General features: G+C 39.3%; 5 protein-coding genes across 6 annotated transcripts; 2 read left to right on the top strand and 3 right to left on the bottom strand.

The window, feature by feature from the left end:
• The first annotated feature begins 1438 nt into the window (after positions 1–1438).
• On the top strand, positions 1439–7894 carry LOC146137954 (allene oxide synthase-lipoxygenase protein-like). Its single transcript, XM_083394024.1, has 14 exons — positions 1439–1581; positions 1776–1962; positions 2461–2589; positions 2746–3003; positions 3075–3153; positions 3315–3471; positions 3922–4161; positions 4672–4864; positions 4937–5017; positions 5280–5398; positions 5475–5594; positions 6120–6254; positions 7268–7366; positions 7567–7894. Exons 1-14 carry the CDS (start codon positions 1456–1458, stop codon positions 7720–7722), a joined length of 2079 nt encoding a protein of 692 aa, XP_083250150.1. The 5' UTR covers positions 1439–1455; the 3' UTR covers positions 7723–7894.
• Positions 7895–17942: 10048 nt separating this feature from the next.
• Positions 17943–20118, bottom strand: LOC146137953 (uncharacterized). Its single transcript, XM_083394068.1, has 2 exons — positions 19800–20118; positions 17943–19592 (listed from the first exon to the last, which is right to left on the bottom strand). Exons 1-2 carry the CDS (start codon positions 19989–19991, stop codon positions 19422–19424), a joined length of 363 nt encoding a protein of 120 aa, XP_083250194.1. The 5' UTR covers positions 19992–20118; the 3' UTR covers positions 17943–19421.
• Positions 20119–25944: 5826 nt separating this feature from the next.
• Positions 25945–63220, top strand: LOC146137952 (transcription elongation factor SPT6-like). 2 transcript variants are annotated; one of them, XM_083394807.1, is made up of 35 exons: positions 25945–26083; positions 29980–30132; positions 31452–31663; positions 32356–32510; positions 32706–32823; positions 32913–33008; positions 33243–33349; positions 33870–33951; positions 34162–34251; positions 34804–34929; positions 35413–35555; positions 36261–36348; positions 37546–37684; positions 38754–38898; positions 39603–39834; positions 40351–40452; positions 41200–41343; positions 42244–42374; positions 43112–43306; positions 43763–43898; positions 45020–45157; positions 46182–46349; positions 46967–47097; positions 47558–47765; positions 48606–48753; positions 49136–49284; positions 50366–50506; positions 55127–55322; positions 56418–56534; positions 57347–57468; positions 59164–59359; positions 60450–60602; positions 60982–61094; positions 61648–61856; positions 62548–63220. In XM_083394807.1, exons 1-35 carry the CDS (start codon positions 25981–25983, stop codon positions 62729–62731), a joined length of 5070 nt encoding a protein of 1689 aa, XP_083250933.1. In that variant the 5' UTR covers positions 25945–25980; the 3' UTR covers positions 62732–63220. The 2 variants fall into 2 exon arrangements, with proteins under 2 accessions (XP_083250933.1, XP_083250934.1); XM_083394808.1 differs by lacking the exons at positions 61648–61856; positions 62548–63220 and adding an exon at positions 61169–61305.
• Positions 63221–64002: 782 nt separating this feature from the next.
• On the bottom strand, positions 64003–76130 carry LOC146137951 (uncharacterized). Its single transcript, XM_083394487.1, has 5 exons — positions 75479–76130; positions 69114–69427; positions 68362–68802; positions 67488–67946; positions 64003–66076 (listed from the first exon to the last, which is right to left on the bottom strand). Exons 1-5 carry the CDS (start codon positions 76128–76130, stop codon positions 65891–65893), a joined length of 2052 nt encoding a protein of 683 aa, XP_083250613.1. The 3' UTR covers positions 64003–65890.
• Positions 76131–97322: 21192 nt separating this feature from the next.
• On the bottom strand, positions 97323–120407 carry LOC146137950 (cilia- and flagella-associated protein 299-like). Its single transcript, XM_083393899.1, has 6 exons — positions 120261–120407; positions 119354–119484; positions 105314–105404; positions 99856–99998; positions 98978–99107; positions 97323–98233 (listed from the first exon to the last, which is right to left on the bottom strand). The coding sequence occupies exons 1-6, from the start codon at positions 120366–120368 to the stop codon at positions 98135–98137; spliced, it is 702 nt and encodes a 233-aa protein (XP_083250025.1). The 5' UTR covers positions 120369–120407; the 3' UTR covers positions 97323–98134.
• Positions 120408–122109: the final 1702 nt, after the last annotated feature.

Below are 122109 nucleotides of genomic sequence, written 5' to 3'. Positions count from 1 at the left end.
ACGCCACTTTCGCAGCAGTTGAACGATAACCAACGTTTAATCACTTTTAGTTTTAATAAATAATTGCTAGATTGTTTATCCTTTTTTTATAGTCTTATAGGCGTTATTTTTTGGTGGTTTATTTTGTCAAGCCTGGGGGTATACACATAGTATATTTTTCATCCTAGAACAGAGCTGGATTTGATTTGTTGAATAATATACCCTATTCCAGGGGTTCCCAAACCTTTTTTGCTCGCGGCACACTAAAAAAATATTCGCGACACACTTTTAGCAGAACAACAATATAGTAATTTTACTATTGACTTAACACACAAAAAACTATATGTAAATATGTTTAATTTGAAATGGGTAGTGCGTATTTAAGTCTAAAAGGCTTGCGTGTATATATGCCTATTGAATAAAAATACTCTATTTTCCGATATTACCAGTTTCGCGGCACACTTGGCAATCTCTCGAGGCACACAAGTGTGCCGAGGCACACATTTGTATACTATGACAATCTCAAAAATAAAAGTTTTGTGCATATAGGCTAATCTTTATAATACGTTTTTTTATTCCGATGATATGTATTCAGTATTTAAATATGAATTTCACAATAAAATAGCGGCCCTATTTGTAGTTAGGCTGATATAACTTGCAATCTCTATTCACGTTTTTTCGTGTTTTGCACTAATCTATAGGCTACCGTCTTTGCAATATGGCCGACTTGGCCGTAGTATCAATAAGTAGGCTTCCACATCTTCAAAAGCATATAGATGGGATATACATGTCACTCAAAGTGCATTTTCTGCACACTTAGTTGAACTTTTTTCCAAAAAACCTTGATTCAGTTAGTGACGAACAAAAACGAGATTTTGAGCAACTAAACCCCACAACCAAGTGTTTTAGAATTCCATCATAGAATTTCTATGGCGATGACAGGAGTTATGTGTATTAAAAAGTTATATGTCAGACGTTTTTACGGGCCATGTAGCACAGCTGTGCATTGTTTTTAATGCGTTTTGACGGAAAATTTAGATTTGACTACATTTTGAAAATGTGATGTGCTAGAGAAAAATTAATGGTATATTCGAAATAAGCGCGAAAAATACATCTGAGATGAAATACTCACATTCACGTTTAGAAAAAAAGTTAACATTTGTTGACCAGTGTAACTTGCAGAGAGTTCTAAAGGTTAGTAGGAATCAGAAATCATACTGCTTGTATTCGATATCCTCTTTTGGACACAAACTCTAATTGTTTTAAAAGAGGCTCCATATAAAGAATAATTGCCAACCGCTGTCCTAAAGCCTAGGCCCTAGCAGATGCGGATCCATTTTTACGTTGTTCGCAAATCGTCAGACGCGGTTGAAGTTGCAAGCGGAGATTCACGTGTGTAAACCAAGGCATTTTAAATAACACATTTAATGATGCCTGTGTTTGTTGAACATTCCCAGGCTTGCGGGTTAAATTTTTATGATTTTTGAGTTGATTTGCCATAATCAGATTGCCTTGACTCAAGATTTAATTACTAAAATGGGCAATGGGTGTATTTCGACGGAAGAGAAGGGTTCAACCGTCACATGCAAGTTTGAGATCAAGGTAAGTAGGCTGCAACAATAAGTATCACTTAATATTACCGCAAACAAAACTTATTCGAGTCTAAATGGATTAAAAAAACACAAATGCTTTGTTAAACAATATTCAGATATTTTGTGCTGATATTGTATGTGCAGGTAACTTTTTTAACAGAGTGCCTATTTTAACAAAGTACAGTATATTTTTTATTTCGCTAGACGTCTCGTGCCGTCCGCAGTGCAGGAACAGATTCCAGCGTATATTTGGAAATGATCGGCGACGGAGGACTACGGACTGGTTGGATAAAGTTGGACAACAAGCTGTGGGACGATTTCGAAAAGGGGACGGTCAGTCGATTTAAACGACAAGTTGTGGACATCGGAGAGCCAATTGCGATCAGAATAGGTACATGAGGAACGAATTCAGTTGACATTTTAGGGTGATTTAAAAAAAATACCGCACCTTGTTTGTTTCAACAACGACTGGTGCCAGTTACACAATAACACTGTTGTCTGTGTTCGAGTGTTGTAATGACGTAATCAACAACTCAACTTTAGTGCGGTGAAGTCATTCAGTTGGAATAATTTGACTATAGTATTTTGGGAAAAAAATAAATTGATTTATTTTGTACCACTACAAAAGACTTAAATGTGAGAGATGAAACCAGTTTACCGAGTTTAAAATATTGAATTTTAAAGCCTTTATTTAAAATTGATTTTGTGGACTTGGCTTGTCTTGGGCAAGTAAAGATATGGATTCCAAACTTTTGTAGTGTTGTATGTTAAAAATGAGGAGCCTTGGACCTAGTGCTATTTTGCACATGGCTTGACGTGGACTTCATAATGTGTTGTTTTTAACACTGTTGCTTGCAACACTTTGTCAAGTGAGATCTTTTACTTGCAGATTTGAAGAATAGAACAAGGACTGACGAATGGCATTGCGATAATGTGACAGTTCATATGGCAGGGACCGTCACGACATTTCCAATCAACGACTGGATTGAGGAGGACATTTTCGAAGTGACTAAAAATGGTTTGTAGCTTGTTTTTGTGGAAAGTGTGTGTTATACTTTAATAAACCTGTTATAGATTTTCAGAGAAAATCAAAGCGAAAATGATGAAATGAAATAAACATTTCTATTGTGAAAGTCTAACTCGAAAGTCTAAATTTAACCTATATTATGTCTAGTCCAGTTACCCCATAAAATTCCGGATTCCGAGTGCGGTAAATGGCTTGTTTCGATGAGAAAGCGACAAGTCGAACGAAATTCGCGGCGATTTCAATGGGAACCCCAACAGCATCCGGAAAGTCCCGGGTGGGACTTACCCCGACATGCGAATGCCGCTACTCTAAGCGAACTTCCTTTGGCGTTAAGGGGAAGGAAATATTGGAAACGAAAGAAAGAAGCTCTTCTAGTCGGAAAACAAATTAAATCAAAAATAAAAAGTAATCCATATTTGAAATATCTCCATTAAATGACCTTGCATTACATTGGTCTTTTTTGTTGCTTTTGGTAGCCACGTTCGGCGATTTTCAAGAACTGAGCGACTACAAACAACTCAATACCTTTGCCGAGAAACCGAAATTCTCCAAAAGGTATATAACGAATGGGTTTTAAAGGAATATATTGGCGTACCAGTGCGTTCTTTTCCTATTAGTTTTATATAGCATTGCTCATGTTGAATAAAAAAGAGTCCATAACTCCTTGAAAAAATATGTTTTACTTCGTTCTTCTACCAACTTCATTTGAAATTAAGTTGGCTGGATGACCTTTCTTTCGGCGACCAGATCCTGAATGGAGTGTGTCCTTTGGCGCTCGAGAGGTGTTCAGTCGTACCAGAAGGTTGTTGCCTTCACAACGATGATGTCATCGCCTTGATGAGGCAGGGAAAAACGTTGGAAGAAGAAGTGGAAGTAAAAAATAGTGCTGCAAAAATGGTCATTCATAACGAAAAAAGCATAAACTCATACTTTCACAGTCATTACCATTATAACATTGTTTGCTTATAATTTTCTCGCATTTTCTTATCTGTAGATTTATGCTTGGCCGTCTGAATGAAGCACATGGTAAAATATTTAGCGTGGATAACTTAAAGTCTATTTGGTAGCTAATAGACAAGCATTTTTAGAACCGTTGTTTTAAACGCTGTTGTAAATCCTTTTTTAAATACGAAGAATTGACAATAATTTTGTGGCAATAGCATTACAAAGGTAACACAGGAGGTATATTTTTACCATATTTTATATGTATAAGGAGGATCGTTAATCGCTGAGCGGGTATCAGAAGGTTGGAATATAATTTAAAGTGCATTTTACTTGTCATGAGGACGAATTCGTTATACAGTGTAAATGCCTTGGATTTAGGCCGGTCGCATTTACATTGTCGACTGTGGAAAACATCTGGCTGGAGTGGATCGAATCGAAGGGAGAAATTGCTGCGATGCGATTGCCTTGTTCTATCTCAACATTGAGAATCGCCTAACTCCGATTGCTATACAGCTGGTACCTGGAGACCGAGAATACCTGTTTACACCCAATGATGGCAAAGACGACTGGCTACTGGCCAAAATACACTTCAAGTGTGCCCACGCTAACGTGCATCAGGTGAATAAAAATAACTTTGTTTTGTGCTAAACCTAAACTAACAAAAACTAGCTTTGTTTTACAAATGTTTCACCCCTTGCTCGTCTTATTTGGTGGCCGACAATAGCATATTGGATGCACCTGTTAACTTCGACATATCAGCGATAAATTAACATTTAGTGAACATGGCGTGACTTGGGTCCTTGTAAAAAACGACTTTATAAAACTAATTATATACTTATTTTGTTTGGCCAAAGTAATTTTCTGAACTTCACATATAAAAGTGACTAAGTGCTATACATTCTATTACTATTTAATTGTTACTTACGTATTTACAGTTTAGATAGGATAAGAAAGACTCCACTTAGGCCTACATTTTATGTACATTTGTCAAGACGTATAATTTTTGTTCGCAGCACACTGCATTAGGTCAATTTGTTATTCATTTAAATTGTATGTCGGGTAGTATTTTTTCAAACTAATGTACAAGAGACTTGCCTTTTCCTCATGGTGAAGTGACTATATTTTCAGTTTGTGTACCGCTACCTACGTACAATCGCCGTTATGGAACCTTTCGCTCTGGCGACTTTTCGATGCCTGCCTCGGTCTCATCCGATTTGTCGCCTCCTGCTGCCCCAGTTGACCGACACTGTGGCCTTGGCCACTTCCACACGAGAATCTCTTCTTAAAGTCGACGGCTCGCTGCGAAAATCACTGGCAATTTGTAAAGACTGTATTTCGACGACCAATTAAAATGGGAAAAAATCCCTTCTGAAGTTTTTGCGTTTTGTTACAGCCGGAGGGTCCCTTCTCGTAAAATACTACAAAGCGTTTTCGTTAGAGGATCTAAATGTACCCAAGAGTTTGGAAAAGCAAGGTTTGTATCATTTTATAGGATAACGTTACTGTGTAGTGTGTACCTTATTGAATGCTATTTTTTTTAATAACATTTAACCTACAATTTACCTGCAAAATAAATATAATTTATTTATTTATCTTCCTCAAAAATCATAATACAAAGTTTGCATGTCATTATTGCTAGCCTAACACTGAAGTTGAAAATCGCGAATTTACATAAAGGCCATTTTTTTATCTTTTATAATTTCAATTATCAGATTTACATTGTGTTTTTACTTCAGGCCTGCACGACCATCTTAAACTTCCGGGGTTTTATTACCGTGACGATGTCGTTCGCCTTTGGAAAGTTATGGAAGACTACGTTGCAAATATTATTACTCGATATTACGAGTGTGATAAGGTGCATATAAGTTAAATGTAGTTATCAAGCCTTGTCCCTGTCAGAAACTATGCAATATCATGTCATTTTTATTCAGGATGTTGTCGACGATTACGAGCTACAAGGTTGGGCACACGATGTCGCTGCCGAGGGATTTGGTTTAAGTGAGGGAAATACAAAAGGAATGCTAGACAAAATTCAATCCATTTCAGAACTGGTATACAGTGTATTTTTGTTTTAGAGCGTAACCGATTTGTATATTTTAAGTAAGTTCGCTTACACAAGATGAACAACTTGCTAATCAATTTAAAATCAGTCATTTTGCTATAGATACATCCTGTATCTTAATGGTTTGAATTGGAGTGTAAGTAAAACCATAGATTCGTTTTTACCCCCTTAAGGAGATTTCAACAACTATTGCTACTTTTGTTGGGTAAGATTAAGGTGTTACACTTGTTAGGAAAAAATATTTACAGTTCAAAGGCTTAACTATAAATTTCTGGAGCACAGGCTTTTCATTTGGCCGCAAATCGTAAAAAAGTGGGCTCGACAAATAGAAACAAAGCAAAATACAATAACTTCAAAATTATCTCGCAGAACTGTATAGCATTGAATAAAATAGTTAAATAAATAATATTATTAAATTGGCCGAAGAGTATGGTAAACGATCATTAGATAAATCTTAAACTGTTGTCACTCACATATTATTTGGTTAAATATTTACTTAATTCTATATTTGCAGGTGGAAATTTGCCTCAAGGTTTTGTTCACGTGCACTGTGGAATATAGTGCGACGAACCGCGGCATGTTCGACGTGTATGGCTTTGTTCCCAACGCGCCGTGCTCGATGCGTCGGCCGCCCCACAAGAAGGGTCAGGTTAGTGGTTTTGAGCATCACCTGGAACTTGACGATCTCGATAAGGCATGGGCACGGCCTAAAATGGTACGAGACCGTCACAAGTAAAAATGTATTTACCGGCTGCATACTAACATTGATTGCACTGCGATTATACAAAGCGATAACGTCAATCAAGAGATATAGTCGAGTTAGACAATAAATGAAACCATGAGCCATCGAAGAAACATATAGTACTTCCTTTTTCTGTTGAGATTAGGGATGTCCGGTATCGGTGCTGATCCAAAACATTAATATAAGTATTTTAAATACGATTTGCGATTTCCACCTTAAAAGGTAAATTAAAAAAAGTAAGTTACAACAATATGTTTTTAAACATCTTAGTGCCAAAGCAAATTTAACTTGATAACCTGGGAAAAAATACCTTTGAACGTTTTATTTTTATTTTTATATGTTTAAATGTATGAGCATATCAATGACGTCATTGGTATCGGATCGGATCGTGATATGTTTGGTCTAAAATAACGGGTATCGTTATTGGATAAAAACATCAAGTACTGGACATTCCTTAGTCCGAAACTTATTTTAAAACGAAGTAATAAACCGGACAATGTTGTTCAGGCCTGCCATAGAGTTAAAGGGAAAAAGGCCTAAGGTTTTACAGATGGCTAATCTAAAAAGAAATGAATCTCGATAGCTTGCCGAGAACGAGAAACTGGATTTAAAAAATAATAAAACGCCATAGGATTGCGAATCATGAAAAAGTGCCAATAATCCGCCGTGCAATTAATTGAAAAATATTGGGAATGCCTGGGTTAAAAAAAAGTGTTCCCAATAACAAACAGCGGAGGTCACATTTGAATACTTGTTTGTTTATCTTTTAAAGTCTTATTGGCTATCGAAAGCGATACATTATTTATTGTACAAATAAGATTCGTTCCTCCAAAAGACCTTAAAAGAATCTATGTGTGTGTGTGTGTGTGTGTGTGTCAGTAAAAACAAGCCATTATCTTGCTGCGTTTTATTTTCAACAGGCTAACAAGCAACTGATCATGGAATCTCTACCAGCCGTTGACGAATGTTTAGGAATGATTAACACCGCCCGTGAATTATCAGAAAGCGCGTACGGCGAGGTAAGCATACATTTTATAATTGTTAGCAAAATACACATGTATACTTGTTTGTTGAAAGTTGTCTGTTTAAATAAAAAAACGTATTTGTTAAATCAGTTAAAAGTGTCATTTTTAATTTATTGTCCTTGATGTTCTATGTTTTGGCTCCAAGGTTCACACAACTGTTCTTACTGGTGCACAAATTTATAATTGTTTTTCAGTTACAACTTCAAGATGGAAATACAAACGGCGATACACTTAACTTGGCTATCAGAGACGGATTTAAAGAGCACCTTCAACTAATTAAGGATTCGATCCGTAACCGAAACAACTCTTTGGAAATGCCTTACACATGTTTGCTTCGAGTTGTAGAATGAATTTTGTTTTATTGTGTTTTATTATTGTGTCAGGAATATTTTTAAAATATTTTTTCTGTCTTTATTCTTTTCGCTAGTTTATTTTTTGTATTTTATTGGTTACTCTACTTAACCCTGTTTGCCATATCTATATTTAGAACACCTTTTATTAACATAAAATGAAATTACTCGTCTTATATTGTAATTTATGTTATGCAAGATGAAACATTGGCCAGGTCAAATACGGCATTTACCAGTATAAATGTCGCCTTGTAAGTTTGCTGAAGCTTCGCGTCAAGGCCGATGATTTAAAGTTAAACAACATACCGTATTGTGACAATTTACACTTTACCCAAAACATCATGTTACGGATAGCGTAATATCTTGTTTGGAATGCTAAATAATCTATCGGTAGCCTGGCGTGACATGAAAAGCTACATTTTGGAAAAAAAAGTAAAAATGTAAAAAGTTTTATTTAAAATGGCATAACATTTTTCCTTTGCCCTCACAGTTCGTGGGTGAAAACCTCCAAGCTATAATTCTATCAATCTTTACGATTAATAGTCTGCGGCCTTATCGGTTTCGAATATGCTACGGGGCAAGCGCACGTCCTCATCCACCTCGAATATTATGACTCTACCTGGGTCCAATTGCATCCTTGCTATGCGCGACAAAACGTCAAAGTCAAAATTTAATTTCGATTTTAAAAATATATGTAAAGCATTGCGCACAAAACATTTACACAGTTCTCAAAATTATGAGTTTAATTAAGATGCAAATAAATTTTACTATACGAAGTACAGGCTAAACTTAGAATTCAGAAAAGTAGTTTAGGCCTGGTAAAATTTGAGTGGGCCAAAATATTAAAACACGAATAGTTAAACTTGCGGTATCGCAATATCGCATGCTTAGTAAACGTAACCAAAACTGACTAAAATTAAACACATACACAAACTGATTTCAAAAGTGAAAGCCCATTAGTAACTAAAAATGTAATAATACTTGATCGTGTTTCACGTTTGTGACACAACAGTGATTGGCCGTTTGATTCCGTAGTAGTTAAGCCATGACAAATATCAACCGTAAAACTAATAGAAAATTAATGATCATTAAAATACAACTTATATGTATGGCGTTGGAAATATCATAACTGGCGTTTGAAACATAAATTATTAGCGGACTAAGAGCTACAGTTCGAAAAATTTTCATCGGAATAATCGAAGCAATCTGGCACCCCGTTGCAGACTTGCTGTTGAGATACTACTAGTTTTCCATCCAAACATAAGAAGCAAACAAATTGTCCATCAACGAAGCAAATATCTGACTCATCCGCACATTGTGCCTTATCGTCGTAGATATTTATCTGCGGTAAAACGCAAACTCGAGAATTGTTGGTACCCGAGCATTTAAATCCATGTCCGGATTTGATTTCATCATCATTGCAATTAATCTTGTCATCGCAAAATTCATGACTGGAAATACGATTTCCGTTACTACATCGTGACAAACTTGTGTGCGCTCCATCCTCACAAATCCACTGGCCATTCCCACAAACCCTGTCTCTTTGTCCTTCACAAGGTCCCATAAGCTCACGGCAAGTCATATTGTTGTGGATCGCTTGTAGTTTGTTTTTGCTTGTTTCGTTTAAACATTGAGCCACATTAACCCACTTTTTGCCTACCAGCACACGTTGATCGTTGCATGGCTCCTTTCGTCCGACGCACTGGATCCTACCGTCAGCCACTTGTTGCTGGCAAGATCTACAAAACGATTCGTCACTACCGTCCAAGCAATCGGGCACAAGGCCACATATGTACGGCTTTCGAACACACTGAAGTCCATCGTTGCAATGCACAGAGCCAATTCCACAACTGGTGCAGTTAGTCTCATCGCTCCAATCGTCGCAATCGGTATAACCATCACACCATTCCCTTGAGTGAACACACTGCCTCCCATCATCGCACATATTCGCTCCTGTTAGGCAAGTTGTGCAGTTCAGCTCATCGCTCCGGTCGTCACAATGGTAATACCCATCACACCACCAACTTGCAAGACCACAATTCCTCCCATCGTCGCACATCTTTGCACCTGGTTTGCAAGTTGTGCAATTCGTTTCATCGCTCCCATCGTTGCACTTAATATATCCATCGCACCAGAAACCTTCGAGAACACATTTGCTTCCATCTTCGCAGATTTTTGCTCCAGGTTTGCAAGATGTGCAGTTCGCTTCATCGCTTCCATCGTCACAATCCTTATCCCCATCGCACCACCAACCTTCGAGAACACACTTGCTTCCATCTAGGCACATTTCTGCTCCTGTTTGGCAAGTATTGCAGTTCGTCTCATCACTCCAGTCGCCACAGTCCTTTAAAGCATTGCACCACTTGCTTGCGTGAGCGCACTCCCTCCCACTTTTGCACATTTTTGCTCCTTGTTCGCAAGTTGTGCAGTTCGTTTCATCGCTTGAGTCGCCGCAATCCTTTAAACCATTGCACCACTTGGTCCAGTAAACACACTTGCTCCCATCTTCACACATGTTTGCTGCTGTTTGGCAAGTTGTGCAGTTGGTCTCATCGCCCCCATCGTCACATTCTTTATTCCCATCGCACCATTTGCTTGCGTGAAGACACTTACTTTCATCATCGCACATCTTTGCTTCTGATTCACAAGTAGTGCAATTGGTCTCGTCGCTCCAATCGTCACAATCCTGCCAACCATCGCACAACTCTTCTGAGTCATAGCATTTCTTTTCTTCAACGCACAGCTTTTTTCCTGGTTTGCAAGAGGTGCAATTCGTCTCATCGCTCCAATCGTAGCAATCATATTCCCCATCGCACCACCAACTTGCGGGAATACACTGTCCCCATTTATCGCACATTTCTGCTCCTGGTGCGCAAATTGTGCAGTTTTTCTCATCCTCACGTGACCAACAGTCAGTTCGCCCGTTGCAAATTTTGCTTTCGCTGATGCACTCTCCACGAGGACTGCTGCACTCCAACTGATTTTCGCCACATCTTGCGTTTGCTCCAATGCAAAAGGCAAGCAAAGCACAAACACGTACGACAAAATGCAGCATGTTATAAATTAATTCTGCTAATCTAAAAAAACGAACATCGCTTTTTTGAACGTGTTTCTTAGCCACTCAAGACCATTATAATAATGAAACTATGTACAGTATACTAAACTTGTATGACTAGTGGTTTATAGGCCAGTGGACCAGTGGTCGACAAACTGTGCGCCGCGGCCGAAATGTGAGCATTTGTAGCCTTACAGCACATTCTTTGTACTGTACATGACTTTCCAGTGTGTTTTACGTTTTAAAGGTATAACAAAATGCTTTTAGTTGTCTGCTTTTCTGCACGCATTTGTTATAGTGCAGTTATTGTAGGTCTACTCGTCATCCCTAAAACACTTTTACACGACCCGCATATTGGACAGTCCTGATTTAAACAGTATAGTGCTATCTAACGAAGAATTGGTTTACATTTATCCTAGAAACGATTGACAACGTTTCGGTATTTGCAGAGAGACAAGTGGGGCTTTAAAAATTCGTGGTGGGTCACTTTGTAACCCGCGGGTCAGTGGTTCGCCATCCCTGTTCTAAGCGGAATTATCTATTAATATAACATAGTATTTGGGCCAACGATATAATAAAAATACGCAGAACTACTACGGCGGAAAAAGACAAAACTATATAGTTAGAAAAATATTTAAAACCAAATAATTCTAAAGGTCCTCAATATCATAGTACACCATAAGATGTGGGTAAGGGACAATTAACGGCGCCGCCGTTCTAGCATTTATACGTTTTGGCGCCACTGTTTTTTTAACGGACTGTTTGCCTTGGGTTAGGGGTGAGGTTTCGTATTAGTAATGTTAGGGGAGTAAGGGTTTTGTAAGATTTTTTTTTAATTTTAGTGGTTTAAATATTATTTCGACTATTTATAGGTATAAGTCTCATCTTGATCCTATTTAAGATTGTATTTTATTCGAAAGTTGGCATGGTGCGAATTTCAATCTTATTGCTGGAGTCCGTTGACAACTGCTGTTCAAGGGCTAACTAAACTAATAACCTTAATAGCACATCGAGTCAAATGTACAACAATCACCTGTCAATTCGAAAAAATAGTTGCGTTACAATATAACTTTGCTGTTAGTTTTGCTAAACCCTGACAGTCTTTAAAAATATCACCAGCTTGTTTTCAATGAGGCAATTCCTTCCGAAGCAAGCCATCAAGAAATAAATTTAGTATTTTTCAACTCGCATTGCTTTAATGAAAATTGGTTGAAGCAGGAAGCACAGTCAAAGCAAACAGCACATGACTTATTGTTACAGGACACGATTTATTCCTAAATCGTCACAATAACAGGGGTTTCCGTGCTGACAAAGGCATCACTGCTACAAAAAATCTCAACCCATTGAAAGGTTTTTTAATGTAATACAATTTGTGGTCAGCTATTATTTGTTTTGATGTTAAAAAACTCTCATAATTGTTCAAATTAATACTAGTATAATTTAATTTAACACGGTCAATGTTTTCATTGATTAATGTTACCTAACAAAATCTAAATCGGCTCGGTTTTGAATATAATATAAGCAAGTCACAAGTTAGACAGAGACTTGAATTACTTGACACAAAGTTACAATATACTTCTCAATAAATAGGCTAATACTGTTTAAAAACGAAAAAATAACTTTAAAGAAAATAGACTGATTACGAGTATAAAATGTGTTTTATGGGCAATCCTATTTTTTGCCGTTTTTATTATATTTTCCAATATATTTACTTATTTTGATTAACTTTATACACGTAAAACAGCTCACGGGTGTTTGTCCAGTTTTTGGGGTTTGCTTTGTAAATTTTAGATCAGGGGTCGGCAACCTTTTATTAGTTGAGGGCCAAAACCAAACTCAGAAAGGTCTCTGAGGGCCGCACAAAATGTTTTACTAAGATTTGTGTTATTAAGATGTTGGAACAACAACAACTGTGAATTAGGCAGGCCTCGGATCTTTTTTTTTGCATTTTTAAACGTGTTTAATCGCATTTAAGGAGGGAGTAAAGTGTTTGGTAAAATCGTGAAAAAAGCGTTTGTTTGGTTTGAAGTTCGAGTCCACACGTCGTCGTTCATACTACCAATAAAAACTGTAATAAAACTACTATTAGGAAACACGATAACCTTAATAGTTAATATAGTGTTTTTGTTAACCTTTTTAAGTTCAGGCGCACCCGGCGAGCGTAGCGAGCGCGTTTTTTTTTTGGTATACTGGCATTTCGTTTAAATTTCTTGCAAATTCTTATTAAATTGCCGAAAATAAAAACTAAAAAAATGTTAAAGTATTATCTCCAATATTGCTGAATACGCTTACCGCTTGTCCGCGATGCACTTGGCAGCCTTCCACGGCGTAACGGTAAAGAAGCGATCTAGTTCAAAAGACAGCATAAAAACGTAAGCAAACCGGACTTGCAAAGATCATTCGCGCGAAACGCGGAAAGTACACTAATGTACCGTAGTTAACATATAGTCAAAAAGTATTTTAAATGGACTCGTGTCTAGTTTGTCCAAGATGAATTACATTCCGGCCCGCCGTAGGTTGCCGACCCCTGTTTTAATCGAAGGGTCTGCTTTGTAAACTTATTTTAACGAAACACTTGACTTTGACTTAAATAATTCAAAACGGATTTTTGTACAACGAGTAATGGGTCCGTTGTGCAATTCCAACCAAACTATCTACAAATACCATTAGATTTCAATATGTAATTTTTTCATGTTTCCAATGCGCCACGTATTCTTTGAAATTGAAAGTAGAACCTGCAATTTAAGTAAAATAAGCGCATTTTGTGCTGTGCGTTATTAATAAGTTCGCTTGCATATTGGCGCACGAATTAGCTTAAGAACAGTGGGTGTTTGCAAGATAAGCTGAATTATGAAAACCTAACCCAAACCTTAAGTTTTGGACATTCCTGTATACACACAGCGATATAATTTCGTAACAACAAACTTTCGAACATAATGCTTATGACGATGAACTTTTAACAATAACTTTAGTAAGTATAGGGCAAAGTTTTAAAACTGAAAGAAAATTAAAAGCATTAGTTTAAATTTGGCTTCACGTTCGCTGTGGAGGAAGTTTCACCATGTGTGAAAAAAAACTTTGTAGGCTATAGGTATGACTGAAATAAACACAAAATAAACCTATTGCCTTGTTTCAAATTATTTTAGATAATGGGTAAAACTTTGGGTAGGCTACACATTATTTTCTTCTGCTCTTAAGACTCAAATGTGACATTGAGTGGTCATATAATTATTTGAACTAAACCGCACGACAAAGCTGTATAATTATAACCACTTACACTTCGCTTTCCACAACGAGAGTAGTAGGTCAACCATAGCGCTCTTTCAAGAGAATAGTTCCTCTTCTATAAAAAATGATCCTTAAATCACTAAAAATGTCGAAATTTAGGCCTAACTGTTTTGCATTTTGCGTTTTCTTGGTTATCGTTTCAACAAAATAAAATTTTTGGGTAACTTTTCGGCAAAAAAATTAAGTGAGATATTTTAACTTTAAAGGAAAATCCCAATATCCAAAGTGTGAATCTGCCAAATTAACTCACCTAGCTGTTTTTTTTTGGATTTTATTTTTGCTGAACATTCTTTTAAAAGTAATCAACGATTGCTATTCCACTCTTCGTCATATTTTTGAAAATACGGTAGGTTATAGCTTATTTGATAGTAGGTTATGTCATCAGGGTTGGTAGCCGAGGTCGCATTTACGGGCGTTTATGTCGCATATACGGGCGCTTGTAGGTCGCATATACGGGCGGAGATGCCGCATACACGGGCGTTCGCATAATTACGCATATACGGGCCACTGATCTCTATAAAACCTGGATAGCGCAACTAGTGGTTGAAAATTGAAGCCAATTAGAACGCTGAAACTCCATCTTGAAAAGGTCCTAAAGTGCGTAAATTTTGCATTACGGCTTATGGAGAAAGGTGCTAGTAACAGCGTTTTCCGACTATTTATTAACATTTGTTACTTAAAATTAATGGTTTCTAAGGCTGCAAGCCATACTCTAATCATTTGGAAGAGAAAAAAACCTAATACTGTATAATTAACGCAAAAATCGGCATTTTTAGAACGACGAAACCTGTGCCTATATATATTCAATATATAGGCACGGCGCTGGTCTAGAATCCTACCACAATTATTAAATCAACGCACAATATTTGGGTTAGGGTGCGAGTTGGCCTTTGGATTTGGGTGGTTCAGGTATTATTATATTCATTATTGACCCACCCTAACCCAAAACGCTAACACACACCCTAACACAAATTATGTGCGTTGAATTCAATTTTATTATTTTGGCACATAACGTTAATACAACAACAAATGCAATAAGAATATTATGCCAGGAGGCACCGATACAACCAACAGGTTTACCGGTCAAGGTTCCCCTTTCACTATATATAATGATTTTAAATTGATATCAATATTTCCCCATACCACTGGTCCTTAGTAGCCAAGTGATCTCTGCTCTAGTGATGTGTTTGTGCGAGGTAAAAATAATTGCCTAGTATCCTTTAACCTAGTAACATGATCGTGTATATCAGAAATTTTAGTAAAGTAAGAGCTAAATGTGCGAGGTAGAGCATTGCTGTGGAATTTGTGCATAAATTTCCCAAATTCTAATTTATATATTTCTGAAATTTTAAGTAATTGCAATTCCTTAAAAAGTTTTGTCGGGTCATCGTTGTGGTATAATTCTAGGTCAGTATGATTTTTTTCCCACTTCAATGCCACCCAACCTTTCAGCTTAGTCTTTGATTGAGAAGCTGCTGGTAAAACTCTGGAGTATAGACAGTTACCGGCCAGAAATTTATTAATAGTAATTTTGAGCACAACGTGAACAGATTGGCCATTTTCTGTCTATTTTTTTCTTAGGAGGCACTGACAGTGGCATGTATATAAATACTTTTGAAGTAGCTATTTTTCACAAATTCAAACTAGATGGGTAACACTAATTTATGGAAAGATAAATGGTCGGAACGCTCACAGTATTCTTATTAAATATAATAACACTTGACCCACCTTCACCCAAACGCTAACCCCAACTGTAACCCAAATATTGTGCGTTGGTTTAATAATTGTTTTAACGGGGTAACACTTAAATTATTGAGCGTTCCGACCATTCATCATTCCGTAAATTAGTATTACCCAACTATAGATGGGTAATGAGAATCGACTGCTGATGATAATATTTGAATATGTATTGCAGTTGACCAGTTTTGCTTTAACTATCCAAATAAAGTATAAAAATGCCAGGCATGCAATGCTGTGCGTTTGGTTGCCTAAAGCGCAAACGCAAAAAAGCTAGTAGAAGTGACAGTGATGGTAGCTCGGATGAAGAAACAGTCCTAAAGAGAAAATTTCCGAGAACTTTTCAAGTATGATAATTATAATAGATGTCAGAAATATCCAGTTTGAGTGTTGTCTTACTGGTTATAAAACTCATAATAACTGTAGTAGTATAGCCAATCTTTGAAAATGGTTTTCTTGGTCAGTGTTGTAGATGTATTTCAATTTGGTACATCTTTACTATGCTGGTTGATAATACTGTTTTTGACCAACAACGCTTATAATCAGTTGGCCCTGTAAATATACATACTTTTAATAAATGCAGTTAGCTAAGATAGTTGCAGATTGAATATTAGTTTACCTACTCACTTAGCTAATTGAAAATATTAGTTCTTAATTTAGCTTAACTTTCAGTTACTAGTTACTTATAAGCTATGAGGACAGATTAAAGTCGTTAGTATTAGACAGGTTTTAATACTAGTAATTAGCATTTAGAAGTCACATCAATTTCTATATAATTATTACAAATCACTTCCGTAGAATTTTAGAAGTATTTCTCTATTATAGATGAGTTATGTAATAGTACTCTTGACAGATTTCCAGCAGATCAGGAAAGAAAAAATCTTTGGGTGGCAAACATTCACCGTAGCAATTGGGCGCCGACGAAATATTCGATGGTGTGTTCCGACCATTTTGCTAAGAAAAAAATAATTCGGACTGGATATAAAGTGCGACTTGCCAGCGATGCGGTTCCGACCAGACATAAAAAATTTCCAAAATACTTAAAAAAGGTAGATATATACATTCTATATATATGTATATAAACATACCATACTGATAATATCAGAGCTGATAGACATGTCTAATAACTAAATTGCTATACTATACTATAGTAGTTTAGTTATTAGAAACCTCGCATCAGCTCCAAAATTACCTGGATAGTCATTCCATGCTTAATTTAAAGAGCCGGAAACCCAACACAGATTATTAATTTATAAATTTCAAATATTCACTAATATTTAATATTTATTAACTAGGTATAAAAAAATTTCAATTAAATGGTTTTGTTTCATGAAATACACATAATAATAAAGGACCATTTTTCAAATGTGTCCCTCAGGCCCCAGGGGGCCACAAAGAAGTCTTCAGGGGGCAACAGACATGTCATATTTTAATTTTTAGTTAGTTAAACCATTTTGTTTTGGTTTGCGGTATGTCCAGAGACCTGACTTATAAAAGGGGGCATGACTTATAAAAGGCTGAGAACCACTGGTCTTTATGTGGCAATATGCCTAATAATATTTATATTTTGTACAAATGTACTGATTAATTTAATTACTTTCTTGATTGTCCTGTAAAATATCTAGCTATTTCTAAATATAATTTTTTCGAACCCATCGATTTAGTTTGTCAAAGTTAGACAAGCCATAAAAATTAAAAGTGCCACTATAGCTGGAGTCTGTTGCAAAATTATTTTCCCTTTGAAGTCTTTGATAGATGGGTGCAAAAATTTTGAAAAACTTTAAATTAAATGTGGAATGACCTATATAACAAATTAGGGTATTACAATGAACGACATTTATAGTTAAACATTAAAAAATACTATGTAAAAAGTAAACATTTGTGACACACCACTGTGTATCCTAAGCAAAATGTATTAAATATTATTTAAAAAAAACTAAAGCACCCTAAGATTGAACATTAACTACATTGTAAACTAAAACACAATTGAAGTTTAAATAAAGTGTAAAACTTTTTTTAGCAAACAAAAGAAAGAAAAGTACCAAATGCCAGACTACAAGTGCTAGGATCAACCAACCAACTTAAGATTCTAAAGAACTACATAATACATGACCATCATTACTGCTTGAACATTTATTCGAAAAACGAAGATAACAAATTGAAAGAAAGCAATGAAAAAATTATACGATTAAAAAAGAAAATGAAAGTTGCAAGACAAAAAGCGAGAAGATTAAAATTGAAGGTCAATTCTTTAAAGGGGATTATTAGAATTTTAAAGGATAAAAATTTAATTTCAACTCGCTGTGAAAACATGTTAAAGCAGTGTTTAGCAGAGGTACCATTTGAACTATTAACAAGAATCAAAAAAACAAAATCTGGCAAAGGATTTAAATATTCAGCAGCTTTAAAATCATTTGCACTTACTCTACAATTTTATTCCTCTAAAGCATACGAATTTGTCCGTAAAATTTTCGATTTTTCATTACCTCACCAAGCCCAGATTCGAAAATGGTACGGCAAAATAGATGCGGATCCAGGATTTACAAAACCAGCTTTTATTGCAATTAAAGAAAAGGTGAGAATCGCCCACAACAATGGTAAACAAGTTATGTGCTCCCTTATGTTTGACGAGATGTCTATTAGGAAACATATTGCTTGGAATGGTAAAAAGTTTCGTGGTTTTGTAGATCATGGAAATGGTCTCTATGATGACGACTCTTTACCATATGCGAAGGATGTTCTCGTTTTAATGGTTGTATGTATTAATAGTGGTTGGAAGGTGCCATGTGCAAATTTTTTTGTAGATGGCTTAAGTGGTGCAGAGCGTGCAAACATCGTCAAAATATGTATTCAGCGTGTTTCATACACTGGTGCAAAGGTAGTATCTCTGACATGCGACGGTCTTTCTTGTCATTTCACTATGTTACGAGAACTCGGTGCATCTATGATACCAGGTTGCTTAACAGCAAACTTTAAACATCCCTCGAACAAAACCGAGCGGATTTATGTTCTTCTTGATGTTTGCCATATGCTTAAACTTGTGCGAAATACTTTTGCTGATTGGGGAATTTTGGTAGATGGAGATGGAGGAAAAATCAAATGGCAATACATTATTGCATTGCAAAAACTCCAACAAAATGAAGGTTTGCGTTTGGGCAACAAGCTTAAGCTGGCACACATCAAATGGCAGCAGCAAAAAATGAAGGTAAACCTTGCAGCACAGGCATTGAGTTCTAGTGTGGCTGATGCCATCCAATTTTGTGCAGAGAATTTAAAACTAAAGGAATTTAAGGGATGTGCACCAACTGTCAGGTTCTTACGAATGTTTGATCGTTTATTTGACATTTTAAATTCAAGAAATCCCCTCGCCAAAGATTTTAAGTCTGCCCTTCGGATTGCGAATAAGTTTGTATGGGATCCCTTTCTTTCAGAATGTTTTACTTACATAATGCAGTTAAAAACAACTGACAGCACTCCAATGCACATTTCCAGAAGAAAAACTGGTTTTGTTGGTTTTTTAGCCTGTATCCAGAGCACAAAAGGTTTGTTCGATAACTTGGTAGGCAGAGCCAATGCTCCACTAAGTTATTTGTTAATGTACAAGTTTAGCCAAGATCACCTAGAATTGTTTTTCAGTGCTGTCCGAACTGCTGGTGGCTGCAATAATAACCCAACAGCACAACAGTTCACAGCAGCCTTCCAAGCGTCTTTTGATGAGAAGCTGTATTAAAGGTACAAATGGTAATTGCTCCAACCAGGATTCAACAACAATTCTGGATGTAAGCGACACCTGTAAAACAAATTATACGGAGGTAAAGTTAACTGATGTGGCATTAATTAAAAAATATGACCTCATTGAAAGTCTGCCCATTTCAACAGACCATGATTACTGTGACAGTCCAAACATAAAAATTTTATCAGAATATAAAAAAGCAGCTATTACATACATAGCTGGGTATGTTGCAAAGATGGCAAAAAAACAAACAACATGTTTTACCTGCTCCTTGGCACTTGGTTCCCAGAAAATGATAGCACAACCCAGTTTTTTGACATTCAAAGACAGAGGAGGTCTTATGAAACCATCAGAAAGTGTAATTAGGGTGTGCTCTGACACTGAAAAATGCTTCTTAAGATTGTTGGCATGTTCTGGTGGAAAATTACCGATTAATACAGGAATTCCAGATGCCATTGCAACATCAGTATTACACAGTATTAATGCATCCCAATTATTTCCTGATTTAGATAGTCACATGTTTGACAGTACAGTGATGGATAATCATGTCTTTCAACTAATCAAAGTTGTATCGAAGTGCTACAGTAAGATAAGGCTGTACCATCTTGGAAAGAAAACCTCTGAAAAAATAGTGGGAGAAAAAATAAGAAAAAAGCTTAGCAAGCTAGTTTTATTTAACAATCAATAAGTTTTATTAATCACATGTTCACTTGTTGTTTTAAATTTGTACTATTTGTTTATTGCTACTGTTGTTAAATATTTTTCAATTATTGCGTTTTTTCCTTTGCTGCAAGCAACCAAGTTACTTTTAAAACCGACTGTGTCAGTCTATAGAAGTATATGCAAAAATATGGCTTCAGGACATCCAATAAAATGCATCCTTGGGTTTTTTACATTATAACCTGGTTAAGGATATCCTAGCCGAACACGGAGACGGGCTCAAAACCAAAATGTGCACATTGTGCGCACAATGTGCACTTGCTATATGTGCACCGCATTCGAAGGTGCACATTGTGCGCACAATGTGCACTTGTCATATGTGCACGAACCAAAATGTGCACATTGTGCGCACAATGTGCACTTGTTATATGTGCACCGCATTCGAAGGTGCACATTGTGCGCACAATGTGCACTTGCGATATTTGCACGGTTCAGTGCACATTTGAAGGTGCACATTGTGCACTTGCGATATTTGCGCCAAATGTACATTAAATCTGCATCTAATGTGCACCTCACTTGAATTTGATGTGCTTTTAATGTGCCGGTGCGGCAAAGGTGGCTAAAAAGTTGCACACTCTTTTTTCCGTGATCACTTTTTCTAGCGCTGCGTGACAACTTTGTGTGCGGTTGCGTTTTGGATGGCGTTGTGTTGCATCGTCATTCGTCGGGTGGATACCGAGAGAATCGGACGCATTTTGAGCACGGTTTGCAATTTCGTTGGTTAGAGGCAAGAATAATTTTTGAATTGTAAAGTCATTCAAGCTAAGTTACGTGACGTATTAAAAAAACAGCAACTCATTGATAATATATAGAAAAAATGAAAAATCAACGTTTTATTTAATCAATATTCATATTTTTGTCATAAAATTACGAACATGGCGTTAACTTAACTCTGTAAAATACAAATTGTGACGTCATGCTGGAGTGAACCGCTTTTGTTTACAGGTTGGGGTTCGGTTAAGGTTTATGTTCTTTCAAATTATTCCGTTCAGTTCCGGTTCTGATTCGGTAACAGTTCAGCATTCTTTACCTTTTTGGATGTTGCATAAATGTAGGCCTTACCTTTACTTTTTATTTTCAGTAATTATTTTTTTCTCTGTAATCTAACATTATATATTTTTTATGTTTCTGTAGCATTTTTCTACGTTCGTCTTTAACTTTCCTTTAGTGTATTGATTTTTAATTTTTTTATTTCGATAGCCTTTCCTTTTTTATTCATTTTTTATTTATTTTTACTATAATTTTATTTTCCTTTGTCATTTGAGGTTATATTTAATTCGTTTCTGTCGCATTTTCATATTACCTACCTATCGATAGTATTTCGTTTATAATCTTGCTTAAAGTATTTCGCAAATATTGCTGCTGCAGTTTTCCGTTTAAAATTTTTCTATTCAACCATTTCCAACTTTTTATCTTACGATTGGTATTTCGCCCTGAAGTGAGTATTGTTTTGTTCCCTAATTGCTTTTGTGCTAAATGTGTGCCGTGACGCCTTCAATTTTCTGGTTTTATAAAATAAACTTTTGCGTTGAAGTTTTTTAAATTCGATAGAGCCGCTAATTACGAGGTCGATAGAGCCGCTAATTACGAAAGTTATTTTTAGAATTCATTGATCATTTAAAAACAAACACAAACAACCTAAGCAGACGTATCGCTATTCAATGTTCAACTAATTCTAACCAATTTTTTTCTAAGTTAACAAAATTAAAATCCAATAGTGCAGTTGAATTAGATTAAAAATGGTCAAACATAGATCTTTAAATACAAGAAGTGTTGCCTTACGTTTAAAATGTCCTATTAACATGCAATTGGTTAGGGGTGCCCAAAACGTGACATTTTTTCCGATAACCAATATCGTGAAGAAAAAGTATCACAATCCGATACCCAATGACGTCATAACCATGCCCACATAAGCAGAGTAGTTAAAAATTATGAACGTTTAAAAATACTTTTACGGGTTTTAAGGCTAAATTTGCAGGTTTAGTTACACCCAGTTGTTAACTTATTTGTTTGGTAAATTTAACCCATATAATCGAAAATCCATACAATTGGGACTCAATTAAAAAAAAAAGAATTATAAAAAGAATCGATCGAAAAATAACATGCATAATAAATCCACTCCATATAATCGGAAATCCGAACTCAAATAGAAAATATATCATAATAAAAAGAATGGCACGAAAAATAACATGTATTACTTGATCTTTTCCATACAAAAACATCATCGGAAAAATTGTTTAATATGAAGTTATTTATTTTTCTGTATAACGTTCACTAATACATTGTAAGTTGCACATTGAGCGATAGTGCACAATGTGCACTTATTCGTCACATATCGCAAGTGCACATTGTGCGCACAATGTGCACCTTGGAATGTGCACCGAACCGTGCACATATCGCAAGTGCACATTGTGCGCACAATGTGCACGTTTTGGTTTTGAGTCCTGTTGCGAACACGAGTTTTGTTCCATGTCTGTCTACAAAATAAAATAAAACTTAAATAGAAGCCTTTACATAACAAAAATGCAGAGCATTACTTTAGTAGTATTATAGTTTTAACTCAAAAGTAACCAACAAGCAGAAAGAATTGAACAAAAGATTTAATAAAAGATAAGTATAGTTGAGTGTAAAACTGTCATACTGGTTTAGTCTCGTAAAAAAACACAAAAAATAGGTGCTTTTAACGTTTTTTTTATTTCTAAATAGTCAGATATTGGCTTGTCGCTTTAGAAACCACCAACTTTAAGTTATAAGTAGTCTAAAAATAAATGGGAAAAATACACTGGTTTAGTCGTCTTTAAAAAGCAGATTTTTGCGTTAATTATACAGTTTTATTTATTTTTTCTCCTTTAAATAATTGAAGTATGGCTTGCGGCCTTAGAAACCACTAATTTTAAGTCACAAGCATTCCTAAATAGTCAGAAAACGCTGTCACTAACACCCTTCTCCATAAGGCGTAATGCAAATTTTGCGCATTTTAGGACCTTTACAAGATGGCGTTTCAGCCTTCTAATTGGCTTCAAAAACCGCTCACGCGTGCCGCTAGTTGCGCTATCCAGGTTTTATAGAGATCAGTGATACGGGCGAATTTCTCTACCGAACATACTGAGTGGTGTAAGGCGTCGGAATGGCGTTTGAATAAATTTTAATTGGCCATTATAAAATATTTGTGCTGCCTGACAATTAATACGTCATATTATGTCTTCATCGTGACGTCACACTAATCTAGTGGTGTAGTAAATTACTCATATTTGGATAGGTGGCGAGAAGAACTTGTGTTAGCAAAAACTTAAAATTAAATAAATTCATTTTTTATTTTCCTTATCCTTCTTATAGTTTGATATATACTACACCTGTTATTTATTTTTCATGCAGCCTGGGTTGCGATCGGCCCAAACAATTCAAAACAGAAAGCCTATATCAATGCATTGTTCGCCTTCAGGGAAGTCTTTCAAAATCCTACGGGATTTTTGCCACGAATTGCACTTATGTTGCTTTAAACCGAAAGCAACAAGCTACTTCTGCAATTGAAACGGCTATTCCGGTTAAATGACCAGACTGACATTAACTACTACGTTTTCGGACGATAGAATCAAACATTCAAAGCCAACGTGTTAAATAAATAGCTTCTCTGGTCGTTGAACCTCGGCGAGACGATGAGTTGACGCCCCGCGGAACTTCGCAGGAGGTCGCAGGCAATGCCAACACTTCAGGACTGGTTTTGTGATATTTTATAATCTCTGAGAGACGTTGACTTTATCAAGCACGGCATTATGCTTACGGACAAACACATTTACCCAAAAACCTACACCGTGTCTTTTAGCATAGGTAAGCATCTGCAATGATACATCGATGGTGTGCTACGGCTCGGGATTATCCGGAGGTCGGGATTCGCGTAGTAATTGTGAAAAAACTAAAACAGGATCTGCCTCGATTACGGCAAGCTAAACAAAATGTCAATTTTTGACCGTGAACCGATGTCCATGGATGATAAGGTTCACCAGAAGTTAACAACTTTACAAGGAGCAGTTTAGTTTACCAGGGTTGGTTTGTCGAAAGGAAACTGGTAATACCGAAGAGCAGAACCTAGGGATCGAGTCCTTGGCCGTAGTCCGTGGTAGCCAAGATCAAATAAATTGCTTGGATCGCTAGAATCGCTGAGTCGCTCTGATAGCTGGGATCGCTGGGATTGCAAGTATGGTTGGGTATATAAATTCACAAAAAAAAAACTAGAAATTGTACTACACTACTAGAATAGTGTGACGTCACTATGAAGACATAATATGACGTCATAACTGTCAGGCAACACAAACATTCTATAATGGCCAACTAAAATTTATTCGAACGCCATTCCGACGCCTTACACCACACAGTATGTTCGGTAGAGAAATTCGCCCGTATATGCGACATAAACGCCCGTAAATGCGACCTCCGCTACCAACCCCTCTCGGTTATGTGAGATAATATTTTTTCTGCATCGCAAATTTATCAATATTTTTTTCATGAAATATGATGTTAAAGCAGAGAAGTTGTGATTTTATGGTATGCGGAAATAAAATAAGATTAAAATTAAAAAAAATGATTAGTTGATTTTGCATTTAATTTACAAAATTCGTTTTATTTCTAAACTTTTTTAAACACTGCACAACTGATATTTTGCTTCCTGTTTTAAATTGGTACTAGTGACGGCGCTCTTTTACTTATGTACGTGAAAATTAATAAAAAGAAAACTTTCTTCAAATGCCGCATACCACAACGGATATTGTTTGGGTTAGGGTGCGGGTTAGTGTTTGGTTGAGGGTGGGTCAAGTTATTGATAATAATAAACATAATATTACTTGACCCACCCTCACCCAAACGCTAACCCGCACCCTAACCCAAACAATATGCGTTGTGGTATGCGGTATTATTTTGTTTTGTTTTTTGCATAACTTTTCATGTACAATAGTGAAAGAGTGCCCTAGTGACTTAAATACAACTGAACAAAACAAGTTATTACAAAAAAGATCTACCTTTCTTACTACCCAAACCAACCTAAATTGTTTGCGAGATGCTTCTACTTCGACTAACCCGCATGTTAACCAAGTTGTGCAGTTTTAAAGAATTCTATGAACAATATAAGAAAAATATTTAAAACATCAAAACATGTAAATTAAGGTAACACGTAACTAGACAGTACGAACATTAAGTAAAGGTTCTAAAAACAGAAATGCACAAACAATGAATGCAAGGGCCGCATTAATCCGGAAAAGTAGCATGCAGCTTGCGAACCCTGGGTTAAAAAAAAATCAGTGCTCTGTAAATTGTGACTGAAAGGAGAGCTTAATTTTTTGGTTTATCACCAGTCGCTAAATTGCCCCAATTTTTCTTTTGCTTTTAGAATTGTTTGACACACATTATTTGGGTTAGGGTGTTGGTTTGGGTTAGGGTAAGACGAGTAATATTACATTTATTGTTTATTAATAATCCTTAACCCACCCAAACACTAACCCGCATCCTAACCTATAAATGCGCTGTACCTCTCAGTGCTGCACCTCTCTTTGCTAAATATAACCAAACCTAATTTAACTTTATTAAGAAGAAGGAAAATATCTAAACAATTTTATTGTTTAGATTGGTATCTTTTCTGTCAAAGCACTGGAATACAATATAAACTGATAATATTTAACAAGCTTATATAAAAAACAATCACAAAGGGTGACTAGCCCACAAAGCCTTATCATCAATGGCAGACTATCTTGTAAATGAAGCTGAGGAGTCTTCTGATGAAGAGTATATTAAGCCAAAACATGTGATTGACAGTGAGGACGAGGAAGAAAATGAAAAAGGTATTAATTACTTTAAAAGTATATCATGTGGTTTTCGTAATTTTTACCAAATCAGAAATTTTTTGCCCTATCAACCGCAGCCCTTGTCGTGCGTTACAAGAAACATTGGCATGAAATGTGTTAAGCTGTTAGACTGTAGACCAGGGAAACTGGGGTCCATGGACCCCTTAGGGGTCAGTGAACTAGTTTTAAGGGGTCCGTGAAGGCAAAATTGAAATATTGGTGTATATTTAGGAAGTAATCAAATTTTTTAAGGAAAGAGTTTAATTGAAACTAAAACGTTTTTGCACTGAAGTGAATGTCTCTATTTATATTCTCCTTTTCACATTTTGTGGACTGAAAATTGCAGATTTCTACAGTCTATTTCTATTACTACGTCATTTTTTTAATTTCTTGCTTACCGTGGTCCACGCGAAGCAAAAAAACAATTTAGGGGTCCGCGGTGAAAAAAAGTTTAAGAACCCCTGCTCTAGACTCAATCAAAGCGCACCAAATTTAGTTTCAATTGTGTTTTTGGTTGACCTTGTCATTTATTACCATGAAAATTTTAGAAACAACATTATTTCTGTCACTTAAATTTGAGTAGTAACTTTATTGCAGCTGCACAACTTTAGGCTGTATGACCATATTCCTTGAACCATATGTAAAGTTTCCAAACTAGAATTTGTCTGTATTTTAGAAACAACATTATTTCTGCCACCCAAATTTGAGTACTTAGTAACTTTATTATAGCTGCACAACTTCAGGCTGCATGAACAAACAAATGTACCGTAATTAAAAACAATATTCCTAATAGTTTTACATTAGTTACAGTGACATTGGTGTTCTAAGATGTTGTTGCACATTTTTGTTTCAGATAATTGTTGTAAAAACCTTTATGTACGCTGTTAAAATCTTAAATCCCGTCTGATATTTATTGCTTCATAGCTTGTCATTTTGTAAATAGTTATTAAGTGCTGAGGAAAGAAAAATATGTATTGGTTGTTTGCATATACTGTACATTTTTATACTGCCGCCACTAGGTATGTTCAAACTAAATATTGAATCCATATATTTTGCTCTCCTCTTTATTTCACTGGTAATTCTCGACTTCAGGCAAGCTTGCTGCAGGCTGTTGAAGATCATAGCCAATTCCTCGGATTTTTTTAAATGAAAAAATTGGCATTCAAGTTTCCTTAAAACAATCACGGCGATGCAACCCATCGGTGGGTCATGCATAAAATTTAGCTTCTGCGTTGTGACCCACCGGTGGGTCGTACGAAAAAAATTACTGTTTTTTTTCATGTTCACGGTGATGTTATTTGCGCCTCAAATAGTTTTGAGGGTTTATAATCTGGTACTCATAAAGTCAAACATTAAAACTTAACATATTCGGCTTTCTTAAAATTTATGTTTATTTAAATGTTAATTGGGTTGCTAACGAAATTTGGCTGGAAAGCTCTGGCGGCAGCTAGCGGTACAGAAAGTTTAAGGTAATCGCACCACAAGAAAACAACAAAGATTATGGATCGCAATAGGGCTTTTATTCAACTCTGACATTGTTATACTTGAGGTGTAGTATATGTGTGACAAATTTAGTACTATGTGTGACAAATTTAGAAATCACGGCCCTCAAAAGAGGGTAGAGTAGGGATTTAGGTGGTTTAAGAATGAAATTTAGGTTACATAAAAAAGGAAAATATATTACATACTGTTAATTTATTGTCCGTGTTTAGCATATCAAGGTATTTTGAAAGTATCATGTTAGCTTAAATTCCCAACTTAAGCAAAGTGAGGGAGGTTTATTTGAAGTGTATGCAAAACCCATAAATGTGTTCAAATTGTTTAGAAAAATAGGAAACTACTTTTTATGTGACGCATAATGCGATATCAGGCAGAAACCATAATTTAAAAAACAGGTAAAATTTAATCCCTATTGCACATGCACCACCTGGACTTTTGTGTTATGTAGCTTTCTTCCCTTAACCTGTTGGTAATTACCCCCAAAGGGGCAATTTGACGTTTTTGGGGCTGGTTTAGATCAGGGGTTCACAACCGGGGGTACGAGATTGGACATTAAGGGGTAAGAAGATCCTTGGGCCACAGAGCACCTTTTTAAACAGATTTCATAGTACAGTTTTATTTTGGAGTTGTAAATGATATTATGCCATTCCAGTCTTTGATGTGAAAAAAAAATTGTCTACAAATAATTGTTGTTCTTTAGTAAGAAACCTCATTGTCTCATAACAATACGTTTTCAACTGCAAAAATAATTTCCGTTTTGTATTGAGTATAATCAAGCCATCGTTTGAGCGAATTTTATCTTTTTGTTAAGCAGCAACAAATATCTCACTGAGAAGTGACAAATAATATAACTGACTTTTGCATTTTTAGTGAAATACCGGTTTACCTTTTAATTCAGCTATAAAAGCAAGGTAATTTAGCAATATATATCTGTAAAATACCACCAGAATATTTTGGGGCGTTCTCTGACCTGACAAAGGGGTAATGGCCGCAAAAAAGGTTGGGAACCCCTTGTTTAGATTATCGATTTTTGTGTATTTTTAATAAAATGCACCCTATAGATTGGAACATAGACAAGATAAATTTTTGGGTGTGTTTGTATTTTTTTGTACTTAAAGACCATGCCTTTTGTGACCGCGTAGTATCTTGGTATCTTGTGTATGGTAAACCATAGTACACTTAGCTCATGATGATAGTGGTTAGCATTGCAGGTTGCAGACTTGGTCTAGGTTAGTCAGTGTAGGCACTAGAAACTATTGAAATGCCTCCAAAAACTTTTGGGTCGCGTCCCTAAACTTTAATGATGTGTTCGCCTGAGGAATCTATGAACCTTGCCATGTTTTTGCGATAAACAAGGCTATTAATAAGTAAATTAGACAACAAAACGTAGCGCCGCAGGCGCAAAAATTTTTGTGACATTAAGTCATTAACAAGTACACAAGGGACATGTGAAGGTACAACTTGGGGCCTGGGGAGTGGGGATGTACGTACATGTTTGCTTTTCTTGCTTTAAAAGTGTTACATTGATAGCTCTTTTCAGGCAAACCTGTGTGAAAACGTGCTGCTCAAAACCAGATTGAAAAGCATGAAAAAATATTCTTTGGATAAATTTCCAATTTATATTGCTCGAAATAAAGATATTTACAATAAAATTTAATAGAAATGGTCACAGTCACAGTGCAACATGCCCCATAGTATGCATATATATTACCTTTGGGATAGAGTTGCTGAAAAACAAAGAAACAGAAACCTAGCAAAACCAGGCTAAAGTTTGCACGGACCGCGAACATTTTTTGCATTTGCGTAATTGAACAATCAAAAATATACCTTAGGCCTTAGGTGGAGAAGCATAGTCTGCTAGATCCTTAATATGCTGATGCAAATGTTATACCTGTACATTTAACAGGAATGGGGAATTCAACTCAATATATACAGGAAATCAACTCAACATAGAAGTACTTGCCAATTCAAAGCAAAACTGCCAACACGTAACAATAGTATGATCAAAAGTGTGTACTTTCTAAAATAATAAACAGTCTATATGCCTTATTTTTCTCACCAAACAACGTGCACTACACTACCATAACTTTTTTTCAAAATGCCACAAACACAATTACTTTCTGCCAATTGTAGTATATAATGTTATTACATATTTCCGCTGTTCAAAAATATATGTGATTAAATATGTGTGGAAACAACCACAAGGTATTTTGTAAATGGGATGTTGGAAAAAAACTTTTTTTTCAATTTTTTTGGAACCAATTTCTTCGGTTTTCTGGGTGATTCTTTGGCCGACATAGTCGCCAAGTCGCCAGCATTCTGCCATACTTAGAACAAGATTAAAAATGTTACACACATGTTTTCTAGCTAAACATAAGTTTTGCTCGTTTCAGAGTTAGCCAAGTACGTAGACGGGGACGGCAACATTGCTGGTTTGGTGGACGACAATGTTGAAGATGATGAAGAAGAAGGAAACGACGAAGACAGCGTCGACTCGACAGACGATGAGGAAAATGATGAACCTGATGAAGATGTTACGCCTACAAGTAATTGATTATTGAAATATAGTAATTGTGAATCTCACATATCCTAAATGCTGGTATACTGATTAATGAATGGATTAGACTGCAGGGTTGTTCCTAAGAAAAAAATTAGGCTATCAATTAGCACTCGCCCAGCCGAAATAATACTCGTCAAATTTGTTGGTACGCAATTGTAAATTTACAACTAAACCATAATTTTGCACAGTTAACAACCATATGCACCAAAGGTTCTGCGCCGTGCTATAAACTTTAGAGATCGCAACAACATACTTATGTAGACTAATTGCTAATTCTCAGCTGTAGTTTTTAAAATATCGTAGTGTTCAGTGGGCCGTTTCGGCCTCTTAAAAAACTCTGCTTAAAAATAATATAAGACATTTGCATTCAAACTTATCGTTACCAAAAACTGCAGCAATTGCTTATAATATTTTATGCAAACAATTCAATAAATACAGAAAAGTAAAATTCTTATCGCTGGGTGCATCGCAAGTTTAGTAAACTTTTCCAAAGGCGTCAACGACCGGGTTAAACATTTAAAAATTAACAACATTTAAGTTAAACAATCAACCTCACAACTATTTACCACTGCAGCAATGACGTCTTTGATTGTTTGCCGGTAAACAATTTTTTAAAAACGGGACAAAGAGTCTTTATTACAATCTACACTGGGACAAAGAATATTTATTACGAGTTTCGAACGTGACTTCGATTAAAACCTTATTATTTGTGTAGTGTTGAACGTATTTGCGCCTTAGTGTTTAAGGAAATAACTGGCGCAAAGTAACATTTCGCTTAGTAGTGTGCTTAACACAAGTTAAAAATTTCTCGCCGTGGCCAGTCGCCAGTCAGGCGAGTGGGTGTCAATTAGCACTTGCCTGGAGCGATTTGCACTCGCATTGGCGAGCGGGCGAGTGTTTAAGCCCCACCCTGCACTAATAATAATTTAATGTAATTCTGTGCAATATAAAAAATAAATTTTTTTAATGTTCAGCAAAAATAATTCATAATTTTTTGAAATACTCTTCAATTGTTTTCAGCAAGTGAATATTAAAATTTGAAAATAAACAAGAATGTTGTAAATGATTGCTGTCTAGCGTTTTTTTGAAAGTAATATATACTGTTTATTCTATTTTTCTAATTAAAAGATTTCCAAAATATATTAATAGTCAAATGTTGTATGGCAACATGTAAAAAAAATAGTTAAAAACTATGTGATAATCTGAGAAGAAAGGTTACTACATGTGTGTTGTTGAATCGCGTGGTCTTACATTTTATATAGCTCTGAGTCTGCTTGCCATTTTATCTTTTTAACAATCTTCCAGAACACAAAAAGAGAAAAAGAGATCATCGTTTAGAAGATGATGATTTCGACCTTATTGAGGAAAATCTTGGTGTGAAGCTGAAAAAGAGAAAGAAGTTCTCTCGTCTCACCACTGTTTCGTCTGATGAGGATGACGACAATGCTGAAAATGATGGTCGCGATCAAATTAGGGACGAGCTTTTTCGTGGCACTTACGAGGATGACGCAGCTCCTGTGAGAATAATCCCTGGGAATGATTTTCCATGCAATACAACTTAATATTTTGTTACACGAAAAATTGGATAACAGTTCAAAGATAAACAAAATTTCATCCACTTCATTATATGCAAAAGGCGTAGTAAAGTTCATTCCTAACATATTTAGACAAAACTTTAGAAAATAAAATTTAACATAATGTCCTTTTGCAGGCACTAAAATTCACATTGTTAGAGATATAGCGCTCTACCGATAATATCTGCCGAAATTGAACTTCTACCAATATATTAGTGTCTGTAAATTTTAGCCCATATTTTTGTAGATATTTTATTATTGACACAAGTTTTTTAACTTTTAAATCAAATTGTGATTTATGTTATTTTCATTGCTGACTGGTTAAAATGTTTGATTTACTGTATTCAGTGCCATGCAAAGTTAATATGCAAGATAAAAGGTTGTATAGTTAGATGGGTGGATGAACTAAATCTTATTTGAATTATGAAGTCAAAATTAAAAATTATTTCCATATCGCAAATATAAAAAAGTATGTTATTCTCATTATTCGTAGTGGGTAGTTGCCAGTTGGTAAAAAAACATAAAAAAATCGTGTTCTTAAAAGTTATAGTGGTCGATCTTAAATTCAGATTTAAGATTGTCTGATACTTTGTTATATCACTTTTGACAATATGTTTAAAATATCCCCTGTGTAGGCTCCAGTAATGGAACCTGAAGTTCCTCTGATCCGAGATGATGAGGAGGGTGAATCGTCGGATGAGAGCGACGTGGATGATTTCATAGTGGACGATAACGGAGAGCCTATTAGTCGTCCACAAAAGGGGCAGAAGCGAAGAAGCAAAGGCGATTCGTATGTGGCTCTTTTTTTAGTATTATATGAATTTGTTATTATTTGCGAATTTCAGATGGGCTATCTAGTAGGAATATTTTTGGTAAACAATCGCTAAGTTGAAATTATGAGTCAGTATTGACAGAAAGTCTTTCAACCTTAATGATTTTTTCTCTCCCTAACTTTATACTTGATCCTATTGCCTCATTTTTACAGTGCTTTACAAAACCTACAAGACATTTTCGGTGTTGACTTTGACTTTGCCGACATCGCCAAATATGGTGAAGATTATGAAGATGATGATGAAATTGAGGAGGGTTACTATGATGACCAGGTAGATCTTGTGGCTCTTTTTTTTGTTTTTATATCTGTTTTATAATAGTTATATTTTCTTCTAAGTGTAACTGTTTATTTTTTAATAAGCTGGAAGAAGAAGAAATGGGCGAGGATGGAGAAATAGTGAGTAGAAGAGCAAAGAAGAAAACCAAGAAGTCTCGAAAAAAGAAGTCAATCTTTGATGTAAGATATATAAGTTTTAATGACTGCAATATGTGGCTTTGTTTTAAAAGACTTAAACTGTGCTAAGAGACAAATATTATGAGAAACATTAAATACTATCATGTTCATTAGTTAAACGTAACATTAGTTAAATACACGAACATTAATCACATGGTAAGTTTCATGTTTGAGAAACAATATTTGACATTTTTTGCGATAGAAAGAATGTATATTATAAATAATATTGCCCTTCAGGTTATGGAGCCCGACACATTGGAGAGGGGTTTCTATACCGACATGGACGCTGAAATTAGAAACACAGACATTCCTGAAAGATTTCAGCTGCGGGCAATTCCTGTCAGGTAAAACACAGCAGGAATCATATCATCACACAATGTACTTTTTATGTTCTTTTTAAATCCTTTATATCAGGATTGGTAAACTCATTTGTTACCATGGGCTGCATGAATTGCTTAACATTGCTGACGTGTCTAAACACACGACTTTTTAGCACGGCTGACCACACACTTACCAGGCATGGGATATTTTATTTCAAGCATCGATTAATATGTTATTGGGTCACAAAAATAGCAAGTTGTGAATGTGAAAGCTGGCTTTTGTAATATGGACAAATGTGCCATAAAATAGCCAAACATCGTATGTCCGGAACATTTTTGAGTTGTTTTGACTCTTGATTATATTTTTATAGTTTGACAGAACTAAAAACATGCTGACTTCATTATAACTCGCAGCATCCTCATCACTGCGTCTTAAGGCTATCTCTTGCGATAAAAATTCCGAGAAAACAGGTTAAAACGGGTCCCATTGGTAGTCTTGCGTTTTTATTATGCAACCTAATTACCTGTAGTAAACATTTTTAAGGCCTGCTGAAGAAAGCGAACTTGAACTGGAAGCTGAATGGATCTACAAATATTGCTTTGTGGAGTCTACTCTCTCTAAACAGGCATGTCTACTGTAACACTCGAAACTTATACAACACTTTTTGGCGTCCATATTTTAATAAACAAAATTTTCTTTATAGGCATCGTTAGTATTATAAAAATAAAGCCTTTTTCAGCAAATGCCTTTGCGCGTAAAAACCAAATAGAAGACGGTAGTTCATTTCCAGTAGTAGCTCTGCATGTTGACAGGTTTCACGGAAATATTTCTCTAGGATTCCATTGATGAATTGTCTGCAAACTTCAGTGCTTCTGCTCTTTCGTCACTTAACAGGAAACCACCCTCCTGTGTTGGCAGAATTCAGGTGAGAGTTTTTACGATATGTGATTCCAGGTATTTCACAACTCGTGTAGAAATAGTGCAATTACCTTTTATTACACTGTTGTATAGAACGCCAATGGTGGTGGGTACTTTGACGCAAATTTCAAAGTAATACTTGATTAAGTCCAAGTTGTGACAAAACACCAAACCAAGACATTCGTTTTAGGCAGTTCTTCACTCATTTAATAAAATATTTTATGTATTTAGCACAGTTTAACAAAATATAAGGTCAAACTGAAATCTTCTCCAAATAAATGTGTTTTCGGTTAAACGATATGGTAAAAGCGCTATCAAAATAAAAACTTCATACTTGATTAATCTCCATATTCGATTAAATTTCGGGTTAAAATCACAGGTCGATCGAGTAAAAATTCTCCTAAATTTATTGCCATTTACAAATATGGCTTGGGGTAAGGCATTCTAAGTTCATGTAGAACTTGTGTTTTTTGGGTTAGCTTACATCGGGTATACTTAAACGTTTACTGTTTTTTTAAATGTTACTTTTTATCGCCCAAACCGTTTTTGCAATGTCCAGGACACATTGAACTTCATGAGAAACGAGCAGTTCGAAGTGCCGTTCATCGCCTTTTACAGGAAGGAATACGTTGAACCGGAGCTGAACATTCACGACCTGAACAAGATTTATCACTGGGACGAAAAGGTATATGTGCTTTTGTAAGTTACTCTGTTATGCAAAGCAGAATTTCTGTTGAAGTTGAATTTTGATTGAAAAATGTATATCAGCCTGAATAATTAAATTAAATTAAATTACAAAAAATACATGATTGGTGATAAAATGGGTTATTGCAGAAACGCATGGCAAAATGAAATATATATCGATTTTTTTTAAGATGAGAATTTAATACGATTCACCAGTTTTATTTTTAAGTTGAAAACTAGTTGTTGCCAAAGACCATATGATTTCAATCTGTTTTAATGGGCAAACCAAACACGAAAAAATAGTTTTGGGGGGCATTTCATAACAAAACACGAAATCGGACGGTAACCAGAATCGAACTAATAATGCTTTTTTAAATAGATTATATTTACATTTACCAACTTTTTCAGTTGGATAACAAAACCGTCCAAGTCCATTTTAGCAGACTGTCTCTTAAACCGTTGTCGTTTTTGTTTTTCATCACAGTGGACGCAGCTCAACAACCGAAAGGCGAACCTGACCCGCTTGCTGCAGAAGATGCAGACTTTTCAGTATGAGCAGATCTCGGCCGACCCGGACAAGCCGTTGGGCGACAACGTGCGCGCCCTAACCGACCCCGACATCGAAAGGTAGAATAGCCTATGTAGGTGGCGGCATCTGCTTCCTAGTGGAGACAGGGTGTCAGAGGACTGGGCTCAGACTCTACTGACTTGCTCACAAATTTCAGCCTCTTTCATGGCGAATGGGAAGAATCCAGCCACAACCGTTACCTTCTTTACTTTACTTTTAGACTTACTTTTCTTTAGTTCCGTTCAACATTGTTTGACAAAAAAAGTTAGAATAAATATTGAATCGCACGTAAGTCGTACAAATAGCAGTACTGCCCGTTGCTTGTTATTTCTAACCTTAATTTGACAGGCTGGTCGTCAGCCAACGTTTGCCCTTGAGTTGTTGGTCGCTGTTGCCTACAGCCAAAAATTAAATTTCGCTTTGTGAGGATTTACAATATTTATGGCTTACGCAATAACGGAACAAAGGCTGAGAATCGCTCGTTTAGAGTTAAAGTAGATTGGATTTACATTTTATTTTAACAAAAAAATAAAAAAAATAGCATAAGTATTTGTAGATCCCACAGGGCGGCCTAAGCCTGTTAGGTCACCGAGTTGGTTATGATTGAATTTGTCCATAGCAAAACATCACAGAAAAAGGGAATCTAAATACAGGATCAAACAAAGTACATTTAGCGTTTTATAGCTAAATTTATTTTGTGCTTGATTTAATGGAAAACACACAACATCCTACAAACTTCATCATAATTTTGGTTAACCTTGCAGGATCCAGACGGTTCAAACGATGGAAGAGTTGCGAGACGTGTACGGCCACTTCTTGTTGCATTACGGTCGCGACATCCCCAAAATGCAGGTCGGTGGTTCTTTGATGTTTGGTAATTCGGTTTCAGATGTTTTTTCGGTGGCATAGGAGTCGGCATTAAGTGGTAACTATCAAGCTCGTCACTCGATAAGATAGCAGGTGTTATTAGTGCCGAAGTGAAGCCAAAGTGATTATTAGATATTTCAGCCAAGGTTTCCGATACAACGCAGCGTTCCATACAATAAAATGTAAATTTGTACTACAATCAGGGCTGCGGAGTCGGTTAAAAATAACCCGAGTCCAACTCCGGCCAAAAACTAAACCCGAGTCCGACTCCGGTCAAATGTGGGTTTGTCGAGTCCCAAGTCCGGCCCTAACCCTACAGGCTGTATTCCGCCAATTTACGTAACGAAAATAACGTGGATATTCAGCAATGCACTTATAGGGGGTCGTATAATTTATCCACTCACAATACATGATTGGAAAATATTCCACCATATGCTACTCTACTTTTACAATTTCCAGTTGGCGGACATATCAGTTTAAAAATTTGGTACTGCGCTGGCGCATGTCGGACGCGGGACTCGGGTAGTTTTACGCGGTCTTACTCGAGTCCCGACTCAGTAACTAAGCCTTCTGACTCGAAATTAAATTTTGATATCATAACATGAAAAATAAACCCATACAGTTTACAATTTCATTAATTAGTGTCGAATCTGCTGACGCATGCACTCTTTGCCCAAAACGTCGTACATCGGTAATAGATCAATATTCCAAGTAGAGATGCCTGATACTTGACATTCTAATTCGATAACCGACCGATAGCTTAGCCGAAAAGTATCGCCATCCGATACGATACCAATGACGTCATTACTTAGGTCAAACAGACTAAATAGATTAAATGAAAATGTTCAAAAATAATCGAAGGTAACTTTTCTCATGTTACAAGGCCAAAATTCGCTTTAGCCTGAAGAAGTTTAGGTCATATCATTTATTATCCAATTATATTTTGATGAATTTACCTTTAACTGTAGAAATTGCTGCATTGGGTAACCGAATCATGGCTAAAATACCTATGTTAATTTAGTTAGTATTGTATTGGCACCGATACCACCCTAGTATCGGACGAGGACCGATACTATAAGTTAGCGTCGGGTATCGGCTTCGATCCGATATTTTGGACATTCCCAATGTTTCCAAAACCTGTACTATATATACATCCAAGCCATTAAACTTTTTCGATTTTAGAACGCCCTTCGTATCCAGCGTAAACGCGAGAGGGCAGAGGAGGGGAGTGTGCCCCCCGAAGACGCGCCCACCCAGGCTTCTGACCTCAAACAGGCCTCGAGAAGAGACATGTACACCGTTTGCCTCAACGCCGGGCTCGGTAGGTGCTTCCAGCTAACACAAGAGCATTTTTTGTCTTGTGCTGGTCTATGACGTCGCTAAGCTTAAGGTTCTTTTGTTTTAAACGACAAGGCGTCAATTTTCCGTTTTTGTAGTCTTTGGAAATGTCTCAAAAAAGAGTAAATTGTACCGTAATTTGACCTACGAAAATGACTATAAAAAGCGTTGGTAACATCGGAATCGATGTTTTTAGAAAAAAATATCTGTTAAATATATGGCTCCGCCTCGAATAGATGCTACTGTTTGGTATTTTTGTGCCTTTTTTTCCATTTTAAGCCCGTGTTATGCCGCGTGTTTTAAAAGGATACGACTCGCCTGTTGGATTTTTACCATTAAAGTGTGTATTTAATTTTTTTTTCATTTACAAATCGTTGGCCAAATCGAAATCTTGTTAAAAGGTGTTTCCAAAATGACCCTATTTTATTATTGCGTTACCTTTCGTTGAAAAGTAGCGGACAGACTGTTTGAAAAATGACAAAACGCCGAATTATTCCACTCAAATATTGTATGACGTATTTTTGACTGCTGAATATTACTTTTATGCGAAAGTGTTTTACAAATTGATTGGTCATTGTATTTGTCAATATCAGACATGTTTTTTATCTGCTCGGTTCATTTTGTAAAACACAGACACTGGTAGATGAAGCAATCAAGGCCGCCTTACAAACGATATGCGAACACTGTGACATGACCTACACTTCGTTACTGCTTTTTTAACTCATATACCACAGAAAAACAACCAAAATATACATGCCCTGCAAATTTTCTTTTAATCGATAAGTCATTCTCTAACCTAAAGCACATACATTCAGTTGAGTCTTGATATTCTTAGCCAAGCATTTACAAATGTCAAACGTCGAACATTTTATCAGTTGCGTGGGAGTGAATGACCAAAAAACCCACCTCATTAGGATGTTGACTTAAATACAACATTTGTTGAACCACCCATTTTTAGCATTCATTAGCAGGAAAAGGGTTTAAAAAATCAGCAAAGGATTTTAAATTTATAACGACGAATTAATTCATGTTTTCGTTGTGTTTGTGAACAGGCGGAGTGGCCAACAAGTTCGGTTTGACGCCGGAGCAGTTTGGCGAAAATCTTCGCGACAACTACCAACGTCACGAAACCGAGCAGTATCCAGCTGAGCCCCTCGACCTGGCTGAAGACTTCCTCTGTCCGCAGTTCAACACAAAGTAAGTCGATTACTTTTAAAAAGGGGCTTGCTGGCGCTTTTCGCACGTCTTACTTTCGTGTTAGAGAACTGACCAAATCGGTTGATGTGCAAAACTGGCCGAACAGAGACAAGTTTTTACGAGAAATCACTAAACACTAGAGATCAAAACGTTGGGAGTTTGGCTATTAACATGCTTATAAAAAAATATTGTAATGTTTACAAATTAGTGTTACTTTCCATATTTTAGATTTCCTTTTATCGATTCGCATTGCAGCGGTGCTTGAAGCATGCGCGTTTTTTTATAATTTTCGTTATACCAGCATTTCGCATTGAAGCGGTTTCCTGGGAAACGCGTTATTGTTTTTTGACTTTCCGACCAATTTATTGTATTCAAGTTAAGGGTAGGCTTCTTTGTGCATATTTGGACTAGTCTTACGCATTTTAATAATTCTATTAAAAAAAAATTAAAATGCGGTTTCCAGCTTTTCTTTCGAAAACTTTTAAATTTTCGACGCATTTGTTGTATTTCGATACTCTTAAATTGCGTGATACATCTTTTAATTTCTTTTCGCAGGGAGGCGGTTCAGGAAGGCATCGCTAGGCCACATCAAGGATTTTTTTTAGCAAATTTTGACTTTCCGACCGATTTTTTAGTTAATTTTCAGGGATGCGTCGCTAAGCGGCACCCAACATTATTTCGCATCTTTTAATTACTATTCGCAGAGAGGCGGTGCTTGAAGGCGCGCGCTATATGGTGGCGATGCAACTGGCCCGCGAGCCGCTGGTGCGTCAGTGCGTGCGTCAGACTTTCACCGAACGCGCCAAGATCACGCTGCGTCCAACCAAGAAGGGCAAGCAGGAGATCGACGAGGCACACCCCTGCCACGCCTACAAGTGGCTGCGCAACAAACCCGTCAAGGACCTGGCCGGTCCACAGTTCCTGCACATACAGAACGTGAGCGAGTTAAATATCTGTGTGACCTCGCCCAACCGGTATGCTGTGAGCTTGGACGTAAGGCATTCGCTCGTTGTTTTGGGCGTTTTTAGGACCCAATTTCCCGCCTAGTACAAAACCAGTAGGTTACCACTTTTACCGTAAAATTTTGAAATTGTTGGGGATTCGCAAAACGTGGTTTCGTTTGTATAAAGGTAGCTGTTTACTTCTTGACCTTAATTGTTTTTTTCAGGTCAGCGCTTTAAAAGTTAATAAAGGAAACCTATACAACGTTCGCCCTTCTATTCACACTATCCGACAATTATAAACACACACTTTCGGCGCTTGTCCATTTTTAAGCAAACAACTTAACTGTTAATTTCACGACGCAATTAATTGACAAAGGTTTTGAAATCCCTTGGCCTGACCAATAATGTTCGACGTACGGCTCTAAACGGCAACGCAAGGCATTTAATATAGGATATCATGAAAAAGAGCATGCAAAACTCAGTAGAGCTTCAATTTTCTTGATTGCAGGCGGAGGAGGAAGGCTTGCTCACCGTCAACTTTCACGTGGACATGAAGGACTCCCTGGGAGGCCAGACGTACTTCGAAGAAATAAAACAGCTCTACTACAGGGTAAGCGCTTCTCGCCAAGTATGCGAGCATATACCGAAGTTTAGCGTTTTCGCATCCACACCGATTTGCTGTTCAACGGCTCGTCCACCTCCTTGCATCTGCAATTCTATCACTTTGCGTAATTAGTTGTACAAAGCTAGCTCAGTCTGTCCCATGGTTTACAGCAGGTGTCGGCAACATTTTGTGCACTGCGGGCCGGTTTAAAAAAAACTAAAATTTTAATACAGACCGGGCTTCAAACAACACCAAAAATGTTGAGAAGCTTGTCTCACGCAACAAGTTTAAAAGTCAGTAATTACAGGACAACATAAAGTTACGTCATAGAAAAACCTAATATAAGAACAATATGAAATATACGAACGACAGGGTGTCTCCTAAAAAAAATATAGACCTGGAGTGGGCAACCTTTCCTAGTCGCCGGGCAAAACCAAACTCAGAAGTGCCTCTGCGGATTATGTTGTTTGTGTACATTTATGTGTAGTTAAGCTATAGGGCTTTCGGTATTACAACTGTAACGACTGTTTATCAACGTATGGACCTAGGGTTATATGCAATCAAATGTCTACATTTAGAAAAAAAACGGCACTCCAGTGTTAATAAATTGCGTTTATTTGGTGTAAAATTTGAGTTCAGGATGTTGCCGACCACTGGTTTGCTTGGCCCGGTTTATAGATGCTTCGCGTGTCCTGCTTGTTCTAAAGCAAATTCACTTGTCTAGTGTTTCAAGCGCCACTGCTTTCTTCGCAGGACGAATTCAGCAACTTAGTCCAGGAGTGGAACGCACAGCGCAGTAAGGTGATGGAGTTTATGCTGAACAGTATTTTGTATCCCGAACTCACCAAGGAAATGAAGACTGTGCTTTGCACTGAAGCGCGGGACGGCATCAAGGAGGTAACAGGCGGCATTTACATTTTAAGTTGTTTCATAACTGTTTTGTAATCCCTACTGGTAGCCAGTTGAAATGCACAGAGGTTATTTTTTTATGTTAGTTGTCCGTTTTATTTAATGTTTGTCATTTTTTTTCTTCATTACACATAATCCTAAAATGATATACAGTGGTTAAATAATATGTAAAAAAAATGTTTAGCATCAGAGATCAGAATAATGCAGTACAGGTACATTAAACCTGATTATGGCAGATGAGTTTAATTAGTACTGTTTGTGTATGTTTTAAAAGGTCCACCATCGTGTTCTTATCTCAATGTAAATTGAATTATAATCGCAGAAGAAAGTATACTGAAGCCAGTTTTCCAACTAGTTTATTTTTAAATGGTTAGTCCGCTATATTTTTTTTACAATCGAATTTTTAAATCAAAGTAAAGCAAGCCATTACACATCGTGGTAGATTTCAACTCACTGTATAGCCGAGGTCGCAAGTCAAGATCTTGTTAAATTACTGTAAGGTCTGACCATCGCGGGCCGAATAACTGTTAGGATTTACAATCGCGGGCAGATTAAAAAAAAGTTGAACTGTAGTAACTTATTTTTTGTTAAACGAAGGAAGTGTAATGAAAACCGTAGTGGGCCCTAATAAATTATCGTACAGTTAAAATTTCATAAAAATTTGGATTTGAATTGCATTCGACAATTTCAACTGTACTTCATCTTCATTAACGAAATAAGCCGCGGGCTGGATTAATTAACCCGGCTGGTCCTCGGGTAGAATCGGGCTCGTGGGCCGTAATTTGGTGAGCCCTGACATAGGACATGCCATTTCTGAGCGTTTTTGTGTGATTTTGAAAACGGTTCTATGCCCCGAAAGATCGCAAGGCTCTTTGTTTTGTGTTGCAGCAATGCGGCCTGAAGATGCGGAGCTACCTGTCGGTGGCTCCCTACCTTGTCGAGGAGAGGGAGTTTGAAGATGCCGAGATGGGCGAGAGATTGGGAACCGTCGTCATGGGGATATCGTACTCTGAAGACAGGTCGGTTACGAATTTAATTTCGGGCTTCGGCTTTCATTTAAATCCATAAACTAAGGCCTTGAAACCTGCAAGCGAAAAATGCCGTTTTTCATTGTAGAATCACGTGCAAAATGATAGTTTCGTTGAAGAACTGATGTGAAAAAATAAAAAAGATTAGGTTAACAACTTGAAGTCACTATATCTCCTGACACTAAAGCTAATTTTGTCGTCTTAATCTAAATTACCTTAAAATGGTACAATTTTATCTATTTGCTTGTTAGAGCTCAGCTGGGTAATGACTAATGATGTCATTTGGTATCTGATCAGATCGCGATGCCTTTGGTCCAAAGAATAAATCATTTCTACTCTTCAACTAATTTAATTTTGTCAACTATTGTGTTTTTATATTCTTAAACTTCTGCAATTTAAAACCGTTTTACCTGAATTAAAAAAATATCCATTACAATAAAATCCAACCTACGCATCTTCCAATCAACACTCAGCCGCCTAAAGCGCGTTTTGGAGATTGGTTGCGCCTTAGGTATGCGTCTAGTTCCCCTTTCAAGATATGCAAATGTGAAGCCTATGTAATAAATAATTGCAATTTAGGAGAAATTCAGGTTTTATCAAAAAACAAATTCGCGCTTGAGTTTTTAAAGCGCTATAGGTGCGCCCAACAGTAAAAAACGGTTAAAAATACTGGTAAACGATAGCGAGAGAGCTCCAATCCCAACCCCAATTAATCCGTGTCGGCGCAGGAACACGGCCACGTTCGCCGCTGTGGTGTCGGGCTACGGCGAGGTGGTGGATTACTTGCGCCTTCCATACATGCGCTACCGGCGGAACTCGCCCAACGAATCTGAAGCCGAGCAGAAGGCCGCCGAAATGGAAGGACTCAAGAAGTTCATCGCCAAACGCAAGCCGCACGTCATAGTCATCGGCGTCGAGGACAGGTGAGTGGCAATGGCAATGGCGATGACGTCATGGCGTGTGACGTGCGCGGTCCGAACAATTATGTTTTAAATTGGCTTTATGTCTGTGAAATGTGTTACGTGTTTTTATTTGTTTTTTATTTGTAACATTTCTGCTATTTGTGTTGTATGAAAAAAGGGGATAATAATAATTAAGTATCGCCTAAAACCACCAAACCAGCTTATTTTTCCAAATAATGTTAAGTTCACAAAATCGAGGAGAATTTCATGATTTTACTTAAGAAAACTGAAGTAACAAATTTTGCGTTTTTTCGAGTTGGAGTGCATTTTTTCAGGGTCAAACCATACTATATCTTCTTCTACTTGAATTGATTAATAAAGTTCTACAGTGAAAACAAAGATCATGTGGAAATACCCTTTGGCCACTCCCAGCGGTTTATTAAGAAAACAGCAACAAAAACACGCGCTTTTGTTCAGGTTTGCGACTTCCCTCCAGGAGGATTTGCGTCAGTGCGTGACCGACGTCGAACAGGAGGGATCGGTCGCCAACGTAGCGGTCGAGCTGATGGACAACGAGCTGGCATCTGTGTACGCCGCAACCGCCAGGGCTCAGGTAACAATTGCCTTTTCTTGGCTCTGCAATCCCAATACTTACACATGTAGTAAAGCGTTTGCTTTTAGATCGTCTAAAGTGCCTATAGTTGTACCTAGAGCGTAACATGGGGCTTGTTAAAAAAAAACCTGTTGTTCAAAAAAACAGTTTGATTCATAGCTATTCAATTGCAAAGCAATGCACAACAGTAGAAAAAATTTTTCTGTGGGAGGAGAAATTATTTTTTTCCAAAATTTTAGCGTTAATGTAAATTTTTGAATTGACGTAGCACGGTCAATACTGAACCAAAAGTGTTTAGATTTGGTTTGTGGGGTTTTTAGACGCAACCTAACAATTCCAGGGGAAGCCCCACTGGAATTTGACAAAAAAGGGTTGTTTTGAACAACCCTAGCGTAACCCCTTGATGCCCAGTTTCGTCTCATTCATATATGCTGCTGGAAAGAACTCTCGTTCCGAGCGTTATTATTATTATTTTTTAAACATTAGTTTGTTACTATTTCTGAGAGGCCAAACATACATTTAAAATACTTTAATAGAGTGATTTTTTTTACCATTCGACCAACAACCTTTACTAATTAATAGCATTGTGGTTTATCTTAATTCAATTAGTAACTTTCAAATACAACCAAGTTTTGAATTAGGTTAGGCCAGATTAAACGCCATCCTGCTTAGGGAATATTTTTTTTTTGAAAATGAGCCCTTTATATCTCTTAGCACTTCCATACATTAATTTACCTCCCTTTTTGATTCGAGACTTAGACCCATTTTAAAATTGCAGGCTTGGTGAAGACCCATTTTTAAATTGCAGGCTTGGTAGAAATTTGGCAACAAAATTATTTCGTCAGGGTGATGTTTGAGCTTAAAGAATTTCAATTTCCAAATTCAAAATTTTTCTTACAAGTTACCTACTATATGTTACCTATTGACAGACTGTTTCTCCACTTGAGTCGAACTTTTACAATTCGCCAAAATCTAAAGTCAGTGTTAAAATATGTAAGATTAACATTTTTCCATGTCGGATATTAAACAGTTAGAGTTGTCAATTACTCTTAAGGATTGCGACATGTCACTTCCCAACCATATTTTTAAGTTTTTTTAATTTTTTTGAACCTCACTTTTAGTCGGATTTCCGCGATTTCCCGGTGGAATTACGCCAGGCGATTTCCCTCGCCCGTCGCATGCAAGATCCCCTGCTTGAGTTCTCCCAGCTTTGTACCACAGAACAAGACCTCTCCTGCTTGAAGCTCCACCCCTTGCAGGTAAACCGAACTGTTTTCACAACCTTAAAACACGATTTTATGTCTCAAGTTTTCTATCGGTTGTTTGACTTAGTCATATCGATCAAGGCTCGAAATGCGCTAACGCCGAATTTTTCGAACCTTGCGGTTCGCAAGTTGAATGCTTTCACAAACCGGGTTGATGGTACAGCGCTAATGCTTTGTTGCGATTGCAGACTAATTAAACAGTTTTTTACGAAAAGTTATTGCATGTAATTGCTTTCTACGTATCACAAATCCTACTTATAAAAAGTAAGTGTTGGACTGCTCGACTGTCCTGTAGCTTTAACAACCCCAGTAAATTTATTCATTAAGTATTTTTGCTGTTATTGCGGGACACCAGTAATGTGGCGCCCGGTTGGGAATTTCAACCAAAGCCACAATACCATGAAACAAATATGATTTGAATATGCTTTTCGGCTATTTACTTGTCGCTGTAGCTAATTCCATGGTTTATAAACGCCGCGTTGTTCAATGATGCAGTTTTGCACCAGATGACCCCGTGAAGCCACAGTGTCGCATGCTTCAGCGACGTCTATTCTTATTGTTAAATGTTTTAATTGTAAAATTGTTCTCCCGGCAAATTTCTTTTTAAGCGCCAACGTTTCAAATGCCCATTCAGGTAATTTTTTTCTCGGGCATTATAATTGCAACTATTGGCGAAAAAATTATATACATAAAATACTTGGCAAGCAATAAAAGAAAAGCATCAATAGACCACGTTCTTAAGTCTAAACCACCAAGCGCGAAAAACAAGATAGGCACCCGATAATTAAAACCGGACAAATTGTTTTATTTTTATACTTTTTTAGTATATAAGCTTGCCGCCGCATTCTCGACGCATTCTCGGTTTAATCAATTTAACCCTGATGAGGTCAGCTGGTATCGGCTTCCGAGTTGTCGGTTTAAAACTTAATTTCTACCAGAAGAGCGATCTCTATCTATATATGTGTATAATTGTTGCCTGGTGAAGCAAACTCTGGTGTTACCGATGTATTTTGTTCAGGACCAGCTGGGCAAAGACGAGCTGCTGGAGACGCTGGTCGAGGAGTTCGTGTTTCGCTGTAACGAAGTGGGGGTGGACGTAAACCGAGCCATCACCCACCCGCACACAGCAAACGTCGTGCAGTTCGTGTGCGGCCTCGGGCCCAGGAAAGCGGCGCATCTACTTAAGGTCAGTGTAAACTTTGTGTCTTCCATACTTTTTAACATGCGACGCGCGACCTATTTTACAAACTCTACACGAGGCCATTCCGCATATTTTTTTTTGCTATTTCAACTACCTAAAAGCATTTTTTTGCGCTTTCAGCAAATCTTGTGTATATCGCAAAATACTTCAGTTTTATCCCTATTTATCAGGCCTTGCAGTTGTTATAAGATGCGTAGAGTCTCTATACAGTTGAAATTTGATGGTCCATAGACACCTCTGAGTTTGGTTTTCGCTCGGGACTAGAAAAATGTTGCCCACCCTTAACTTAGCCAAGGGCCAAAATCGTTTTTAGGACGAATAGCTATATTGCAATTTTATTTCAGTTACTTAAACTGGTATTTGTCTTTAAAAACTATTTGTGTTTAGTCCCTCTATATGACGCTATGTGAAATCGTTCAGCATCTACAACATCGCACTATTTTGATACGAGCACGTTTTTTTTAATGCAACCAACGTTTGTTAACTTGTTTTTTGTTGATTTAATCTTACGTATATTACAAAGAACACAAACACCTTTGGTCACTAAGACGGAAATACATCACTGGCAACATATTTGATCCATTTTTATTTTATATTTCTAGGTCCTAAAACAAAAGAACGGTCGACTTGAGAATCGCTCCAATTTAGTGACGGTGTGTAAAATGGGACCGAAGATCTTCATCAACTGCGCCGGCTTCATTAAAATCGACACCAAGTCGATCATGGAAGATAGGTATATTGCCTTTTATATTGCCTTCAAGATATTGCCTTTTTGGTATTTTGTTAGATTTTTTATGAAAAAGCATCACTTAAAGAACGGTTGACATGACTATGTACTTTATATTTAACTAAATGCTTGATTTTTCCAAAATACTTCGACATGTAGCATCTTGTAGATTGATTCTTTTTTAGTTCTATTTTACTTGAATTATGTAAAGATGTTGTGAAATCTGCCAAAGTTATCTGTACTTAATCCTTTCAAATAATCTGCTTAGTGGATGATACTAGATATTTACCCCCTAAATTATTTTCGTTTAGGTTTTTAAGTTTATTGTTAACACAAACTCTTTTAAAATGTCTTCTCAGTTTCCTTGGGCTAAACTTATCTTTACCTAATTCGTTATCTCACGTTGGAGTCAGTCCTATACACAAACTCCAAATCCAACTCGTTGTTCTTTCTTCTACTCGCACAGCACGGACGCGTACATCGAGATCCTGGACGGGCTGCGAGTCCATCCGGAAACGTACGAGTGGGCGCGTAAGATGGCGGTCGACGCGCTCGAGTACGACGAGTCAGCGGTCGACGCGAACCCGTCGAGTGCACTCACCGAGATACTCGAGTCGCCAGAAAGGCTCAAGGACCTCGATCTGGACGCCTTTGCCGAAGAACTTGAACGACAGGTAAGATATTGCTCCACGCCAAGTTTAGGTGGAATTTGAATAGAGTCGGGCTGTCGGAAACCTTGGTAAAAATTGCCCTTATACGGCATTTATTGATGTTGGTCGTTTTCATTATAGCAGGGGTCGGCAACCTAACAATGAAAACCATCCGGCCCGCCACATCTTTTTCAAATTGAGAACGAGGCGATTTTCTATTTATTTTATCTATTTTATGTATACGTAAAAAGAGAAATTTTTCGCGCGATCTCAGTCATACATACTTAACATTTTAATGCAACCACGTAATAAATCGGCTAGCATTTTAGTGCGTTTCACAAGTATACAGTGCGTCTGTTATAAACACAACATCAAGAGTTTAACGGCCTAATTTAAATTGCACAATAAACTAAACCTCCGGTGTGCTATATACGTAAGCCGTTATCGTTGATCGAAAAACGACATCAGAAGCATTAAGTCACGGTTGTTGTACACGTATGTGTAATTGTGTACTCTGCATCTTTCATTGGTCATAAAGTGTTTTTATTTTCATGTAATAGTGATCTTGGGTGGACGCAAACTTTAAAACGAGCGCATTTTTACCAATGTACTTTTAATGTAATTAGAACTTGTTTCAATTGCCAAAAAAATTTATGTCAACCTCTAAGAAATGTTTAAAAAGACAGACTTAAAATTACGAAGTTAAATTTATTGCGACCCGCCGAAACCTTTCTGATTTGGCTCTGGCCGCCACTAGGAAAAGGACGCCGGCCCCTAAACTAATCTTACCGCCTACTTTTTTTCACGTTTAAAAGTCTGTCATAAAAAATCAGAACAACAACAAAATGCCGCTTATATTGACAGGGCTACGGCAACAAGGGCATCACGCTGTACGACATCCGCAACGAGCTGAACAGTCGCTACAAGGACTTCCGCACACCTTACAGGTCCGCAACCGCCGAGGAGAAGTTCGAGCTCGTCACCAAGGAGTCGCTCGCCACCTTCAAGGAAGGTTTGTACTGTCGTTTACGGATGTCCTAAATATATTGGTGCTCGTCCAAGCATGGGTGGTGTCCGCGCCTATTAGATACCAAACGTGGTTATTTTTAATTTAGAAGTGAAAAATACTGATGACAACTTAGTTTTATTACGAAAAAGCAGTTAGACGGATAAAATTATAACTCATTTTGTCTGCGCGTCCCGTATAGAACTATCTTTAAATATCTGATGTGATTTGGTTTGTATAGAGTCGCATAAAACATGTCTGCAGTCTGGAAAAGATGGGTTTCTCTAACAAAAAAAGTATTCGTTCAAACTGAATTTTTTCCATTTTAGTGTATTTTCCATGAATCACGCCACATATAAAACAAAACATCTACTTTGGTATGTCGCAGGTAAAATTGTGACTTGCCGCGTGGTGGGCATAGCTCACAGACGCCCAAAGTCGGAGCAGCTGGATCAGGCCGAACCACACAAGGACGAGGACACAGGCCTGTGGAGCTGCTCCTTCTGCAAGACAGGCGGGTTTGCCGAACTTAGTGAGGTACGGTAAAATTTCTGCCGAGAACACCCCCTTTTCAACTGTTTCGCGAAATTTTTTTAACTTTTCATCGCTGAACGTTTAAAAACAATTTTGTAAGTGTTTGATTGCCGATAATCATAACTAAAATAAAGACGACCATAATCGACAAATTGGTCCGCGTAACACTGACAAAAAATAGTAGGAAAACGTCCAATTTTCAACTATTTCACGAAAAATAAAAAGGCTGAAAAAATGGTTCAAATGTAGAATCGGCAAAATTTAAAAGCTTAATCGCTGAACGTATAAAAACATTTTAGTTTTCGACCATAATCGACAAATTTGGTCAAATTTACACTCCAAAAATAAAATTATTTGGTACAGCCTTGTATAAAAATCCTACTAAGAGTACAAAAAATTTCAACTATTTTGCTAGAAAGGCTGTGAAAATGTTTCAAACGTAGAATCGGTAAAAATTAAACGTTTAATCGCTGAACGATCAAATTATTTTTTTTGAAGTCCTTGATTGCCGAAAAACATAACGAAAATAGAAAAACGACTAGTTGATAAGATGACCGGATCGACAATTCGGTCAACTTTACTTCAACTAAAAATAAGATTATTTGTTAAAGCGTCATGAAAAAAAATCTCACTAATAGCAAGTGCTTAACAAAAGAACGAAATGACCTAGAAAACGTAGCCCAAATAATTCCTAAAACAACCAGATCGACAAAGCTGGTATAAGTAAAAAACGGACAAAAACTTGAATTTTAATTGCGTTAACGTTCAGATAAAAATATGTTGAAAAAATAAAAAATGTTGAAACGGTAAGCTCTGGAACGTCCAAGCCCTTTATCGATAATAATAAATGTGATCCATACGAAAAAAATTGTATTTTGATTTGTTGTGTGTTCTTCGATTTCGGTCGTTTTGTTATAACGCGTTTCAAATAGCAGACGTTTTTCATTTTATTTAATGTGAATCTATAGATCTAATCGATAGTACCATTAGAGTAAGTGTGGGACGACTCCTTTACTTGTTTGCCGCTTGTGAAATCCATTCCAAACTCCAGGATTTCAATTCACCCCTGTTTTATTCTACCCAGGTTTGGTCCCATTTGGACAACGGCGAATGCCTGGGTCGCGCCGTCGGGGTTAGGGTCAGGTTCGAAAACGGGGTGTCCGGTTTTATCCCAACCGACAAGCTGAGTGACCAGAGGGTGGACAACCCGGCTGACCGGGTCAAGGTGAGTGTCTGTACTGACTAAAAAATAATTGCTGCGTCAAATTATTTAGCTTGGTGTTAGACCAACTGACTCGAATGCCGGGTTAGTGGTTATGCGAAGAATTTGTGGGCGAGGGGATGCCTTATTTTGGCTTCTTTATCTGTGCAACTTTCTCAATCAAATCTATGTTGACTTTAACACGCTAGCTTACTGCAGGGGTGGATGATGGACAGCAGTAGATCGTATCGCAGTTTTTGGTGCTATGGCTTTAAGCGTTTCGTAAAATACCTTGCAATACCTGCCAAAGACTGGCTGTCTTTCACACAAATGTAAAAATGCTTGTTTGCGATAAGCAAAAAATGCAGGAAATGTACTGTTTTGCAGAAATATGTTCTTAAATCAGATGAGCATTCGCTGGTTCGTATCGTTTACTTCGGTTATCAAAAGCATTTAAACGTTGTGCCTTCGGAAAGGCTATTACCGAAATTAGTTGGATTGTAGTGTAAGCAAGGTCAGGCTAGAATAAAACTACTATCTTGTGGAGAGGTTTAACTCGAGCCCTCTGCCATGTTGTTGGTCAATGCTGCTTTAGTATAGGGTTGTTCACAGAATATACCCAATACCCATGTTCATTCCATGACTTATATCCCGTTGTATTTAATAATTATTTTTCGGCTTTTTCGCACTTTATTATCGTAAAACGTTTCTAAGCAATCAATTTAAGCTTCAAGTTGTTTAAAATGTATTGGTTTCAATTTTTAATTACAATAAATATAGTTTTTTTGGTAAAAAAAGCATAAAAGACTTTCTCAACGTAAATAAATCGATATAAATACAATACTAAAGTGAGACTAGTTTATGAGACAATATTTTAAACAGTCCTGTAGTTTTGGTTTTTGTACTATTACTTTAGAACAGTGGTTCTCAACCTTTTTTTAGAGCCAGAGCCGCATTTCAAACCTATAAAGTTTGCAAGGAGCCGCATAAAAAACAACAGTAGGCATATAATTAAAAAACATTAAGAACGAAATCAGAAAACAACAAAAATACATTAATCTAGCCTAGGCTAACTAATTAACACTGTTGAAACAGCTATTTCTTATTGTCATAGCTTGTCGATCAAGACTAAATATATTATGACGTCACAAACCACAAAATTATTTTAAAGAGCCGGACGGAAGTACCGGGGAACACTAGTACTTCCCGGGAACAATTAGTACTTCGTACTCGGGATCCTTGCTGATCAAATTCATTCACTTTTATTTTCTTTTACTTCCTTTATTGCAATTCTGCTACTGCTAACTAATTTTTCACTCCGTTAGTGAGAGCCGCAAAATGTACAGTTGAGAGCCGCATGCGGCTCTGAGAGCCGCGGTTGAGAATCACTGCTTTAGAAGGAGAAAACGTTTTTAGTAAATCATGTAATAAAGTATGTTTTGTTCAGTACTTCTATACCGATTGTGGATAACAATATCCTTAGGTAACAAATTTGAATACTCCGTATCCGGTACCTTAATAGAAAAATATGACTGACTATGACTGATACACGTTAGTGATGTTTTCTTTTACAATAGTTGTACTATCATTAATGTTTAGCTTAAAACCAAGGGTTTGTTTCTAACAGACATGTCGCTTAGTTTTTAACTAATTTGCTTCGTTAATTAGGTCTCAAGATGTACTGTTTTGCGGTTTATTGTTGTTAATAGCACTACAGAAATGCTAACAGAATTACACATGATAAATTTGTCGGATTGGTTTAGAACGCCATGTTTTTTTGATTACTGTTACAAGCCATGACAGCCATACTACCCGAAGAGGTTATGGTTGCTTCAACACACAACACCCCAAGAATGGAACTAGTGATGCTGGTACGCCAAAGTGCGATAATACCAAGAAAATTGTAAACCCTTTATGCTCATTGCAGTAAGGTGAATCCCTGTTAGAAAATCAGCAAAAGCCAACTAATTAAAGTGTGCTGGTGCTGTTCATAAAGTTTTTGACATTTCTATTCACAACATCCTATACTGTAAAGACGAAATCCGCTAACTTTCGATGACAGCGACCAATTCATCACTTCCGTCCGAACATTGAGGAAATCCATCTTTAACCAAGTTGATGTCGACCGACAGGGGCTTTCCATTGAAACAGTAAAATCTCGATTTGTTGCATCGCGTCTTATCCTCGTCGGATCCGTCGTCACAGTCTATTGTTCCGTCACAAAGGTTGTCGACATCGATGCTGGTGAGCATTCCACTGGCGCAATCATGATGCTTGGGGCATAATGTACGTACGTCGCATGATGACCCCTCAACGCCCTTACACGCTTCTCCGTCCCTGGCTTTATTATTCATGCAATCCACATCGCAGAACTTGGGTCGAGACTCACAGCCTTCGCATTCATCTTCAATACCCCAACAGTACATTCAGGTCTGCCATTGCTGGCGCGTGCGGGAGGTAAAAACCATGAAGGTCGACAATACATGTAATCTCTTCCACTGTCATCGCTATTTAGCGTGTTTAAATCCCCCACACAACTGAATTTTGGGTTGCGCAGTACTTTATCCATATCCACGCAGTTCTTTGTACTGTGGCAGTGCACTTGATTAGGAGGGCAAGTGTCCCTAGAGTCGCACAATATTGCCTCGCAAACTGTTTGGTGGTCGCACAAACATTCATTGCAAAGAGCGTAACAGTCTGCCACCCGTTGCATATTTGCTGTTGAGAAATAACCAGTCGTACATCCAAACACAAGAAGCAAACAAATTCTCCATCAACAAAGCAAATATCTGACTTGTCTGAGCATTGAGGTTCGTCGTCGTATGTTTATCTGCGGTAAAACACGAATTCCTCTTCTGCATGTTCCCGAGCATTTAAATCCCATCCCGGTTCTGGATTCATCATCATTGCAATGCGTGTGGTTGCCGCAATATTCATTAGTAGAAATGAGATTACCATTACTGCATCGTGACAAACCTGTGTGCGTCCTCTATCAAAAACCCACACTTCATTTCCCGCCGATGAGATTCATCCGGCCCGCCGCCTCTTTGACAAAATAGACACGAGTCTATTTTACATACTTTGTGACTTCTTTAACTACGTAAGTGCAAAAAATTTTAGCGCCTCACGCGAATCATCTTTCTACTTCTAGTTTGTTTACGTTTTGATGCTGTCGTTTGAACTAGATCAGCGATTCTTTACCATTGTGCCGTGGAAGGCTTCCAAGTGCGTCGCGGAAAACGTATTAAAAATATTGAATATATATTTTTTATTTTCGACAATGTAGTAAAAACTTGCTGATGCACATTTTACATGGATCCCTAAATGTCCTGCTACATTGGAACTGACTTTTGGCGCATCTTTCGTTTGCTCCATCACACACTGAGGTAAACAACGCACATACAAAGGGAAACATAACCAACACCATTGTATAAATCGTATTAAGTCAACCGAACAATTTAACGAAAGCTTGGTTAAGTGAAAATTGATTAAGGAAATTTATTCAGTCAAGGTATCTTGCGTCAATGTGATATTCCGCGCAGTTGCAGAAACGACAACCAAAGGGTTTTTACAATCAAGGCGTTTTCTTGAACAGAACTAAGAATTGGGACGGCAATTTTTATAGTTCGCTTTTTTTGCCAAACCAGGCCATTATATACTTAGCACACTTACGAAAAACTTAAATTTTCAAGGGATATTTTTACCGATATTCACCAAAAAGACCCCTCTGGCTATTAAACTGGACAAGGCCTATTCGGCCTGACACTATTTAGCCCATGAAGCTCCCAATTGACTTGTTTGCTATCGGTAGTTAAAGCCGTGACCTATTTTAAAATGCTTACTGGTTGTGTCTACTCCAGGTTATTTGTTGATCAAACCTACTTTGGCTTCGCTTTCTTTCGAACTCTGATAGTGATTTCAACATCACCAATAAACACCATTTCTAGAAACCCTGTTTTTAAAATTTAACCTGCAGAAATGTCTGTTTACTGACTGTGGACTTTCTTCCAAACTAAGTAAAAGATCTTCAAAGTAATTTGGCATCGATAGCTGGCTGAGTAATTGGGCCACTGGCAGCTTTTTAAAATGTTAATTTTATTTTTCCAAATGCGGCTGCGCAACGTTGTGCAGCTAACTTGCAGAATCAGTTTCAGCGCGATAGCGCGATACGTAAGCGCTAATGCTTTGAGACAGTGGTTCTAACCCTGGTACCCTGGGGTGTCATTTCTTATGCTGAAGGGTGCGGCCAAATATTTTTTAATTAAGAAAGTTCTCTTAAAAAAACAATTAAAAACACATTTTTGTGTGCGGTGACCATGACATGTGTACTGTTTTATTTTCGAAATGTATACAGAAAACATCAAGCAATCCAATTTTCCTACAAATCGTCTTTAGAAAGACTTTGAACTTGTTTTCATAAAATTGTGTGACAACCCTGCATGGACCAATTGACCTTTGAACGCCTTGGATTAAATATCTAAAAATGAAAACTCTTTACACTGAATTAGTTGAAGTGTAGCAATAGCAACAAGTGTGCAACCCTGTATGTATCAATTGACCTTTTAACGCATTTTGTTAAATACTTTAGCTGAAGTACAGCAATACCAACAAGTATATACGCACGCACCCTCTCTTCCGCTTCAGGTGGGCATGATGATCCACTGCCGCATCAGCAAGATGGACATCGAGCGCTTTCAGGTGGATCTCACCTGCCGAGGCTCGGACCTACGCGACGAGGAGGGAAGGTGGAAGCAGGATCAGGACACGTACTACGACTTCGAGCAAGAAACTTTGGAGAAGCAGAAGCTTCAGGACAAGGACAAGAACTCAAACAGAACTAGTGAGTTTTTCAATGCTCGTGCTGCCATAGATCAGTGGTTTTTAAACTTTTTTTTAACCCGGACCCCCTGAAAATGTTTTTGCTTCTTGTTGGACCAGGGTCAGCGTGGAATTTTTAGACATGACGTCATAAAACGAGTAGGCCTAGGAAACCTGCAGTTTTCAGTTCAACAACTGTAAAACTGACATGAATTTTAAAAACATTTAAGAAGAAGGCGACAAAGCGTTTTTTTAATTAAAATTGTTTTTATTTAGCCCTTCATGAACCCCCTAACATAAGGCAACGTAGCCCCAAGGGGTCCTGGGACCCCAGTTCAAGAACCCCTGCCATAGATTGATCTTAGACGTTTTGTTTTACCCGCGAGTAATCGCATTCGCATTTGTTGGTTATTTAGTGGGCATACCAATGTTACGAACAGGCTGTCTGATAAAGATTTAAGAACTCCGAATCAGGTCATTGACAAAGGAACGTAGTCGTACTTTTATCGTTTGGATTTATTCAACAGGCGGTGTCACTTTAAGACGGCGCAGTTTTAAGCCTATTTCCAATTAGCCTTAGAAATTGAATGTATTGAAAATTATCATAGGTTTTTACAACAGTGTACGACCGAACCCTTTTAGACAAATTTAACCTTTCTCGTTCATTGCGTGAATGACGTTTACGTAATACAAAAAACGTCAAACACTCACTTTTTTAAATGCTGTTGCTGCCAGGCATGGTTTCAATTGTACACTTGTTCTTCCAGCAAAATTTTATTTTTATTGTTTGTCTGGTATATATATAATATATATATGTATATGTTTTCACCTTTAATTGCAATTATGTTGCCCTGAAGAAGATTTTCCGAATAGGTGGTCGTTGGCAATTTAATAAAACTTTGCCGGAAGAAGAAATGTACAATTGTCTCACCTTTTTGTAGGGCGGCGGTAATTGCGCAAAGACTGAACTTGGGTCACAGGCAAGAATGTTTGGTTAACAGAAAGTCATCCCAATTCCGCAACAAAAGTCGCAAAACTTGCTTTAAATGTCAACTTTAGCGACCTGGCACCACTAGCTAAAGTTTCCAAAAACGCTGACGATGTGTTTTCCTCGCAGCTTACATCAAGCGTGTGATCGCCCACCCTTCCTTTCACAACATAGATTTCAAAGCTGCCGAAAAGATGATGCAGGAACTAGACCAGGGAGACACTATTATACGACCGAGCAGCAAAGGTAGCTTTTTACGTTTGTCAGCCAAATCTGTAATGATAAAAACTTAGCATTCATGACGAAGACTTTTTTTTAATAGGATTTTTTTCTGTTGGCCAAACTATATAATTTCGTAGTGGCAGGCCTTATCGCTTTTACCCCTAGAAACATTGGCTATTTAGCACAACGATATAATACTTGATTTTTAAATTAATGTTATTGTTTACAAAAAATATCACTGGAAACCTATTATCAATACTACGAAGATGGATAGCGCTTTTACTACTTTTTTCTATTTTTTTCGAAACATAAATCATGACGCGACAGACGAATACAAATCTTCGGTAAAAATGCATTTGTTTTTGCCTTAAGTGACTTACACTCTTAAAAAGAATGAGTTTATGAAGTAGGACTCTTTGGTTTATTGCTGTTTTTTGCCCCGACATTATCAAAGCCATAGAAGTACTAAAAGCTCCAAACACTTGGGTGTTGAAGAATTGCCAAACCCTATTCAAATACAGGTTTACTTTTATGTTAATCTTTCGAATAATTAATGATCTAACCCTTTGGGAAAATATTACACGCACTAATCGACTGAAAATATATTTTACCGTATGTTTTTTATAATTCTATTGCAGATAGACTAAAGTCATGTCTTACAAGTCTAAAACGCGGAGTTTTGTATTTTCAGTTTATCTCGGTTTGTATTTTTCTATTTATTACATACACCAATAAGCCATAATGGTTGAGAACCCCTGTTCCAAACTAAAGCTGATTCGTTTGTCTATATTTTGTCGCTTCTTTTAAATCATCTCATAACTCATTGTTCTTCCCAGGCTCGGATCACCTAACAGCCACATGGAAGGTGGCCGAGGGAGTTTGTTCCCACATCGACATCCGCGAAGAGAAGAAGGAAAATGCTTTCAGTCTCGGCAAATCGCTCTGGATCGGCAACGAGGTAAACCTTAGGATGTTTAATGTGTATTTTGTCGTTAGATACCCGACTAGTTCAAGAAGCGAGTATCGCGCAATTGCTACAACGTTCACCTTTAGTTTGAGTTAACCTGCTATGATTTCGGAACATTATATGCGTCCGTTAGATTCAAAAAGTAATTTGGAAATGACTTCTCCTTAAAATGATTCTTTACACATAAGAAAATGTCTGTGGTATCTGTTCTAAAAATCGCTATTAAAAATAACTTCCATATCATGCACCTCTCGACACCTGACCATTTTTGTGAACGTTTGTTTATTTATATGCTAGCCCAATTGTTACTGTGTGGCAGTAATACTTTTGCCTCCAGTGAAACAGAAATATTCTCTTGACTAATAATTTTATTATTTCCTTTCACGCCTAAACTCTTTTCCTAGGAGTTCGAGAAATATGAACAAAATAATCGACTTGGTCCTATAAAAAGTTGATTTCCGCAATAAAAACAAGCCGTATGTTTGCAGCCCCCAAGTTTGAGAGCGGTTTAAAAAGTAAATTATCCGACGTCCACAATTCCGCATTTTCTCTCGTTGTACCTATCATTCTTCTCTATACCTACCTCCTACTTCTGTTCTCCATTTATTTTTCGATCTAAGCTCATTTAACGGCTCAGTTTCTAGACAATTTTAACGATTGCCAAAATCCATAAAGAAATCGCGTTTTTTACTTCTGACTTCCTTATTGTTAATCCAGTTTAATCGTAAACAAACAAAAGTCTTTATCTGTTTTAATTACATAAACTGATACCTTAGTAATATAAGAACAATATTTATAAACATATTAGCACTGTAAGCAACTGCAACTAAAAGACTAACCATCTATACTGCAAAGTCTGGAGCTCCTTACTGCTTAAAGCACAAACACAAAGTGAAAGACAAATCGAGACCAAAATCACATAAGCCTAACACATGAGTTAAACCACATGAGAAAAAGGATAACATAGAACACTTAAACAATTTAAGATAACTTAACACTCATCTTCTGCTCTCCAGGAGTTCGAGGATCTTTACAAAATGTCCATGTCTAGTCAATAAATAATTTCCTAATGTTATTTAAGTAAGTCTAAATCCATTTTACGATCTAAGATCATGTCACGGCTCATTTTAAATACAACTAATAATTGGCTATTGACAAAATCCATTAAAGAAATCGCAATTTTTTGTTTACTGTTGCTCATCCTGACTCCTTCATCTTCTTCTCTTCCTCCAGCAGTTCGAGGATCTTTACAAAATATACATGTCTTGTTAATAGATAATTTCTTAATGTTATTTAAATAAGTGTAAATCCATTTTACGATCTATGATCATTGATTATGTCACGGCTCATTTTAAATACAACTAATAATAGGATTATCGATTGCCAAAATCCAATAAAGAAATTGCGTTTTTTACTTTTGCTCCTCCTCACTCCATCATCTTCTTCTTCTTCTCTTTCTCCAGAAGTTTGAAGACCTCAACAAAATATTCATGTCTAGTCAATAAATAATTTCCTTATGGTATTCAAATAAGGCTAAATCCATTTTACGATCTAAGATCATGTTACGGCTCATTTTAAATTCAACTAAACATAGATTTATCGATTGCCAAAATCCAATAAAGAACTCGCGTTTTTGTTTACTTTTGTTCCTCCTCACTCCCTCATCTTCTTCTTCTCTTCCTCCAGGAGTTCGAGGACCTGGACGAGATCATCGCTCGCTTCATCCAGCCGATGGCTGCCAACGCTCGCGACCTGATCGGACACAAGAACTACCGCGAGGTGGGAGGCAAGAAGGAGCTGATGGAGGACATGCTCAAACAGCAGAAGAAGGGCACGCCTTCGCGCATCCCTTACCTGATGACGGCATCCAGGACTCTGCCCGGTTTGTAGGATGCGATTTGCCTGCGCGGACAACTATTGCGTTTTTCATTGTTTTAATTAGGTCGAGATTAAAAGGTTCCAAATTAAGATTGTAATGTCGAATTCATAAAAAAATGTTTAATTGATCAAAACGCCAAGTAAAATCGCGTTAAATTTAATCAAATTCGATTCATTTACCTTAATTTGCAAATGATTGCTAAGAGTCATTTACAACTAGATTGTTTTATATTACACTAGTGTTTTTAATTTTTATACCTACAGGTAAAAATAGATATAAATTAAACTAAAATCCAAAATATTGTATAACATTTAATTCAATTTAAGTTCGATTAAAAATTAATCAAGTCGAAATTGATTGTTTAGACCTCAATTAGATCAAATCCGCTTCCAAATTAAATAAGAACTACATGTAATGTTTTTTTGTTTTTTTCTCATGCAATTAGGGTGATTAATGCTCAATTCGCCATAAAACTGAATTTGTTGATAAATAGACAAAAATCATTTGATTAACAGTACATGCAACACTAATCATGGGTTTTACGACCTTATATTTATCGTAAATAACAAATTAGCGTGAGTTCTGGTATATTTAATATTAGCGCTAATGTTCTGCCTCAGTAAGACTGTCTGTCTGATTCTCAAAAATACCAAGAAACGTAATTTCCTTAATCATAAAATAAAGCTCCAAAACTGCATCAATACCTAGCGACAATATGCTAACAAACTATAACATTTTCTAACAATACATTTACCATTCCATTACAATAACAAAACATAATCAAACCATTTCGCCTCAATATACCATAATCGCTTGATCTCACATGCTATAATCATGCACATAATCGCGAGGTGAATAGCGTGGTAACCGGCGCCTATGAAATGCACGAATGTTTAAAACCCATCGGGGTACTGAGTGTGTTAATTTAGAATCCCTTAAGTATAATTACTAACGGCTAAAGATGTTGCAAGACCGCAACAATGGGCTTTTGACACTCTGGCATTGTTTGTACAATTTCTCGACCCTACAGTATAATGTAAAATGTTGACTTTTCCACCGACTCTGAGTACAACGACTTATTTCCCTAATGCAGCCAAGTTTCTGCTATCCTACATGCCGCGCGCCCGTTCCAAGCACGAATACGTCACCGTCACGCCTGACGGCTTCCGGTACCGCGGCCAGATGTTCAGCACTCTCAATCACCTCTTCAAGTGGTTCAAGGAACACTTCCGAGACCCGATTCCGAGTAAGTTTTACGGCCAACTTAACCAAAAAAGAGTAAATTTAAAGTTTTTTTTTAATTGATTCTTCAATATATTTGGTTTGGTTAAACTGCAGTTCGCAAAATGCCCTGCTATTAGTTTTTTCCTTATATTTTAAGACATAACCAGTGTAAATTGTATATTGTATTTTTGTATAGATATTGGGATAAAAACGCCTATTTCAGTTACTTCTTGATACTTGAAGGGGTCAATTGTATTTTTATACTAAAACTTAGACAGCATGTTTTTAAATGTTCCACAACTGAACTTTTAGATTTTGAAGTGTTTTAAAAACATATAAATATATATTGGAAATTGGTAAATACCGATTTTCTACGGCACGCTAACCGACCTTTATCAAAGGCCACCTGATGTCACGAACTCCTGCCGGTGGAACGTCGTCCAACATGTCCATCACCCCTAACACCCCCAAATCGAAGACCCCCACATCACGTCACACCCCAAGAACACCCAAGGTGAGTTGCATTTTAATCGTAACCGACACCTTCAATAAAATCTGGACTACTATAAATATATATCCTCATTCCAGCTAAGTAGCGCCGTTATACGTCTGCCTCTGGGTTTGGAATCTCAGCACGCCGTGACTAATTTAATTCGGTTTTCCATTTCTGGATTCCATGAACAACCAAAACGCAACAATTTATAGATCAAGCTATAGAGCTAAGTCTAGAGTTCCTTTTACATGAGTTTAATGTAATTCTTCTCCAGTAGTAACAAAACAAGTAAACCTTTGCAGAATTCGGGTTGTTAGCGGACGTTAATTTTAAGTTTTTTTTTAGCTAAAATACGATTTTGTATATCTCTCTTGCTAACCTAGCATTCGCACATTAGATAATTAATACATTGTAATAAATATCCTTTAACCGCGACTGAATTTTACTGAAATTTCTTTATGCCAGCAATCTTCAAAATAAGCAGCTCGTCATCTACGATCTACCGTATGATATGAACACACTATTTAACCTTTTTCTACCGTTTGATATGAACACACTATTTATCCTTTTTCAGGGTACTCCTCGACAGACGCCCCAGGCCAGACCCGGCGCCGGTTACCCCTATACGCCGAACACCCCCTACGCCGCCACCCCTGGAGGGGGCTACGGCCGGCCTCAGGTGTCCCCCGGCGGGGGCATGTACCCCCCGAGTCAAGGTGTGCCGCCGCCGGCCAAATGGGCCCAGCCGATGGGGGAAGCCCCGCGAAGGACGCCGCGGCAGAAGTAACTTTGATTTTTTTTGTTGTTAATTTTTTTTGCTTAATGTGTAACTATTTTTTTTTAATTTTTGCTGAAAAGTTGAAGGCTAGTTTCGCTTTTATCGGTGAAGCACAAGGTTTACGGCATCTTTTTTGAGCTTTTGTGTGCAATAGTGAATTTAAAAATCGCAAGGTTTGCGTTTTATTTATATTAGTGTGGAAGTTTTCTGTATGTTAAATTGAAAATTTGTCGAACGTCGTTTCACCGCCGATTTCATATAATTTCGGCAAAAAGTACAATCGCATTATTTTCCATAGCTACAGCTATTTGTTAATTAGATAAAATTATCAAAATAGCTGACTTTATAGCATCTAAACGCAATTTTACAATGTGATCTTTAGCGATAATGAATTAACTACAGCTGCATTCAGTTGTTAATCCTTTTTGTTAATAAAAATATAGTTTTACTCGTAGAAAAAACGGTTTAATTGCCAAACAATACCCTGGCCCAACTTGCTTTATGGTCAATTTGACTAGCAATGACATAGTCTGCTGTCGGACGACTTTGCACACTACTACGAGTTTTGTGTGATAAACACTATTACATGGTATTTAATATAGTTTTCCTACAATTTAAATTTTCTTCTCCAAACACCAACTTTCACTTTTAAAGCACCGATATTTACTGACCGCCCCTACTTTGTCTTCTGTGCAGGAACGTCGCCGATTGGGGCCGCGCCGCCCAGGAATGGGCCAACAAGGCCCAGCCGGGTCCCAGCCCCCGTATGACCCCCAACAATACGCCGCGGGGACCACGGACGCCCGCCGGCAGCTACAAGGGCACCCCACGTACGCCCCAGATGCGCACCCCACGCGGACAGAGGACCCCCGGTCGTTGACGCGACCGACTGTGATGGAAATACAGATGTACACTTGTGCGTGGTTTTCGTTTTCAGCTGTTTGTTAGGGTGTACTTGTTTGACTTCTAGCAAGCGTTCTCTCCCCTTTGCTGTCCACAATATCTAGGACCATTCCACTCCCATCGAAAAAGCGGCGATGCAAATCTAAATTCTTTACTTGTTTTTACGTGCCTCGACTTTTATTCTGTTCACACATCGGGCTGTTTTGGAAGAAAACACAACCAATTTTATTTTATTTTTATTTCAAGGGGTGCGAAAATATTTGTCCAAAGAGTTGTCAGGCGCCCAAAAAATCTCCAGTTTTCCTACCCCATCTGTAATTTAATTTAACTTATATTCTATAACGAGGTTTAAAGAAGCCAAACTGTTCAACTGCCTGAGGTGAAACTGAGTGTTTGCGAAACGTCCGACTGCGAATATTTGATATGTGCGACACAGCCAAGCAAATGTGACTGAAGCTGATCGTGTTTAAACCGGCAACGACTGTCACGCTTGCTTTCTTTTCGTCCGTAACGAAGTGGCGTAATAAAAAACAAAAACAAATTGTGCTTTTTGGTGTTCTTCGGTTATTTGCAAGCTGCAATTTATTGTGGCAGTTAAAATATTTGCACCATTTTGCTGTACTCTATGGTGGAACATTTCTATTGCAGCAAAGACGCTGAACATGTTGAGTCTTATTGGTGTTTTTTACACACGATATTCTAACTTATGAGAAAACATTTATGCGCTCTCGGTAGCATGATGGAGACCACGATTTTCATAGTTATAACGCAAATTTCCAACTTCGTCCTTGAAAAATTGTTTGTCCCCATTTGATTCCTAAACAAAAATCCTGTGCCCGCCACTGATTGGAACACCCAGTCTGCTTCAATATACATGCCGGATTGCTTTATCCCGAAAATATATTTTGTCGTATCGGCGATTGCAATAATAAGCCATTTCGTAGGACCTAGGTTAATGTGTTTAACTACAATTTGAACGCTGCGTTTTTTATTTCTTTATTGCCGTTTACACCTCTAAATATTCAGCAGTCTGGTCTGCCAAAATACATGTTAAGTAATGGTAAATTCACCGCACACACCAACTGAATGTCTGGCAAATGGTCTCTTGGCGTTCAAGTGTCAATTTCGAATCAAACGTTCGAATATCTTCCTAACAATACAATATATTTTAGGCTCATGTCGAACCATAGCGTTTAGTTTAGTAAGTATTGGCTGCTTAAAATCGACCTGTTCTTATTAGACGGAACTTTATTTTAATCGTAAAACAACAGAAACAAAAAAGATACAAAAAACGACAAACAAAAGCTGGAGAAAGAAAAATAGACGCGCGCAAAAATCGAAGTAAACACAACCTTCGATACTAGCACGAAGTCAATGCGAAAAAAAAACAATAACAAATGCGATGAACAAAAATAACAAATAAATGTCAAGAAAATAAACTTACAAAACAGAACCAACAACGCAACACTTTACACACAAAAAACAATTTACGAGTGAAAAACCATAACGCAAAAAAGGGATACAAATAAACAATTAATAAATTAATCGTCTCTAAAGTCTTCCAGATTTGTGGACAAGGTGCCGTTAAAGTAAATCAACACGCCTAAAGGTTAATGCAATTGCAAACAAGCAAAAAACGTATTAGCGACCCATAAGCGCTAAAATAAAACCAAACGTTGCCCCTCGTTTTCAGAATTCTCTCCTGGCGTTGTTCGAAACGATTTATCGTCGACTAGTCGGCTCGTCGATCCGTAAAGAGCCGTCAAACGCGAATTCTACGTTTGGCTTGTGGCACAATAGCCAGGGCAGGTGTTTAAACGTCGGTTAGTCAAGATAAGAAGGGCGCAATGGATAAGATAAAGTGCGGTGGAATTTTGTTGCGCACACTTTTACCGTGGTGTACATTTTTGCGCTGAGATGAAGATCCGATAAAAGAAATCCTAAACTCAGCTGTTTAGAGTGTGGTGTTGCTCCTCCCAAATACCGATTTATAAACATGCGAATATTTTGGGGATTTTTGCTAAACAAATATGTTTATCTCGGAACTATACTTATTGAGCGTCTTTGCTTTTAATTCCAACTTAAACATGAATAAAAATAGGTTAACAAAAGTGTCACAAAACGACATTTGTTTTATACGGGCATTATTAAAATGATTACGTCAAAACTAAAGCTTCAACTATGTAGCTCGAAACACACACTTTACAGGGCAAAAGCCGCATATTAGTTAATTTGGACCAACATAGGCGAAAAAACAAACGGCAACATGTTATGCTATCCCCGCAGATGGCATCTGTAACCTAACGACCAATACAGCCCCGGCGACCGTGATAAGGTGTTATGGCACGTTGGCCTGAGTGCTCTGGCCACCTGGCCCCTCGCTAGGTAAGCCGCTAATCCCAGATGGCATCTTTCGCCGGGCCTCGGCGATAAATCCCCGACATCGCTTTTACATTTGAGCCGGGTTACTAAGCGTGCTTTGCGTGCGACGGTGAATGGGTATCAGGGCTTTGGGCAGTTCCGAGCAGCTGGTGCTTGTAAACAGGAGGAATTTGGCGCTAAAACGTGAAAACGTTGTCAGGCGTAAGGGGGCGCCTATCTTGGGGTTGTGGCTGTTACAGGAGCGACAACCTACCGTGCTAAACAATTAGGTCCCGATAAAGCTTTTCGGGGTCGAATTTGATACTAAAATACGGTAAATGCAAAACAAGTTGTAAATATTAATTAATTCATATATTATTTTGCCACCTAAACAGGTCAAAGGCACGTGGTACTTGGTTATGCTAATCTTGTTTTGTGTTTTCAAAAATATTGAACAGGTCGATGTCACAACGTACACATGCCATTCGCAAGTTTCTGATAAAGCTTAAATTAGCATCTAAATTAGCATCAGAAACGTAACACAATTGATGTCGGTCAAGCTTCGAATTTTAATGCAAATTTTCCAGGGAACGGGAGTATATGCCGTTGTTGTAACAACCTGGTTACGAAGTGCGCTCGGGCGGTTTTCACAAGCGTTAGGAATGGTTCCGGCCGCAGCCGCTTCCATATTTCGATGCACTTCTCCTCTCTTGAGCGTCAGGCCGCCGGCGCGTCGCCTTTAAACTTCCGAGGGTCGCGTGTTCGAGGCGCGACGTCAGCGGCAGGCGCACGAGTTGACCTCCATGTCCGGATAGGACTTGAGCACCAAGAGTTCGCTCTCGTCGAAGTAGAGCATGCTGACCGGCGACAGCTTGCTGGGAACGCAGCACGGGTTGGACACTTCAGTGTTGAAGCCCAGCGACTTGATTAGCGACTGGATGATGGCGTGATTAGTCGGATCCTGTAATTTGAAAATCAGGGTAGAACACTTGTAACTTACTTGTTGAGTTGTTATCTTTATTTAAAGATGGTCACTCGTCGTTAAGGTTTACTCTTCCTTGATAAAACTCTTTTTAGACTAAATCCTAATTTATGCAACACATTTTTCGTTTAAGTCGATAGGGCGAGTGTGGTGGCATTGCGGCCTTCCCTAACTACCCCCCGTTTTCACCAATATATTTGCTAAAATCTAAACGCATGTTTAATCATATGAGATAGCCTATAAAGCAACCAAACTGCATCCCAACTGATAAACCTTATTTTAGATTCACCCCTTTACAAATAATTCGCGGGTGGTTTTAAACTGACAGTCGAAAGGCGCTTCTTCTAATGTCACGTCCGCCACTCCCGCCTTGTTGACATTCAGAAATCCTTGACTTTGAAATCCCGCCTTCTTTTCTGCTCAAATTTTGCGCTGAGAGGACGTTTCGCCGTGACTCGAACGGACTGCTGGAACGTTAACAGATCGGCCGCGCCCGTTTTAGTTGCGTAACGTGGCGACATGTAAACAAATTGGGGCCTGCGCTTTGGAATACCCACAGGTGCGGGTTGGTGCGTCGGCTAATGGAAATAGCAATGGGATCGCCGAGGTTTTGCGTCGCGTTCTTTGGGAGTCGATTTACTTTCAGTCGACGTGTTTTTTTTCAAGGTTGTTTATTTGACATGGTGATGTATTTTGCTGGAAATAGGCTTACACCGTAAACTATAGCGCCGCGATTTTGTGCTTTGGCGAGCCTGTGGGAATTTCGTGACATTTAGGGAAAAAGGGTTGTACTGCTGCGATCGAAAAAAAAATAACCGCACTTTACCTTTTAAAAATGATCATAGAATTAGAAACCTGTGAAATTACAGTTTGAGCGGATCTTAATTTATATACTAACAATAATACGCCACGTCATTTTTTGCTAAAATATTCACGAGATACAATGAACACCCCGCACGCTCTTTTCTATCTAACAGTTGTGTCGACAAATTAAGTTCTATACTTGCTAAGTAACCTCGTATACTATTATGTCGTGGTTTTTAGTTGAGCTTAACGTGGACTTTTAAAGCGCTACCATGAAACTTGTCTAGCTTTCTGCCCCGCAAAGTTCTCCCGTGGTGTGTAAACGCCCTCAGTGCCCTAAACAGAACTCCCTGGCTATGGTTTGCGCAGTGATTCGAGGAACTGGCGCAATCAAGAGCAATTTCGCCACGGCGCCCACATTCTCATTTGCACGCGACCGTCACCCCTCGTCAGCCTATACAGTTGCAACTATAGGCGGTTCGCCGGCCAACCTTGGAACCGTCGATGCGGCACGTTCGGCCAACGCAGTCGATTGGCAAAATTAAACACCAAACAATACAAGCGCACACAACGCAAGTGCACCGACCTGCATGGAGCCGTGCTCACAGCCTCCTGTGCAGTAGTAGAGCTGCATGGTGTGCGGGGCTACAATCCAGTGCTCCCAGCCGAGCTCCTGGAAATCGACCAGCATTTCCTTGCGCCCACAAGCGCCTGACGACGCGTTCGGCTCCGTTTCGGGCGTCGTCGACTTTTTCGGCTTGCACCGCTTCTTTCCCTTTTTGCCTCGTCGCTTGCAACGGCGCGACTTGGACTTAGATTTCGACTTCCTGCCCCGCCGCTTCGAAGCCTTGCGCGGCTTAAGGGTGGCCATCACGCTGCTGGCCGGCGGCTCCGTTCGCCGATTGCTGAGGCTGCTGGATTCACTAGCGTCCGCACCTTGCACAGTTTGCTGACTGCTGCCTGCGTGTTCAGGAAATTCGTTTTCTGCCGTCGTGTCATTTTCGCCTTCGTTTTCTGAAGCTCTTTGCTTCACTGATCGGCGCACCTGCGAGTTTAAGGACTATTATTTCGCGATACTGGTCAATCTTGAACGTACAGGAATACCACTGGTTTAGCCTTAAATGAAGTCTTCTGGCCAATTGCTGCCAACTATTGTTTATTAAAGGTGCGGGGATTATCGCATTTATTTTGAAAACGGTTGAGGTAATGTATAAGTAATTTTATTTCGGTAAGGCATGTTCCAAAGTTGAACAAAGAAAGCCCTATATATAGGTTGTGGAAACTAAATCTATAGAAGCTTCACAAATGGTAATCATTTTCAGGTTAGAAATCTTGAAGCAAGGAAATAAAGCAATAATCGATGTTTAAGTTTTTTGATAGCCATATTTCTGTTCTCGAATCGCATGAAATCATTTTCCAAACAAAGTTAATCCAAACGATGCTAAACCCAAAAGACTTACCCGTCGATGCGAGCGACGTTTTCTGGAGTCGGTAAGCAGGCTTTGGTAGGCGAGACGAGCGGCCGGAGTGGGACGCGGAACGGACTTGGAGTCGTTGCAATAGACGATGAGGAAGGGAATACGCGGCGGCAAATCGAAGTCAGCGTCGGGCCTGTTAGAACTCGGTGTAGGCCGGCCACCACTGTTCCTTTTAGGCCGTTCCGAGTCGGCCACTGTAAAGGATTCCGGCAGGGTTGGGACACCGCCGAACACCGTCTGGGGATTTTGGGACGCGGCCAAGTCGCGGGCAGTTCGCGATAGGTCCGGGCGGTCGTGGAACCGAGCGATCAGGATGTGGCCCGGCTGGGTGCTGGCCGCCACCGCCTCGCCCAGGCCCGGGTTGGTCCAGAAGGACGAGGACCCGGGGATAAGTTTAACCGACTGCCCAACGCGTCTGTGAACCTTAAAATGAACAGGATGCTATGGTTATCTTTTGTGGCGCGTGCTTGGGCTGTTGGGCTTGTCAAAATGTCAGCTTTTGATTCTCGATCGCGAGTAAAATCAATGTGGATTTACCACGATAAAATGCCATTCTAGCGTGTTCCCGTAACAACGTATCATTGGCTATCATACGTTTCGATAATTATGGTATGTTAATGATCGAAAACGAATTATAAAAAAGACTGTAAACGGTAATATGTTTTTTTCGTTCAATGTTGTCAACCGTATCGTTTCTCTTTGGGCCATGCATTTTAGTCCAAATCGACTCTCACCTTGGGTGATCCTGGTCCTTCGCCTTCCGTTAGTCGGTACACGCCCACGAAAACCGTCCAATCAGAAGCGTTGCCCGCTCGCCTGGTACCGCTGCCTTGCGCGTCGCTATCCAGCCTCAGCTCGGCAGACAGAACCGCTTCGTCTTTCGGTATTGTTGTGACGTTGAAAGCAAAAACCTTCATCGCTTGACTCCGGTAGCTGGTGGATGCTCCTCCGAGAGAGGAAGGATCAAGTTCGGAGGACGGAGGCGCGTCGGTCGAGATGATCGTGATTGGTCTTCCCATGCCTTTCCGTCGGCCGTCGGGGCGGTTTACTGCGATTGAATGCGACGTGTAAGGTAAGACTTCTTAAATGTGCATAAAGAATAATAGGAAAGCGTACGATTTCTGACGCCATTGCTGCCAAATTAGGTTATATGGTTGTCGTTGGCGTTTAAAAGATTTGCACAAAGGTCATATAATCATCATTTAAAAGTATAGCTAAAATGAATATGACTAGACGATTTAGGATGGGTCAGCTGCAAATTACAGGTTATGCTGTCTCACAATTGCAGACACAGGTCTTTGAAAACATTGTGCTAAAAGTGTAATCGTAGTTACTATGGTTATAGTCTATATAAACTATATGGTATTAATCACGAACCAAAAAAACTCGGCATTTCAGGCGCAACTATAGCAAAACTGACTGAAATATTATTGATTGTATATAAGAGTGTACGAATATATGAATCAAAAACCAGATGCATCTCCATCACAAACATTTTTTTTAAGTGGGCTGAGAAAGTTTTGTTGCTAAAATTGATGAGAGTGAATTATGTTACACCAGGCGAATTTATACGATAAACACGCTGGGATTTCTGACCTATACTTCAACAAACTGATGTCGGATAAACCTTTCAAAGGGCGGCTTACGGTGCGACATGTGCCCTTTATTACACCGCATGTCAACTCAATTAACCGTGTGCCGCAAATAATACCACGAAGCCAAGAGATCACGAACGTTTGGTACGGGTCTTTCATTCGGAAGCGTTTAATCCTCGAAATTTTAAACAAAAAATAGCAGATTTTATGTCTTGACATTGCTAATTCTCCCAACCGCGTTTTGTAATTGTAACACTTCGCTTCTGAGTAACGGATTCATTTTGGCACAACGAATATCAGGGTTCTTAGCGCAGAATGGACAGGTGCGCGACGGAGTGTGCTGTGTACGCTGACATGGAGCAGCTCAGATTAGTTTCGAGGCTCACCAAGCCCGCAATTTGCCAGTGAAGGGTCGTATAGTCTTCGCGGTGACTCCAACGCCGCTGTGTGGTAAAGACGTTTTCGCGCGCACGCTCGCAAAAAGCCGCCTAATCTGTCCGAGCTGCGAAATGTGCGGTTTTCGAGGCTTTTCGAGTCCTGGCCTATTCTACTGGCAGATTAGCGGGCTGTGTCAACAGGCGGGCGCGCGGCAAATTGGCGCTTTCGCGAGGCGACTAAGTGGGAATTAAGGATTAGTGTTTTCGCGCTTGGAGTGTCAAGTCACTCCGTTTGTTCATCTGTGGGGTCTTATCGATCGGAAATCGCCGATTTTCGTTGATTCCTACGCCTTACAGTAAAAAACAAGCGGCTTCCAGATGCGGTTTGTGTTTTACCACTAAAGCATCGACCAAAATACGTTGGTGGCTGCTTAAATGGTGCTTCAAGCCTTTTTTAAGCCATAAAGTTTCACCAAATCCTCAAAACAAGCGCGAGGAAATATCGATGGTTAACAGGGGCCTAAGTAAAATAAAATTTATTTATATTGATGTAGAATCAGCTGTATCAGTGACGCCTTACAACTCAGGCAACACCGACTGTTGCCCAGAAAAGTATTTCTGATACGATGACGTCATACGCGTTCGGTACTTCAACTCCACTTTTGCGGCAACTATAGCGGTTCCGACACACAAAAGCGCCCGGCTAATCCCGAGATCTCGCGCCTTTCGAAAGAGAAAAGCCTGCAAAGCACGCGCCCGTCTGCCAGCGTGGACGGACTGACGGACGGCCTGAACGCCCGGACCACAGGTGCATGGGCTGCGATTTGCAAGTCGACAGTCGCCTGTCACTCAACGCGCGGCCGACCGCTGGAAATCAAACGCGCGTTGCACGTCGTCGCCTGAAAGGGCGCAATTTGCCCGTCGAGCGATATCTAGGAGCTGCTGCTGCCGCTGGCTGATCAAAGGCCGCTGTTCAGTAGCTGAGGTGTGTATATGCGCGCGATGCCTTTCTGTATTGCGCCTACCCGCGTTCCGCCGCATAGTTTACGCGGTTTAGAAATAAGAAGAGCTGTTTTTGCACCGTGAATCGACCTGAACTCGGCTGTACACTTTGTGCTGTGCCAGATTGAACTTATTGTGCAGTTGTTAGTTGATCGGTTAAACGTGTCGTGGTTAAGGTTTTGTTGCAAATGTAAATTGCTTCCTGTGGCAAACACATTAATAATCTTGAAATAATAGTAGAAGTGCGACTATATACACTACAGCCTAAATTTTGAGAGCTGTTTTGGGAACGGGCTTTACATTTACGTGTACTGTTAACTCTTTGCGAATTAGCTATGCCAGATTTCGTGGCACCAGGGGCCGATTTTTTGCTACCCAATTGGTCAAAGGCGAAAAAATGTCGTGCCGTTGCCCGTGGTCTTTTGGCGTAAATCGACGGCAATTACAGTTGCTACCAAATCAAGATCAGTCGCTTGGCAATCATGGGCAAAAACTTGGCAGCACCGCAGCCACGGGAAATCGCAAGAAAAGCCGTCCGCCATTTCCGATCGCTGCGGTTTCGCTTTGGACAGAAAAAGCGACTCTCGGGCATCAGACGCCGATTCGGCAAAATGTTAAGTGCGCTAATGGCAACGGAAATCTGGATTTAATTCGAAGCCATCATCCTGCCATCGCCGGGATAAGCGGCATTCCAAAGCCGCAGCGGACGGCTAGCAAGACCAGGCGAAAGTTCAATGCCAATTTGCCGGCCCTTTTCCGCTATTTATAGAATCGGAGCGCGCATTTAGCCAACTGCAACGTCGCTAATTTCCAAGCTGTTTTTGCCCACCCTAGCCCTTTGCTTTCTGACACGGTTAATTTGCGAGTTTCTCGTCACCGCCGGTCGTGGTTTTCTGGAGCTTTAACGTGTCAGACGTTTATTGTGCAATTTCGGATGAAACAACCCAGGCTGAGCTAAATTTTCTGTGTAAAATATATACTTGACTTTTAAATGAGGACAAAATCACAATTAAAAATTGGTCACGTATAGGATTAACGTACAAAATTTTTGCGTAAGCTTCCTACATAGATCAATGCCAAGAAGTGCGTAAGTATATACTTAAGTGAACTTGAACGTGCGATTTTTTGGCAAATCCTTTTAATTTCCCCTTCTAACCAAACGCGAATGGCCAACGCCTATACGACAGAATGCATTCAACACGCAAATCAATTAATCGTAGCTGGATGAAACAGACGGCATTCGAAAAGGGACCTGATCGCAACACGCGAATCGAGCGTTGAAAAGATTAATGAAACTAGCGTCGGTGCTCCCGTGTTGAGTTTCAGCACCCCTGGCCTAGCGGGGCAATGGGGCGTTTCGTGGGGACAACAGGACGGCACGCTTTCTGCTGTTAGCTCAGGTGCCGATGTTATCGCGGCCGCACGGACCTCGGGCGAATTCCAGGGCCACGCGTTCCCGTTTGCTCCTTGTAATGCCGCCGCGACGGGGTTTACAAGCTTCCGGGCGACGTAAAAGCGCCTGTTTATTACTTCCAGAGCTCCTAGCGTCGCGCCTGGGCAAATGGGCCGTGCGCCCTTTCTGTCCGTATAGTGCGAACTGCGGTCGATTGGCCTCGGCAAACAAACATTTACCGGCGTTAGGAAATAACGCAAAGTTTGCTTCCAAATGGGGACGACTTTGGCTGTGCAAAGGTTGGCTGGGCTTGTGGTAGCGCCTGTGTGATCAAGCTTCGGCGTCATTTTTGCAATATCTCCTGCCGTAATGTAATGTACAAATGATTGCACGAACAAGGTACCATTTAAGTTCAACCATAAGCTACTTGAAATATATCTGTCCAGACAAACCGACAGCATCGTTTTTTTTAATTACAAAAATTAGGTTTAATCGTCGTTGTTTGGAAAACGAACAGTCTGTTTAGTGTTGTAAAGAAGCCAATTTTAATTGTACAGTTAACCATACGAAAGCATAGTTCTATTGATTTAGAGATAAATAAACTGCGCGTGCCCTTTTAACGATATTCGTCGGGGCTTTTTAAGAGAATTTTAGTTTGAGGCCGTTTCCTTTAAAAGGTCCTATTTGGCGAAAATTACTACGTGGTACACCCCTAACGTCACCCATGCAGCCACGAGCCGGGATCACTAGAGTTTCGAACCCTTCTCGATGTATAAAGTGTCAACTGGTTGGGCAAGAGAGGTCACAACCAAGACGGGCGAGATTTGACGCGGTAATTTGTCGCACACCTGTCGCTCAACTACACGATCGACAGCTGCGCTGAGGTTTCGACTGCTGCTGTACGACAAACAGCAGCGGGCAAAATATAGCTTCCGGCCCTTACGCCTTGCATCTTTGTGATTGTTCAATCGAAGCCAGGGCACGGTTTTGGCTAGAGATGTACATAAACACCACATCATACAGGCGATGTTTTGTGCCAGTGGTAGCATCGATTAGCCCGATAGAAAAGTAGTATCTGCAAGATCGAATACCAAATAATTTAAGCATATCATCCATTGATTGCCTTGTTTTGAAGATTTCTATTTTTTTGGATAATTTGTCACAATAGATGTTTTTATAAAATTCCAAGCAATTTAGTAACCTGTTGGCTTAACAACGCGAAAAGCGTTACCCTATTAGAGACGACAGTAACGTTATATTTTATTAGATCGGTTTTCTTAAATTGTCGGATATGGGTGTTGGAATAAAATTCAAAGCATCGGACATCGCTGACTTCGACATGAAAGGAGCTGCTGCGAAAACTTCGACAACGACGTGCGTAAAGCGGTCGCGGTTCGCCGCGCCTGGTCGCCTTCCGCGCTCCGCCAAACGTCGCGGTTTCACCTGCGCAATTCACAATCTTCGCCATACCTATCGTTTGGCGTTAAGCAATGCAATGACTTGAACCCAAATGAGGTTGGGGCGCGTTGGCCCGAAAACATGGTTGTTTTGCATCGATTTTCAACCGTGCGTTTATATACGCTCCGTCGCTGCACGCACCGCCGACTGTATTTGGTCTATGTGCATCCATAGAGTGGGCAGATTTTCGCAAACCACCGCATTTTTGCGTTTTTTTTCACTGTAATTGGTTTGCGTCGGCATTCAACTGGAGAAGGCGTTTAAATGGTATGACCGTACGTCGTCAATGGCCGTTCGTACGGGGTCTTAAATTTGCCTTTTTGTTTAGGGAAGATCGGTTAATTTTTTTGCGATAATCTGAAGTTAAGCACTCTTACGTGTTTTACGTGAAGGACCATGTTTAATCAATTTAAAATTTTTTCAAAATAGATTTTCTTATGTTTTGCGAACTCTCCAAGAAGCCCTATCCCAACAACTTACAATTTTTCGACGTGTGTTATAAAACAACAAAACGTCGATTTACCATCTGGTCAAGGCAAAATGGGTCCTCGCTATTTAATCAACAAATTCCTATAGCTCAGCACAACAACAAATGGCATTCGATAAAACAGGTCAACATGCCCTTTGGAGTGCGTGCCGTTTTCGTAACGTAAATCATCTATCCGCTTGTGGTCCAGTGTCTATCACCGATGAGAACGTGAAAACAGAAAACAAAGCAAAATAACATATGCTTAGCTTTATTTGCAGGGTTGCACTTATTAAGCCATACTCATACGCAAATTTTATGTCAAAACACTGATTAAAATGCTGGCTTTGTATTTTGGCAACCTATATTTTGCATTTTTAAGGCAGAAAAGCTATTTCCAGAAATGACTAAGCACGTTTGGGCAAAAGTTAAAGACAACTTAGTTATTAATTTAAGATACTTTACTTTAAAAACGTTACTCAACGTTGCCTAATTTTTTTTGTCGACAAGGGTTCAAATCGAACAAGATAGTTGTTTAACAATTCCAATAAAATGCTCCCTATTTAGTCCGATTAACACGTGTGATGCTAATATGACCTTTTCTATGAACAGGTGCGTGTATTTGTTATATATTGAAAAGTATTGTGCGGCAATAGACATAGGGGATAACTGACCCGTATTCCGGTTAAGTATGTACCCAACACCCGCTTTAAATGCTGAGTTCTATATGCTTGAAAAAGCGGTGTACTGCAAAAAAACCTACGAAAACAGAATCGGCGACGAAAGCAAATCTGATTTATAATCTTACCTGCAACCGAGAAGAAGCTCCGCACTGTGTTTCCTTGGGACTCAAAATGGTAGTTCATCATGCTGCGGTCCTGTGACAGGATTCGGTAGAGCTCCAGCATGAACTCAGGAGGATGAAGAGCTAGGTCCTCCTTCTCTTCACCTTCCTCTTCCACCTCCGCATCCAGTCTGCTCCTCTTGCTCCAAATCGGACGCGGCGACATCATGTGATCGAAACCGAAGATTTTCTTCATGGTGGCGCGCAACTTTCCGGCGCTCCCGGCTCCTCCGGACTTTTTGTTCTTCCTCTTCCGTTTGCCGCCGCGCTTCTTTCCCTTGCGCTTTCCCTTTACGCCTTTTTTGCCTCTTTTCCGCTTTCGGCGGGACTTTTTCGGCTTCACTACGGGAGGTTGGTCGGCGTTCGGCTCCGTCGCCGCGGCGTCCGTCTTCAACAGGGCGGAGAGTAGGCTCGCATTCGATTCGGCGGGATCTGAGGTCCGATTTCCCGCGGAAGTCCCGACCGCTGCCTCGCCAGCTTGCGGCTTCGGTTTGGCGAGGTTTTGCCGCCGACGCTTGCCGCCGCTTCGATTTCGCCGAGCGGTTCCGCAAGCCACTAGCAGCGCCAGCAGCAGGCAGATGGAAACGATGAGGGCGTGTCGACGGAAAAACAGCATTTCTTTGCGTATTTAAAAATGTTTTTTTGCGCTAAAATCGCTGAAACGACCAAGGTTTGTGTTTCGTCGTATTTAAAATTTTACGTATATCTAGATAAAAAATAAAACAGTATAAAAAAGCGATGCACATATTTAACTGGTCCCACACAATGTCGAGGTAATATCAGGGTATAGGAATTAAAAACCTCGCTGTCTTTAACCTGCATTACTTGTCATATCACTCGGAAATTAACTTCAGACTTACGCTGACAATACTTTCCACTTTACGTTCTTCCTTAAAAGTCAATAACTGTGAAGTTGAAAGCTATATTTAACTGTTTAGTATAAAATGTAGGATAACAACAAATGGTACCAAAAAATACTGTTGGATAACAGAAAATTCTACCAAAACCAGTAATCTCAAAACCCAGCTATACAAATATGTACATTTACATTTTAATACTTTGCTTTTTATCTGAATGTATCCTGAAATTCCTCACGATTTGAAGACCGACGCGGATTTCAACAAACGTTATCTGGTAAATTTGGAAACCCTAATAACCCAAATTAGAAGCAAACTAATATCCCACACGGCATAGTAAAAAAATGTTACTCTTCAAATATCTAATAAGCAGCATAAAACCTCATTAACATATGACTTGTATTTAAAATGCTATCTGTTACTACCTTACATTTTTCTTGATAATAAGCTCAGCAAATCCGCGCGGCCTTAAATCAATGCATTTATTGGCGGAAAAACACGCGATTTCGCCTTTCAGCAAAAATCGGCGAACGCGATTTACCCCGGACCGCGCCCGTTCCGTCGCACAGTCGCAATAAACCTTTGGAGGAGCGGCGAAGTTTCACCAGCTGTGCTGTTGCGCAAAATGCCCTTTCATTCGCTGCCAGCCCGGGTTCGAGGGTCAAACCAACACAAAGCTTTTAACGCTCGCGCCCGCAGCAGCCAACGTGCTCCAAGGCCGGGGTAACCGCCAATGAACAACATCTGTCTAGCTTTTTTGGCTAACGCGCTCGTCGCTTGAACGGCGTCAATCACAATTTTGCAATTTCCACCTAACAACCCTGTGATTTTTCTCTTGAAAAATGGAAAGCGATTTGCAATGATTCGATCACTTCAACGCCATACACCGCACGCTACTTTAAAGTTCGTTACAGTTTTTATTTTAAACTTATGTATTCGGCATAAGGTAAAATGCGTTTTGTTGTTCTGGTGTTTATAATTGAATTGTCTGAGCCTAAATGCTGGCAAAAAGTCAGTTGCAAAAATGTCTTAATATATTTTACAACAAAAATCAGGAAAAAATTAAAACCTATTTGTCATTATTCCACAGTATATTTTCTGTTTAATTTCCAGCGTGGAACTCTCGCGGAAATGTTTTTCCACGCAACATCGACACTGATCTCGAAACGCCTAAAATATTTCCTGCCGGTCGTATCTAGGCACGTTTGTACGACGACCAATCGGCGGGAAAACGACGCCGGTTTTCCGGCCGCGGTATTCTCGGATTCTCTAATATTCTCAGCGCACAAAACGACCGCGTTGCGGACAAGACGTCGAATGAGATCGCACGAAGTGGCGCCGGTGCACATATAACCACAGGGCGACTTCTTCGTCGAAAGCCAATTCGGGCGACCCGCTCTCCTGTACAAAACGAGATACGGCGCACAGGTGGCCCACCGTTCGGCCGGTGGCTAATCGCGTTTAGAGACTTCTCTTTTTTCCCTCTAAATTGGACAGAATGGCGCTCGTCAAAAGGAGCCTTGGACCCCGCTGTCGCTTTCCGAAGGGCCCGTTTTTATACGTTGCCAAAACAACATGCGGAATATCTGGGCTACTACTGCGAAGTTTGTGATCTGTTAATGCAGCATTTTCGTCGGTATGCGTGTATTGTGTACGTTGGGGGGTTAATAGGGCGCCGTGAAACGAAATATACAAAAAAACGCTGGGTCAGCTAAATCGCGTGCTTTGTAGATGCAGCCTGAACGGTATAATGTTACCATACATCTTCGTCTGACGACAAATTCTTGCTTTGTTTGCCCCTTTTTTGATCTCGTATAGTCTATATCTATACGATGACGGCATGGAATAGCATTGATTGACGTCATCGACAAGTGTCGTAGAGTTTTTGGCTATTCCGTTTGTGCATTGGTAGATATCGATAAAAGAATATCTACAAGTTTTAACGATAACAATCAGCACCTTTTTGGTGGTTTTGTTAGTTACAGTGTAGGCTTTCTAGTTACCGCATCATTTTTTCACTAAGATCTACATTTCGGTATACCCCGACACACCGGTAAATATTTCAGAACGGAACACCCTCGATCAAAAGCACTTCTCTGATGACGTAAATAACTTTATTTTTAAGCCTTATCCGTCGATTCCGGCGGGGTGGGTCCCGGCGAGCTCAATACCATTACAAATGCTATCGAGCCAAGTCCCACTGTGTGACCATAGCCGAGCAGGCAACTTGGATTACCCGGCAATTAGGCTTGTCTGCCGACGCCAATTCACGGCGATATCAAAATGGCGCAGTGCAGACGCTTTCAAAGTCGTGATTCGGACTTGCGTTGGCGCCGAATTTTCGTGAAGCGCCTTGTGAAAGCGAAAGGGTTTTCGGCTAAAGAGTGCCACTTGCCCACGTCAGGCAACAGTTAATTTACGGCTTGCCTGAATGACGTGTGACGATTTTGGGCCAAACGCGATCATGTATTGTTGAATTCCCACAGCCGCGCCCATAAACACGGCCATTTCTCAAACAATGCATTAACGAACGTGTGGCTGACGAGCTAACTGGTAAAGGTGGCTTCAGCGAACGCTTTGCTGAATCATCATAAAGCAATATTCGTCTCAACCTTTTATGGCTTACGGCACCCCTCAAAAATAATAAGTAGATTTTCGGCACCCCAACCGGAATTTTCCTTCAGTATTTTGCTGAAATGTCACTATAAATGGAACTGGAACAACACACATCAACTCTACACATCGCATAGGAAGTTACAATTGGATTCATTGATCTATAATCTTACACAAAGATTTGTAAGAGATGAGCAAAAATCAGATTCTTAAAGATTATCAAATATCTCTCGGCACCCTTGAGCATTAGAAATGGCACCCCAGGGTGCCGCGGTTGACTGGTCTATGGTATAGCTACCTCTAACGATTCAGAACGCAGTACCAGAGTTTATTTGTCAGCGCAGAGAGGTTTGGGAAGAAATTGTTTAATGGGACAAACTTGCGACTTTATTCCAAGTTCATCAAAACATTCTGTTGCCGGTCGTCTGGCCCTTGTATCCATAAAATAGGCTCAAATGGTGGCTCACCCGAAATCAGGTTTTATCAACGGTTTGGCCGAATATAGAATGTAAAGCTAAAAGTGCTGCCTTGCATAAAAGTGTGAGTGTGTGTGTTCTAAATTAGGTTTATCGTCAAAATACGTGCGTTGCATTCAGTAGGATATGCCTTAATAACAGCAAACCACTTTGTCTTTAGCCAAAGTTTCAAAATGGGACGTAAACAAACGACTTCAGTCCCAGTTAAGTTAACAAGCCAAGGCTCCACAGATCCAGACATCATTGAAAGTCAAGTTGCACTGGAAGCCAATAAATAGCAAGTCAAGCCCATGTTAGATTAATGACTTCTACTCCAAATGCATAAAAGCGAAACTGCACAATGACGTATCAAACCTTTTTTACGTTTTAAGTTGAGTTTTAAATAAACCACTTTCCAAATAGCTATTTAGAAAACGCCTAGTTCTAAGTTAAGTCTTTATGTTTACTTTGATTGGCTGAGAAACTCAATTTGTTTTAAATACTTAACCGAACTGGCGGCCCAAGTAAAGAGGTTGTTCAAAACATGATTTTTTACCAGAATCGATCGAACAGTGAACACAAGATTGTGCGCCCTATACGCGAGACAGCCTTGTGTACTGCGGACAAAGTTTGTTTTTCAACAATCGGCCCCAAGTCTTAAGCGTCTCTTCCTGTTCGTTGTGCCTCGAGCGCAAAGGAGTTCGCCCCTAAAGCAACCCAAGTCATCAATCAAGGAACGTACTTGAATGAGACTCGGCCAATGCTCTGTTTGCCTTCGACTCGAGTTGTCAGCAAGCGCCACCACAACCGGGCGTCCGCCGACAAGAGTGAAGGGCCTTGAAAAAGCGGAGATTTTCACACTTAGGGCTAATTGATGTCCAACGATGCTTACTCAGCGGCGGCTTGGAAGGCCCGCTTCCGCCGTTCCAGGCTTAAAGCGACGAGCTTATCTTTAGCTTTAGCGCCTTGTGATCTCGATACACACGTGAGCGTGCGCGCATTCCGCGGCCAAGCACCTGAACCCTAACCCTGGCCTGGGCGCGACAAAGCGCACCTGTTGTGCCTCGCGCCTGTGTAAACCCGCCGACCGCCATTGATGCTCGTAAAAACGCGATTTGACTCGGGCCTTATCTGTTGGCTTTCGGCGATACGAGCGACGCGCGCCAGTCGATAAGGGAACCGCTTCGCGGATCGATCATTTCTTCCCGGACGGATTATGACGGAAAATTCGAGATTGCAACCGAATAATATTGGCAATTGGGGAAGCCTTTGTGCCGCTAATTGAGGGGCGCGGCGCGGCGACAAATAAACCGCTGTTGACTGTGGCTGTTTAGAGAGCTGTTGCAGTGACTCTAAAAAAATTAATAATTATTCAGGCGGTCGTGGTAAATTTTTAAGAACCAGATAGAGACCACAGCACCTCCATTCTCCCTACGCCTAAACGCCTAAATTTGCCCGAAGAAAACGAATGCAAGCTTTCCAATTTATATGTCAACCAGTGATTACGATTCCACCTGGCCATCCACAATATACAGCGCTGTTTGTTTAATATACTTCATGTCGACCAAGGTATAATATTCCTGTCTAGGGGTCAGTCAAGACGTATTGACTAACATTTTATTCTCAAGCTTTTAAAACAGTTTTCGTGTAAAGAACTTTACACCAGTCTTGCAGTCGCCAGTTCGGACACTCCTGGACACATAAGCTCGCTTGCTTTCCCACACTTTTTACCTTTGTGTTAAATATAGCGTCGCTGACCGGAAAAGCCATTAGGCTAGTTACGTCGCCACCTAAAATGTATTAAAACATAAACACCAGCAATCTTCTGCCATTTGCAATGCCGAGGGAATTCAAATCGTAAACACAGTGAACATTTTTAGGAAGACATGTAACTTCAGGGATGTAAAGAACAACGAATTGTGGTTTGAAAGTGATTCTTAAGCGTGTTTTGTTTAAACCAACCTAACGGGGCCGTTGACATCGTTTTGTGCTCCTCGTTTTGTCTCTTATTCCTCTCTCTTGTTTCTCGCTCGTTCGCTCACACGCGAAACGGTCGTTTCCTGCGAAATTGCAAAGCAAACTCATCGAACAGGCATTACATGGCACCCTGTCGGTGCTAAGTGCCCGCGCCGGATAAACACAAGCAGTCAGTTAAAAACTTTGAAGTGCAACAATTGCCATTCCGCGCAGCGGCGCCGGAGCGATTTAATTGCCAGCGCAATCGCCGCGGTCGGCTAATTGGTTTTCTCAGCAAACAAGCTAATAGATTGCATCTGGGCTTTTTCCGCCGACCAACATCGCAGCGACAAATTACCCGCAGTTTGTTAGCAAGGGAAGGTAAGGGTACTAGGGGAGTTCTTGGCCCCTGTGATAAATTAAAGGATAAAATAATGTTTATGTCGAGCTTGGCTCAGATGCAGGTCGAGTAAAACTTTGTTTCCGATGGAATTTTTATGCATCTGTTTTGAAACGTTTTTCTGGTAACATTAATCAAATAAAACTAATATCAAATTAGTTAATACGTTTGTTGACATCACTTTAAGGCATCAGTAAAATCGACAGGGTGTGAGATCTTTCAAGAGCTTCATAAACTTTTCAAAGTTATCACGGAGTAAACAAAGATTTCTATTGTTTGCTTGCGAGTAAATTAAAACCCCCTCCTCACCCGTAAAAGTTTATGCGGGCGCCTTAGCTTCCTGCTTGTAACAATCAATACAGCTGTCTCGATTTGATCGCAAAACAAGTTTTCTACCTGACCGACCGGACCGAAAAAAACAGCTGGTTGTGTTTTTGTACGTGTATCTCTCCCGATCGTACACCTGGCTGCTTCTTCTGATTTGGGCACTTTTGCGCACTCTTAAGAATTTATCAAATCCTTTGGGATTAGTTTTAAGAGATTAGCGAATGATGCCTGGCGTTATTCACGACCCATTACTCTGGAAACGGCTACTGTTGTTTTTGGGAGATAATGCAGCGATTCTTAAATATTACTGAGCGATTTTGAACGCAATATTAGTAGTTGAATTAAAAATGACCAACTTGTTGGTTTATATTTGACTTTACATTGACAACATGGGATACTGTTTCTGCATATTTTACTTCAGGGGTGGTGCGGTATACGATAGATCAGCTGGAAACGCGATTGTTCTCCACGCAGGGAATTTGATTTACAGCCGGGCTTTATTCAATTTTCCAATTGGAGAAGGAAATGTTTTAAGCAAACACTCGGTATTCTTTATATTCCCAGATGTTGTCTTATTTACCGGAATCCAACTTCATCCAACCTTAAAGTTCAGTATCTAATTAATGCTGTTTGTACATTGTGTATATTACTAAAACGCCACATAACCAGCTGTGGATTGATAATTTCGTTGTTTTGTAAGCCGACTAGGGAGAAATTCAACTACAGTGTATAAAAATGCCATTTTATTGCTTCTCATATAAATTAATTTACGAATTAACCAATTTGCAGACAATAAAAAATGCCAATCACCCAGTCCACATCTGGCGGGGACTTTCATAAGTCTTGCCCGCACACCTGTTCGCTGGATTCCTGCCTCTTCGCGTTGGCATCCAATAACAGGCGAGCGGTGGCATGGCATGGGTGTTTGTGTGCGAGCGACAATCAAAGCTGCAGCAGCGATTAAATATTTCCACAGCGCAAAGGGAGTCCCTTTTCCCAAGCCGGCGCACGTCTTCGCGAATTTTCGCGCTGCCGTCGGATCCTTTGATCCCGGGCCGGCCCTGTAAGTTCGCGGCTGCCAGATTAATGCGCCCTTTTAAAACGACGGCTACGGACAAGCCTCCCATTTGCCACACTAACATATTTTATGGGCGATAACAATAATACGGACGCAATAAGGCAGTTTCGAACTATTTGTTGCCATGAGATATCACAGGGAAAGCCGCTTTGAAGCCAAATACCCAAAAAGCACATCTAGGTCGCTTAAGTCATTAATCATTAGTGCGCGGTCAAAAAGTGTGCAGCAGTTGAGCTGCCGGGGCCAGCTGGTGGTGGACCGCCTTGTTTGCCGCGCAATAACTCCATTCAATGGACGGCCCGCCGCTGCCGTGTATGCACAAAACCGCCGGCATAATGGCTTCACATTGACCGATAAAGGCGCTTCTTTGCGGACCAATGCAGCAAAATTCGCTGGCTTAAACAGAGCGCGCCATACGACTATAGGCAAACCGTGATGTGCTATTAACAAGGGTTCGTGTGTTCTGCATTTATAATGGTAGTTTTTTCCCTTCTACGCACAAACGCGTTGACCTTAATTCTTCTTAAATCCACAAAGCTGTCGGACTTCGTAATCTGAATAAAACATGATATTTTATTGTTTTGTGAATATACCAATTTAAAATAAACGGCATAAGTTCATGTACCCTTAAAGAATTCTTAGCTATAGTTACTTGGATAAGGGACTGGTGGTTAATCATGAAAATATTACAAACTTAAAAAATGGATTTGTGAAAAAATTTGTGATACCACCAATAGGAATGTCCAAAAGTATTTTATTCCCATTCCGATATTGATACCTAGTATTATCGCAATCCGATACCAAATAACACCAATAATAAGCTCAAACAAGCAAAATATGCAATCTTGAATCGTTTAAAAAGCCTTTTTTGTTGTCAGGCCAACATTTGCTTTAGCATTAACAAGTTTTTTTTTACCTCTGTTAAATATATTTGATTTTAGTTGGTGCGTGGATCATGGCTGACATTGTTATGTCAATTCGGTATCGGATCAGCACAGATACCAACCTAGCATAGGACGAGTACCGATACTGCCATCTGGCATCGGATATTGCCTCTGATCCGACATTATTGGACATCCTTAATATCGCCTGAAACCGAAGGATACGACCATATCTTGTCCACTCCTTTAAAGTATGTATTTTAAGGATTTCGTAAACGAAGAACGAAAAACTTATCTTCATAAGAAACAGTATATGATCAGACTTTTAGCATTGTACGGTTACCCGGAATTTATCATTATCCGTTTAAAAAATGTTTGTTCAGGAAATATAATCTGGCTTTAGCGAAATATAATACTTAAGACTAAGATCTTCTGCGTAAATCAATTGTTAATCATTTTCAATCCTGTTTATGTTCACTTATCAACCACGACGGGTTGACAGGTAGAATGGATTCTAAAAGGAGACACCTTAATGTCATAATCCAGGATACATATATCGTTAATAGCGGCCACGTACTTCGCCTTATGGCCGATCCGATGAAATTGCAATGGGATGTTTCAATGAAAATTTTGCACAATTAAGACAAATCAACCAAAGAGTGATCTAACTTATTCGGCCCTCAAGCCGAGCAGTGTAAATAGCTTCGATGTACTTTCTTGCACTTATAGATTAAATACGCCGCAGATTTCCAGATAAGAGCATAAATCATAAACAATAGGTAAATAGTGTTTTTTAATTTAATAAAACTAACCCTGACATTGCCCGAACACATGCACTCACCCAACCCCAAACGTGCCCCTTTTGTGGTGTTTCAAAAAGTATATTAAAAACCAAATAACTGTTTGTGTTACTTGCGTAAAGTTAATTTTATTGGGCATCGAAAGTCAAGATTCGCATTTCCACCCATAAATACGCAAAATTTCCTTGATTGTTCAAGTAATAAGCGATATATTTGCATGTCTTCCTCAAGCGATATACTACCTTCTACCAGTAGGTGGTCATCTATCCACTGCTGGTCGTGAACGACGACAAAGTGAGGTTTAAACCCGGCTTTGTGCCATCCAAAGTATTCAGATCGGGTACGGGTTGCATGCAGCAGTTGTAGATCTTCCAGTTTAGCTCCAATGTGTAGGGCAACTCCAATTGAAGGATTTTATGAAATCTGTCCCAAGGCAAGCTGTGCAAACAGTCCTCACCGACCCAAAGAGTCGATCTTCGTATAGTAGTTCCGACTCCCGTTTAATCATAAAACGAAAACAAATAGAAATCGCCAAGGATGTCAAAGCTATAACCCTCTCCCCAAATTATTACACGCATTTTCTTATCTACACCAGCTGGGTCTTGACTGGCGCGCGTGCCATGTCCCGCCTAAGTACATTTTTTCGAGTAATAAAAAGGAAACATCGATTTACTGTAATGGCGAACACCAGAGCAATGCTAAAAAGGGCCGCATTACTATTTTTTTTAGTATTTATATACCTGAAATAATAATAATGCGTGTTTATTATTTCTGCTAAAATAAGTAACGCGCCGATTTCGCTCGAGCCCCGAAACGACGCTCGTTGCCCCGCGTCGTGTTTGCGTCACCTGTGATGTCATGTTTGTTTTCGCGAATCGCCAGCTGAATAAACACAGGCCAGCCAGCAGCGGCTGCGACCGGGTGCCCGAGTAGCACACGTTCTTTCCGTGCCCTCCCTTGCACAAAAAATTCGGACCTCCAGGCCTTGATTTGTAAGCAAGCAATTTGTCCTGAATTTTTTGTAACTCCATGTAGACTTTTCGAGATTGTCGCGTTTTCTTGCCTCGCGGATAATTAATCGACGAGGCTTCGAATTTATAGCTGTGATTTAACAAGCGTTTTGCCTCTAGGATATCGTTTACTTATGTCTCTTACGGAAAGGCCGCGGTATCGACACTTTGTTGCAACCTATACCAAGTCGTTGTTGACATGACTTAACCGACATTTTTCACATTGTGATTAAATATATGATAACCGTTCAGGATGACTTGCCTAAACAAAGACCAATCAACCTTATAGGCGAAATATATAATTCTGTAAATTAAAAAAAAATTTTTATGTTTTATTTGTTTTTATAAACAGTCTTAGATCAATTAACCTTATTGGGTTTTAAAAGTTTTTTAAAGAACGGCATATTGGTAATTGGGTTGTACTGTATTTTGTGAACACATGCCAGGACTCATATAACGTATTTATTTCTTAAAGTTTGCTTTATTGGTGATGGCGGTAACTTAGCTTGTTAATTTAACGACTTGCCTTATATTTGGACTAGAGTCATTGCCAAAATGACTGGTTTACGACCTGCTTGACGAACACATAAAACGCTGGACGAACGAATCGTGTTTGTCCCAAAGGCGCGTGTGAACTCGGCTATAAGTGCGACTTTCGACAACATCACCAAGAAATTCTGTGGCCAGAAGATTTCCCATCACTATAGACCAGGGTTTCTTAACCAGGGGTGCTCGCACCCCAAACTGTAGTTTATTTCTTTGCTCAGTTAAATGTAAACTAACTCACATTTTGGTATTGTTTTATTGTGTTAACAGTTACTTGTATAAAAATAAAATACAATATTTTTGTTATTTAAGCAATTTTAGAAGGGGGTGCGAGAATTGGTTGGTGATTTGAAAGGGGTGCGAAAACTTGTTGGTGATTTAAAAATTGTACAGCAAGGAAAAAGTTTAGCAACCACTGCCATAGACTGTATGGCGCATTTTGACGTAAGCACTGTACAATATATGCGGAAATCGTAAACGTTGCCAACGAGAAACCTATTTGTCATTTCGTTGACGTTTTACTGGCAGAGAGGAAATCTGCACCTGCTGGTTATGTCCAACATGACTTGTCTAAAAATGCTTTTAGGCACCGTTTACTGTAACAGCGAAAGCGCTAATGGATTTGATAACCAGATATCGGAGTGATGGAATAACCCTATAATGGCACCTGCTAACCTTTGTGGCTATTTATTTGCAATAGGTGCAAACATTCATAAACTGTCTTCCTGTCAAGTGTCGTTGATAAATTATAGGTGCGACATTTTAAAAATGCGTTTAAAATATTTGAGTAGGCCTAAGTTTCTCTTTACTTTAGTAACCAGGTTGACAGTATAATTACGAAGAAATTCATAGTCTATTAGTATCCCGAAAGAAAATCAATGACGCTCTGTCTCCACTTTAGAATTGGTTGCTATAAATACAAAATACTTTTAAAAGGATAGCTGAAAAGCTAAAAATGTGAAAAAGTTGACGAACAACTATAAACATCAAAAATAAATAAATATCACAAAAAATGACCGTTGTTTTTTTTTTGTTTCTACTTAGGGTGATATAGTTAACCGCACAAAACAACTATAACCTCACTGAATTTTAAAGTACTTGCTTATTGAGTATTGAAATAAAAAATGTCAAAAATATTTGGATCCTTGCGATATGTATCTTATAGTATTGATATTCCCCTACGAAAAATCTAGCACGTTAAGTCTGCAGAACTCATCCAATTTGGTGGCAAGACTTCTACGCCGACAAACAGCAGGAATTGCCGATTCAAAAACGATTCACTAATAAATCTCTCCACTGTTGCGGGGCCGTGTGTGTTCAGCTGGCCAGAAAAAGCGCCGGCAACTCAACATTAATAACACATAGGCCGGTGAAATAAGGCTACGTGCATATGCTCACGAAATATGCGATCTGGAATTCTGTAACCGCCTTCAAGACATCGTCGCACGTCCAGTCGTCCTGCAATACTTGAGAAACGTAAACAGCAGTACCCGGGATGACAAGCTGACTGTTTTTGTCGCGGGCAACAGGTGCTTCCCATCTCCCAACAAAAATGAGTCACTTAGACCTGTGGGGCTTATCAAACTTGTTCTAGGAACAGGTACAGACTTAATAAACTTTAGGGGTCTCGTACGACACACCTGCTTTCAAGTGCAACAAATATCGTAAGCTCATGTAAGGTGATTGGTATTCACTTAAATACAGAGCAAAACATGCGATTGCTCTAAACGTCCTTTTGAAATATGAATACATTTTGGACATGTCTTGTACACATATTGTCTAGGATTTTGTATTTGGTTCGGGTTAAAAAAAAATAATCTGGTTTTAGGATTCTACCTTAAATATTTTTCGCTCGTAATTTTAAGTTATCTTTATTTATGAACAATAGTAACATGAAATTGTCAGCTAAAAATGTGGGTCAACCCAGCAAATACAGAGAAACCAAACAAATAACAAGCGCGCTGTTGAGGCCTAGCAGCACTTAAAGTTTTCGTTGAGCGGCATCTTATGTGGTGCCTCCAGGAGCCTTGGTTGTCCTGTAGTGTCAAAAAACGTTCTTCGCGAGGACGCAATGGTGTGCAAAGGAGATTGTAGCACTCAAGGACGACGCATTTTTCGGTGTGATATGTTACAGCGATACTGTGAATTTCTTGGGCTTACTCGTTTAAACACACAACGATGTTGACCTTTAGTCATAAAAGAGGCCCTTTGCTATTTAGCCAGATATATCGCTGTATACTTTTTAATTCGACGATGGATCAGCACGCGTAGTTGCACTCTTCGGTGCGTAGTGAGTTTTCACAATACTGTCAGCTCCTCGCCATGATCTATCTCCGAAGTTTTGACTCCTTGTTTATAGAATGGTCAGCTGGTTAAGGATGAGTAAGTAGGGAAAACGTACAAGGAATAGTAGCATCGTACACCTGGCGTTGCATGAAAAAAGGAATCTTGATGATGGCTTTGGAGACTTCTGCTTGTTTTTAGTGGTAAAGCAACTGCGCCGTGCCTTTTTCCAGGATTATCATTTTGTAAGAAAACAACAAACGTTTTTTTAACAAAAAACTATTGTTCACAAACGTCAAAACGTTTCAGTACCGTGTTTCGCAGCGGTCACCTTCGAGACGAGTGTTGCCGCGGCTTGCCAAACGCGTAACAAAGTTTACATTAAAATTTACCTCAAAACATGCATATACCCACGCGCTTAAACTTTGAACGAGTTTCCCGCGAAGATGTGTTACAAGGCGTTCATGCAGCGGGCCGGCTGCAACAGTTCACGGTGGAAAAACGACAAAGCCGCCGTTTATCCGGCTTTCCGACGTAAAAGTAATACCCCGACGACGGCGTTATTTCGCCCCTTCCATCTTCGTCTCCCTTTCTTTCGCGTAAAGGCGCTGCGCGTAAAACGATAGGCCGCAATTACGCGTGAGCCGCGGCCTGCTGGCCAGCTGTCATAACGCGAGGCTGCCCGCACCTGATCGACGAAGAGGGACTAACCTCCTATTTTTGTCGCGCGCGCTCTCGCTACCTAATCCCCCTCACCTTCCGGGGGACTGTTGACGAAACCCTTCGAGAAGGGTGATTGTTTTTCTTGAAACCCTTTTCCTCTTTCGTTTTAATTTTTAGAAAGCTTTGCGAGATTTCCCGCCGGATAAACAAGCTCCTTGAACATGTGTAATACTGTAATGTAATACATTAAACAATCAATTTACTTCACCATGACTTGATCTAAGGCGTTGAGACTCATTTTAGCCTGGTTAAGTGTTTTTGTTGAACAAAATATTTCTATAAAGTGAGTTATAATTAAACATTTCTTAGACCTGAACAGCAACTGTGCGCGATCAAACGCCAGCTTAAACCTGACGGGTGCGCGGACACGCCAGCACTGATGGCGACACTTAAATTTGAAAAAACAACAGTCGAAAAACACCAGAAAGCGTTTAGCGGCCTCTGATGCCGGCGACTGAAGAGACCGTAACGCAAAACCTGGGCGTCTAATCTCGAGTGGAGATCTACCCCTATGCGCCGGCACGCCAGCTGTGCGACCGGAATGTGGTTCGTTCGAAGCCGCGCGCTTCGGCATAGCTTGTTGCGGTAAGACGCGCAAAGACGCTTGGCGGATCTTTGTGGACCTGATTGGACCCAATGCGTCCGAACGGGGTTGGAGGTTGTTTTGTTGTTTTGTTTTACCTATAAGCGTTTAACATTCTCAACGCATAAAAGCGGCAACGTGGATTTTGCCTTGTGGTCACCGAAATTACCGACGTTATAAAGAAGTTTACCAGTTGACAATGAATCAAATGTGATAATTTGATTTTTTTAATAGTTGCTAAATTTTACGGAATAAACGCCCTTTTCAGGCTTGATTAAATACTGTTTAAGTTAACCTAACACTAATTTAAAGCCATCCTATTTACAACAAAGTTCTCAATTAGGTTACTTGCAAAACAACTCAAGTTTCAGTCAGGAAAATTATATTGGCCAGTGCCATGTAAGTCAAATCAGCTTATGAGCAAGCAATTCGAAGTCAAATCATTGGCCTCCAGCGAGTAAAACCTGATCAGAGAATTTAGTAATTTTATAAAATTGCTATAGTTATGTTTTGCCGTCTAAACCCTTGTTGTTGAAAACTCACGATGATCAGTCACGTTTAACAAAATAGTTAACGGTAAAGTTTTGTTCCACATAGACAAAATGGATCAGTCGCACTTTGTCTCAAGTCATATCAGCCCACCCAAACGCGCAAGTCAAATAATATTTAGATTTCATCGCACCTAAAAAACACATCTGCGAAGATGTGGCATTAACGCTTCCCGCCGAACTGCAACCCCAAACAAATAACACGAAACATTAAATGTTGAGGCGCTTGACTGCCAAGCCCCGCCCATGCTGTTGTTAACAAATTAACGACGTCCCAATAACGAAGTTCGTATGTGGTCCTACACGCGAGAGTCGTTATCAAGTCAGCCATCTATGGGAAAAGTCCTTGCGGCCTTATTAAGCCTTCGCTTTATTCACTCGAAATGTTTTTTGGTGTATTTATGTGTATGTTGTTACACGTGGCCCGCCACTTAGGTGGGCTTTTGCTGCACTTACCGTGTTCTAAAGCTGAGAGGCTGATTTGTCTTATAAAAAAACACGAAAACGCGCCATAGCACAGTGGCGCAGGTGAACCAACACTTAGCCGACGATGCCCTTTTCTGCTGTGGGTGGTCCAACTTTCTTTGGCAAAAGCGAACATCTGTCCGAAACCTGACCGTTTAGATTTGTTTCGCAGCACGTTCGATTTCCCAACGTTGGATGATGCACGACAAATTTGCGGCCAAAACTGCAAGTGGAAGCGGTGCGCCACCTGTTCGATATCAAATAACACGCATACTTGCTGTTATTTTATCGAGGCTCACTTACGCGCCTGGTGTTGTTGACCGATTCTTCGGTAATTTCCTTGTCGTCGCTTGTGCGAAATAAGAGTGGCATGCCGCGACAAACGGCGACAAATCTCCCACCTGTTTTTGGTTTACAATATCGTTCGTTACGCTACCGTCGTCGTGAGAATACGTCTACAAATGATTCTTTTTTATGTTCTTTTCTTGTAAACTTGACTAAAAGACATGTTTTGCATGCAATATTTACCGTGTTTCATCCTTTATCAATACGTAAAAATGGCTGCAAGTAGTCAAGTAACATTATTTTCTAAATGATGTGAGCTAAAGGCTTTACGAGATGAGAGTGTGAATCCAAATTGCAGCAATTTGTGAAATAGACACTGCTGGCCGGAACTTAACTTAATTTTATATTCTTCGGTAGTAGTTAACTTCATGGTTTTTAAATTAAGCTTCAAAAGTCTTTATTTTCTCCCCTAAATACTATACGGTTCGCGGGCTGGGTCCGGCCCACCACTGCCCTTCCCACTTAAATAAGAAAACGTTCTAATTCCGACATATTATATTTTAAATAGAACAAAATAAAAATTAAAAAATGGCGCTAAAATTGCCCAAGTCGACACCCTTTTTCTTGACATTTGCATGAAGTTGTTGGGGTTCGACATTGCTTTCAGTTAAAGGCGAGTGTAAAAAAAGCAATATGTAAGTGAAGCGCCTACCTCCTGGTAAGTTAGACAAAAAGAAACCTGATAAAAATGCATTGCTTTTTACCTTTTATACTTATATGGAAAAACGAAAAACGTGCTGTTTTTTTTTAGAGATGTGTTGAACGATACTACATTATTTTATGACCTAATTTAAGTAAGGTGACACCATGTTTGGGAAAACGTCATCTTGATGACGCTACTTTTTTAAGCATTCTAGGTCTTATTAATTGTGTAACTGCGGCATACATTTGCAAACAACACTCGTGTTACAAAGATTATTATTGCTCTCTAAAAACGAGAAGGGATTTCCACGAATTTTGTACTTTTTCGGTAAAATTAAGTGAAATCACTGAACAACGATTTCAGTCTTTTAACGTAATTGCATGCACACCGTTGATTTGAACAAGATAAGGTTATATGGGGGAAATCATTGATGTTGGGGCCCATTTTACCAGCCATTGCGAACAGCTGTGCGTGGCGTAGATCATAATAAAGTCCCTTTGATTCGCTGTTGGCAGTCAAGCGAAAGCAAGCGAAAGATTCCGCGGTATTTTATCACGAATAATTCCAGCTTCACACGAGCGCTCAATCGTCGTACGAACAATGAATCGAGTCATTGTGGCGGGACTCGGCATCCCAGAGTTGATCCGCTCTTGCGCCGCTTAAGTGATGATTGGATTCGCCACCGCGATTGGATTCCACGGCCCTTTTTCGAGCCTTACATTGACAAATTCGAGGTGAGATTAGTGCTGTGAAATTGCTATTTGTGAAATTCGTAGGGCAAAAATAGAGAACGCTGTGTATTTTTGGCTAAGTGACGATAAACATAAGAGAATATTTGCATCACTTTTATGCTTGACTGGGGCCTCCATTCATCACGAAACTAATATGTTTGCAATTCTCGAATTACCGGTACACGCAGTTGCTTAATCGAAACAATAGGCTGAATTTTATTGCATGAAAATAGTTTTTAACCTTTTAGTATTCGTACGAAGGATGTTACAAATTGACGGAAAGTTGAACTATAAAGTTTGTATGAACAAATTTGAAATGTTTTTACAGTAACAGGTACTTTTTTTGTCTTTTATTTTCAAAAAAATAATTGTTGTTTAGTACTTGTTTTAAGTTTTTTTAGACTGAGTATATGGTGAAAATTTCAAATTTGGGACTGCCCGTAAGCTTTAATTATAATCTATATTAAGTGACGTCAAAATCAACCTACTTTTAAACAGTAGTGTATATTCCACAAAAATCGTGCGGCAAAATTGCAAACGTTAAAACAAACCTTCTCCCGCGCAGTACGCTTACAACACTCGCTGTGTGATTTCTTGTTTTTTCTCGACGAAGCGAGTAGCGCGGCAAAACAAGCACGACGGAACACAAGAGAAAGCGATCGCAGCGATCCGACGAGAAGTGAATCCCATTGTGCCGGGAGAAAGCGTCGCGTATAGCGCACCTGGGCACGACAGCTGTGACCGCTCAACTGCAAGCACACACACACGCACGTGCGCATACGTGCACGCATACGTATGAGCACCTACAACGAGTTGGCCAAACCAAGGCGCAAACGACAACATTGTCACATCGCTAGATGAAATAATGAAGTGAGAGGAAGCCTCCATGATCTTTATATAAAAAGGCACAACGCAAGATTTCAAGTGGTGCACTATACACCCCAGATATAACACAAGAAAAAACATGTCTGAAAAAGAAAAGAATTAAAGGTAGCCTACTTATGTTTATTTTCTCTTTATGTTTTTTTTTCAACTACTAACAGTATTCCTAGATTTTAATATTCCACTTATAAATAACCAGTTAAATCTATCCTTATATTCAAAAATGTCAACAAAGTATGGAATTTTTGTTTTTTTATGCTGTAAAATCCCTTCCTTTACAACTGTTTTTTGTCCGTATTCAATTATATAAATATTTTTAACATTAATAAACTACGCATATCACTGCTATAATATGCATAAATGGTCATAATTTAAGGGCCTAAAATTGGGTGGAAGATTTGTGTGGTGCGTTCAAATTTAAAGTGAAAGCTTGCGGATTGAAAAAAGTTCGCCCACCCTTGCGTTCCCCAAACGCTCACACACACACAAGCAATCTCAGGCTTGGGTTCGTTGCCGCCCAAAACGTTTACCACATCACTGAAGAAAAAAAATTGCTGTGACGAAGCGGATGCACTCGAGTACAGGCTTCACTGGACGCGGTGAATTGGCTCTGACGCAAACACGGGCTGTCGCGAGGTGACTTATAGGCAAAACAATCGTACCCCTTATACACGCGCGGAAGATAGGATCCCGACATCCGTCAGCGAGCTTCGCTGTGCACACAGCTGCTTCTTCGGCCACGCCGGCTGCCAGCCGAGGTTTTCCAGTCTAAATATCTGCGCTCGCGGCTGACTGCGGACCCCACACTTCTGTTGAGCTGATTTTCCAATGTTTACGCAAAAGTCGCGCCACGGATGGTTCGCATCGCGAGCACCTCGCATTATCACTGAACGAGAGTCTCTTAATTTTTAATTTTGCGGCAGTACACCTGTAACCCTTGAGCTGGTGTCTTGTACAACGATTTGTCGATATAAAGATTTTGTCCATGGAACATTTATCCTTTCCGTTGTGTTTTAAAGGCTTAATTTTTTGTTCCAAAACAAAAAAATGAACACACTACCTTACAAAGTTTCTAAATCATTTGTTTTTACATGATTGCACTACAATAATATATGGTATCTGTGGGATATCGAGAGGGATAAGGGAATTTATACCTTACATTTGAAAAAAATAATTCGTGCTTAAGGCTTACGTACACTAAATAGCCCGCGTATTTCTTACTATTTTGTACGACCTCCTTTACTGACATTATACCTTAAAAAACGAACATAACATAGATACTTCAAACCTTATCTTGCCTTGCAAATAAGGGCGTGGGCAAATAGAACTGCTTGCAACGTTGTTGAGAGTTGCTGAAATCGAGAATAATTAGGGAACTTACTTTAACAATCATTAAACTCAATAATGATTAAACTCAAAACTCAAACTTATATAAATGAGCACCCCAACAAATTTAAATATTCAACCCATTTTTTCATTTTTTTTCTACAGTCGTACCGTATTTTTGTTAGTCATAACAAGTGTTCGGTTGCAATATTTTCTGGGTTTTTTTTCGCTTCCTCAACCAAGTTCGAGTCCGTGCTGACAGAGCAATGCAACGCAAACCGGTTTCCCCAAGAGCTTTAATTGGACGGGCCAGTGCAAAACGGTGTGCGATTACCGAGGTGCAAATCCCTAGTTTCCAGTTTGTTGCCTTTACGAGGCCATGTTTGCCTGCAGCAACAATGCATTTGTTGACTGTTTTGTCAAGGGCTGCCATCAAATTTGAAGACGCGCAATGCGTGGTATCTGGTTTCTTGTCGGGGTCAGCGCCTCTAAAGCACGTCAGTTGCCAGTCGTTAACTTAAAGCAAATCGACCTTATTTCGTCGCGTACGGTCGTCTTGTGGCAAGGGAGCAAAACGAGTTGCGCATTTTAAATGCCATTCGGTTCGATCGGGGTCATAGCCCCTAAGGCTATTACGAAACGGACAACAACGATTAAAGTTTGGCGAGTAAAAATGCTGACGTATACGCCAACTGCTACCACACCGATAGCATGAGAGTCAGCATGCGATTTTGACTTGCGTTCACCCTTTGGGTGTCAAGTGGGCCTCGATCTTTGTCGATCGGGATCGAGCCCCGTTTTTGTGCCTCTTGGAGGCCTAATCCTTGCCCCTGCGCGCGCCCCAAATCCCCCGCGTGTTTGGTCAACGCGATCGGGTGTCAAAACAAGAGTGATTTGCGCAGTAGACTATCTCGCATGAGTTCCATTCGCCAGGGTTTGTGCCTATGCTGTCGCTCGTTGCTGGTTCTGTGTGGTGTTGCTATGGTATCGAGAACCCAACGTGTTTGCTCGCGTCACTCAATGCAGCCCATTGGTAACATGACGGCATATTGATGCATCGGACCACCGGATGTGCTCTAGAAAGGAAACCTGTAAGACATTTAGAAATGGCTTAATTTAGCCGTTTTTCTGCATCTCTTATGTGTGAAATGATATTAACTGATCTGGGGCTGCCTATAGCTTGGCCTGTCGATTGGGTTCCCAGGATGTTCGACAATTCGTTTTTTGGTCTACAACCAACGTTTGATAGCCTAGCTTGTGTATTAGGAATCGTGATTCTATAACGAGTAACTTTCATGTTTCATGAAAAAGGAAATCTAAAAGTAGCTTTGTGTGAATTAATTACCAATACGATTAAATGGCCCTATCTGTTCTTGTAAATATGGATACTGTGAATAATTTCGAATGTAACATTTTTAACAAGACCACATAGAAAGCCAAACAGGCCTCTATATTACCTTTTTTTCGTAATTTTCAACATATTAAGTCCAAGGAATCAAATGCTGCTTGTTGCAGAAATCACGTTTCTCCGAAAGTTAAAGGGGTCGCACGTGTATATTATTGCGGATAAGTGTATAATATTGCGGAAGTTATATTTTCTCTTTGCCACATCAAATTCTGTGATCCTTAACCCGCAGGTATGCCGAAAATTAGTTTTTTATCAAGTTTTTGAAAGGTTTTAATCATCAGGCTAAAATTTCAGAAAAATAGTTCACTGCAAAACGAAGGGCACGCGGAAAAAGTCAGTACATTATACGCAGTCAAAAAAGGCTGGAAGCCACTACTACACAGCTTTTGGTCGCGAAAAAGGCGCTTTCAACCGTATCGCGGCCAAGCAGACCTGCGCGGCTGAAATAACCTTGTCCGTCAACAACGAACAAGGCCTGAAACCAATATCGCCCTTTAGAACGGAAGTCACTTAGGGCCTCGCCTGCTGGACACGGACAGGGTCCCGATGCCGAGGCCAAAAGAAACACAGGAAAAAATCACTGTTTTCTTTTTCTTTAGCGTTCATTCCAACCCGCCGATCAGTTAGCGCCAGGAAAGAGCCGCAGTTTTAGCGCGCCCTAATCCGGGTGTTGTTCGATTTGGAGTTGACTTTGCGCTCGCCTGCCTCCGCGGAATTACTGTCCGTTTCCCATCGTAGGTTGGGTTTTATTCGCGACAGGCTCAACCGGTCCGAAGCGTACCTGTCGTCGTTGCCTTCTCGCCTCATTCAATTGCATCAGTTGAGCGGGGGAACTTACTTTGTTTCAGCAGGCCCGCCCTTTTAACAACCCGGCACTCACAAGAGAACGAGTGACATTATCTTTAAAACAAGATTCGAGTCGCTACTGAATCGATGATATTTTCCTGCAGTGCAAATGAAGCAAATCGTTACTTCTTCGCGGACACCGCTATACGCCTTCGTATCGTGTTGTGTTATCGACAAGGCCAAACGAGCCATAAAGGGCTATTTTCAGCCGCTGAAACGGTGGAAAATATTCGTTTGATGGCTTTGCACAAATGTTGTGCCAATGCCTCTGTATCTATTTCTGCGTCGTTGTGTTTGAATGCGTTCTAAAAGTTGCGAAACGTGATGAAAGGCAGGGTTGGGCGGCTGCTTTTGGTTCATACTGACGACAGTTCGGTGAATTTCCTTTTAAAGTATATCTCCCTTGATGCCATTTAAAGCTCCAGTATAAAGCAAATATATAACTTTGTTGCCAGACGTATGTTTTGTGTGTCGTGAAATTTTTCTCAATGCTCCCTCCATTATTGCTGATTGTGCAAAAGGCCAAAACTAAAACGAGTCAGAATATTTAATTTCTAAAAAACTTTTTTTAGTACAAACAACTGTGCTTTAAAAAAATGGACAAACGCAATTTGATATCATAAAGGTCAGTGCTTTCTAGCGTTTAGTTTGACATAGTTCACTCTTTCTTACAAAAAAAAAATCTGCCATCTATTTTCTAATAAGAAATTATTGTGGGCCAAAGCCCTTGCAGCTGGTTACGTGGCCAAAGTTCAGCGTTGAATTTGCACGTTAAGTATATTGTTATACAGGAATAACACACAACACGAAATGAAACAATGTGCTTAAATTGCGGTCAGTGACAGATACAACACAGAACACAGTTATACGAGCGGAGTTAGACGAAGTTCGACGTGACAAAAGGCAAAATGCAATTAGGTCTTTCTTCTTGTAATGTGATCGTAGACCACCACCTGGACGTACTGGTCGGTGTCGATTGGGGTGCGGGTTGAATTATCCCCGGGGGTCGTCGCCTGAAATCAGGGGGGTCAAATACATGACAGATAAGAATCTGACCCGGGGTCCGGTTTGACTTTATTTCAGTTAAAGTTTATTGCTTTACTTCGACCTCGATTTCGTGCGAGTACAATCAGAACAACAGGGGTTAATCTTTGTAGTTCTTACCAAAATACTATAGTCCTTGTATATACGTACGTCATTTACTGCGTCTGAGTTAAAGGTATTTTTAAACAATAGCACGATTAGCTTATTCGTGTAATGTTAAAAGTTATTAGCTTTAATTTTATTAGGTTTAATTGTAATGAAATATGTCCAAAAGAAGTCTCATTGTATAAACGACAGCTAAACCACTCCTTAACTAGTTCAAATATCTTTAGAATAGAAGTAAAACCAAAGCCTAAAAACAATGTTTGTGACGTTTGTGTGAACGATATAAGTGTCGTAAACTCATTGCAAAACCATTGTATGAGTATTTTTTGTAATTTCACTGTGATGCAAAAATGGCAAAACAAGCCTTCGAGAAAATATTATTTTTTATCCACCAAGCCAAGTGTTTTTCATGCAAGTTTAAACCTTTTCTACAGATAAAACATCCCTTTTTTATAGCCTCGCATTTTCTCCCAATGGCGCGTAAAACAGAGTGGACAGCAAACACACATAAGTCATCGGCAATAAATGGGACAAATGACATCCTAACACAAAAAAGAACCATGTCGAAATTAAGCCTGGCGTATTCAAGTAGTTCAAAAACACAATACCTTTGGGTCGACGTTGAGTATCTTCCGGTCGCGCTTATTCTTGAAGAGCAGACCGGACGCGTTCTCAGCAATCACCTGGTAGTTGGGAGTCGGGTTCGAAGTCGAAGTCTGTGTCTCCCAATTGTAGAAGCTGGATACAGATGGGTTTAAGGCTTTAGGGTAAAAGCGACCATTAAAATTGGCGCCCAACAACAGAGCTACGAACTCTAAACGAGTCATCCTTAGTTTCAAACCATTTGCATGATTTAAAAGTAAAAGTTTGTAATCATTTTAATCTTGAGTAACAGTTTTTTCACGAACACACAAAACATACATCGAGCAAGGAAACAATACTACGTATAACATTTTGGGGAAAATTAAACACTTATTTAAAAAAGTTATTCAATTAAAACATTTCAGTTTAGTTAAATAACTGAAGTCCAAGACAGATTATTCTTCAAAATAACTTATGATAATAAGTCAAGTCAATTAAAACAAAATATTAAGGCCCATATAACAACATTGTAAAATACTCCCAAAGGGTAATACTCCCAACATGTAAAGAAGGTGGTTTAACGAATGTTTTACCACTATAGGCAATTGATAATAATTAAAAAACAGTTCGTCTGGTAATGGTAATTGTTAACCCATTCAACCTGAAGGGGGCGATTTGAATAGGTTGCCGAGACGTTGGTTAACAATTCCAATTACCAGAGGAATTAATTGTTAATATTATACCTGGCAGCAACAGTTTGTATAGGCAATTAGTGTAAGTGACTACAGACTTATCATAAGCGCTCTATTTCAACTTTTTTACCAAACGACCAGCGGTACTTAAAAATCTTTTCTCTTATCACTGCATGGACAATGGACATCTCTAAATAGCTGACTCTGCTAACCTGAGATCGGATAGTCGCGGAAGAAGGCGCTTCTTCCCGGAGAAGTACGACTCAAAGTCCTCCGTCTTTAGGCGATGAGCGAAGTCGATGTATCCCGAGATCTCTTGGTTGCGGGAGTTTTTGTCGCGAATGAAGATAATCGACTGAAATGCGATTTCGGTAAATGAATTGCGCTCTAACAAGTCTTGGTCAATTTTATAGCCTTTACATGTTTGAAGACTTTGGCATTTTACCTGACCTTTTAGTTAAAATTAATATTGACTAATAGTACTATACTTATATGTGTGTCTCAATCTTTTGTCAGTATAATACTTTTCGGAAGGGCTCTAATATATTAATATATACACACGTGCAGTATTTGTTAAGGAGTTTTAAAGGTTCTAATACTATTTCTCCAATTTTCTCAAAGGTCTCCCAAAATATAGCCTATACTTCTGTAACTATATACAGTAGTGGATTAGAGTATACAGAAGTGAATTTCAGTCATGATTAAAATATGAATAAAGATATATTCGAAAAGTTTAAAGTGTTATCTACTTCCATATGGGCTTTGTTATATTTTGCTTTATTTAGGGTCCATGGGATTTTTCATTTTACCGATTTGTGCCATTTCAATTTGGATCTATCATGCGGTTGACCAAGTTTTTCGTTTAAACGGCAAAACGAGACAAAAAGCGCTATTCTGATCGACGGCTTGGCAGCGAATTTGCGAAACACGTGTATCTCCTACAGTTCAACAATAAACTACACGATGTGTTGAACGTTCGATTTGGCGAGGGGCAATAAAACGCACGACCCCGTCCAAAGTGCGCTTGTGCTTACAAACGTAATTCGATTAACGTGAAGTGTTCTAGAAATCGGGAAGTCGCGGAATAGAGGCCCGGCGCTGGGACACTCAAGCTGCCGGCTAATTAACGCGACAGGCAACAATGTAAACTTGACACAAAATTGGCCATTTGAAAGGTCGCTTGGCCTTCACTCACCGATCCCGGCCAATCTCGTAAACCCAAAGTGGCCCTCAAAAAGCAGGCTAAATTGGTCTATCAGACGAGATGTACTTTGGCACGTGCTGGCAAATAGGTGCTAGATACGCTCTGATTGCAGCACGAAACTGCAAAATTTAAAACGTCCCGGTACAAATCTGACTGACAAAATTGAGCATATTGGAAGGAATGTTCTAACTGGGACAATGAAAACATAAAATAGATTACGGCCCTAAAGACAATATTGTTTGGCAAGACTTTTTATTTCTACATAAACTCTATTTTGATTTGTTGGTTTAGACTCGGCTCTGGGTGCGGCCCCCCCATTTATTTTGTAGAACTATACAAACTTGCATATACTCAGATGTAAATTGCATATTGTTTTCAACTAAAACGGTCGTTTGCCCGTATAGCGCGTAAAAACGCAGTGTAATAAATAGTAGGATAATAAGGTGGGAATTATAGCTCTTAACACTGGTAGTTGAAAAGTAATTGTACTTTGCGTTCTGCAGACTTTGCTATTTCAGATTGACAGGCAGGAATTTTACACATTTTTTACGTAATTCGCGAGTGCTATGCTCAGGCGCAAATTTAGCACGTTTTAATGTTATAATTTACGCCTTGTGACACACATCTGTCAAACTAACAGCTGTGCGAAACGAAAGTTCGCAACGAGTTACTTGTTCCTAATTAACAGCAGGTACTTTTGACCATAGATTGATTTAAACTGTACTTGTCGATATGTGCTGGTGTGTCACTCAAAAACTTTACAGATGCAATTAAACTTAAATAATAATAATATTTGACATAGTCTATCATTCCTATCGAAAATATTTTGTTGCCATTGAAAAAAATATTTGTATTCTTAAATTAGACGCGATATTTTTAAAGTATTAATAAATGGCTTGCGTTGCCTGTTTAAACAGTGCACATCTGCAGTATTGCCTTTGACGTTGCATTTCTTTAGCCGTATTGGATATATAAAGTGCATATTTCAACTTCCTTTTCTTGGTGATGTTTGTATGTAACAAATGTAATTAAAGTGATTCTCAAACTATGTGCCGCGGTACACTAGTGCGCTCGAGAAATTCAAAGTCGTTAGTTCGCAACTATAAACAAAACCGAGTGCAAGTACCAACTTTAAGCGACCAATTTTAAGCGTTGTCAATGGAAAGCATCGACCAAACTTTAACTTATTCGATACGTGGTTTAAATCGCAGTTCTCACGCTCAGCGTTTCCTGCGGCGAGGCGTCGTTTTGCGATCCAAAGGGCGGTCGCATTTGATCGTCCTAATGATCAGTCGGCAAGTCGATTTGCAAGAGGGCGACCATATGCTCTCGTCAACTTTTAGGATTCACGGACATCTGTTGCGGGTCGTGAATCGAAAACGATTGCCCGGAAGTTTCGACGGTGATCTATTGAAACGGTAAAAGGGCGAGACCTTGTACAGCTTCGTATATTTTGAATAGTTCGCGTTTGGACAGCAAGCCGTTTTTTTCATCGCATTATCTATAGGCATAGTTTAATCCTCGCAAAATGTCCCCTACAGAAATTTAACCAAAATAAGGTGTACAGCGTAAGAAATGACCAGTAAAATAAGGTATGTATGAAAAGCTATGATAATTCAAACAAAGGGTCGGGCAACCTTTTCCTATTATCACAGCTTCGAAATTGCCTAAAAAAAATCAACCGTGCTGTAGAAATAATAGACACCAAGACCAAATTCTACCAGTCCCCGAACTAAATAGTCAACAAGTGGAAACAGGCGGCGCGCGACCCCGATCCAAATCCGGAAGTTATTTTTGGTGCTGGCAAAAGGCAATTGGCGGTGGCAAGGTCAAAAGCACTGCCCCGTTCCAGCAGCTGTCCACAAAAACCTACACAAGAGAGAGCAGCGGGCGGTGCGCCACCCAACGGTAACCCGATCCCCTGCGTCCGACACTGGGGTTTGCACAGGCGCCCGTTACAACACAAGCACCAGGTCGGGTTACTCGCCCCTCGCGTGACGTCACAATGGGGCGGCGCGCGTGCGCGACAACAAACAGGAAGGGGACACTTGGCCTTGGGACCCTTCAGAGGGGGACCGAAACGGAACTGCACTGGTTTACTGGCCTGCGGTTATAGAATGGTTACCCACCCCATTTATGGCTAAAAACGCAAATCATAAATAAAATGCAGAGCTCCGAGTAATTTAATTTATTATTATTAATATTATTATTATTAAAACAATATATGTTATGCTTAAAAGTTCTATGAACACTATAGGTAAAAAATCCACCCGAGTGAAAAAAAAAATATTTTACTGATTTAGATTAGGTTTATTGAGGAGCGTCCAAAATGCGGTGTATAAAATAAAATAAATCACTGTGTATACGTGCGTTACTTTCTAGTTACGTTTGCAAGTTATGGCATTTTTACTGGTGTTGGAACTTTGAAGATCGCAATTCTGTAAATGGCTGGCAAATTACCTTATTAGGCAACCCAATCTAACAAGTGGAAGCATCAAGTCATATACCGTCATTTACTAAAGTAAATGAGCGGACATCTACTGCCGAAAGAAACGAAGATTTTAACCCGACTTAAAATGATACAAAGTGGGCGGATCAGAGACAAATGCCATTTAACGAACCCTTGTTTTGTAAACAGCTTTTCCCAGGTGGTATTTTTCAGATTTCATATTTAAAATGATTTTGTTTTACAGATTTAAATTTTCATTTAATGGCTTCTTTTTAAATTGGAATTTTATGAAACATTTTCGTTTTCTGGTTGCAGTTTATCTATATCGGTGCATTTTTTAAAATACGCCCCTTTTTAGGACGTTTTTCGCAAAACCACTCCCTTTTGTAATTGCATTTTTTGACAAATCACTTTAGGCTGTCAAAGTCGGGGCAGGGTCGCGAAGAGAAGTTGACAAATTACCGAGCAGATATTTCATATTAAAACTTGACCGAAAAAAAACGCCGAAATTCCGTTACGTACGTGCGCGGACGAAAGCTTTGCGGCGCGCGCAATTAGCGACCCGCATCGCTCCAAGTAATTCCAATATGCCGGACCGGACACGGGCTTAACGAGCATACGTGAGCCCTTGGAAGTCCGAGCGTGTTGTTTTGCTGGGCAAGTTTTCTTTAGTTCGCAACCGTTTCAAGTTGTACTTTTATTTGCTTGGCTGCACCTCATCTCTAACTTCATTTCGTTTTGTTTTCTTTTTTCTCTAGGGTTATCACTATAATCAAGGATTTTCGAACATATTTAGCTTTGCAGAACAGTAAAAACAAACACTATTTACAGGACACACTTTCTACAAAACCAAAATTGTATAACATTACAATCGCCCTTAATACGCGACAAGTAAATAGGTAAATGCCATAATGTTAACAGTTTTTTTAGCTATAGTTTGCATTCAAGTCTCGCATACTTGCTTGCATGCCTATTTGTGAAACAAAAAGATTATAATTTTTTTAAATAACCAGAAGTTACGTGGTACACTTCTCTATCACTAATGATGATTTTACGTATACAACCTTGCTTTAGGCTTGAGTGACACACGTTTGTTAAACGCATATTAAAAGATTTCCACACGTTCAAGAAGGGGCTTTTCGCCGGCGCCACGCAGCCTATATTCTGATTGAAACGAGATGTTGTGTTAGGTACCTGGTCAGATACGCGCTGTAAAGCCGGCACTTCGTTTCGTGTATAATTTGATTGCCGCGGACGCACTATAGTAAACATTCCACCACCTGTAGAGCCACGTTATAGTATAGCGCTATAAGTGTCTGACGGTTCGACCATTAATCTGATTGAATTGACCACTCAAACGAAGCGGTTCAACCGATGGTTCCAATGTGAACAGTGTTCCAGCTGCAAACACCTTGAACTTGTTAGTCGGGCAAGCGTGCGGGTTGCGTTTATTGGCTCAACAAAATTTCGGTTGCACGCTGCACAGCCAAGCGGAATGAACGGTACAGGTGCGTTAAGGCGAAAATTTGTTTTACGTATATTAGGAGTGCAACAACAGAACATATTCAATTTAGTTTATGCTACTTTCAAGGTTTGCGGGTTTATTCAAGCACCTACGTAAAGCAGGTGTATTCTTTTCTGAATTGGAAATAGTTTTTGTACGTTTACTAAGTTCGTAGGGCAACGATCCTGTCTATAGTAACGCCAATCAAAAGTAGCATCGCTTTGTATTGTAACTCCTAACTTCTACAGTACAGCATTGTGTAAAGTTAAATTAAAAAAACAAAATAATAAAGATCCTGAGACCATTTTAAAAACATAAGATCGTCCTTTAGTGCCCTTTACGTTTCTTCACATAAAAGCACATGGTCCAATTAAAAAAAACAAAAACACGCATTCTTGCAAAGATGACCCTCGGACCAATCAAGGTACGACTGTCGGGCAGTAGGGCTGCGCCACCGCGCGGTGACGTAACAATCAATCGAGGAGATTTCAAAAGTAAACAAGCGCCGCTTACCGTCATTTTGCCGCTCCTGTTTCCCTCCTCGCGCTGGGCGAGAGCGCGCAAAAACGTGCTTCTTAGATCCTTACCGGAGCTTGCAAGTGTCCTAGAAATAGGAAATGTAAACGAGTTTTGTTCAACGCCTTTTCGTGCAAATATAACAGTAATTTCGCTTGCAAGGCCAATCCCGACTTCACTTGGTGATCGCTACATAAGGTTATCGCACATACTAATTCGCAACAGCTTTCAGTCGCAGAAAATGTTCAGTATAAAAGACTAGCCGCTCCAAGACATGATGTTACTGAGCCCTTATTTAAAGGATACAGTAGGCCTATACAGGTGGGATAGTAAAAGGAACATGGTTGAATTTATTGAGTTATAGTGTTGAATTTCTGAAAAATGAAAATCTTGCTGTCAGTGGTCACACAAATTGCAACGCAAATTACCCCACGATATTTTCTGGCAAACTATAACGGCGGAATTACCGAGAAGGTTTTACGACTTCTTTGGAGCTACAACAGCACTCTCGTTTCAAACCGCATGTTTTTGTGCACGTTTACAGACTTCCGCCAGGTTATGCCGCTGCTCGAAAAGCGAGCCGCTGTTGTTTTTTAACACCACTCTATGTGTCGTTTTTCAGCAGTAAAAAAATTCGCAAAAGAAGCCCAATAAAACCGATCCGGAAGCAATTAGAGAAGCCAAACATACTCAAGTAGAGTTACTAGGTTTTCGCCAATGATATCGAAAAAAAAAGAATGTCAGCTATATTCTCCGCCAATCTGGGCGGCGTGGGTGGTAACCCTAATAGGCCTATTAGCAGCAAATTGCCCCCGAAACAACTTCGTCTCCATTTTGAGGCCGTTAGCATAACATGTGCAAGCGTGTGAAATAAAAACGACGCAGCTTGGCGGCTATCGATTTACCGGTTCATCGATGACCATTACTCCGTCACCGCTGGTCATCGTCATTGGGCGCGGCAGATAAGGGTTTCAGAGATGGACAGGCGACCGACGCACCTGACCAGTCCCAGAGACGATCGCGCACCTGTTGCCTAACGCAAGCGCCCGGCAATTACGACTTGCCTTAGCCTGACAGGTTGTATCGCGTAACCAGTCATCTCGCAACCCGATACGCCCGGCCTTTCCAGTTCTCCGGTTTCGCACAGGACCAAGTCGACGGCAGCTATTGCACAGCAGCCTATACGTAAAGGACCTGTAGCTGCCAAATTGATCGCGCTGCGTAATTTGCTGACGTCACGCTAGTCCAGCTGGCGTCAATTTATCGCCGCTTGCAGTTATTTCATCTTCAGTTCGATTGACGCGGCCAAATCGGCTCTGACGAAGTCGATTTTGCACACATCGCCTGGCCGCCCGTAACCGGAATAAGCCGGTCGGGCGCTTAAGGCAAACAACCGGGAAAAAAATACAGGTGGTGCTATTCCGCGGAGGTAAACAGGGCATAAATCATATATCGCGGGGCTTTATAACGGCCAGTTTATGGGGCCAGTTTGGAGAAGGAATGGGTACCTTTCGTTTCCAATTGCGCGGTGCGAAACCTTTTCAAAATCAGGGTATAGGAGGATGGAAGGGATACTGACGAACGGGTGGGATTTGCCAGAAAAACCTGTCGCAAAAGGGCACATATTGGAGTGGTGGTCGCGCAAATCGGCCCTGCGTATACATAAGTGTTCCCCGTGCCTCGCAGAATGTGGCCACACGGGAAGAGCACAATTAGCCAGCTGCAGCTTGCCCGGTTTTCGGGCACCTGTGCAACTCTCTCGCTTTACGTGCTGTTGTCGAGGCGAAATCAAAGCCTCAATATTACTTTCCCAGGCTGTGGGCCGCGTTTAAGACGACGGATCGAAATTAATCTGACGGTTCCCATACATCGCCATCAATCTCTATATATTCAGCGTTGCGCGCCATCGTCATAGCTTATACATTTTTTAGTTTGATTTTTTTACCTTGAGCGTCGTCTTTCACAGTTCTGGTATTTTGAATGCTTCACGTTAATTAGTATATGCGTTTTAGCAGGTGCACTTCCACGTGATGAAATCATCGCACTCTATAACGTAATCATCAGAAAAAAACGTATTTTATTAGTACAATCAAACGTGTACTCTGGAACAGGCTTTTTCATACATGCTAATCAAATTATTTATCAGTTTTCCGCAGGTTCTTTTTTAAATGTTGTCCTATGACTTACCAGGGTGGAAATTTAAAAAATCAAGTCACGATAGTGCGATGGGTTTAAATTATTTTGCCAACATCTCAGCTGCTTATACAAAACGAAGAACATTACACAAATGTTTTAAAAGACACCATGAGTGCGCTTAGGTTTGCATAGTTTTTTTTCAGATAAGGGTTGTCACATAGGTACAAGGTAAAAACAAAGGGGGTATCTTTGCATATAAAGACATCCGTGCGCAGATGCAGTGAGACGAAAACTGATTCGTCAAGATGAAATTGCAAAAGTCAGATTGCAGCGATAACCTCAACTATTGTGTTACAGTTAAGCCAGCAGTCCTACCTGTTACCCACAGCTGTCAGTTACTCAGCCATTGTGTATCCGAAAAAATAACTCCTCGAGAATGCAAGCTTTGTAACACCCCTGCATTGCGACTTTGCCATGACCCATGACCGCCGGCCCTTGACCTTTAACCCTCGCGCTGGCTAGCAGCTTCGGTGCCGCACGCGAGACCAAATAAAAAAATGGCGCCCGAAACCCGAGACAACGCGTCTGGCGTTCATCAACCTAAAAAGAAGGTTCAAAACTGGTGATTACAAAAGACATTTCGCTCGTCCAAAGAACAGATTTTTAAGCTACTTTTCAGTAAATATCTTTGCGGTTTTATTACCGCTATGTTTATTCAATGTTTTCGTTTATGAGATCTGTAAAGCTACTAAAATGGGAAATTAAACGAAAAATATTTCTTTGCAACATTGGCACTATTAACAATTAGCCTTCCCTTTTTAATATCATATTGTCTCTCTGAAGTAGTTTTCTGATTGCGAGTTTTTACTGCTTTTGATTTGGCCGTAATATATTTTTGTTTTATACTGTGCCTCTGTTTGACAGGAACTTTACATGCAGTGCCTGTGGTTTTGCCGACAATCTACCGGCAAAAGCCAGCATATCATTTAAAATTTGCTATGCCAAGCAGTGTGAAAAGCATTTCGGATTTTTGATTGTTTACTCTGGTTCGGTTTTGGTAAATCAAATTTAAAAAGAAATAATTTGCCACAACGTTTGAAGAAATGTCACCCAGTTTCTTGAAAGTTGATTATGTAAGATCATTAACTACAGACAAATTGCCTTATAAGTATGAGTGGAAAATCTCTTAACTTTAACTATATTATCAAGCACATACTTGCCATTGGTGATTCGGTTCAAAACACAGGTTGTAGTCATTTTTTAACCTTTTGGATAATTGTAAACTAAGAATAATAAAAAAAATCTGGCAAAATACAATTTTGATACAGACTTTGCCACCAGTAGGTGTAATTTACATAGGAAAAGATTTAGAAGGTCAAGAACTGGTTACATCCTTATCGACGTAAGAGGTTACCAGCAATACCAACAATACATAAATCATATTTGATATGAAGAATACTTTTTTGTAAGGTATTTTATTAAAAAATTAAAATGTAGACCCTTTAGTGGAAAAAAACGTCCAAACGCGTTTTCCTTATTAAACGTTGAGTAGCTTTTAGTGGTTTAAATGCATTTCTTGGTGAGTGGTTATATAACACGAAAATACCACGCATACTTTGCAGATTCCCTTTGCACCTCATACGGCAAAACAGCAAATCACTCCTCGGCAATGAAACGTAGCGCTAGATTCTTCGGTTACTTTGCCCCCAAATTCCGCCTATCACTCGAGTTTAGGAAATCTCAGCCCAGCATTTCCCCGAAAAAGGCGAAAACAAAAAGCGGCAGGAATGTCACCTAAACACAACGCTTACAGGCGCTGCAAAAATAAAGCAAACACGAGTTTAGTTCTCTCGTATACCCTTGCAATTCGATTTTGGAAAATGATAAAGCCGAAATAGGGGTCGACCCTATTGACCAGAAGTATCAGGTGCGCCCCGGGCCAGGCGGGCAACTCGGGCTGGCGCGCGAACACTTCGCCCCTGCTGTCGTGTTTCAATGACCCCTGCCGCCTCGGATTAGCGAAATGCCTGCCACGCGACCGTCCGAAAGGAAGAGATTGATAGCTTCAAGCTGTTTTCCTTTGCCAAGAATTTTCTTCGCCGGAGCTTGATAAAGATGGGCATATATGAGAGAAATAAAAAGGTGGGCATATATCAAAAATACGACAGCGTTTGTTTTTTCCCATTTGCGAAATCCTTAAAAAAATTAAATGCCTTAAAATTTGTCAAGAAATGTTCAGTGATTCACCAGTGTTCGATTCAAGTTTAAGTTGAAATGTTAGCCTAAAGATTTCCTCTAATATAAATACATTCCTATGGTTTACAATAAGTTCAAATTATGTCCGAATTGTTTGTTACGAATTTTTACTTTTTTATGTTGCTAAAAAATCCAGTATTTTTGCATATAGTAACGGCAGTAACGTTGTCGTATGTTGCCTAACGGTTAAGCATATTTTGCCAACAGTAAAAGTAATGCTAAAATCGCCGGACACGAAAGGAAAATAGTCGTTTGCACATTCCAACGTCGACAAAGCGTCGATCAGAAACAACGAGATATTTTTAGCAGCAAATTATCTTACAAACTGCCTCAGGCCCTGAGCAAAACTTAACCCGCACCTGTTGCTTCGCGACATTTCGAGAAAACGGCGTGAATGGCACGAAAAGACCACTTCGCAGATTGCAGACACTTCGTCTGATTGGAACGTTAGCGAGTTTAAATTAAACGACGATTTGAAATTCAAGTTGATGTTTCACGTGGTGTAGGCCTATTTCGATTAGCAAGAAAAAAGAAAACACGCACACACTTACACAATGAATAGCAAGTTGTTCCAACACATAAGAAATTTTAAGTGGTTAACAACTAAACCATTTTACTCAATCCTTTCTCAGTTTGTTCTTTCAATAGGAATTTAAAAAAACGGAAGTGACAAACACAGAATTTAAAGTAAACGAGAACAAAACTAACTTTTAACAAAATTTATGGACTCGTTCAAATAAAACTAAATAAATATTGAATTGCCCAAAATATAAGAAGCTGAGCCATTTAAAGACTGGCTGGAATATTTTTCGAGACCTTGTTAAAACGTTTTATATTGTAAGCGATTAAAACTTATGTTTTACGATGCGCATATTCGCCACTGAGGCTTTGTTTCATAATAATAAAAACCTTCTTCTATAAAGTAGAAGGTAAACGCGACCGGTGGCAGGTGGCATTTATTTTTAGCTGTCGTCACGACAAACGCACACAGGAGTGTCTATATCGTCATAACGAAGAGGAAAGCTTGCGCCTTCGCAGGTTAAATGCACCCTGGGAAGCTGAAAGGGCTCCAGCAACTGGTTATTTCGTGGCCAGATGATGAGAGTCCCGTCAGAGGCAAATGCCAGCTTAGGACGCCTTGTGACGATACTACTTGTAAACTTTTCCCCGATTCCGGTAAAATTTAGGAACTTAACTCGCCCGGCTTGCTATTTATTTAGCGCTTATGTCCGCGTTAAATTACGGGTTAAAACCGCATCTAAACTAAGCGCACGATAAGAGACTGTCCTGTGGTATGTGGCCATTTCGCACGCGTCCAAGGCAAACGAGAATAATGCAACGGAATGCTTTGAAATGCGGAGACATGTCTCGGAGATATTTTAACATAAAGAAAATGCCTTGTTCTATAATATAAAGGAAAAATTCAAAGGAAGCTTTAATTTTTTTAAACTTAAAACCATATATAATTGAATATTTTCATTTCTATCATTTGTGGACATAAGCATCGCTCTAATGCCCGGCTTTTGGCCCATTTTTTCTCATTTGTTTCTATTAATTTATATGAGAAACTTCAGTTTTAAATATAAAACTACGTATTAAGTATTTTCATTCCCATTGTACGTGTTTGAAAGCATCGCTCCACCCGCTTTTGGCCTATATTTTTCTTTTTAAAATTTAAATTATTAGACTATACGTAATTGAAACGTATCCGATCCCAAATTACGGTCTCTGGACAGGTGACAGTGTGCCTCCAAACACAACTGTACACAAACGCGGCCGCGATAAGTCGCTCGTACAGCTAACCGAACGGCTGCTTCCACTCGAATAGCGACAATAAAGTGTAACGCGATCGGGCGCAATTCCACGCCCAGCTCCGTTCGGCCAGGTGCCGCCTTTTGCTAATGCCGTAAAAAGCCCGGTTTCGCGGCCCGATGACATTTCCAAGCCCAAGCACGTTTTCGTTCCGCTGTGAACCCGTTTTATAGATGGAGGATATTATTTTTATTTCGGGAACGCGACATTTCTAGCGTGCCGGTGGTGACGCGCATTTCGCAGCGGGGTTTATTTGTTTGACTTTGCATTCCTGTCAGCTTTTGTCGCCCCACCGGATCTGACTTTTCTCTTAAAATCCGAATTTTTCTGTGCTTTAGTTGAAGTAGGCCTACCCACATTTGCAACCAGTTCGCTCAAATTTGGAAAAGATATTGTCGATAACTACCTATTTGCGATAAACAGTTTTAAAGCTTTAAATATTTGAGAGCAGAAATATTTTCAACGGGTTTTCTCGGGGAGCTTTCTAACAAATATAGCTAAAATTGTTAAACGCGTTCAATGTATTTACTGATTTTTATTGTACGGTGAAACCATAGTAAAAGAGAAATAGTGAGAATTACATTTAAACAAAACTTATATAATTGGCCGACAGTCGAGAACAACCTAATTTGAAAGTGGCGGTTTAAAAGTATGACTTAACCAGACGGTAAGCCTAAATGATGCTAACCCATTGACCACATGATTTACGTCAGGACTGTTTAATGTGATTTTCCGAGAGCGAATTTGCAAAATCAATTATTGCCCTCCGTCAAACCTGTAACTCGACCTGACACCTAGAGTGACAGTTTAAATAATTAAGAAAGATGCACAATTTTTCGGAATCTAAGAAAGATAGCTGCAAATGTCATCGCACATCTATGCTGTTTATTATTTGGATACAATCGACGCTTACTCGATGGGTGGTCGAGTCTTTTTTTTTTCAAGTTGTAAAAAGTTTTATTACAAGTCTGGAAATAAACGAAATTTATGAATATAATAAACTATATTCGGAGTGATAGGAAGAAATATTACACGACGAATATGGGTGGTCGGGTCGAATTCGATCGAAAAACAACGTGACTTACAGCGCCCCAAGCGGAATTTTTGGGGCTCACGTCACAAGAACATGATTTGAGTTGTTTCCCCGTCTCAATGTATACCGTAAACCAGGTGTCAAATCTAAAACGTAAAGGTTGTGCTTTGCCATCGAAAAATCGCACCTGCTGCTGTGTAGATCCTGGCGAAAGCCTTATTCGGCAACCGATACGTACACTTTTAACGTGGACTTAACGTATGTGAGAGAAAGGTCAAGAGCGACTGCGTGTCGGTGCTCACAAGCGCATTCAAGTGGCAACAGTCGGGTTTTCAGGGTGACAGTAGGCCCTCTTTTATTTTTCGAAAATGTATCTGCGCGGCAAAATGGGTTAACACCCTATTCTTGGTTGACAACAAGTTGCAGACTTGTACTGATTTTTTTTTGTAAAATTGGAAACAGTAAATAGCTAACTAAACAACAAACTACGCGGGAACAGGTATTACAGGTGTCACCAAACCGAACTCTTTATTGGAGTGATAATAACCAAATAACCTACAATTGCACTGTGGAAAACTAATTTGGAAACCGACAAATGTGTTTTGTGTGGCGATGCATTAGAAATCATAGCGCACCTGTTTTACTTTATAGCGTAGTAGTTCCTGATTGGGAAGAAATAACTGCCAGAATCTCGGCGAAATTTGTGATAAATGTAGTCCGTATGTAGTGTTAATTTGTTGTTTGGTATTGTGTTGGAAACACCCGAAACAATATTGAATTGTTTATTGTTATGCGCGCGATTTGTTATGTTGCTGTAAGTATGCCGAATCCGTTCAGAATATAGAAATGTTCCCATGATCAAATCGGTCCAGAAATCGGACTCTTTTACCGCCTCTAAAAATACTAAAATGAACGTTTTTTTCTGCAAGTGGACAAGGCTCTGGTGAATCCCAGACCAAGTAAAATTGGGTAAAGTTTGATTGAGCATGAAGCGCATCTAAAATTGCTTAAATTCTACTCGGATTAAACCCCAGTGGTTTCAATGCCTCTCTAATAATAATAATTCATTGCTACCCGACATGTGTTTTATCTCGCCTCTTTCTATGTCGCATTCATTTCGTTGTGTAGTTACATGATTATTAAAAACCAAAAGATAACATTTTTTCCAAGCAACCAGCTAAAAATTTCTTGCTTTGTTGGCCATTACATTTTATTACTTAATTTTTGTTTTACGTCATGCCCTATTTTATGACGCCATACACCCTCTTGTTTGGTTCGTTTTGTTTTACAGCAAACGATTTAAGCGGTTCGTTGTGTTCAACAACAAAGTGATGCGGTAACTGTGTACTCAGCAATAAAAGTTGATTTGTAGTGACGCCGGCAACAACAAACTCAACAAAGCCCACGTCCGTTTGACGTCCACAAGACAAATAAATAAGACAGGAAAACATAGTGAAAAGAAATGTTAAGAACACCTGTTGTTTCCTGATTGGATCGCTTAAAGCGACTCGATGCCTTTATCATTAAACCAGTCGCAGTTGTTGGGTGGGTATTTTTCAAAAGCAAAACAAAGTCGCAGGTAAACAGTGACATCACCACCGTATAGAACTGTGCGACGCTGTAAACACACAACAACACGTGGGTCTTAACAGGGTGAGTGGCTGGGCAAGCGACCGACCCGACACCTCATAATCTCCAATTGAACGCAACAAAAGCCCCGGCGTCGGCTACAAACAGTAGAAGGTGGCGGGTCGTGTAAGGCGCACCTGGTCATGATCTATCAAGCGCGCTTAATACCTGTTTACTGGCCGCACGCCGGGTATCGCGTGTCCCACGGATCAATCGCAACAGTGGCCGCCGTTCGGTCCAGGTGGGCCGCGGGCCGCCGGCTTTTTCATAAATCTCAAGTGGGCTTCGGAAACAATCAATGCGCTGGCGCGGGAAATCGGGGGGCAAGCGCCCGCCGTCGACCACATCAAACCGGGTCTTTCAAGCTTATGGAAGGCGGCGCGAGGCTTGGAAATCGATATGCAGATGTTCGCCGGGCGGGTCGCGTTACAGACCAGCTCTATTCGTATACAACTCAGCAAAACACATCCCATGTCCAGCAAAGCGTCGCTTTATGATGAGCACTGATCGGAAAACGCGCGGAAGACTACTGGAGTTTTTTTAGGCGGCGAAAAAAAGTACCGCGACCTGACGCGAGCCAGATCGAACTGAAAGCGGCCACTTACACATGGCCACCCAGCAGCCTTCTTGGTTTTGTAATTATTTTAAGCACGACTAGCAATAACGGGCCCCGTGTTCCGAGTGTCTGTTGTAAGAGAAATCAGTGACCGCTATTTATGAAAGTCAATTTTATCTTTAGGGAAAATCGTGTTTAACCCAGTTTGTATAAAGGGCGTTTTTAAGCAGGTATCAGCAATTATTTTATTTTTCAAATCACACCAAGTATGTTCGGCAACCCTTCATGGCCGTATTCTCAAAAAAAAAGAAAAATCCACCACTCTCAAACTGTGTTTCTCCAGAGAATATTAAGTATGCCGCGAAACGTTTTTAATTTTGAAAACTAAGTTATTTGTTTTACACAATGGCATACACGCAGGAATTTCAGAATTTTGCGCACTATATCCAGTACAAAATCAATAGTATTAAGACATGCATATAGTTTGTCGTATGTTAGGCGCGATTGTAAGCTTGCTTCATTCTTGTTCTCCTAAAAGTGTGCCGCGAAATTATTAGGATGCCGCCAGCTATAAAAGTTTGAGAACCACTGCTTTAAACTAACTCATCAGCAACAGCTGTTTTCGTGTAGCCGCTATTGAAATCGCCGTTATAGTCGCAATTTAGCGCGGGACCGGAAACAGCGAACAACACGGGGTCTATAGAGCCACGTGCGAACGCGAAGAGGGTGGCGGCTCTCGAAGGTTGGCCCTGCCCGCGCGGGATTATCGTCGCACCTGTGGCACAACCTGTGTACAGACGTGTTTGTTGCCAAGCGCGCCCAATAACTGTTCGTGTTTGTGCAGCTAGAGGACGGGACCCAGGGACACTTGGCGTGTAATGGGGCCACGTCTGTAGTTTGCCTTCTCAGATCCAAGCAACGCATCTGCACCACTTTTGTTGAAGATTGGCTGTTTAGCTAATATTCAAGGCCTTGTGGTCTTATAGTACTATATAGCGCAGTGGTTCTCAAATTGGGGTCCCCCAACCCCTATAGGGGGGCAACGTTTTCCAACATGTTTTAACCTCATTTATACTTGCCAGATAAGTTACTTTTCATTAAAGAAGAATGACAATATCTTGACGGCCTGTGCACCTGAAGTTTATGGGAGTATGATTTTTTTTAAAGTTATTGTACTTAAGATTTTGATATTTTAGTTTAATTCAAATAGGGTCCTGAAATATTTAAAGAAGGTAAAAAAGGTTCGTGGAGTAAAGCGTTTGTGAACCATTATTATAGAGGGTATTTGAGTGGATAATAGGGATGTTCAAAGTAGAATCCCAAGGTATTCTAGAATAATAGGTTTCGAATCTAGAATAACGAATCCAGAATAGCGAATCCTAGTATATTTTTATTAAATTATTAAACCTCGATTTTGTTTGGGGAAGGGATTAATCTTAATCTACCCTACAGGGCCCACAATCACAGCAATAAATCGCCCAAACAATTTTCTAACATGTGTACATTATAATAAAAAAACTCTCTCATATGTTTAACATTCTTAACAACTGTCATCTGAAGCCGTTCTGTAAACTGGAATATGACAACTGTCCAGGTTGTGTCCAAAACTTATATTTTTGCCAATAGTGAGAAAATGCAACACTGCACACAGAAGTCTTAAGCAATTCGGTCCTGTTTTTGAAAGCATTGTTAAGTCTTATTGCTTCTTTTTTGACTAACATGATCTGTTATGCAGTCAAATGATGTACTGCAAAGAATACAAAGTTATTATTGACATAACGAATTCTTGACAATTACGTTGTGCATAACTGCATAACTTCCCTGAATATTGGCCTAAAGTTGACCTTAAGTAACCCCATAGCGCATTTTGTGGACGGCCAGCACGTTTTACAACGCTATGTTACTTTTGCAACTTAACGCATTTAGGGAAATTGCGAACTCCAAACCAGACATTAAACGTTAGTCGCTCGCCCAATAACGCTTGATTGACACTTAATTATTAGACGAACGTTATCGCGAGACGCGGTAATTGGTCGCCCGAAAAAACGCTGACACTGCACTACGGGGTTACATTTAAAGCAAGCACTATAAATTGGTCGCCGCAGCGACATGCCAACTTACCGCACGCGTTAGTACAATTAGGCGCAACCATCGGCGGTAAAACATTAAATTATATCGGTTCCAATTACCCGAAATAAATGGCAGAATTGGATTCGAATCCCATCTGGATTCGAATCCAAGGATTCGATATTCTACTTTGAGCATCCCTAGTGGATAATGTTTTTATTTTTTCACAAGATAATTAAAATCGAGTATTGGTTTTGTATTTTTATTTGAGAGAAATAGGGACACATTTTTGTTTCTTTGAGGTCAAATAAACTTTTATATTAGGAATTTTGTCTTATTATATGAAGATAGTCATCAGTGGTAGATACTTAAGTTAAAGCTTATCAGAGGACTCCTGTTTAATATATCAAGCCAAATTAATACGCACGAAGAGCGACAAATACCAAAGCCACGCCACCTATACGTTAAAGAGATTCCAATTGTTGTCAGCGGATAATTTTACCGTCGACGCGACCCTCCAAGTTCGTCAACAAGGGGGCTTTCTCACCACCCTAAAGGGACACAACACGGCGATACGGGGGCCGGGTACAGGGGGCCGGGGTTCGAGACAATGGGTCTGGGGGTTGACGAGCCGGGTGAACAGGCAGGTGTCTGTCTTCCGCGCGGTCAGCGGGTCAAGTGCCCGCGAGCGTCATCGTCGCTGCTACTGTTTGCGGCTAATGAGGGTGGCCGCACACGACCGCTCTACGTGCCAGGCCTTATCCACAGCTCAAGTGGGACTGCTGATTACACCGAACTGGCAACAACACAATCTGGCTTATGTGCTGAGCCGCTTTGTCGCCTGATCAACACGCACGTTAGAAATTCGAAGCCGCTTCAACGTTAAACACGAAGTGTAACACATCTGTATAGGCCTGACAAGTATTAATCATAGCTTAACTGCACTGCTGGTGACATTGACCCACAAATTGTACGATGGGTTAGGATAGGGTCGGTTTATTTCCTTGGGTTTTCTAGTTTTATCTTATTAATCCGTATGTAACTATAGCCGGGTCCCTTCGGACGCGGAAATCAGACCTAAGTTAGCTACTTTAGTTCGTGATTCAAAGATGAGTCATTAAGTCTCCATGTGACGACAGATCAATTTTGTTTCTTGCAGTTATTGCCCTGCATACACTTCAATCCCCTCAAACTGGTATACGGTGGTAGCAAATATGTTTGTGTTCTGCGTGCCTTTAACTTGAAGTCAGTTCGCTTTAACACAACAGGGCGTTGTAAACTTATAAACGACTCTCTTAGCTCTATAGCGCCATCTCGGGTTCTTATAATTTTTTAAATTACTGACAAATATTGTATTTAAAAAAATATTTTTCGGTTGAGCCTGTTATCAATTCGTGCTATTAAAACGTTGAATTGATATACGCACAATATTTGCTTACTTAATATGCCTTTGTTTAACTTAATACATAGTTAGGGCCTAACTTCATAAGGGCTAGATCTCAGTTATTAAAACACGGATGTGTGCATGTTTCATTGAAAAAATGATATGGTACTTTGAATCCCCTTCAATTGAATTGCTTGTGCTAAACTTCAGAAGGGCTAGATCTTAGTTATTAACACACATATGTGTGCATGTTTCATTGAATAAATGATATGGTACTGTGGATCCCCTTCAATTGAATTACTTGTACTAACAGATTGAGCAAGCATTGGCGTATGGTTGTTTCTCAACTCGCCCCTCTATGAGCCTGCATAGCTCAGTTGGTAAAGCTATGGTCCCGGCTTGACCGGAGGCTGTGAGTTCGAACCTCACTGCAGGCTAGTTGTTTTTCTTTTTTTTTTTTCTGCTTGCATCATAGATCAACAGATTTGGTGAGTCTGAATTGGCTTTCGGTGTATTAGTTAGGGCCTATGACATTTTTCCAACAAACATGCTTACAATGAAGATATACCTGTACTTTGGAAGGAATATTACTATATGTTCCTAATAATAAACTTCTGATCCATGGTTGGTCCATGCATGGACATGTAACCACATACACCAATAAAGGAAAATGTTGATCGCATAACGGTTTAGCTTAAATGGATATTTTTTTTTTATTAAAAAAATTACAGATTTACTTTTAGTCAGAGGTAGGTCCATACCATAAGTGAACCTAAATGGATACAATGAGGAGCTATATTTTTTGTGTCTTTTTGTCAAGAACAAATTTACGATTTGTAAAAAAACATAAGAACAGAGAATATGCAAAAAATTTCAAAATCTGTATATAACATAATATATTTGACTTTTTTAAAACAATTATAAATTCATAACGGAGAATTCCATTTTTTGTTTATTATAATATAAAAATGAATTGCTAAATTTACTATGAAAGGTTTTGTATATTACTAATGTACGCAATGTAGTTTTTAATAAAGATTTTTTTGTTATATTTATTTCCATAATCGTACAATCATGTAATATAAAATTAACTGCAGAATTAACGGCTATATGAGCTGGTCACAGCTAAAAAAATAGCTCAAAATTTGAGCGGCAGAATCTTACTTTTGTTGACTTCTCTTGGAGAGCCGAGACGCTTCCGCAGCTTGCTTTCGGGCTTCAAACTCTTCTCGCTTGAGGACCTCTCCGCTTCCTCTGTATCCCAGCTCGACTAGTTGCCTTGCTAGCTCCTCATCCTGTTTGTGAAAGATATGTTTACACTATGTTCAATTGACAATCAAGACACATGACTATTAAAATGACATTGAGACATTTGAAAAATAGCTCTTAAATTTAAAGCTAAGGCTAATTCATCTGCATAAAAGAGTGATATATGAAACAATTTGTTATCTCGCTAAGAACGTACTTAAATAAAGAATATACACTCTGAAAGAGCCAGATTATTTTTAAACCAAAGAGCCAAAATCACTGATGAATTAAAAATGTTATTGCCCATATCAATGAATTAAATAAAATTGGTTTAATTTACTCTGTCTGTATTGTGTTTTTCTTCCTTGCACTTCCAATTTTGACAAACTCATTTAGTTACTGTAAAAAAGTGGTAATATTCTAGACCAGTACCTATTTTTTTAGTAACAGTTAAGCAAAACTAATTTGTCAAAATCTAAATTACAAAACTGGGAGAATAACTATATTAATACTTGACTTAACCCATCCACTAACCAACGCTCTAATCCAAATATTTTGCTTTGATATAATAGTTAATTAAATGTGGTTGGATTCCAGACCAGCACCAGAAAAACTTAAAAAAAAGTGCATAATTTGTGGCTAATATTTACACTAAATTTCTGTTATGTTATATATGTTTATACGGGTTCAATCTTTGCAAAACAAACAAATATTACCAAGCTTAGCCAAAAAAGATAAAGGCTGTTAATAAGCCAATAAAAGTTCTTTTTTAACAATATAGATTACACTTTTTAGGCAACACAACCCAAATTTAAAATCCAACCTCTAAATAATATAAATCGAGTGAAGTTATTTGAGAATCAAGAAAATCTTCATATGTAGCAAACTCTGTGACAATATTATCCGCTCCAGCGGCCCCTTCTTCTTCCATGATTGACTTTCAAGTTCTGGTTTAAAATGAAACAGTAAACTCTCAAGCCACAAAACACATAAACAAAAATGTTAAAGGGGAAGTACCTTTTAGTTGTCTTGGAAACCAATATTTTTTAATTAAAACAAATTTTGACTATCTTTGCTTTATAGAAAATGAAAAAGATATATTTGTCACCGTGTTTGTAATATAATTTTATTAAATTGTATTTGGAAAAATGGTTACAGAATAATAAATTTTGGTGCAGATAAAAAAAAACGTTTATAAATTAGTTATTTTTAATTATCTGTATTAGGTACTATTTAGTTTAAATTGTTAAATGATTAACTAAAACAGTTTACAAATATATAAGTTTTCTAAATAATATATATGCGCCCCTAAATAAAATAAAATATTTGCCAGCTATATTGCTTAGCAACAAATCACAGCTGATCTTTGCCGCTAAATGCTGCTAAAGTCGCACAATTTGTTATTAACTTAATTTGTTAACTATTGGTAAAAGTGCATAGCAGCACCTTTTATGTAAGCTTTACATCTTGCCTATTAAAACTAAATTTCCGTAATCAGTTATTTAATGTTTATAATGCTTCAAGACCTGCGCCAAATTTTGATATATTTTTGCGACACCTGATTTTTTAAGCAAAAAGTATAGGGCGCTGGTCTAGAATCCTGCCACATTTAATTTAGCAGTTACGAAACGAGTTGTCAAAGTTGAAACGGAAAAGGCATAACTATGTTAAAACTAATCTGATAATAAAACTTGACCAACCCAAAGTACCGAACCCTAACGCTAACTCTCACGCTAACCCAAATATTGTTAGCAATATAAACCCCAGGACGATAATGTGGTAGGATTCTACACCAGCGCCAAAAGTAGAAATACGGCCTCAAGCCCTCGATGTGATATATACCCCATTAGCCAGTTTTACTTAATTTAAGCAGAAAGTTACTATCAACCTTGAACTCTGTGTTTTTCTATAAAAATATATTTCAAAACTATCCTAATCTCAGAGGAGTTGGTGTGCTGCCAACCTGTATGGCAAATCAGCGCTGGTCCACAATTGTGTAACATTTTTTTACAACAAAAGGTATGAAAAGTAACGAGTAGTCAAAATTGAAATTGCAGACTGTGAGTATAAATATAATAATACTTGACCCATCCGATACCAAATGCTAACACGCACCCTAACCCAAATAATATAAAAATATGTGGTAGAATTCTAGACCAGCCTCGATGTTTCTTGGTGCAATTTAATTGTTATTATATGTCCTTTATACTTGCACCCAAACTGCCTTCCATAATTTACGAAACTGTAGCAGCCAAAATTTCATTTCATTTTCATGTTGTCTTTTGGTTTAAACTAAATTTTAAAACTGGTAAGGCCAAAAACTGTAAATCAGAAAGATGGAATAGCACATGGTAGAATTTTGCCAATCACATATTGTGTGAGTATAAATTATATGACACCCCAATGAGTGGCTTGCTGAATATCCACCAGATTTTGTTTATGTAAATATGTTAAACACAGGCTCTTGTTAGAGCTGGACTTAAGAATCAACCAGATTTTGTTTATGTAAATAGGTTAAACACAGGCTCTTGTTAGAGCTGGACTTAAGAATCAACCAGATTTTGTTTATGTAAATAGGTTAAACACAGGCTCTTGTTAGAGCTGGACTTAAGACTCGCTTAATCGCACATTTGGCGGGATTCGGACTCTGATCGTTTTTTGGGTGGACTCGG

The sequence above is a fragment of the Ascidiella aspersa genome, chromosome 7, assembly GCF_963924565.1.
Source record: "Ascidiella aspersa chromosome 7, kaAscAspe10.2, whole genome shotgun sequence".
Lineage (NCBI taxonomy): Eukaryota > Metazoa > Chordata > Ascidiacea > Phlebobranchia > Ascidiidae > Ascidiella > Ascidiella aspersa.
Note: the sequence above shows the minus strand (reverse complement) of the source record. Positions and strands in the feature narration are given on the sequence as shown.

Coding starts and splice junctions, on each gene's coding strand:
- LOC146137953 (XM_083394068.1), bottom strand. CDS start 19,991: ATGGCATCTGGAATTCCTGTATTAATCGGTAATTTTCCACCAGAACAT. Junction 19,593..19,799: donor AACCAAGTGCCAAGGAGCAG/GTAAAACATGTT, acceptor TTTGTTTTACAG/GTGTCGCTTACATCCAGAAT.
- LOC146137950 (XM_083393899.1), bottom strand. CDS start 120,368: ATGGAAGAAGAAGGGGCCGCTGGAGCGGATAATATTGTCACAGAGTTT. Junction 99,999..105,313: donor ACAGGAGCGGCAAAATGACG/GTAAGCGGCGCT, acceptor ATCGCATTTCAG/TCGATTATCTTCATTCGCGA. Junction 99,108..99,855: donor CCGCGACTATCCGATCTCAG/GTTAGCAGAGTC, acceptor ATCTGTATCCAG/CTTCTACAATTGGGAGACAC.
- LOC146137952 (XM_083394807.1), top strand. CDS start 25,981: ATGGCAGACTATCTTGTAAATGAAGCTGAGGAGTCTTCTGATGAAGAG. Junction 48,754..49,135: donor GCTCGCCACCTTCAAGGAAG/GTTTGTACTGTC, acceptor GGTATGTCGCAG/GTAAAATTGTGACTTGCCGC. Junction 61,095..61,647: donor ACACCCCAAGAACACCCAAG/GTGAGTTGCATT, acceptor ATCCTTTTTCAG/GGTACTCCTCGACAGACGCC.
- LOC146137954 (XM_083394024.1), top strand. CDS start 1,456: ATGATTTTTGAGTTGATTTGCCATAATCAGATTGCCTTGACTCAAGAT. Junction 3,004..3,074: donor AATTAAATCAAAAATAAAAA/GTAATCCATATT, acceptor TGCTTTTGGTAG/CCACGTTCGGCGATTTTCAA. Junction 4,865..4,936: donor GCGAAAATCACTGGCAATTT/GTAAAGACTGTA, acceptor GTTTTGTTACAG/CCGGAGGGTCCCTTCTCGTA.
- LOC146137951 (XM_083394487.1), bottom strand. CDS start 76,130: ATGCTGTTTTTCCGTCGACACGCCCTCATCGTTTCCATCTGCCTGCTG. Junction 68,803..69,113: donor AAGGACCAGGATCACCCAAG/GTGAGAGTCGAT, acceptor GTTCATTTTAAG/GTTCACAGACGCGTTGGGCA. Junction 66,077..67,487: donor GTGAGCACGGCTCCATGCAG/GTCGGTGCACTT, acceptor TTCAAATTACAG/GATCCGACTAATCACGCCAT.